Source organism: Sturnira hondurensis, unplaced genomic scaffold, assembly GCF_014824575.4.
Source record: "Sturnira hondurensis isolate 20B ecotype Veracruz unplaced genomic scaffold, ASM1482457v3 Scaffold0013299, whole genome shotgun sequence".
Classification (NCBI taxonomy): domain Eukaryota; kingdom Metazoa; phylum Chordata; class Mammalia; order Chiroptera; family Phyllostomidae; genus Sturnira; species Sturnira hondurensis.
Window position 1 is genome coordinate 8,663,481 of NW_028085930.1, and position 132,619 is coordinate 8,796,099.

A 132,619-nucleotide genomic window follows, 5' to 3' on the forward strand; every position below is an offset into this window, starting at 1 on the left:
TCTAATTTTCTAGAATCAGGAAAATCTACTATATGTTTAAAAGTGCAAAGCAGTCAATTCACACAATGATTAAAATACTTAAACTTTGCAGTGCACCAAGCACATGTCAAATCAGTTCCAAATAAATTTTAATTCTAATTGTAAGTTACCCCTTGATTTGATGCATGAGATTTGATGTCACTTGACCTTTCTGCATCCTAATTCCTTCATCAGAAAAATGAATATTCCCCAGAGCAGTGCATAGTGATAATGAATGAGAAAACAGGTCTAAGGAAGGAATTAAAATCACACAAACCTTCTTCCACGTGGCTGATACCCTGGTGTCTGAAGCCAATGCAGAGTATTTATAAAACAAAGTTTTCCTAGAGCAAGAGATACAGTAGGAAAAAAGCATCAGCCATTTGGGGGGACATTTCTAAGTCTTTGAAAACAGGCAGAGAGTTAAAAACAATCGGAACCAAAAGGAAGCGTGTCATGCCCTGCGGAGGGCAGGCAATCCCAAGGGTAGAAGACCCACAGTCTGACGCAGTTACGGGGCAATTAATTGATGTAAATACAGGAGTGGGCAAAAGTAGGTTCACAGTTGTTCACATGGAAAATAATACAATAATGAAAAATGATAATACAAGAATAAAATCAGCGTTTTGCATGCTCACAACTGTAAACCTACTTTTGCCCCACCCTGTATGATGGGAAAAGGGCAAAAAGCAAAGTGTGCATAAGGTGGCCTAAAGGATATTAGAACCAATTCTTTCTTGAAAGGGGATCATCAGAGAATTTTTCAGAGGCAATGAGAGCTGAGCTGGATTTTACACAGATTATGGATCTGGTAGATAGCACATGCCTATTAAATATTTTTCAAACAAATGAGTTTAAAAGGTATTACCCACAGAAGTATCACCATGGCCAACTGTATTAGTGAACTGAATAATGGAATTTCCAGAAAACAGGAAGTGATGTATTTAGTATTGCTCCACTGAAAATTTGGAGGGACAGCATAATGACCACCACTAGTGAGGTTAGAGATGGATGCAAAGTCCAGGTCTCTGCCTGCCACACTAATGCTTTTGTGTGTGTCCTGTTTGATTTGGGACACTATGGACATTTGGAAACAATGTTAAAGGGTATTCCAGGTAAAGGCACCACAATGGACAGAAAGATATGCTCCCCAGATCCAACCCCCCTCTCAGTGAAGGACTTCCTGCCCCAGTTGCTAGGAGCACTGTTGATAGACAGCCTTCAGCTGGGCCCCTTCAGGGTCTGCCTCAGCTAGAAAGCTACCTCACCCAAGAACCAGCGTTTCCCAGAGCAGCCCCCATCCAAGGCAGGGGATACAGGCCCAGGCATCTTGGCCCACCCTGGGGCAACTTTGACAAACCCTTTTAGTTCCAAAGTTCCCTGTGGCGTTGGCCAAGGCTGTCTTTAGGATTGTGCTGCATCACAGTTCAACTTCTCTTTCAGTGCATTTCTTCCCAGACTTATGGCCCGACCAGAACCACTACCCAGGCAGGGGGCTGGGGAAATTGGCAAGGAGAGGGAAGCATCTGCAGCAGACATCAAGGTTAAGCTTGTTTATATCAGTCAGGAAATTCCTTTCTTTCATTTCTGCACATCCATCTTCCCTGCTCGTGACAGCTCATGTTTTGGAACCAGCAGAGTAGATCAAAAGGAGCCCTAGAGTTGGAATCAAAAGCAGTTCAAGGCCAGTTCCTGTTATGTGTCTGGGTCAAGCCACTTCACTTCTCTGAGAATGGGAAGAGCCATGGGAAAAGTTGGAAAGAACAATGCCATCATTCAAGGTTTAGTAGCGGGAGTGGGCAAATACACGAGATAACATGGGAAAGTGCTTTACAAACCGTGTATACAGAGTGGGGATGGATGCTACCTAAAACGATAACATTGTTTCTGCCCCTTGATCAGATTGTCTCAGAACCTCAGGGTTTTTGAAGTAGACTTCCTGCCAGGGTCAGAGCTGCACGGTGGAAAGGTTGTACTGCCACCTTGTCTTGGCCTCTGTGCTCCCAACTTGTAGGTGTGGGAAGGCCAGCACTGGAAAAAAGAAGTGGAAAATGGATCACAGCTCAAAGCATATTCCATCCTCAGTGTAGACAAGCTGGGCCCCAAATGCCCAGGCAGCTGAGCTTATGCCTCAGAAAGATATGCAGACACACACCTGTGCCATGAGCAGCTCCGCCAAACAGGGTGGAGCGTCTGCCATTTCATGCCCATCTTTAGCCTAAAATTGGTTACACTGTAGTGCGTTAAGAGAGAAAAGCATAGTATTCCAGGCATTGAAGAAAAAAACCTGGATTATAGCAAAATGATTATCTTGGGGAGAAAAGATTATAAGTGAACTCTATTTCTTCTATGTGCATTTCTACAAATTTGTAAATTTAAATTTCAAAGTTGCTGCCATGAACACAGTTATCCTTTTGTGATCACATAAAAATAGTCATAAAATAGGATGAAAATTATAATGTTTCTATGATTTTATATAAAGCTTCCTTCCTAACCCATCTGCGGTGTCACAGGGCTTGACCAGAAGAATAAAAAGAATTCTAGAAATCATAATTTGCATTATTGNCTATTTCTTCTATGTGCAGTTCTACAAATTTGTAAATTTAAATTTCAAAGTTGCTGCCATGAACACAGTTATCCTTTTGTGATCACATAAAAATAGTCATAAAATAGGATGAAAATTATAATGTTTCTATGATTTTATATAAAGCTTCCTTCCTAACCCATCTGCAGTGTCACAGGGCTTGACCAGAAGAATAAAAAGAATTCTAGAAATCACAACTTGCATTATTGAACAGAAACTTGCCAGAGAGCAAACTCCACTCTGGGTCCCTGAGCACTTATAATCTGTTAGAGACTGAATGTTTGTGTGTCACCTGCCCCCAAATTCATAAATGGAAACCCTGACCCCTAATGTGATTGAATTTGGAGATATGACCTTTTGGAGATAACTAAGTTTAAATAAGGTCATAAGGATGGGGCCCTAATCCTAGAGGTTAGTGTCCTTAAGGGGAGAAACCAGGGAACCCTCTCTCTTCCATCTCTTCCTCCCTCCTCTTTCAGCCTCTCTCTCTCACTCTCCCTTCCTCTCTTTTTCTCTGTCCACAGAGGACAGGCTACTTGAGGACATAACAAGAAGATAGATGTCTGAAAGACAGGAAGAGAGCTCTCACCAGAAACCAAATTAGTGGGCACCTTGATCTTGGACTCCCAGTCTCCAGAGCTGTGAGAAGTAAATTTCTGTGGTTTAAGCCCTGCAGCCTGTAGTATTTCATTATGACAACCCAAACAGACTAATTCATACAGGAATATCTGGAGGTCCTGTGCCAAGCACCCTCAGTACCCAGCAGCTCTAGAATTCCAGGCAGTGCCTAGTTCTGCCCCAAACCTGAGCCCAAGGTCAGAGGCCTGGAGATTGGGCAGTGAGCCAGAAGATCTCACAAAACCACAATTATCCTCAGTATCCATACTGCAAAATGTCTCTTGTAGGGTGGACCTAGACATTTGCATTGGCAATGTCAGCCTTAATTGTTGAGTTACCGAGTTTTAAAGGGCAAGAGTCACTGCAGTTGATAACAAAGCCTCGGTCCCAGGACAGTCACTTCTGTTTCCTCTCCATCCAGTGCTATGTCACAAGTATAGCAGATTGCAGTGAGCAGGTATCACACATGGTATCACATCAAATGATTTATCGAGAATGCCTTTATTTTCACACTAGGTAGTCAGGGTGAAATCTCACAATAAATGTCCATTTTTCCAAACCCCTGCTTTGATAAATACTTCCAGGTCTTCTAGTGGTTAAAAAAACAACAACAACAAAAAACAAGTTTCAACTCACTTTTAAATTAGTTTGGACGCACTGCTTACATTGATTTTTCTTTTGCTACATAGCCAAAAAAATTACTGTTATATCAAGATCAAGTTTTTTTTTCCATTCAGTTCTAAATGATTTAAATAACTTTAAGAAAAGTTTTTGTCCCTTTTTAAACTACTAGAACACCATCCTTCTCAAATCACAGATCAAGCTCCCACTGGCAGGAAAAAATTCAGGGGGTTAAGAATCGACCTCCGGAGTAAAGAGTGGGCTTCGTTACTCATGAGGAGCGTGGCACTGTCAGGAAAGGCAATGTCAGGTTCATTAGCTCTTACCACAGAGGCAACAGTCCTGAGGCTCTGCTCAGCTCTACAGAGGTGCTGGGACACACTGAACCTCACATTCTTCCTTGGTTTCGAACCGGTTGGCATTGCCTCCACAGCTGCTATACCAGAATGGTTGGCAAGTCCGCTCCTTCTTGTTATAGTACCATTTCAAGACGTAGTCCTGGCACTCGCCTTCCATTGGATCCATAAAACAAGGACCTGCCATGAAACAAACGTAGAGAGTTGGATTTTCTGTAGGAGAATGAGAGGAAAGGAGCAATGGTGAAGTGAATCTGAGCCTCACTACTCACTGGCTGTGTGACCTTGAGCAAATAACTTCACCTTTCTGAGCCTCAGTTTCCTAAACCATCAAAGCAACATTTTAAAAAAAGCCTTCATCACATGTTTGTTGTAAGGTGTCACAGAACGGAGGTGAAATGTGTAATACAGTTATAGCTATTATTTTGCAGAGCACCCACCACATGGCAGATATACCAAACAATGTATTAATGAGTGAGTGAGTGAATGAATGAATCTTTCTGAGACTGAGAACTCCTTAGTTGCTTATTATGCTATTTCCCTCTATTTTAAAACCATCTTAATCCCTTGCCTAATCTCAAGGCCTTCTAATAGCCTGAGCAAATCCAATTTATTATTTATTGTACCTTGACACTTGCCCAAGAAGTTAATATAACTATTATAAGAAAAACATGATGGTCCTGGAAAATGAAAAAAGCACTGAGAATCAACAAGTCACAACAGAGCAAAATCTGGCACACACGGAATTTTAAATGAGGCATTAATTTTTCCAAGTGTTCTGGTTTCAGGCCTGCCCTGCAGCACAGCGTAGTGGTAGCCTCCAAACAGCTTCCCCCTGGGCCTTCCAATCCCTGACAAATAAAGAAGACACTGTCTTCAGAAAGCAAGAGTTGACACTGCGGTCTGTTCCTGGAAAGCTGCCTGCTCACCTCCCATTCGTATAATCAACACAGACTAGTTTTGTTGAAGGAAGGACCAGATGTACTAGGCCCAAGAGGATGAGATCAACTCAGTGAAGTTAAGAATTGCCCTGTGCCTTGAACAGGCCCATTTGAATTGGCCTTCTGCATGACTCTGATGCTGGGGGGGTGCGAGGGGGGCTGGGGTAAGAGAGCAAGCAGTGAGGGCCCAGGAGAAGGAGCCAGAGCAAATGCTCCTCCCAAAATTTATGAGTCAAGAGAAAAACACTCCATTGATGAACTTTCAACCATACTCTGTAGGCTCAACAAGTCAGTTTGGGGCTCAGCAATGAGCTGGCACCCACCTGTACCATTACAAACTGATTCTACACTGCCAAGCCAAGGACTTGTTTAAATAGATCATTATTTTCCCCAGTGACATTTTGTGGCTTTTGCCTTCAGAAGCTCTACCCTTGCCTTTAATCAGGGAGATAATCAAACAAGGACTGCTTCTCCTAGATTATTTTTCTAGAGCAGCACTGTCCAGCAGAACTTGCTGCAGTGAGGGAAGTGTCCTGTGGCTGCACGGCCCAATACAGCAGCCAATGCCTATGCAGCTATCAGGTATCTCAAATACGGCTATTGCAACCAAGGAACTGAATTTTCAGTCTTGTTTCATTTCTAATTATTTTATACTTAAATAGCTGTTGTGGCTAGTAGTTGGTCAGCAGAACCAGAGGCAAGTAAATCCTAAATGCTTTAAACTACTTATCTCTAAGGCATTCTTTGCAACCTAAGGAAGCCTCAGAGTCTTAAGTTTTCTTTTACCAGCATAATATGGCATTGGGGAGTAAGCAAGTTTTCACCCAAGTAATTACTGTTAGCCCCCAGTTTTACAATTGCATTATTTTTGCCATGAGCGTTAACTTTTGCCTTCTTGGAAGAATTCTGCAGCAGTAATCAGTTTTACTGAAACAAGCCCATGGAATCCAGGGATGAAGAAAAGGGGAGGAGACAGAAGAGAGCTGGATAGGCATGAAGAACAGCTACAGTGAAACCACAACGTGCCTGGGCTGGTTCTCTCTCCTGGTATAGATGTCTCATGATGTAGCTCTACTTGGAAGAAAAAGCAACAACAAAAAAATCGATCTGTGTACTTTGGCAATAACACTGAAATTGAAAAGTATACCAGGATCAGCCTGGCTTCTATGACAAGAAATGACATTTAATTCTTCACGAGTATGTGCAATGAAAGGTTGCAGGCACTATGGCAGAATTTGATTTAAGATACAGGGGCACAAAGGAGACCATGAAAATTTAAGTCTATGTGGGGGCCAGAAAGGAGTCTTAGGTAGAAGTGAAACTTGACCTGAGTATTAAAAGATGAGTAGATGTAATCCAGGTGGACACTGTACAGAGGATGCAAATGGACAGATGAGCATGAGCAATGACATGAAGACTTGGAATAAAGAACAGGGCATAAGGGGCAATTGCAAAGAGCATAAAAGGTAGATGTAGGGAAGTGGAAGTCAGTAGGCCCCAGAGGACACAGCAGGGACTAACCGCAGAGACCTGTGTGCCCCATCCAGACATCTGAACATTATCTTATAGACAACTGGGAAATAAAGAAGAAGAGAAATGACATAACCAAGTTTCCCTTGTAGAAGAATTAATTTGGTGTTAAGAATGGAATTGGAAGGAGGACAAATTGGAAGAAATGAAACCTGTTAGACAGCACTGCAATTACACTGGAGGTGAAAGCCAAGGTATTAAAAGGGAAGATGGTGGGAAAGGGGATGGATCTGAGAGACACTGAGGAGGAAGTCACACCAAGATGTGGTTACCAGTTGGAGGCAGGAGGTGAGGAGAGGAGACAACTAGTGATGTTTGGGATTTGGCTTTCCAATACTGAGCCAGTGGGGGTTCATTCCAGTAAAGGAATAAAGGAGGAGACGGTTTGAACGGGAAGGATGAGTCCAGTTTGTTCAGCTGAGTTTGTCTGAGATGACTGCGGGCATGTTCAATGTGCCATCCGGAAGGTAGTTGATTGAATATACTGGTCTGCAGCCCAGGAGAGTTAAGGATGGAAGCTAAGAATTTGGAGTCATCAGCACAGAGAGACCAGCTGCAGTCACAGTAGGAAGGCTTGCCCCAGTGGTCCGAAACATCCTTAGAGAATGGAAGACAGAACCTTGGGGAAGACGTTGCAGGTTGAGGGCCCCTCACTTGCATAAATNGGAAGGAGGACAAATTGGAAGAAATGAAACCTGTTAGACAGCACTGCAATTACACTGGAGGTGAAAGCCAAGGTATTAAAAGGGAAGATGGTGGGAAAGGGGATGGATCTGAGAGACACTGAGGAGGAAGTCACACCAAGATGTGGTTACCAGTTGGAGGCAGGAGGTGAGGAGAGGAGACAACTAGTGATGTTTGGGATTTGGCTTTCCAATACTGAGCCAGTGGGGGTTCATTCCAGTAAAGGAATAAAGGAGGAGACGGTTTGAACGGGAAGGATGAGTCCAGTTTGTTCAGCTGAGTTTGTCTGAGATGACTGTGGGCATGTTCAATGTGCCATCCGGAAGGTAGCTGATTGAATATACTGGTCTGCAGCCCAGGAGAGTTAAGGATGGAAGCTAAGAATTTGGAGTCATCAGTACAGAGAGACCAGCTGCAGTCACAGTAGGAAGGCTTGCCCCAGTGGTCCGAAACATCCTTAGAGAATGGAAGACAGAACCTTGGGGAAGGCATTGCAGGTTGAGGGCGCCTCACTTGCATAAATCCCTTCTAAATAAATATTCCCTTTAGAATTTAATTTTAATAAATTTAAAATTTTATATTCTTTTCTTAAGGAGGGCCCCTAAATAGTATAAATCTCAGGTTCCATAAAACCTGGATCTCTCTGTGGGGATGGACCTGGAAAGAGGAGCCCACGAAGATGGGCGGATCAGCAGTAGAACAAGATAAGAATATCTCTGAGGCCAAAAGAGGGGAGGGACTGAGAAGAAGGTAACAGCCAACAGTGGCTGCATCCCAAGGAGCTCTAGTCCCTGAGTTCTGAAAGAGCCCCGTGGGGTTCTTGATAGTTGGGAACAGTTGAAGACAAGGGACCACTGTTTTCCCTGATTGGAGGGCAAATAGACAGGGTACACGCCAATACAGGAAGTTGCACCTGGCCACTTTTCTTTCTTTTAAAAGCAAAAAAATAAGAACACCAGCTAGAGAAAAGAGGAGGAAGGAGCTGGTGGAGGTGGTGAAGATTCAGAATAGCCTTGGAATGCAATGGGAGAGGGACTGGTCAGAGCCAAGCTACAGAGCAGGTGAGAGATTCTGGGAACCTCCAGGCCTCGGTTTTTGTCTGTGAATAGAACTGATTAGATGACCAGTAAGCTCTCCTCTACCTTTTTCACCTTGAGTTTGAGGGAAGGAATGCCCTAGAGCAGTGGTCCTCACTCTTGCTTGCTCAGTGGAACTACTGGGCAAGTCCCCCACCCAGCGATGCTTATTGAATTGGCCTGGGATGAGGTTGAGGCACTGAGAATTTTGAAATATTCCTAGGGGTTTCTAATCTACAGCTCAAACTAAAAATCACTGCCTTAGTAAGATTATCTGAGAATATTTTATACTGAAAACAGAACAATCATCAAGATAAGTTCTTCAATGCTTAATTTTCAGGCTAAAGAGCAAAATGTCACTGTCCCTCGTGAGAGTGCCCATTCCTCTACCTGGTTGTATTATTTGTTTGCTTTGGAATCTAAGAGGTCGAACATATCAGCATCTTAATAGCTAGCTTGGATTGTATGCTTACTCTGCAACAAAAACATAGATTAATGAACTTTGTTCTCAAAACAACCCTATGGGATAGGTATTCACATAATCCCCACTTTACAGATCATAAAACTGAGCCACAGAGAGTTAAATAACTTTCCCATGGCCACTTCACTAGCAGCCCCAGATAGAGAACCATCTAGGCACATTCGAAACCTCTGGGAAAGGCCCTGGCGGGGTAGCTCAGTTGCTTAGTGCGTCCTCCTGATACACTGAGCCTCCTGATTACGGACTTGATCCCTGGTCAGGGCACATACAAGAGTCAACCAATGAATGCATAAGTAAGTGGAACAACAAAAATGGATCCCTTTCTCTCTCTCAAATCAATTTAAACAATAAAAATAATCTAGAATAAAATAAAATACCCCTGGGCAATTATCTCTTCATTTAACCTAAGTAGGACTGACCACATCACTCACTAGGAACTCTTCTGGCCACCTTTCCCCCACAGTTTAAAAACTTCAGAGTCCAGTCCCTCCAAAGCTGTTTCTAAAGTGGTCAATGTTTTGCTCATTTTGTTGAACCTGTGTGAGAAGTCACACGACATTTGTATTACAACATGCTACAATATTAAATCAGTGCTCCAGGTGTGGTGGACCCAAACCTTTCTGAAACTTGGTCAGAACCTCTGTGGCCACCCACAGATGAAGGGGCCTTGTGCAGGCCAGTGTGTTTTCCCTCAAGGTCGCAAGGATGTTGCCACTTCTGCAATAGATCCCTGCACCTCCACAACTTGGTACAGACAATTCACAGGGTGTGCCCCCATCATACTCCTTAGAATAGCTGCCATTCAACTCCAGTTCTACATTCAAGTGAAAGCTAGCCTTTACATGTGTTCTTAAATTAATTTCTTGAGTGGCATACAAGAATTTGTGCACTTGGAAGGGAAGTATATAGAGCTAAAATTTGCATGTTAACACAGTACACGGGAGTTTTTTTAAGATAAAGACTAAAAAGTGAGCTCAACCGTTTTTCTTTTGTTTTGCAGACATTTCTTGCTCATTTTCCTCAGTGGCATATCTGTTCCTTTTATAACTTTTGAGTGCTTTCTGAGTTACAGATGTCATCGTGGCTGTTCTGTTCTCCTTTGGAACAAAGTCTGTTGCTTCAAGTGCTCCTGAATCAGCAGCAAAGCCAGATACACCACTCCCGTGCTTGTGCCACCTGTGTAGAAACAATCCATGTCAGACTGCACAACCAAACCACGGGAACTGAGAGGTTCCGTCTCCAACGGATATTTCTGGGCTCAGTGAGGTTTAGGTTTGGGCATTTCCCAATGACTTTGTTGCCACATTGGCTACCTTCTTAGGTTTGCAGAGGTGTTTGGACAAAGGTAACAGTAACATGTTTACCATTATTGATTTTACATCTTTGGACATGGGATTGGAAAATGAGGGATGGGGTGGAATGGACATTTTTAAATTTTGCCTTTATATACTTATGTGCTCTTTGAGTGTTTTCTACTGGTCCTGTGTTACTCTTTAGGAAAGAAAAACCAAACCATATCAAAGTTGTCAAACACAGGAGCAGCCAAGTCCCAATAGTTTGGGTAAAGTCAAGGACTGGCATTGCATGTGACCTTTCTTTAGGGAGATGGGACCTTCTCCTGCAAGGGACAGAGCTATGCGACAACCTCAGCTCTAGCCTCAGCCTACCTCTTGATAAGCCTATGTGATTGCAGCTGAGTGTCCCCTCGGCTGGGGCCCCCACATTCTTCACTGAGCTCAGGGGGTGGGTACTGATTTGTTCCACCTATAAATAAAATGTAAAAATCAAACCAAATCTAATAAAATAATGTAAGACATATATAAGTAAGCATAAAATAAAATAAGGCATAAAACCAAAATACTATCCATTAACACAAAAAAACCTGAAGACATAAAATAAAATCAAATAAAGCATAAAATTAAATATACAATAAAGCAAAAATAAGCAAAACAAAATAAAAATAAAACAAAACATAAAACAAAATTTCCATTGATCAAAAAGATGTAAAATAAATTTAAGCAAAGCATGAAATAAATATGAAAATAAAAGCAAATACAAAATCAGAAGCATAAAATGCATCCTATTATATAAGTAAAGTAAAACCACAACATAAAAGAATATAAGAAAACATAAAATTCAACCTGACAATATAAAACAAAAAATAAAGTAAAATGAAATTAAAACAGGCCAGAAACATGACTCATTCAGCCTTCTTTTCCCTCAAAGAATCACTAAGCCATCAGCCTTACATTCCAAACCTCTCCTCCGTTGGCTACCACTATAAGGAAGCTAAAGTTCTAGGATCACATAGTTCAGCAGTAGCCAAACGAGGAGGAGAACCAAATCACTGATCTTTGTACCTCCGGAAATGGAGAAGCACAAATGCTGTGTCAGGACTTCTAAGATATCCGTCAGACTCCCTTTTATTCCTTTAGTATTAAGGGTCAGATGTCCCTCAAGGCTCCCGACAGGATGTCACACCCACTCACAAACAGAGAAACTCATGTCTCCCGGCCAGGAGGGCAAGAAGGCCTCACAGGTCACAACGAGGCACCCCACACATGACTGGTTTTGGACAAAGCCCAAGACAAATTCCCAGAAATGTGACCAGGACAACACCCACTCCTGAATCCCAACAATCTCCACAATCATGCGAGGATTCAGCTCTGGTACTGGCTGCCCAGGAATTCATTTCAACTGGTTCTGACTGGAGGTGAGGGCACTAAGACAGGACTGCACCATCAGTGTGCCCTTAACCTCCACTGCTGGCTTCACCCACCCAGCCTGAGGTGGGAGACCCTGGACTCCTATCTCATTTCCTGGCAAGTCCCTGAAAAATTAATGTCATAAACTCTTACTACTCAAGGTGTAGTCCATGGACTAGCAGTATCAGCCTCACTTGGGTGCTTGTTAAAAACACAGAATCTCAGGCCCCAGCTCAGACCTGCTGAAACAGAATCCACATTTTAACAAGATCCCCAGGAGATGCCTGTGCATGTTTGAGAAGGGCTGTTATACACTACTGGATTCTCAAGTCTGGATTACGGGAAATAGTAATAGCAATAACTATGCCTCGTATTTTCACATCATTGGTGCTTTCAAAGGCCCTCCATGCACATACTTGAATGTAGGCTTTGCAAATAAGAGACTGTAATTCTCATTTTGGTAAATGAGCAAATCGAGAGGTTAGGTGGAAACCTGAGGCCTCCCAACCACCAGCTGATGAGAAAGCAGCACTGAACTTGGCACAGTGTGAGAGCTCAGTGTTTTTGGGAAACGGGTGCTCTCTAGAGGCCCCCCAGAGGCTGTGGGGCTGCATGTACCTCAGCAAGGTTGAAGGTTCAGTGGGCACCTGTTTGCCCAAATGCCAGGCTGTGTAAGTATTTCTCCCCACCCCAGCCCACACAGGGCATCCCCAGTGCTCAAGGACTGCTCACTTTTTAGGAGGTTCAGGAAGGCCCGCGTGAAGCCCTGGGCGTAGTCCATCTCTGGGTCTGAGATCCCCTCCAGGCGCAGCAGGTGCTGCTCAGAGGGCGTGCTGGCCACTTGAGCCAGCTCAGCCAGCTCATGGGTTCCCACACCAGGGCCCAAGGCCAGTACAAATAGGGTGATCCCCTTGCACTTGGCCTCCAAGGACAAAGTTTTAAGCTTCTCCCGGTCCCAGCTGCTGGTCTCGCTGGCCACAATGGCGAAGAGAACCTGTGTCCTCCTGGGCAGGGGGGCTGCCAAGAGCACCTTCTCTAGTGTCCATTCAAGGGCGTGACCCAGAGCTGGGGCTCCCTGTAGCATGTGGTCCGAGACCTCATGGATGTGTCTCTGCATCTGTGCCCGGTGGCCATAGGAGGTCAGAAGAAAACCCTCAAGTATAGGCGGGCGTCCCGCTCCCGGCCAGAAGCCTGGAGTTGTGTGCATCACCAGAGCCACACGCACCCCGTAGGGGGATGCATTCGGCTGTGCAGCCACCTCCAGGTTGTTGAGTGTGGCACCCACTAGACTCAACGCGGCATGGTACACATCGAGTCCGACGCTGTGGGAACTATCCACCACGAATGCCACGTCCATGTCCATTGCCAGGGGGCCAGGCATGNCTCATGGATGTGTCTCTGCATCTGTGCCCGGTGGCCATAGGAGGTCAGAAGAAAACCCTCAAGTATAGGCGGGCGTCCCGCTCCCGGCCAGAAGCCTGGAGTTGTGTGCATCACCAGAGCCACACGCACCCCGTAGGGGGATGCGTTCGGCTGTGCAGCCACCTCCAGGTTGTTGAGTGTGGCACCCACTAGACTCAACGCGGCATGGTACACATCAAGTCCGACGCTGTGGGAACTATCCACCACGAATGCCACGTCCATGTCCATTGCCAGGGGGCCAGGCATGCCTGACCTGCACTCCAGGGCTGGTTGGCACTTGTCTGGGGAGGAAGGGTGGGGAGAGGTCAGAGTTACCAGGCATCACTTTCTGCACAAACACATTTCCAGATTCTCAATAAGAATAGCCTCTTCTGTGCGCTATTTGCATTGCATTGACAAAGCCAGCAGATGTGTGCTATAAGTAAATGCCCATTTTTCAGAAGGAAGAATTGAGGTGATCTGATTTCACACTTAATGTTTTGGGTATTTCTTAAGGTTTATTTTTTTAATTTAATTTAATTTTATACAGACGGGGAGGGAGAAAGAGAGGAAGAGAAACATCAGTGTGTGGTTGCCTCTCTCATGCCCCCCGCTGGGGACCTGGCCAGCAACCCAGGCATGTGCCCTGACTGGGAATCAAACTGGCAACCCTTTGGTTTGCAGGCCCATGCTCAATCCACTGAGCCAGACCAGCCAGGGCATCACACGTAATGTTTTTAATGTTCTTAATCTTTAGGGTCATAGACATCTGCCTGGTTCAGTCCATATCCTACCTCTTACTGGGTATATGACCTTGGGAAAATTACTCAGCCTTCCCACTGCCTCAGTTTCCTCATCTGTCAAACAGAGACGATGGTGATGATAACAGTATTTACCTTGTGAGGTTTAAATTTTAAAAAATAAATTAATATATGTAACTGCTAAGAATGATGCCTAGTTCAAGAAAAGCTCAAGCTCAGTAAATACCAGCTAGGTCTATGCTTCTACAGGAGAGAGAACTGAGGCCCAGAGAGACAATGTGTCAAATGAAATGATGGATGTGAAAGCAGTTCATCAATTAAAATATACTCTGCAAATGGCAATTACTGCAGGTGACCTGGCCGAGTTCTCAGGACTAAATCTCTCAGGGCAGCGTTAGGTCTTTGTGTGGATCAAGAGGGGGGGAAATTAAATCCCCTTGTGATTTCGCCAATAGGACTCACTCTAGCCCTGTATGATGTGGGGATGGATGAGAGCCCTGCACACATGGGCAGGCATGGGTTTCAGCACAAAGTTCTCTCGGGCGCAGGCTAGTGTGAGGTGTGGCATAGAGTTGTCGAGACTGAAGACACAGAGACGTTGAATGACTTGCCAATATCCCGCAGGCGGTCAATGGTAAATCCAGGCCTAAACCAGGACTCTTGATGCTTGGTTCAGTGGTCTGCCCTTCACACTAAGGTGCCCCTAAGGATGGAACATGGGAATCTTGTAGATTCCCATCTACAAGAACTTGGCAGGACAGGTAAGTAAGCAGAGCAGACCAGAGGTAAGGCAATAGGGAGGGGAAGGAAGTGTGGGTCACTAGCAGACACTTGCCCCACAAAAGGGAAGTAGGCGCAACTCAGCTCTGGCTGACTGTGGCCACAGGGGAACCCAGTACCTGTGATTCTCCAGACCAGTCTGACTTCCTAAGGAAAACCGGTCATCCAGAATTAGTAGGAAATCTCCAGATTCTAAAACTCTACACATACCAAGAAAATACACATCTGCAGAACAGATCTGGCCTGTGGCCACCAAATAATGCATCTGCTCTAAAAACAGCGGTCTGGTCAGAAATGTGGTCCAGACGTACCGTAGCAGAGAACACAGCGGGCTGCACGCTCCACGTCCTGCTGGCTATTCATCTCCCAGGTAAACAGGTGGAATCTGTTGGTCGCGTCCATCTAATCCAAACACATACACAAAATGTGCCATTTACTGAGTTAAACTTCAGGCCATGATTTTTCCAATTCAGATGAGAAAAACATTGATGTGATGCTTTTTGAAAATAATATATAATTATATGAACTCTGTGCGTATATAATGTGGCATCATCCATTACAGTTATTTAGATTCATTAAGTTCTCTGGTTCTAGTCTGGAGGTTGGACTGTCCTTGCTGTGGGGACAGGAGCTGTGGTCCTCACACTCCCACTGTGTGTAAAACTTGGCCAATGTCATGTCGTGTTGGAGTGAGGGTAAGGGAGTTCAGGGTTCGATCATTTATAGATTCCATAAGTCTTTGGTGATTGCCCGCAGTATGCAGGGCCAATGTGGTGGGAGTTATAACCATGAATCCTGCCTCCCTTTATGGAGGTGGTCATATGAGTCATATACCGTTAGACTGGAAAGAGGCAGAGACCAAAGGGAGGCCTTTCCAGAGTATTCCTGGTATTCAGAGTTGAAACATATCCAAACCAGAAGGCAGAAGTGAGGAGAAATCAGGGAAGGCTCCGTAGAGATGGCAAATCTGTTTATCTCCTTCACTTAACCTTCCCAATTAGGATCACTTAATAACCAGTATCAAGGTTGAAAAGCAAATTAATAATAATAATAATAATAATAATAATAAGTCCAAGAAGGTCCATGTGCCAAGTGGCTGGATAATCAACAAACCCATTCCCTCTTCTTCCTAGGGCCACAACAACACTGCATTTCCCACCCTCCTCTGCAGTTAATTGGGACCATATGATTGGGGTCTCACCCACGGTATGCAGGTGGGAGTGATATACGCCATTTCTAGTGCATACGGTATACTCCCTTGGCCCTCATCTGCCAGCCAAACGTAGAGGATCCAGAAAAAGGCTTTGAGGTCCAAGGGTATAATGAGGGCCACTGATAGGAGGAGCCCAGGTCCTGAAATGGCCACACACAGTAAACCCGCTCTTCCCCTCCACACGCATCCCCAAAGTCCCACGTGCATTTATGAGAGATGGCAGAAATAATACTTGATTGTATTAAGCCACTGAGACTTGGGCATGAATGATTTCACAGTTAACCTGCCCTGATTAATACAGACTATTTGCACCTCATAATGAAATTAGAAATGCTTTTAGATTATGTCTCTCAGGAATTGAGGTGTGGTTTGCAAAGAGGTGAATATCTAAGCCCAGTCATGTCCAGTCTTTTTGTCCACTCTGTCAAATCATACAGGACAGAGCTCCACTGAAGGTCAGTTCCTCCTCCTTCAACCAGAGGCCTGTACCAAGCAAGCTCTGGACCCCCTCTGGCTGTGAGGTGCCAGGCATATAAAGATGTCATGCCAGCCCTCAGAGACATAGACGGGCAGGGATTACTTTGAAAAAGAACTTTCTAGAGCATATACTCCATAAAGAGTTCTTCACTTTTTCTGGTTAGGACTGTAGCATATCCCAAATGTTCTCTCAGAGTGAGTTACTGAAAGGGAAAGCCCTTGTTGGGGAAGAAATACAGTTAGACTTTTGTTTATGCTAACGTGACACCAAAAAAAGAAGACCCACACATGAGAACTTTCCTAAGTCTCCTGAGAAGGTAAAATGCATCCTCTCTTGCTCTTCATATGGCAAAAGCAACCTAAATTATTCTTTTTCCCGACTCAGAAATTCAAATCAACAAGACTGACTAAACAGCTCCGACATAAAAGTGTTAACAAGCCAGGTGGAGATACAAAAATGACACAGCCACACCTTCAAAAAGTTTAAGTGGAAAGACAGACTATTTTCAAGAAAGTGATCCATGTTTTAGGAACACAGAAAAGGGGATACAGATTTAGAGGAGGAGGGATAGAGATAATCTGATGAAGATAATAGCATCTGGCACTTTTGGAAGAATGAATAGGACATTTGCCTGGCAAAGAAGCAGAGAAAAGCACAGCAGTGTGGAGGAACGGCATGTACAAAGGCCCAGAGGGAGGCCGGTTATCTTTGGAATTCTGGTCAGTGCTCCCACCCCCAGAGATAACAGAACACCCACCTCCAATGGGTAGCTACACAGCAGGAGTTTCATCTGAAAGCCTGAAACTCCTTGCCAGAGGAAGGAGGCTGACATGAAAGACGAGTGCAGAGTTGCCAACTTTCAACATTCATTCAGATCTATTCCACATGATTATCGGTTTTGTGTACTGACCAAACCAAATGGACCTAATTAATCATCAAAGATTACCGAAAACAGCATAGCCACGCATTTGACAAATTAAAAGCTTCACTGGAAATCACATGAGGCAAGTTGGAAGGCTTCCGAAATCAGGACCCCTGGCTGGGTTTCTGGAGATATGAGGAGGCTAGGCTAAACCTAAGAGCATCAATTTTTACTCCAAGGGTCATGAGGAAATGCTAGGATACATGATTTTCAAATGACTGGAAACGGGGTAGAGGGTGTTATAACATGCAGAATTTGTATGAATGTGTAAGGTTGTATGAAAGACTTCAAACAAATCCCAGTATTTTCCCAAGTTTGTAGAAAGAAATGGCTCGTGGAAAAAGTGTATGCAGCACAAATAGATTAGGTGTCATGAACTCAGGTCCTAGCTCATGATCTACCATCACTGCCCATGTGACCGGGGACAAGCTCTGGTCTCAGTTTCTCCAGCAGCAGAGTTTCAGATCAGAATCAGTACTGCCCAGCTTTCTTCCTGTTGCAACACAGCCTGGTCCTCACTTACTGTTTTCTGTATCTGCCTCCTGTTCAGGACACTCGGTGACCTTTCCACCTCTGAGCAGCTGAGAGGATACGCTTGTCCATCTGTGTGGACTATTGGTTGGAAAAGGACTAAATTCAAATGAATTGGAATAGCTAAAAATAAAACAGGCATCTTTTCAAAAACCTTTTCCTTAGGAAGAGTAATTTTGCGATCATGCTTAGCATTTTTCCTGCTCCTGCAAAAATAAAATTGTGGGAACAAGTACACAAAAACCACAATGGAAGTCCACAGGGAACTGTGATGCAATATAGATTCATCTGTACATGGTTGTTATTAATTAACATTTAGTTACTTGGACTTTGGAGTTGCCAGCCTGATCCTTGTCACTGATAAAGTAGACAAGGTAATTCCTGAGAAGCCTCAAGCAGAGATATGGTGTTGGGAGGGGTCCCAGTGTGAGAAGAGAAAAAGGGCTCTATGATTCCTTCTGCAAACTCCCACCAGCCCCAGAGAGGGAAATCTCAAACAACAGAGTACCTTAAACACAAACCAAGTGATCTTCTTGAGGTTTAAAGCTTTACTACACTTTGAATCAGCACCTATGGTCATTCTCTCAACCAGGTTCATTCCTAAATGTCCAATTGTCGTCTTATGGACAAGTTGTGTACTAAAGACAGGAGTATAAGGGGTGGGGGGGATACAGCTTAGGGATCTATATCAATAGACAGAAAGACATTTCCTGAAAGGATATAGACAATCCTCTCACCTCAGCCCTCACTATTAAAAATATCTTCACGGGCCCTGAGCTAGAGACCCATAGGGCCTCAGCTGCTGCGTTAAGCTGCCAGGGGCCACAGGCCAATGTTCATTCCTGGAACTGAGCTGGAGGCGGCTCTTGGCTTAGACGGATGGGAGGAGAGGGAAAGCAAGCAAGCACTGTGGAGGAGGATTTGCCTTGGACAGAGGAAAAGCTAACTGGACCCTAAAGAGGGAGAGCTATAAACAATCTGGCATCCAGTTGAGGTAAGAGCTCAGGGAACAGGAGGGAAAACAGGGAAGAGTCACATAACCTGTCACTAACCCCAGGAGCTCGAGTCCAGTTTTGGCTCCTGCCAGTTGGCATGATCCCACCAAGACTGCCGTGAAGCAGTGGACTCTTCCTGGACTCCCCCGCAAATATTAGGAGTTGACATCGGGTTGAGGGTGTTGGAGGGCACAGTGGGACTACGGAACCAGACGTATGAGAAAGCCAATGCCAGGACTATGTGGTCTAGAACAAGTCATTTCACCCCTGACCTTCCCTTACCTCCTTTGGAAATGCAGATTACTGTTACTAACTTGTAGGATAGTTGAGATCATACCAACACTCCTCAAACTTTAACATTCATGAAAACCATCAGGGATCTTGTTAAAAATGCAGAACCCGACTGACAAGATTGGGGGTGGAGCTTGAGATGTGGTATTGATTTTTTAAAAATATTTCATTTATTTATTTTTAGGGGGAGGGGAAGGAAAGAAGAAAGAGAGGAAGAGAAATATCAATGTGTGGTTGCCTCTCACATGCCCCCTACCGGGGACCTGGCCTGCAGCCCAGGCTTGTGCCCTGACTGGGAATCAAACCGACAACCCTTTGGTGTGCAGCCCGTGCTCAATCCACTGAGCTACACCAGCCAGGGTGAGATGAGGCATTTCTGACAAACCTGGGTGCTGATGATGTGGCTGGTCCCAGGACCACATTTTGAGTGGTGAAGAGTTAGGTGACAAGGCATGACAAAGCATGTAGCATGGTGGTTAGAACTTCATAGGTGTGTACTTTATGGAAACTATACATTTTAATACAGTTCCTGGGCAAAAGTGCAATCTTAGAAGATGAACACCCACATACAAAATATCAGATGTCCCTGCAGGCACCATCTCTCATAATTCCCACAACAAACCGGGGAGTGTATCCCCGTTTTACAAACTGGGTGAAATTGTTTAATGACCTGGGTGAATAAATTGAGATTCCAGTGCCAAGTAACATATACAGATGACATAAGGGACCAAGCCAAAATTTGAAGCCTCATTGCCTAATTCCATCTTCAGTTGCTGATCCTGGCTTTAGGGGAATAACGGTCTAACAGAAAACAGTTGCCCCCCCTCACCACGGTCTCAGCCCAGTGCTATCCACAACCTCTGAAAGGGCCTATCTGGGCAACCCAATGTTTTCTTTAAAAAGACAAAACAAGCAAGCAAATGACAACAACCAAAAAATCAATGTTCTCCTGCAACTTTTCTGAATTCCGAAATTATATCAAAAATTTTTTAAAAAATTTCTTTGGCCTTCTTCTTAATTCATATTGAGTGAGCAAAAGCAGGTTTATAGTTATAATACAAATAAATAATATAATAATTAATGCATAATAATGCAAGAATAAATGTTTCATGTTCTCGCAACTGTAAACTTATATTTACTCACCCCTTTATTTTCATCTTCTAAAGCTGATTTTACTTTTTGTCTTCATGACAAATCCAAAGTCTTCTGACTTCATAGTCAGAAATCCAAATCTGTTCTTTGGATTTCTTTTTAAAGAGCAATACACAGAAATAAAAATAGGGCCAGTTCATAGATCTACCTCATAGCATTTTTGAAAAGGTAATACAAATTAATTCATAGAAAGAATTTTGAACTTCTAAACTCTCTTCCTGTTTATGATTTCTGAAATAAAATCCCATTGCTAATGGGAATTCCAAACCCTAAGCAAGTTATTCAACTTTTCTCTCTCAGTTTCACCACCTAAAAAATGAACGCTTATTAAGAGTTATCTCATTGGGTTTTTGTAAAGATGAAGGGAATCAATAAGTGGGAAGATCTTAGAACAGAGCTTGACTCAATAAACATGAGCTATTTGCTTAGGTACTGTTTCAAGGGAACACATACTAGACTTTTTATGAAGAAAAATTCAATTTGAAATCTGTCACACAAATTGCATTTTTCCTATAATCCTGTGGTTTTTAAACTTTTAAAATATTGGGTGAATGAGTTATGTTTTGAGACGCAAGGCAATCGGACAGTTCCTGACAATGGGATTAGGCACACGTAGTCCAAATGCTATAACACTATTTTATTTAGGGCTTAGAGGACTCGATGGATGGCTTTAAAAATCTTTTCAATAGGTCCACAGCCTCCAAGCATGTTTAAATGAACAGAGAAGTCAGGGTATTTGTTTATACAATTGTTCCAAATTAAATAAGCATCATTTTCCAGAAGCATCTGGATGTTGTTCTAAAAACCAAAATAACATAGGGGGAAAAGACAAAAATCTCCACAGCTGAAGAAAGCCCTCAGGGTGATAATTCAGAAGAAAAATCACAGGCTACTCACACTCTCCTAACTGGATTCCCCTAAAGACAGAGCACAGAGTAGGGGAGGTTAAAGGCTGCAATACACCGGTTGTGAAGAACTGAAGATTTTTCTGAAAGGCCCTGAAAGCGGTTGTCATTTTTACAGTTTTCCTCCCTGCTAATGTCACCAGAAATTAGGTCATTTATTACATTTGACCTGGCAAGCACCATTTAACATCCTTTCTAAATTGTTCAATCTAAGAAACAGGGTCATCTCCCAGCGTCCTGGGGCAAGTATATATCTGAAAAATGGAGAGGAAAGCAGATAGAAATGACAGAACTGAGGTTTAGGTAGAGATAAGGTAGCGAGGTTTAGGTAGCGAGTTTTTTTCCCCCATACCATTACATCCTTTTACTAGGAACCTAAAGCAACAAAGAGAGCAAGAACCTCTTGGCAAAGGATCACCTCCACATCAGATCCAAACACGGTCTGCCCAGGATGCCCTCTCAGACAGTAGCACTGATGAGCACTGGGGAGATGGAACTTTACCGTGAGTATGACTCTCCAATTGTTAGACAATCACACCTGGTGAGAAACCTAGATAATGTATAGTTGTGACCCTCTCCCTATTAGAGCTGAGCAAAATGAGACTCAGGAAGATGAAGGGGCTTTTCAGAAGGCAACCATTATTGATGGAAGAGCTGAAGACAAAAGCTACATCTCCAATTTAAACCATTATATTTTTATACTCCGCCTTTATTAATCCATCCAGGAGGTTATTGAGAGCTGCCCCACATCCACTGCTCCATCCCTATCCAGACATCCTGTTCACCAAGAGGAAGGTAACCTGAACAAGGAATTCACGCTCTGCATTTTAATCTTGTTTCTCAAAGCCCAAAATATTCTGTCCATCCTTCCTAACAGTTTGCAAGCTCTCACAGTTTTATCTGTTGATTCCTAGAAACACACTCACAGCTGTGTCCACAAAGTCTCTCCCTGGCATTTCCATCGCACCATGAACATTCAAAGACAATTAAGTGGCCCAGCCCAGCTAAAATCCTAAGATATTAGGGTGAACAATATGACGATTCCACTCTTGCTGGTGAAAAAGGAGTTGGATATTGGTGATGTCACATGGTTCAACCTGACACTCATAAGCATCCTGGAATATTTCACACAGAGAATAGCGATCTAGATCTAAGATGGCGGGGGCCAGGGTGGGCAATGAGTAGGTAAACAATACACTCATGTCCTCCCATGACCAAATTGAAATTACATCTCAAAATAGAGCCATCAACCTGAATAACCAACTGAGGATTTGCTGAAGAGAAGTCATGTAACCAAGAATTTATAGAAGAAGCCACATTGGGACTGGTAGGAAGGGCAGAGATGCAAAAATGGCTGGCCTCATTCCCATGGGCTGTGGCTGAGATTCCAGAGGATTATAATAGCTGCAAAGGTTCCCTCCGAGAAGTGTGGGGTCTTAACCCCAAGCAGGGCTACCCATTCCAGAGCACCAGAGAGGCCCAGAGAAACATATGACTATGAAATTCAGCAGGGACTCTGTCTGCCAGGGAGATACTGGAGTCAGCTAGAGACATAGGCACCCTGTTTAAACCAACACACAAAATCTTGTTTACAGCTACTCACCCTGGGCTCTGGAGGAGGGAGAGTAGGGCGGACTAGAGTCATGTGAGGAGAGACTAGGGTCTGTGGTTCTGGTGAGAGAGCTAACAGGACAGTGGCCAAGATCCCTGTGTTGAGTTGCTCTCCCACACCATAAACACCATCTTTATTGGGTGGAGCACTTCCCTTCATATGGCATCTGCCTGGAGGAATGCAATAGCCCCACCCTGTGGAGCTTATGCCAAGCTGAGGAGTCAGATGCCTAGGACAGGGTGTAAGAGATCTGGGCAAACCCAGGGGGCGTCAGTGACTGAGTTGCGTAGCTTTGAGGCGGGTATGATTTCCCACCCTTTCCTACAAACCTGAATGGTGCTTTTTCCCTCCGGGGAAATCAGGTAGCCCCACCCTCCCAACTCCTGGTGGCTCTGCCCTGCTGTGGTCTGGGAAGAATCCTGGACAGACTTAGTTCTGTGGTACTAGAGAAGAGGCCACTTCCCCTACCACTCCCCCAGCCCAACCAGCACCTCCTCATCACAAAAGATCCCTTAACCCCATTCTCCTGGCTCTCTGTGGCTCCACCTTGCCGAGATCAGGCTCCTGGCTGAATCTGGAATAGACTGAGTTTTGTGGCTCTAGGACAGGGCCATTTTCCCCTCACATGCCCAACCAGTGCAAAGCTCATCCTTCATAGGTCTAAATCCTGGGCTGTTTGGGCCTGATAAACTCTGCTGGCCTCACCCTGATGACTCCCCGAGACCTCGCCCGACCACACAGGTGTGCAAGCACCCAACAGGTGGCAGCTAGACTTAGTATACCATGGGACATTTGCTGAGTGGCCTCAGACCCAGCACTGACACCAAGGTTGAAGCTGCATCAATCTGGTGAACAGCACTCACCCTCATCTCGTGTCTCACTGAGAACCTACCTCATACAACTCAAGTACTGCCAGAGGCTCTCTCAGTGACTGAGCTTAGCAAGAAGAAGAAGGTAGAAGTGAATTTTGGGATGCCTTGGGACATTTGCTGACCTGCCCCTGGGCCCAGTAGTGGTAAAAGCTGGCCTTGGTGTGCAGCTTGGTCCTTCCCATGCACACCCAAGCTCAGCAGAGATAGCCATAAACTGTGGATAGCTTTATAGCTCCAGACAAATTGCCAAGGGCCAGTCACAAGCAGCATCTAATATTGGTCTGAACCAGAGTCCCTCCCCAAAGGCCCCAGAACCAACATACTCAGTGGCCAACTTCAGACAACATCAGAGCAGGATCCAATTAGCCTCACAAGCAGCATATCCAAAAGGAGATCTTGGCAGGCACCAGACCCTGCAGAGGTGAATCTTGCTTCATATAGCCCACACTGGCACAGAAGCTGGTAGTCCAGGTTGATCCTCACAGTCAGCCAGCCTGAGAGTCAACCCCACACACAAACAGACCAATAGCAATCAAGACTCGGTTACAACAAGAAGGTTCATATAACTCACACAAGGAAAATTCCTGGAGCAGCAGGCTCAGGTGATCAAGGAGATTGTGCCACTGGGTCCCATGGGATACCTACTATACAAGCCCATCCAACCAAGACTGGGAGTCATAGCAGATCTACCTAAGATATAGAAACAAACGCAAAGAGGCAGCCAAAATGAAGCAGCAAAGAAACATGCCTCAAATGAAAGATCAGGAGAAATCTCCAGAAAAAGAGCTAATAAAATGGAGACAGGAAACTCATTAGATATAACATTCAGAAAAATGGTTATAAGGATGCTCAAGTTTTTACTGCCATTTCTGAATAACTCAGAAATGGCAGTAAAGAAGAGTTACCTATATAATACAACATGGATGAGTGAAAAAAGCCAGTAACAAAAGAGTAATACCATAGGATTCAATGTATATGAAAGTCCAGAGCAGGTCAGACTGGTTGATTGTGACAGAAGCCAGAAAATCAGTGACTCTGGGAGTATATGGTATGGGGCAGGACATAAGAAAAACTTAAAGGATGCTGAAAATGTTCAGTACCTTGAAACATGTTTTGGAGTTTTAATCATATATAAAAACCCAATCAGCTCTACATTTAAAGTTGGGGCACATCACCTGCTTTCCTCTATGGATATATATTTCACCCCAAGTAAAAAAAGAAAATTACCTTCTATGAACCCCCATGATATAATTCAGAATAGTGATTAAGCATAGGCTCTGCAGGCAGCTAATAGCAGGCTGCCACTTGACTTTCAATGATAGACTTAACCCTTCTAAGCCAGTTTTCTTGTTTCTGAAATGGAGATATACAATAAACCTACCTTATAGAGTTTGGGGATAAGTGAATAAAGTCAGGTTGATGAAGCACATAGCCCACAATAAGGGATCAAGAAGACCAGTCAGCACTAGTAGTAGAGTCCGTAAGGAAACACCCCGCTTCTCATGCATACACATTAATCCCTAGGAAATTCTTTCCCTGGACAGCTCTCCTACCTCATGTGGTCCTCGATGGAGGGGTAAGGACAATACACTAACCACTCCAGTTCCCCTGTCCCCCAGGAGCTCCCCCACATACCACCAGGGCATCTGGGAGGTTGTGCTCCTCTGTGAAGGTGATGACTGCAGGGATGATGTCCAGCGCACTGAGCTCCAGGGTGGCGGTGCTGATGGCATCGGTATCGTGGGCCCAGCCCACCTGGAAGAACACAGCCACTTTCCTCGTGAGAAGGCCCGAGCGCACACGTTTGAATACATGTCTGGCCACAAACCTCATGGCGTCTCCAAGGTTTCTGCTGCCAGAAGACCTCTTCAGGGGGATTTTCTGGATTGCCTGAAGGAGTGCGGGCTTCCTTTTGTAGTCCGAGAAGCGAATCAGGTAATCTATTTTGTTGTTGTATGCAACAATGGCCACTCGGGCACCCTTTGGGCAGTTACTCTCACTTATTTCCATCTTCATCAACAGGGACAATAAAATGTCTCTCATCCTCTCAAACGCCAACTCAGAGATGTCACTGGACATGTCCAAAGCAAAGACCACTTCTGTGGGGAACACGGGGCATTTGGAAACACCTGGGAACGTGGATACAGGGATTTAAGATTTTCTGCAGTGCCTCTAACAAGTAAAGATTTGAGTTAAGAAGAAGTATTATTTACCTGTTGAACAAGCTGGAAGGAAAATTATTTGGGAGAGAAAAGAAGACATCTGTTAGTTTACATAAGCAGTGGTGTGTTTTCCACACAAGTGCTTCAAGATGGAAAACCATCTCGTCTGGCAAATTGAATCAGTGGCTTTCTCCAACTCCTGCCTGCCTATGGCAGGGACCTCTACTTGCTCCCCTCTATTCATGCTCCTTTTTTTCTATAGTAAGAGAGCTCCAGTGTCTGGCTGGGCACATGGCTTCCTGGAACAGACTGCCCTACCCGATGAAGTAGCCCTATTAGTACGTTCTAGGCAACAGAGTGAGCAAAATGGCAGGTACAGCTTCGAAGTGTACTTTTCCTTTCCTTGCTTCTGCTTGCCAATTGAAGCATGGTGTACAGCTCAGACTATGAAGTCATTTGAAAAACAGAGCACCCTCTTTCCAATGGCAGAGCAAGAAAATATAAAGAGCACCCTGCACCCCTTGGGGCACAATTTTAACCCTCTACTGGCTTCTTCCAGGCTTTGATTTGAGAAACACATTTGTGTCACTGCTATTGAGCACTGAGGTCACATGTACTGAACTTAAATCAAATTAATATTGAGCTATTCTGGAGCCATATATATAATAAACTATGGATGTATTATATGTGTGTGAAAGTAATATATTTTTATGGAAAACATTAGAGAACAAAAAATTTAAATTACCCTGAATGCGTCTAAATTCCATAACTTGAAGTGTAGGATATGTTCTGTTCAGAATCGTTTTTTCACTTAGTGTGTGATGGACATCTATTTGTTTAGAGCGATATCACCCATTCCACTACACAGACATCTCACGACTTCCACTGCTGTCATCCCATTATGATGAGCACCTTTGTCCACGTCTCTGTGCATATTTGTCCAGTGGTGACCCCACCTAAATCTCCGTCATGACGGCTTTTGATATGCTTTGTCTAATTGCACTTCAGATAGGTTGTACCAATTAGCAGTCCTCCCAGCAATGAGTATTTTTATGCATTTCCCCAATTTGGAATGTGGTATTTATTTTTTGCCATTTAAAAATATATATTTCCAATTCAAGAAACAAAAAGATTATCTCTTTTGGATTTGTATTCTTTGACTTCTTGTGAGGTCGAACATTTTCAGGTTTGTTGCTCATTTGCAGGTTTTCTTCTCTGAATCCTCCATTTGTGTCTTTCACCCATTTTCAATCTAAAAGAGGTTTTTACATTTATGTTTAGCAAATATAAAATATCTATATTTATATAAAGCATTTGGTGAAAATGATTGAGGAGCAGCAATTTTACATATTTTGACATGATAATGTAAGCAAGTTTGAACCTTTGCTTGGATCCATTGCTTTCGTTATATGTATTTTTTTCATTTTTCTGTTTGCTTTTTAATATAAAGGGGTTTTCACTTTTTATAAGGCCAACTCTGACACTCTTTTCTTTTGTGGTCAAGATGATGGTGTTATTCTTTATGGTTTCTAAGAAGCAGGATTTCATATGCTCTCTGAGCGGCAACTAGATGGGAATGAACAGAATATGGAAGAGTCAGAGTAAGAGTGAGGGATGATTGTGAAGAAAACCATGATCCCAAATAAAGCAATTTGCCAAATCAGTGTTCTCTCCCCGTTGCCAGGAAGTGGAGAGATGTGTTTATTATAGGATGCAAATATCCTGGAATACACTGAAGACAGTAAATAAATTAAAATCTGAGAATGTAAGAACTTAAAATTTGATGATTCAAAATTCCACTTTTAAAACCTAAATGTAAATAAAATAGGGCATGTTTCTTATTGAAAGCTCACTGTTGATCCCTCCCGTTTAAATGGATGAGATCAAAAGAACAAAGCTTCTTTTTGCCTATTCTGTGTTAAGAACAAGATGCAGACGTGTGGGAATGCACTTACCATTGCATTTCATGGGGTGCCGTATTGCACACTGGAGTTTTTCCTCCACCATCGAGGGGCTGAGGCCATTTCATTTCTAAGACCACTTTGAGGAAGGTTACTTACCCAAGGGGGGACTGAACTAAATATACTCATTTATAGGATCCTTTTATGATGGACGATGGCACCTCCCAAACCTCAATCAAATCCATGGTGACTTATGTCCTCAACCCAGGATGCATCCCCTTTTCACACCACTGGCTCCCTCTGAGCCCTTTCCAAACAACTTACGGCAGTTTTTTCGTGTGAAGTCAACGATTTCACAAGGCTGTTAGGAAGATGGAGACAGACAGAAAAAAGGGAAAAATATTTAATTTGAAGTATGTTCCTCCTCACTCTAGTGACTTAGAAATGCCATATGGATATTATCAGAGCCTATGTGAAACTTTTGAAGCTATAACAGAAAACCTGAAAATTGTTACAGTAAATAAAACTATCCAGCTATTACATTCATGGATCCAGTGGCTATTTTAGAACATTTAAAATATTTTACATACGATATAATACCCATATTGTTAGAGCTAGGTAAGTAAGCAGAATTCTTTTATCTTTTTTATCTGCCTCACAAGGCAAAGGAATCATATAAGATTTTTGAAGAAGTTTAAATCCAGGAATCTCGGCACAGAAGGCAGAGAAGTGCCTTCACTTCTTGGATCTCCGTATCAGCAATTCCTAGCACACTCCTTTAGAATGGCTGCCCTAGTTTCTGCTTTGTCCCTTTCTCTGTTCTGTTTTTCCCTCCACCCACCACTTCTTGCTCCTCAGTTGTCCCTATTTCCCTCCCCCAACCCACAATAGTATTTCTGTACTTGGAAGATGAAGAACCAATATAACTTTTGAGACTGTTTTCAGGTGTGCCATGAGACACCAAGGCCGGGACCGTGTCCTGTATGCTGGCTTATAAATACTCTATAAGCATATTTTTGAACTTTACAAAAAAGGCATATTGCCTAGGGGGGTGGTCTCAATCTTTCCTTTCATGTCAACTAGTCCTGCTCAGATACATCCAGATTCCTTCCATGACCTAAAATATTATTCTACTCTTTTGATTTGGTTATAACCTTTCAAAGTAAAGTCTATTCTATAAGCTTAAGGTACCCACAAAATTTGTGAGAAGCAAAACTAAAGAATCTTTGTAGATTTCTGTTTTGTCAAAGTAGAAAGCTCTGTGTTCTGAAAAGAATAAAGTTTAGAATCCAAACCTTTACCTACCGTCATATCTGCCAAGCCTTTGGGGCCCTTGATGCCCTGCAAAGAACAGAAACAGGTTTAAAATGCAAACTTCTGAGGTCCAATACATTACTATCCTGAATTGGTGTGAAGTTCTGATAAAATTCACCATAGTTCATGGACTACCTCCTGGAGTTCTGGAGAACAGAACTGACCTCCCTCCTTAAGGAAGGAGGTCAGAGTGCCTACGAGGTATGTGCCAGACCTTGGAGTCCAGGATGCCTAGGTAGATGGTCTGTAACTTTCAGAAGACCAAATCATTTTGAGACAAAGCCATAGTTTAAGATAAAATTCAGGAAAAGGCCATTCAAGAATCTCAGAGCCATTTGTAGGCAGTTCTAAAGCAGAACCCAGTTCTTCCCATTCCTTTCTCCTCTGTCCACCCACCACCACCCTATCTCTGCCCTAGACCTGAAGAAATCTCCCCTGGATCCTTCAGAATAGAGATGCCTTATTTAGACTCCACAAGGCAGTAATCTGTGGCCTTTGACAGATCACTACAGTCTTCTCAATCTTGTTTTCTCACCTACAAAATGAGCATGAGTGGTCCTTCTAGGATTTTTGATTCTCTGACTTTGTTGTTCTTCCCCAGTAAGCCCAACACTGCTGTGAAACCACCAGGTTCGACCCCCGGCTGACTCACTGTGCCATCCCTCATGAAATGACAGCTAGTCTCCTAGCATGAGCCATGGGACAAAGTGACAATAAGCCCACGTCTTTCCTTTCACACCAAATAACCTTCCAGAGAATTTTAAAAATATATGTGGGCTTGCAACATTGTCAATTCAGTTAAGATGATATAAATGTCCTATTTTGTTAGGATTTCTTTCTAGTTTGGGCATAAATGTTGTTGCTTACCTTGTTTACATCGATAAATTCAATCTCCAGGGAGTATTCTGTATTATTTTATCTATTTATACAGATTTATACATCTTCATCCCCTCTAAAGCTTCGAGTAAAACATGTATGTTGAAGAAATATACTCTGTAAGGACGTGAAGTGAATGTGAAGCAGATTTGATCTATTCCCTATGTAGATCCTCTTGTGTGTCCCAAATGTTCATTTCTTCTTGGAGCTGCCTCTTATCAGATCTCTATGCATTTTTACACAAAGGTTGAAAATAAGAGAAAGGAGTAGAGTCCATGTTACCTGTGGTCCTGGTGGGCCTTGCTCACCTGGAGTTCCAACAAATCCTGGAAGGCCAGCATTACCCTAAAAATCACCAGACCAAAGGAATAAGCTTCCCCCCTTGAATATAACTCAATTAAAGCCGTCACTCCGACATATCAAGTTGTCATTATATCTAAGGTAGAGTGAGTCTTCCACTGAGTAGTTAGTCTGTGAACTGTGATTCATGGACGAGATCACACAGAGACTAGAAAGAGAAGGGTTCTCTTTATGGGAACCATCTAAATTTCCCCCATATACCTAGTTCCATCCAACATGTGTACATGCACACAAACACATACTTCCAAACAGTCTTGAAGGATGTCATATTCAGTTGACCCTCCAGGTTACACGATTAAGTGAATGCATAAAGTGTGCATTGAGCCCCTGGCATCAAGAGAAAAGTAAAGCTCCTTCACCCTCCTCTGATCTTCAGTGTGTGAGAAAAGGTATATGCTAATCATGGATTCACTGCTCACCATCATCTGCATGTAACTGATGTTTTATCTTTTCTTTAAATTTGAAACCAGAGAGATAAGTTTAGCTGAGCAGGGCCATATCAGCCAGCAGGAAGCCAGGTAAGGCATAGATCAAAATTTTCTTTCTGTCCTTGCCAGTGTATGGAAATACCAATTATTGAGCTCCTAGAAAATATACATTCACTTACCTTTCCTCTTTTTTTCACTGAACTCTGGTTCATGTTTTTTTCCCAAATGGCTTTGTTCCCTACCAGCTAAAAGAGGTTTTATCTACCTCTTTTATATCTACCAATATCTACCAAGGTTTTAGATATACATGGGGTTACTCTTTCCAAAATGAGCTTCTGGTGATTGTGGCCCTTCAAGACTGAATCTTCAGAACCTGAAGAAATAGATTTTTAATAGTAGTCTCTATAAAGTACAGAAAATAGGACTCAAAGTCTACTGAGATGGCAGCCACATTTTTGAGTGCGTAGTAAAAGCTAAGAGAAAGGTGAGGCTTGGAAAAAGCTCAGAGAAGCAGCAGTATTTGTTCTGCAGCTAAAACAATACCCTTCCAAATGGCATCTAGGCTTACCCAAGACAGTGGTGCCTCCAAACTTATTTTTTTTAAGACTGATATCGCTCAGCTGATACTCTAGCTTGGATTTTCTGTTGTTATGGTTTGGGGAGCTGTGTTTGCACTCAGAAGACGAATGAGAATGGAACTAGTGGGGAGTGAGTTAGCCTTAGGAGGGTGTGGAACGTGCCTGCCTGAGGAGGGCAAGGGCGTCCCGCTCAGAAGTCCATCAACCCCATGGAAACAGGCTCCCATGAGCAGCGTGTCATGATGTAAGCCTTCATAGGTCTTGGGAAGTCCCTTTCATTCTTACCCTCTTCCCTCTGATTCCCTTCGCCCCCTTCTCTCCTCGGTGGCCTGGGTCACCAGCTTCTCCCTTAAGAGAATCAAACGCAAACTCTTGAATGTAAAGAAAACGAGTACAAACAAATGACATGCGCTGCATACCAGTTGCCAGGCCCAGAAAGATATCTTCTTACTTTTGTGCCAGGATAGCCAGGAAATCCAGGTTCACCCTAGTGTCAGAAATGAGAGAAGAGCCCGTTTAACTCCATGGGATTAAGTCTTTTCTTTTTTTGGCATTCCTCGGAAAAAAAAAAAGAAGAAACAGTAACTTGAGAAAAAAAGATTAAAAACAGGTGCCAGAAAAAACAACTATATCAAAAGTTATCTTGAGCTACTCCCTAGTGTCCATTTTTATCTCTATAATTCATTGTGAAATAACTTGCAAATGATTTTTATAAATTCCTACCCCTCCTTGATATATTGTGTAATGAAACTGCCTTCTTAAGCATTTTTACATATCCGTTTCAATAATCAGAGGTCTGATCCGATGGAAACCAAGGAAACAGGCACCAAATTGACTGTTGGGAAGCAGCTCCTCAAGGTCAGATCAAAGGCATGCCACAAAGCAATGATCCATTCAACAAATATTTATTTAGCCCTTACTATGTGTTGGGCACTTTTCTAAGCACTGGGAATTGAGCAGTGAACAAAACAAAGACCGTTGCTATCTGCTAGTGAACAAGAGATGTATAATATGTCAGGAAGAGATAGAAGCTGTTCCAAAGAGGGAATTAAGGGATAAAGAAAGACACAGTGGATGGGGGTATATGTTTTATAGAAGCCTTTTGGTAAAGGTGGCATTTGGGCAAAGTCCAGCATGAATTAAGCAAGGCAAGCAGACATCTAGGAGAAGAACATTCTAGGCAGAGAGAGAACATGTTTAAAAAAAAAGAAAAAGAAAAAAAACACTGCATCATCCCCTCCCCCAGCTGTGACAAGCAAAATACCTCCAGGTGTTGCCAAATGTCTCCTAGGGGATACAATCACCCCTGAGAAGAACCACGTGTATGGACCTACTTCTTCCAAGAGTTGCCAGAGAGAAATGGGGCAATGAAAGTGTGTAGTTAAGTCAGGGTTTTGTTGTTGGTTTGGGGTTTGTTTGGTTTTTTTAGATGAGAGATATTCCTACCTCCTTTTACATTGGGAATGATCTATGGAGAGGGGACAGCATGAAACACATCACTCAGGGAAGAGGAGAGTGAACAGACTAGGAAAATGTAGTCTGCTAGCCAAGCAGCAATAAGGGCCATTGAAAGTGAGACCATTATGACTTGCTAGGAAAAATTCATGCAAATGTGGAGTGAATCTGCATGTTCCACAGCACTAAGTATATCACAATAAGCATAGACTGCCCTTGTGTTTAGGTTGGGGTGGGGTGGGGGTGTTGGGTATTGTGGCTCAAAACATGCACACTTGAATTCTACCCAGAATTTCCTGCCGTGCAAACTCTCCCCCAGAGGAGAAAGACCTAATTTGCCCGATGAGACTTCCATGAACTAGTTTCCACACTCAGCCCTGTCTCTAACCAGGTCTGTGACCACAGGCAAGTTGCAGCATGTCCCTGACATGTCTCTGACATAGTGATCCATTTTCTTATCTGTAAATCAACAAGGCTAAGCTAGACGATCACTGTGGGCCCACACTCTTCATCATTCCACAGATATCTACTAAGGGACCACTATGGTTGGGGCATTTTCCTGCTCAATAAAATGGCAGTGGTGTTGTCTAGAGCCACAAAGGAACATAAGAGAACTGTAGGGAAGCCAGCCCAGAGTTCTGACATAGGTAAGTAGCTGAGCATCACCAAATATCCCAGTAATTTCTTCCTTTGTGAAACAAAAACTGTAACTTGCAAGCCAAAGCACCAAGAGCAACTGCAGCTACAGACATTTGATTAGCTCAACCAGGTTCATGTGACTTCTATACTTCAAATCTTGTCAGTGATATATTAACAACCTGTTGAAATACTAGCTTCCTATGGGAGTAGAAATACTTAAATATACTTATTAAGAACCTACACTGTGCCAGGTTGTGTTTCAGCAATACCAAATGAGTAAGATGCAATTCTGCTATCAGGTTCACCAACTGGAGGTAGACAAATTCACAGGAATAAATTAAATATAACATCAATGGAAAGGGTCTACTGTAGAAATATGAACAATGTGCTTTGAGAACACAGAATACAGGACAAAACAAAGTCTGTCTTCCACAAAGAGTAGTTGATATCTGAGTTAGCAGAAAATGAGGAAAGTTTGTCTAAAGGAGGGAGATAGGGAAGGACATCCCAAAGAGAGACAAGAGCATTTGCAAAGGCAAGGAGTTGGGAAAGAGCCTGAATACCCAGGGATAGCTGGGTAGGAAGAAGGTGAGGTAAGGAGTTTGATTTTTAAATAACAGAGTGGCAAAATTGGCTTTTATTTTTTAAGGAGGGAACTCTGAGAGCTACAACATGCCATAAACAGCATGTAGGAACCATTCCTGGCATGCCACTTTGGCAGGAACTCTTATTCTAGTAAAATAAAATAAAAGCTATAGTCTTGAATTCAGAATACTCTAAGGTAAACCTCACCTTTCTTCCTGTTCTTCCTGGATGTCCATATCCATCGGGACCAGAAAACCCCTAAACAAATGACACAGGATGAATTGTAGAGTCACCCAGATCATCACTTGGTTGATAATATTATCTGAACCCTTAGAAAAGTCAACCGTGGGAGGAGGTGGGAAGGCAGAAGGGGGGTTGATGGAGGTTTATCCCAGCTTCATGGGATAAACATTAAACTACCTTCAAAGGATAAGGAGGGAATAGGGTTTAAGGTTTTTAAATACCATGATACAAATAAGTTTTTGGTATTCTCATTAATTTTTAGCCTGCTCTTCAGCAAGATTCTGTACCTCAGCAAGATACCATGGGTGTAGGAAGCCCACTCACTGTACATAGTTTTCCTTGGGAAAACTTGCTTTCCTTGTAGGATAAAGGAATGGTAGAAGAAATTCCAAAATTGGTAAATCTCTAGACAGATTTTTGGGGGAAAGAATGGGATAGAGGCAATGTAGTTTAGTAAATAAGTTTATAGGCTGTAAATCCAGACAGAGATGAATTTTTATTCCACTTTAACATTGGTTGCATGAGTACCTTAGGCAAGTTACTCAACTTCTCTAAGCTTCAGTTTCCTCATCTGAAACTGAATTATCCTCATTAAATGGGAATAATAATATCATCTATCTAGCATGGTTGGTAGAGTAAATGAGATTGGGCATGGGAAGTCCTTAGCACAATGCCAGGCACAGAGAAAGCACTTGGTAAGGGGTCATTATTCTGCTGCTGACAGTGGTAGTAATGGTGATGATGTTTGCAAGAGAGTGATTGTGACGACGGTGATGAGGGTGGTGGTGATAGTGGTTGTGGTAATAATGGTGGTGGTGGTGGAGGTAGTGGTGGTGGAAGTGGAGGTGGTGCTGATGATAATAATTATGACAATGTTGATGATACTACAGGGATCTCAGCATCTGTACATACAGACAATGAGCTTCCTGATAAAGAGTGAATTCAGAACCTTTTAGGTACTTTGAGCTGAATGGACAAAGACTACACCTAAAGAACTCAATTACATCATCTGGGAAGAGAATTTTAAATTCTAAGCCACAGAGATCATTTTTATGGCTAAGCAGTAAAGTTTAAAATATTAGAAAATAAGACAAAGATTGCCAAAAATGAGTTGTTTATGGGGGGAGGATGCACATGAGGTTCATTTGCTGTCATTCCAGTTTCTCTGTGCAGAAGGACACGCAGAGCCTTCAGCATCTGGAGCCCCAGAGACTCCCATTGTGTAGTTTGGAGATGTCCTACATCCTCCAACCTTCCTGTAACAATACACTCAAGAAAGGCACTGCTCCCCACCTGTCTTTGTCAAAAAGAGGCCTATAGGAACAAGCTTTGCCTTCTTTTAAACCAGGATATTTTAATAAAGTCAAACAGTGTTAACTTCATCATCTGAATTGAGTGTAGACGCAAAACATTATTTGCCCTACATTTCATTTGACAGTAATCTTGTTCTGTTTTTTCCCTTGCTGCATTTACATTTAAGCTCCTTAGGACTGCTTTTATTTTCTCTCCCAGCAAACAACTACAATTGCAGTGCTGAGTGTAAAATAGATGCAGGTCCTTCCTACTGCCGATGAAAGAAATCTCAGAAATATGAGTTGCAGGAAAGACAACATTACTCTGTATTGTAAAGCTCATTCCAATAAGGTGTTGAATTGAAAATAGTCATAAGAAACTGATGTGCTCTTGTGTTCAAAGCAATGACTAAGGTAAAAATGCATAGCCCTGTCTCTGGAAGTGTTATCTGTTGAAGTAAACCTTTTATGATCCTTGGTCTTCAAAGGTTATTTCTTTGCTCTGGATAATCAAATCCATGCCCTTAAAAATTTGCACCTGGGCCCTGGCTGCTGTGGCTCAGTGGATTGGGTGCTGGCCTGTGAACCAAAGGGTCACTGGTTTGATTCCCAGTCAGGGCGCATGACTGGGTTTCAGGCCAGGTTCCCAGTAGGGGGCACACAAGAGGCAACCACACATTGATGTTTCTTTCCCACTTTCTCCCTTCCCCTCTGTCTAAAAATACATAAATAAAATCCTTTTTAAAAATGTGCACCTGATTGGTCATCTTATTTGTTTTCCTGGGAAAAAAAGTTTCATTGAGCATCTCTGTATTCCTAAAAGACTTGCGTGCTTTTAAAACATCTTTGTCAAACAGAAGAGGCTAAGTGGCACCGCCCTCTTCAATAACATGCGAAAAGGCAAATTAAACTCTGAGACATGTTTGGGTTCTTTATTGATATGATAAGTTTAAGGATCTTTGTTGAGATTCACAACAGCTCTAGTAATGATGTCATTTTTGTTATCTCAAATATTTATCGTGATTATTAGAATTTTATGTGAAATAAGAACAAGGAATAAACAAGAAATTCGATCAGGAGTCCAAAACAGACAAACTAGACTTACAGGTTGCCCTCTTGGTCCTTGTTGACCCCGTGGGCCTCTCTGTCCTTCAACACCATGCTCTCCCTTTTATAATAAATGATAAAGATGAAATTAATTTTCTCCTATGAGTTCATACAATTTTATATCATTTTTCTTAGGAAATTTACAGTCACTCTTTTCAAGTCCCATTGGCATCATCCTACAATCTAAGACAAATATCTTCCTCTAGGCTTTTGTTAAATACAAAAAACTAAAAATATATGTTAAGTTTTGGTATTAAAAATTATCAAAATCAGTTATGCAATACAGAATTTTATATTGCTATGACTTTTTCTAGGTGTGAGTGTGTGAATCCACATTTATGGTGAATGCATATGTTTATCTATCTATTGATATGTCTTTGTCTATTGATACATGTGACCATCTATTCATCTTTCTATGTGTCTGTCTATATATCTTTCCTTCTCTGTATCCAGCTATCCAGCTACAAGGTAATGGACAGTCAACATCACCACCAACCATATCAGAAACTCATGCTGGAAACGATCACATAAGGAGAGGTTCATATAGGAAGACCCAAGTGTCAATCAAGGAGGAGTATATCCTCTGACATCTACCTTCATTCCTCTCAGTCCAGCTTTTCCTCTTGAACCACTCGGCCCTGGAGGCCCAGGATTCCCCTGCAAAAAGACCATGCCCCAAATCACCTAAAGGGCCACAAAGTTAACCATCTGACTCTTGTTATTATTGAAATGGTCTCGAACTGAGAGCATGCTCACGAATCACAAGATACAATTAATTTTATCTTCCAACATAGAAAATGCATAATAAACACATTTAACATCTGGGCTGGGGGATGAGGTGGGGGAGTAAAGTGTTCTGTGCCAGAAGCCACGTCTCCCACACACCAAGAATTGAAGGAATCATCTGGCTACTAGAGGGGATGTTTGATTTGAGCAAGAGGTCAGGAAGACGAACAACCGGACTTTCACCCTTCCCAAACAGGAAATATCATCAAATGAGAATGAAAATAATACAATCAGTCCAGAGGCCAGACATCTCCTGACCGTGAGAGGATGCAGGCAGATCGAGGGCTCAGGCCACCCTGGAGCTATTTTGAATCTACAGATATTCTCATCCCCGACTTAAATCATGCTGCTCAGTTTTGAGGTATTGCAAATGCTCCCTTCCTTAGGAAGCCACTCCAGTCATCTGCCTCAATCTGGTCTGAACCTTCTCCATACCACCAGGATATTGGATGAGTTGTAGAACAGGCACTACAAAGACCCAAGTTAGAGGCCAGTTCAGCCTTGACTTTGCAGATGACGAGTAATTTAATCCCTTTGAGCCTCAGTTTCCTCATCTATAAAATTGGGATAGAAATCCTTCTTTACGTGTTTGTGAGGAGTTAATTAACCTCTTAGTCCCCTTTTACACTATTTTTCTTGCTCCACAGTTAAGTATGAGCTTGTGTTACACAGCCCCAAGGTTCAACCCCAATCTCATTGATTGCTCTAGTCCCACAATATACTTAGAGTAGAAGGGGACATGTACCTGATTATTGGTATCTGCTTCATCAAATCAGCTATTTCTAGAAACTCCTGACACCCACAGATCCCAGAAAAAACAGGGAGGCTTTACATTATTTGTCTGGGAACACCCAGGTGCATGAACTGGCCATTGTTAATGAGCAGCTGTGTCGCAACTTCTAGTTTTTTATGCCTACCTGAGCACCCAGTAAGCCCTTCGGTCCAGAGGTTCCTGGTGGTCCTTGCCTTCCTCTTGGTCCCTGGTCCAAAAATAAAATTACACTTCAACCAATTTTCATAGAGATACATAATTACAGTATTTTCCACATACCCACAAAATCATCTTGGATGCTGATGGAAGCACAAATTAAGGTGTCTGGCCCAACACGGTCTCAGTTATTACACATCAATCAGGAAGCATCTGCACCCTGAAGCTCCCCCGGCACACTCACTGCAAACTCTTTCCATCTGAAGCACAGGATGTGAGTCCTCAGCATCTATATTTTTAACCATCTCTTCAGCTGAATCTGATGAGCGCTAAGGTTTGAGAACACTGCTTTTATATTTCAATTCACCCAATGCAGTTTAGGTATTAAACTTCTAAAAAAAGTGAGTGGTCTTTTCTGGAAAAAAAATCAACTTTTTTCTTATATATACAAGGGCTAAACAAGAAATTGTGTTCTGACTTCATCAAGAACCAAAGGTACACTTAAGGGGCCTAATCTCACTGGGCACTTTGCTGCAGAGTTGTTTGTCTTCTCCCCAATCTATTTTACTTTACTGATTTCTGACACTTTAATTTTTTCCAGCTTTTCTGAGAAATGCTTTCCTATTAGAAGCATTGATTATAGCTCCTAGACTCCCGTGTGAGAGATTGAATCATCTGTGTGGGTACTGAATCACACCCACATGTCAGTGGGGAGTGAAAATTAAGGAGAGGTTTTATCGATTATCTTGCTCGTGGCTCACCACACAGCCTGCTCCCCTCGCATTCAGTGGTACAGCAAGGCGAATGTAAAGGAGCAGGCCAGGACCCCACAGCAGCAGGACATCCAAATCTGAATTAAGCCAGGGATCAAAAGAAAAGGCAAAATGCGTCTCTTGGTTTTTTCCCCCTATGTTCAGGTACTCTTTTTATCACAAAGTAAATAAAGTCTGTTATTACACATTGATTACCCATGTCTGTCTTTAGTATCTTTGTCAAGAGGAAAATAGCAGAAATCTTCTCGAATTATCTTCTGACACTCATAGGATCTTCAAAGTTAAGGAGTGTGAGTCAATGTGCTAATAAAATTGGTTGTTTTAAAGTTCTTCCATTTGAGAACACTTTGAAACAATTTGGCTTTTAGAAGAAAGATGTAGAATGTATTCCAGAATGACAGGTTTGGGTTACACTTAGAAGAATCCAAAAGAACTGACTGGAAGTTTAAGTGTCCGGTTACCACAGAATAGCTTACAATACTCTACTGGACTGAACTCCTTGAAGGCAAGATCCTTGACTTGGTGGTCTGAGTGTCCCAGGCCTGTTGGCAAAATGCCCTGTGTATGATAGGTACTTCATAAACAGGTTGCTGATTTTTTTCTGCCAAACTGAATACAATTTTGATGAATTAAATATAATTTGAGTAATTTGAATGGGCAGTGATTAAGAGCAAAGATTTATAACTATGCTGCCTGAGTCAGAATCCCATCTTTATCACGTACTTACCAGCTGTGTGAACTTGGCCGATTTACCTAACTTCTCTATCACCCTAATTCTCCCCTGTAAAATAGGGATAACAACCCTACCCCTGAAGAATTTAATGAGTTATTACAAGTGCTTAGGGTCATATCTAGGACATAGTAAGAGTTCACTAAATACTGCTATTGGGGTTTAACCTGCCCAGAAGAGAGTTATATAATTTGCTTTGGGAGGCCCTGGAAGGGAGGTAGCCAAGTTCATTCTTATATATGCTAAATCCCTATCATAGAATCTAAATCGAATTTTTAAACAAACATCCTTTAGCCTGGAAGCAAGTTCACTGATACAACCTGTGAGCCTGGATACCCAGGTTCTCCTTGGTAACCGCGTTCACCAGATTCTCCACGCACACCCTGTCAAAATGAATAAGATTTAGTGAGTTCTCCAAGCATCTTTAGTGTTCCTACTGAAGACAGCCTTCCCTACAAAACGTAGCCCGAAAGCCACAAGAGAAAGACAAAGACCATTTTCCTGCCTGTGCTCAGTCCTCTTTGAGAGATGGAGCAGGAGAGGAATGGGGGTGGGAGTTCCACTCAGGTGGGGAAAATGCAAGACTTACTGTCTTTCCTAGTCTTTGCGCATCTCCTTCCCATGTCTCAGCTAGTGACAGAAGCAAAACACTTTGTTTAAATTGCTCACACTCCCATTTAACATAGTGACTGGTTACTAAAAACCCATCCCTGCCTTTGAAGGAATGGGGGCCAAATTCTTACTGCTCTTAGGGACCCTTACCCCATGTGAAGAAACTCAGAGGTTGAGCACAGCAATAACTGTGACATTCTAGAACAAAGGCCCAAAAGGCACATAGAGAAACAGCAGAAAACTGGTTAGTGCCCATTTTGTGAATTATTCTATCTTCTTTCTCATGTTGACAAGGCTATTGATTGATGATTCCGAGTCACAGAAAGGAAAAAAAATCTTAAACTCAGAATGAATCAATATGTGGATCAATTACACGTGCTTCTTACGTTTTTAAAACTATTCCGATAAATGGGAAGCACTTATACTAATCATACTATTCTATTACTCTATTCTCCAAGAGTTGATTTCTAGATTTATAAATATAAACCATGTTTTAAAAGGCAGGGAGCTAGAAATTTGGAACAGCTTGTGGAATGTTGCCTAACTTGCGCATTACATGAGTGACATTCATAAGGCGACGTTTTTGAAAACCATGTGGCTCTGCACAGCAAAGCTCGGGCTCTCTCATCATGACCTCATGCCTGCACATTGATATCAGTGATATTTAAGCAGAGCAGCAACAAGAACAAGACAAGAAAACTTAAAATATTACTCTTTACATCACTGACATGATAGGTAACAAAACAGAAATTACCAAATTGCTTAGTAAATCATTGTTCTTTAACAGAAAAAAGGCATGATGTATTAAAATGGTAACAGGAAGGTTTGGAAACAGAGAAGAGCAGAATTAAATATGATTTGAGTAATTTGAATGAATTACTCAAAATATAAAGTAAGCAGAATATAAAATAGTATATACATTATGATAATTATATATACAAGGAAACATAGATTATTGCCAAAATAATCTATGCATTGATTTGTTTGCCATAATACAATCTTTTCCATAAATAAAATCTCATTTCGATTTCCGTTTTATTAGGCATCTTGCAAAAGCCAGAATATCTCATTTTATAGAGAGTAATGAGCCACATGGTCCAAGCCCTGAGAAATGTCATTTAGAGTTCAGCACCTCTGTAAGCTACAATCTTCCAATAGTATTGGTTCACCTTAAGCAGGTTATAGTCTCAAAAACATAAACGAGTCTACTTGACCGATGCTCCAGCACGGGGTTATCTCGAAAACTATTGACATGTTGAATAAACCCAGTTCACCCTGGAGTCTACAATTCCTTCTTTTTAATAAAGAAGTCAAGTCTTTAATAGGAAAGAGCAAACAACTACAGGGATTCGACAAGATTACAATGTGTCAGAGGGAGAGGCTTCCTATCAGAAACAGCAGTTTGCACACGTTTTTCTCTGCTTCCAAGATGAGAGGTTGCTGCTCTACAATTGGTCCCAGTGAGACAGCAGGACAGAGGTCCAGAGAACGAGCCGTCTGGACTGGAGCGGGATGACACAGAAGGGCCCAGGAAGAAGCCATCCAAGAAAAATAAACCTGACATGTCTGAATATATCGGGAGGTTAGCAGTCTTGTGAAAGAGTTTCATGATTCACTAATAATAAACTCATAGAACACAAAGCAAGAGCAACTTTGGGGAGAAAGGGCGGCTCAGGACAGGAGCAGTTTTATAGCAGTAAATAACGCTTATCTAGTTATCCTGGGAACAATGAACCGAACTGACCCAAAAGTAGAGGAGGTACGTTTACTGCAAGCATGAGTTTGGGGACAGTGTATGGAGGAGATGGACAGGTTAAGAAAAATCTTTATCCCCCACATTGGGGAATCAAACAAAACAAAAACAAAACAAAACAAAACAGACCTTTAGAAACAGAGAACTAACTGACAGTTGCCCAAGGGATCAGGGGTAGGGAGATGGGTGGAAAAGGTGATGAAAAATATTGAGAAAGAATGAAAAAAGAGAAAAGAAAAGCATTCTAGAACTAATCTTGTACCAAGCAAGCTTTATCATATCAAAGTGGAGGGGAAAAAAAAAACAGTTCCGAAGGCTCCATCAACAAGAAAGTACAGGCTCACAATACATTATAACCTAAAGTGCAGCCTGAACAGGAACCTGGGTTAGGAGCTGGCCCATGGCCATACGCTGCAAACCCAATGTATTTATTCTATAATAAATGTTTGATAACAGTACATTTGTTTAAGTTAAAATATACAGAACTAGAGGAAGCAGGTTAAAACACAAAATTTTCTTTACTCTTGAATATAAAAACTTTAAGGGCTTACAGAATTCTTGGTCCAGCTGTGAAAATAAGATAAACTATAAACCACAAGTGAGCACACAGTAAGAGCCTGGAGGGGACCATGTTCTGATTCAGGAACACACTGGGTGAATCCAGGTCTAAACTCCAATCAACAGAGAAAAAAAGAAAGAAAGAAATCAATAGAAAAACCCAAAACTGAAAGCCTAGAAAAAGAAAAGTAAGCATGTCATTTAGGGAAAGGGCAATAATACCATAAGGAAAAGCACACAAGCATGAGAGCAGGTTCTCCTGAAGTTCTGGGATGCGGGGACACCAAGAACAAGGAATGGGCAAGGAAATCTTTTTCATTCTTATCTTGAAAGTGCAAATGGACTTTAAACTTATGCACAGGCTTGGATCTGATGTAAATTAAAGAAAAAGAAAGATCTAGGAGATGGAGTAACATAGGGAATAACCAAGAACAACAGAGCAGAGGACCATGGGTATACAGATAAATTGCACATAGTATTACAAAAGAATTAAATAATTCAAGAGTAGAAAATTCACTCCACTGCCTAAAGTCACTAAATTTTTCTAAAACTTGGCTTGGTCAATTGTTTATTCTTTTCTACCTTTCAGTGGATAAAAACAGTGGGATAAAATGATATATATTTTTAAAGATCGTATTTATTTATTTATTTTTAGAGAGAGGGGAAGGGAGGGAGAAAGAGAGGGAAAGAAACATCGATATGAGAGGAACGTCAATCGTTTTCCTCTTGCATACCCCCAACTGGGGACCTGGCCCCCCAGCTCTGGCTTCTGCCCTGACAGGAAATCAATCGGTGGGACAACGCCCAACCCACGGAGCCACACAAGTAAAGGCAGGTAAAATGATATTTCAAGACATTATTTATTTTACCAGAGTGAAGAATTAATAGCACAAAAATTATCTAAGAATTTACTTCAAATTCTAACATTGTTTAAGAAGTGATATTTTACTTGGTGCCAGCAAAACTTGTTTTGGATTTTTGAAAGTTGGGGTTTCTCCAAAGCCATGATTTTTTAACATTTTTTGGTTTTAAGAAATAATATTTTACTTGATACCAACAAAACTTGTCTGGATTTTTGAGACTTGGGATTTCTCAATAGCCATGTTTTTTCAACATTGTTGGTTTGGAGACCTGTAAGTCCCATTTCCTTTTTGTGCATAGCCCCTGGGCCAACACGTGCGCACACACACACACACACACACACCCATTCACTCATCTCCAGGCTCAGAGATGGCATAAGTTGATCTCTGACTCTTCCATCCTAAAATCATGAGACTACTAGAAAAAAATAATACTAGCAGAGTGTTACCAGACTATGTTAGAGATAAGTCTTCTCAATAAATTTAACTTTTATTTCCAAGAGCATTCTGAGCTTTGGATCTGAATCCTATCTCCACCAATTATTAGTTATGTGGCCTCTGACAAGAAACTTCATTTTGCTAAACATCTATTTCTTCTCCTACCCATAAAAAGTAGCCCAGGGTGCTCAGAATTCTGAGGGCTGTCGAAAGGGTTGTACGAGATGTAAGTAAAAGTCTAACACAGTGACTGGTGCTAGATAAATGCTCAGTAAAATACGATTTTCACCACAGATATCACCCCATCCTACCCTCAAGTCACATCATTCCCCCTTTGGAAATAGTAAAACACAAACTTTTCCCTTCAGTTAGTAACTACGACATTCCCTATGCACCCTTAGGAAGTGTTCTTTAAGTGGAAAAATCATTATTTTGGAGGTAAAGCTATTAACTTTTTTCCATCTAAATGAAATGTTATTTGTAGCCAGCTGGACATGGTGCGGAGAGGAACCATATAAACCCTCCCTCCTTCATGAGAAAAGGTCCCCAGGGACACTTCCCAGTGATCTCCAGGGAACCTCAGACAGCCCAGCCAGCACTGCCCTTGACCTCAGACAGAACTATCTAAAGTGCCACAGATGTGCAACAAGGAGCACCTCTTCCAGAAAGCACTGACCTTCAATCCTGGCAGACCTTGTCTTCCTCTTGACCCCTAAAAATAGAAGGGAAATGTAAACCTTAGAGAAGAAAACAGCCAATTTTCACCCCACCCAACCTCTCCCTTCCACAAAAGCAGGTGAAATGTGCACCCCATAGACAGTACACCTACCTGAGGGCCAACATTTCCAGTTACCCCCTGAGGTCCATTGTAACCAGAACTTCCCTGAAAAGTAAAACGTAAAGGGAAGACCAGTTTAGATATCTATACACATACATTTGCATTTCTTCTCTAGGCGTGGACTATCCAATACAGAAGCCTGTAGCCACAATTGACTATTAAGTTTAAAATAATTTAAAGTAAATTTAACTGAAAATTTAGTTCCTCAGTTATACTAGGCACACTTCAAGTGTTCCGTAACTCCATGTGGCTAGTGACTACCACTTTGAACATCACAGATAGAGAATATTCCCCTGACCTCAGAATGTTCTATTGGTCAGTACTCCTTCAGAGTGCTGACTCGATGCTGGTGTTTTAAAACATTCACGCTGTGGGCATCTTTCCCCAAAGACTTTTCTTTTGACACCTCCTTAGGGTTCAACATGTTGGGACAGTAGTCACAGATATTCTCCAACAAGCCATGCTTGATATTTGAAAAATACTAGCACTCCCTTCTCTACCTGCATCCTATGGAGAATGGCCAGTAGAGACAGAAGGTAGAAGAGTGTGTCCCTGAGCATATGAAGAGGTCAGTAGACACAGCTGATAAGGGAGGGAGAGGTCATACGCAGTCACAATGGGGAAACTGTCTAGTGCCCTCAGGTTCTTTAAGATTAGAAGTGGGAAAATGTTTAGGGTCCAGGAAAATAATGAGTTCATCTTTCAGGAGAAATGGAAACCACCCGAGCACAAATAGGGATATCTTAGAATATTATTCGGCGAAGTCAGATGCTAAATCAATGAGAATGCATAAACTCGGAATGAATGTAAAATGTGGAAACAAAAACATTTTGTGCCATGTGTTCTTCTGTTATTTATAACAGACTCAATTCTGAAGTAATTTATATATTCCACAATATGAAGAAAGTGTTAATTAAATCATTGTAGAAATGCTTATTGAAATAGTGTAATTAAAAATATCTATCAAAAGTTCATTAAGTAGAAAAATTGTGCTATAATGTTGTTCTTTCCAAGTATGCTAAATTCTGTGAAAGAATAATGTAACCCAAATACAACAAAAGACAAAATGATGATTCCTCATTTTATTATATTACACTGGAACATTTTTTAATAAGTCCTTGAGATGCTCATCTGACTTTCTCAGGGAGAATAACTTTGCCACCAAAAAATTAGGGAAGTTAGTAAAATGATGGTGTTCTTAGCTACTGGAACTATTGATTGTTTTCTCTACATTTTATTTTTCTTTATCCCCAAATATCTACTTTAAATGTTACTATTATAATGGGAATTGTTTAAATAAAGTATTTCGTATCAGGGAGAAGGCTTTGGATATAGCATTCTCATAATTGGTCTACATATAATAAAGATTCTTTCTTAAAATGCTTATTATTTTCTAATTTCAATAGTAAGCAGTTTCTTTTTTAATTTCTTTTTTTCTTTTTTCTTTTTTTTGTAGCCAACATAATAAAGGGATTATTTGAACCATCACAGGTACCAGTAAAAGAATGTTTGGAAACAAAAAAATTTACCATCTCAGACTGTTATTGTCCAAAGTACTTAATCATTAGAAAGTGTGTCAAAGTATGTTCACAATAGATTAATCAAGTGACCAAATTAATGTGTCAATAATGAGATAGACTGACCTAGTGTCCCTCTTGGTGACTAAGGGTACATTTCTTAATTTCCTACTAAAATTGATTAACTTAAATGTAGTCAGGAAGAAACATTCAAACAAATCCTAACTGAGAGATGTTTAGCAAAAGAAACTGGCCTGGAATATCAATGACATGTAAACTAAGGAATAAAGGGACACGGTTGTGATTAAGAGATACAGCAGAGACAAAATGACCAAGTGCATTACATAGTCCTTGACTGGAACCCAGAACAATGACAATGATAGAAATAACCACAACAGGCACTATTGGCGCAACTGTGGAAATCTAAGTATGGACTGTGTAGTAGACATGATGTCGCACCAATATTAAATGTCTTGAGTGTGATGATTGCATTGTGCTTATACAGGAGAAGGTTCTTGTTTTTGAAAGCTATTCATTGAATATTTAAAAGCAAAATGTCATGATATCTTCAATTAATCCTCAAATGGCTCAGCAAATTATATACACATATTAACTATGTATTTGCATAGAGAGACATAAAGCAAATGTGGCTAAACAGTAGCAATTGGTTTTCATTGTGCTAGTATACTTGCAACTACAATTTTTTTTATAGATTTAAATTTTTTCAAAATAAAAACCAGGGTAAAAGTTATACAGGCTCAACATGGAATCTTTCAACAACTTGGATAATCATATTAAGAAAATGGAATACATCATTTCTGGGTGTTTATCCCCAGGAAATATAGATATATTCAACCAGTTAGTACTCTTGTTGACTGCAGAGTTTTATGATCTGTTTTTTTTCTTTTAATACTACATCATGAATGTTTTTCTTATTATAAAAAAATCTTCTAAATTATTTTTCATGGCTTAATAATATTCCATCATGTGGATTTTCCATTGTTTTATAAAAGATCCCTTATCATTGGACATTTAAGCATTGTAGGGATTAAAAATCATTACACTGATCATCCCCGGATCTGAATCTTTAGATTGAGTCATGCTTAACGCCTGGAAAAACCTCAATAACTGGAAAGACCAGATCAAAGTACATGTACATATTAAGCCATGGGAACACAGTGGCGAACATATTAAGCCATGGCGAACTCACTCCCCTTTCTTCCTTGCTAAGAAAATCTCAGTTTTGTTTAGAGCAATGACTTGCCCAGCTCCAAGGGACGAACGAATTATTACAAGACTAAGCCAGTCATGGAAATTTCATTTCCTTTGTTAGAGATTTGCATTCTCTGGCTCTTAAAATGGGGCAAGAGGGCAGGCAGAGAGCACTGGACCCAGACCATGAGCTGAGTGAGCTGTGAAGAGAATATTGCTGGCAGTGCTCTGATGAAAGGAAAGTCCTTTTTCTGTCGGCATTTTATATGAAAGCTAAGGTAAGATTCTTGGTCTGCCGGGCCCAAGGACCGCAGTGAGGATGGCACTGTGGAAAGAAAGGGCCAGAGACCCTGATGACAACCCTGGGTTTTGATGGCATCACTGAGCTCGTGTACCAAACCTGGGATCTTCTATTCTTGGATTATCAAATGTGAATATTAGGTAAACCCTGCCAGTCCAGTTCTCTGTCACTTGTGTGTTGAAAAACAAACAAAAATCAGCAGTCCTAACTGATGTATGATGCCTGGTCGCCTTCCAAAAAGGTTGAATTGGTTTTTCTTCCTCCCCAGAAGTGCAAAAGCTTGACTGGTTTTTCACACTTTCCCCAATACTAGGTTTCTCAGTTTGGTTTGAAAGACTGCTTCTTCAGGGCATCTTCTCCAAAGGAATTGCAAGTGCTAACCAGCTTTCTGGTCAGACTCAAAACTAATACTAGTGGAAGAGTACCCCCTAGAGGGCTCTCTTCTTTGTTTCTTACAGCACCCTTCTTTAAGCTCATCCTGGTAGTAGAAACTGTGGGGAATACAAATGCAAAATGACATGGCACCGTCTCAGAGGGTGACAATTTTTGTTTGTATGCACAGTTCAGTGATCTGAAGTTCAAGGTTAACCCTTAGCTAAAGTCAGTGATGGAGACCTCTGAAAGCTGTGTGCACAAGTCTCTTCCCATGGCCGTCTAGACTGAGTTCCTCCCCAACTGTAAAACGATAAGCAAGTCATGGAACCAAAGCTCAATTTATGCATGGATCCTAACCTTTCTTCCCATGATAACCACTAACAGATGGAAACTCTGAAATCGTTTTCAATCTTCCCACCTTGCAGATGGCAAAACTGAAGCCCAGATGATTATAAGGGTTAGTCCCATTGCTAAATGGGTTATTATTATTGAGTGTATATTCTCAGGGCTCTCTAATCTCAATGCACCCAAGAGAACCCTCTCAGTGGAGTTTGTCCAAATAACTGTAATTAACAATAGAATGAGAAAATCTTGCAGCGAGTTGTGACAGTTTTCTCACTTAGCTCCATCGTAATGATCCTGTTAACGACTGGATTTTATTCAGGACCTGGACATATATAAAATGGGTGTGAACTAGGCACAATCCAGGGAAGAGAACTGGCATCCTAAGGTTTTGTCAAAGAATACAAGCTGGAGTTTAAAGCAAATAGAGGCTGCTCTACAGTTGTAAACATGTTGGTATGCAGACCCCATTCCTGGAAATCGGGGATAATGTGATCTGAGGACAAGACACTTGGGTTATTTTGGTCATTTTTCAGAGTCATGCATTTTAATGTCTAGGACATAAAAATCTAAAAATGGCTTCCAACAAGTAAGCGTCTGTCAAGTTAACAAGTCTTTTTCCTTCTGTGATGTCTTCTGTCATGATGCTGTTAGTCTTCAGAACTGAACAGGATTCTATCTTTAAAAGCAGCTAGTATTCAGTTCACATCAATCAACACTGGCAGTGACGGAAAGCAAGCCAGTAGTGTCGTGAGCCTGAGCATCTTTTTTTAAGTATATTTTATTGATTATTTCAGTTGTCTCAATTTTTTCTCCCCTTTATCCCCCCTCCACCCTGCACTGCCCCCAACCTCTAACATTCCCACCCCTTAGTTCATGTCCGTGGGTTGTGCATATAAGTTCTTTGGCTTCTCCAGTTCCTATACTGTTCTTAACCTCCCCCTGTCTATTTTGTGCCTACCTGTTATGCTTCTTATTCCCTACACCTTCTCCCCTCATTATTCCCCTCTTTATCCCCACTGATAACTCTCCATATGATCTCTATTTCTCTGATTCTGTTCCTGTTCTAGTTGTTTGCTTAAATCAACACATCATTATAAAATTTGAGGACTTTAAAACTGGAAAGATCTTAGAGATTACTGAGTCTGATGCTTTCATTTTGGATATGAAGAAACCAAAAAAAAAAAAAAGTAAAGAAGTATTCATTACTAGTGTGGTGGGTGATAAGATATCTACCAAAAATACACACACACACTTCTGAGAGAAGGGTGCAAGGACAAGGATATAAGCAGAGATTAATGTTCAGAGTTCTGTCTCCACGGACAATAGAGTCCTACAGGTTTGCTCTCTGGTTTTCTGTGCTGATCCAACCAGAACACCAAGTCTTCTGCACCAGGTGGTAACCTTTCCCATGTGTACCTGTATCCCCAAATAAGCAGAGACAATCTTACCTGCTGTCCATGCCTTCCTGTTTCTCCCTTAGGGCCTTGGCTGTAACTATCAATTCCGGGATCCCCCTGGGAAAATCAGAGGTTATTTCGCTCAAATGGATAGGAAAGACAGGGAAAAAATATAGGTAGCACAATCTTTTCTTAAAAAAGAAAGACACCGAAGGAGACTCATTTTCATTGGCTAGACCTACTCAATAATCCCAAATAGGCAATGCAATTAAAATTCCAAACTCTTTGAGAACCCAAAAGTTCTATAACATGGGTTTCCTCACAAATCTCTTATGTTACAATACCAAGATAAGCTGGATGATGACTCATTAATGAATAATTCATTGTTCTGTGCCTTTGTGCTCAAACAGTTTACAAGTCCCTGGATTAACACAGTGGAAACCGCTCAACTACCACTTACAGGATCGCCCCTTAACCCAGTCTCTCCATGATCTCCAGGTTGTCCAGGCAGTCCTGGCAAGCCCTTGAATGACAAAGAAAAAAGAAAGTGTCACTGTTGGAAATAATCTCTTATCTAAAGGAGAGAAAACATTAAGAGGGAAAAATGAAAGTCAAATTAAAAGAGCGATTTAGTGCTTGAACTTTTAAGCATTTACTGCCAAAGACATGAGGTTGGGACACAGAAAAGAACATACTTTTATTGGAAATCTGCAACATGCTTGACCCTAAGTGGGCATTGCCTCATTTAACCTTAACAACTCAGGAGCTCAGGGAAGTGGGACCCAGGTGTCCCTACTACCGAATCTCTTGACCTTTCCACTCATCCCTGATGCTCCCACAAACACATGAAAGAAAAACAGAAATGCTCTCTCCATCATGAATGTGGAAAGCATTAGCAGACCAAGATCTCATAAAAATAGAAAAAAAGAGAGAAAAGCACTCCCAGAGTTCCTGACTGTTGTAGATAGGGAAGCAGAGAGGCAAAGCAACTTGCCAAAAGACTATGACATGATAAGCAAATGATTGCTTCTCTTAAAACCTACCCTTGTGGTACCATATCTGTGTAGCAGGTTCAGCAGAGCCACAGAACCTTCCTCAGATGATATGTGCATGGCTCTGGAGAGTATAACTTACATGCCACACTCTGAAAATAATGAAGTGGAATTCTTCTCTGAGATCTGGCTCTCAAACATACAAAGGAATAAAATGTTTTCTAGGCTCCAAAAGAAGCTAGTCATAATGACTTGAGACTCCTCCTTACTACTTTCCTGGCCCAATATAATAGTAAGAGAAAGTTAGTTGATTCTAAATTCTCTCTCTGCTGCTTAATTTACTAGCTAGGCAAATTTCTTTGACTTTTCTAAGACAATTTTCTCATTTGTGAAACAGATGTACCTATTTTATAGAGTTGTTACAGAAATTAAGTGGATAAACTAAAATGCTGAGTACAGAGCCTAGTATACAATTCCTATCACGATTTGTCCAACTTTCAGTACCTTTTTTTTTAAAGATTTTATTTGTTTATCTTTAGAGAGGAAGGGAAGGTGAGAATGAGAGAAATATCAATGTATGGTTGCCTCCTGTGAGTCCCCTGCTGGGAACTGGCCTGCAACCCAGGCATGTGCCCTGACTGGGAATCAAACCACAATCGTGTGGTTCGCAGGCCCACGCTCAATCCACTGAGCTACACCAGCCAGGGCTCAGTCCCTTTTTTTTCTGACCCAGACACTAGCTTCCAGAGTAATCTTGCAAACCCATAGTTTTGAATGTGTCTTCCTTGCCTAGAAATTTTTATAGCACCTTGCTACACAGTAGAAAAACCCTAAATGTGGCATTAAACTGACCCCAGACTTTTCTCCCACTCTTTATCCTATTTATCTGAACTTCCACTCCTGTTGAATTGGAATCCTTGCTTGTGTGAACCCACTTTGAGTTCTTCTAACTCTCAGCCTTTCCTTTTTCTTCATCTGGAATACAGATGTTTCTCTCATGGAGGTCTGGGTAAAAGATGTCTTGATTTCCCACATGCTCTGGAATGCCACAGTTTGCTCCACCCTTCAGCACCATTCTCAAATGCCACAGACCTTGGTGTGGAAGGTTGATCTCTTACCCACTTCTTTCCTCCCTCATCATCTGGTTGTTACTCATCCTTCAAATTTCATTTCATCTTCACTCTCTCAGTGAAGCCTTCCTCACCACACAGGCTGGATCAGATGCCCCTGTCACTTACCTCTCCATGCACTTATCTCACCAGTATTCTTACATCTCTTTCCATGATTATGTCATTAACAGTTATCTCTCTCCTACAGAGGCCAGTTCTGAGACACAGAACCCATGCCTGTTTTGTTCCCTATTCTACAGTCATGTCTGAATGACAGAAGATACTCAATAAATCCTGATGATTGATCAGATGAAGAAACACCACTCTTTTAGATTCCTCTCCAAGTCACTGTGTTCCCATTCATTCTTTATTTGCACCATTGTTACACCCTTTATCTTACCCTATCTTGTATTATAGTACCTCCTATATAAATCTTGTCGCCTGCACCAGTTAATAAGCTCTTTCTTGGTCAAAACTGAGACTTATTTATCTTTGAACTCTTCTTTGTGTCTAGCAAATGCCCTACAAGTAGAAAACATTTGACAGGTGTTTATCAAATTTCACTAAGTTCAATGGAAACTGAAGTCTTTCCAGTCTTGAAGAAAGTATGGTTCTCCAAAATCTGATCCACAAACTCCAGGCTGGAAATTCAACCTCAGTAAAGAGCCATTTCTTGTGATTTCCTGTTTCACTTATCAGGAAACCAATCCACACCTTGTGGTAAAGCATTATTCTAATTCCATGTGGGGTATAAAAGAACACAGATAAATTTCATCCCCTGATGAAATCAACAAAAAGCTAATTATAGTACAGTATTGAGACAGATAGTTTGGGCTATATAATTGATTAGTAATGTCTGCCATGGCACAGGAAGAGAGAGTTGATTACATATGACTTCCCTTACATAGAAATAAAAGTCCCAGCATGAGGCAATACATATTCACTGTCAAGCATATAAGACAAAGTATACTGGAAGGATATAGCAAAGGGGGAAAGCTCTGCAGACTAACATGGTCGATGAGGTCCAGGGCATCATGAGGAGGAAAGACAGGAGCTGGAAATCAAAGAAAAAGTGATATTCAAATAAGCACTGGAGACAGAGGCAGGGAAAAGGCATTCCAGGATGGGGTACCTAGCATGAACCAAGATGCAGAGGGAGGCATGCATAAGGAATCTTCCGGGGACATTAAATAGTATAATTTGACTGGGAAGGATACTTCTCTTTTTATTATTTTTCAGTTACAGTGACATACAATATTATATTGGTTTCAGGTGTACAATATAGAGAGATTAGACATTTACATAACTTACAAAATGATTACCCTGATAAATCAAGTATCAACCTGATGCTATATAGAGTTAGTACAATATTATTGACTATATGCCCTTTACTATACTTTACATCTCTGTACTATTTTACAACTGCCCATTTGTATGTCTTAATCCTGGGAAGGATATTTCTTAACCAAGATTAGTGAAGAATGTGGTAGAAAGGCCTTGGATATAAGACTAAATCACTGGCAACAGGGACACATAAAAGTTTGTGAGATAGGGAATGACAATTACAGTTCTAAAATACAAAAAATGAAATAGTAATGTAAAACTAGCTTTAAATTATTCATTTCACTATCAGCAGAGTTGGGCCTTAAATTACAGGTTCCAAATAGTCATCTAATATTTATTGCCCTTTAGCGCCCAATCTAGTCATTAAGCCACTGAATGATTCTTTCCTCAAACTTAAAAGTGAACTGCCAGGCCCTGACTGGCAGTGCTCAGTGGACTGAGCGTGGGCCTGCGAACCACACAATCGCGGTTCGATTCCCAGTCAGGGCACATGCGTGGGTTGCAGGCCAGTTCCCACCAGGGGACTCATGAGAGGCAACCATACATTGATATTTCTCTCCTTCTCTCCTTCCCTTCCCCTCTTAAGATAAAGAAATAAAATCTTTAAAAAAATGAAAAAAAAAGTGAACTGCCAGACTTCTGGCCAAGATGAAGGAGTAGGTAGACATACTGTGCCTCCTCGCACAACCAAAATAAGGACAACAACAATTTAGAAACAAAATAACAACCAGAACTGACAGAAAATTGAACTGTATGGAAGTCTGACAACCAAGGAGTTAAAATAGATACATTCATCCAGACCAGTAGGAGGGGCAGATTCAGGCAGCCAAGCAAAGAGGGGTTACAGCATAAATAAATAAATAAATAAATAAATAAATTAGTGATACCAGACACACAAATCGGCAGCGGGCGGACCCTGGGCTCAGGGTGGCAACAGGGAGACCCAGTGAGGTGGCGATTGTTTAGCCAGGCACAATTAGCAAGGCGGCTGACCAGGCAGTCTCATATTCACGCACAGATAAACCAGGTGAAACTGGGGAGGGAGATAGACCATGCAATCCAGGCTCCCGGCACACATAAATAAAGCCTCAAAACACTGATTGAAAATACCTGTAGGGGGTTGAAATGCCAGGAGAAACTCCCAGCCTCATAGGAGGGTTAGTTGGAGAGACCCACAGGGTCCTAGAATATACACAAACCCACTCACATGGGAATCAGCACTAGAAGGGCTTAGTTTGCTTGGGGGAAGCTCGGAAGAGACTGAAATCCAAGAGAGAGCAGAGCAAGCACCATTGTTCCCTCTCAGACCCCTGCCCCACATACAGTGTCACAACCCAGACACTGGGTTGCCCCACCCTGGTGAACACCTAAGGCTCTGCCCCTCACTACATAAGAGGCACAACAAGACAAAAAAAAAATGGCCCAAACAAAAGAACAGATTAAAGCTCCAGAGCAAATACAACTAAGTGACCAAGAGACAGCCAACCTATCAGATGAACAGTTCAAAGCACTGGTAATCAGGATGCTCACAGAATTGGTTGAATCTGGTCACAAATTAGATGAAAAAATGAAGGCTATGCTAAGTGAAATGAAGAAAAATGCACAGGGAACCAACAGTGATGGGAAAGAAACTGGGACTCAAATCAATGGAGTGGACCAGAAGGAAGAAAGAAACAACCAAACAGAAAAGAAGGAAGAAACAAGAATTCAAAAAAATGATGAGAGCCTTAGGAATCTCCAGGACATCTTTAAACATTCCAACATCCAAATTATAGGGGTACCAGAAGGGGAAGTAGAAGAGCAACAAGTGGAAAACTTATTTGAACAAACAATAAAGGAGAACTTCCCTGATCTGGCAAAGGAAATAGACTTCCAGAAAGTCCAGGAAGCTCAGAGAGCCCCAAAGAAGTGGGACCCAAGAAGGAACACTCCAAGGCACATCATCATTACACTAGCCAAGATGAAAATGAAGGAGAGAATCCTAGAAGCAGCAAGAGATAAGGAGACAGTGACCTACAAAGGAGTTCCCATCAGACTGTCAGCTGATTTCTCAAAAGAGACCTTGCAGACAAGAAGGAGCTGGAAAGAAGTATTCCAAGTCATTAAAGGCAAGAACCTCCATCCAAGATTACTCTATCCAGCAAAGCTTTCATTTAGAATGGAAGGGCAGATAAAGCACTTCTCAGATAAGGTCAAGTTAAAGGAGCTCATCATCACCAAGCCCTTATTATATGAAATGTTAAAGGAACTTATATAAGAAAAAGAAGATAAAAAACACAAACAGTAAAAAGACAGCAAACTCACAATTATTAACAAATACGCCTAAAACAAAAACAAACTAAGCAAACAACTAGAATAGGAATAGAACCAGAGAAATGGAGATCACATGGAAGGTTAGCAACAGGGGAGTGGGAAGAGGAGAGGGGGAGAAGATACAGAGAATAAGTAGCATAGATGGTGGCTAGAAAATAGACAGGGGGAGGGCAGGAATAGTGTGGGAAATGCAGAAGCTAAAGAACTTATAACACATGGACATGAACTAAATGGGGGGAAAGTGGGTGAGAGAGGGTGTGCAGGGTAGAGGGGAATGAAGGGGGGGGAAATGGGGCAATTGTAATGGCATAATCAATAAAATATATTTAAAAATAATAAAAGCAAATAAATTGACAAGGTCAGTGTAACCAGTAGAAATATGAAAGAAAAATATCCTTTTATTTTACCCGATTTCCTCTGTCTCCTTTTTCTCCAAATGATCCTGGGATGCCATGATCACCCTAAAAATAAATATAAAAAGGGTCTTTGTTATAGTAGTCATGACAAATTTTTTTCACATAGTTTCACATTCTAGCCAACAGTAGAAAGATTCTTTACCATTTGATTTCTGAGCATGGACAGACTACATGCCCTGAACAATCATTCCTTTGAAAACTTAAAAATATTTTACATACATTAATGAACTGATAAAGAAAAAGAGAAATCTTTAGAACTCAAAATAAAGAGAAAGCAGGAATCAACAGAAGTAATAGGCTCTGGCTGCCTGAAGGACTAATCACTCAGTGTGACTGTAGTGTAAAAACCCACAAGCTGATCATTTATTTTATTTTACTTTTGCTTGCTTTTAACTTTTTTCTTTTTGATTTTTTATTGTTGACGCTATTAGAGATGTCGCACATTTTCTCCCTGCACCCGGACCTCACCCTCTCACCCTGCACACCCGCCCTTCACCACATTGTTGTCTATGTCCATGGGCCATGCATAGATTCTCTCCCAGTCCCCTCCACACTCTCCCCTCTGAAATCTCTAAGTCTGTTCCATGTATCCATGCCTCAGGTTTTACTTTGTTCATCAATTTATTTCATTTACTAGATCCCACATATAAGAGAGATCATACAGTACTGGTCATTCTCACTGGCTTATTTCACTCAGCATAATAATCTCCAGGTCTGAATGGAACTGCCATTTGACCCAGGGACCCCACTTCTGGGAACACAGCCTGAACATTTATTTTAAGTGGTCCTGGGAGGTAGTGCCACCAAGTACGTGGCAGAAGCAAACAACCTTCAGCTCGGGCCTTAATGATTTACCACAGGTAAATTTAAATTAAAAACTGAGTTTAAATCAAAAGTCACAACACATGTGAAGGAGACACCAGGGGAAGGGAACCAGCAGGAATGACTGACAACAAAATTGGATGTGCAATGGCTATAGATACTGGAATGATCACATACTGAATATAAAGTAAGTATATTTAATGAATTTGTTTAAAAAATAATTTGTTTAAAATAGCAGTCAACTATTTTTAAAAGACTAAGCAGATTTGAGTAAGAATTGAAGAACTTTTTGAAGTGAAAATTAGACTAATTGAAATTAAAAATCTAACTGACAGGTGAAAAGGCATATTAAACAGAGTGACGTAAGGATTAGTGAATTAGAAAGTGAATAGATTATTCATAATGCAGTGCAGAAAGACAAGGAGATAGGAAAGAGGTTAAAAATCATGGAAAATAAAATGAAAAGTTCTCAGAAATTTTTAATTAGACTTCTATAAAGAGATAATAAAGAAAATGAAAAAGATAAAAATGTCAAAATGATAATTTGCTAAGGATTTTCTAAAACTTATGGAAGGCACAAATGCTCAGATTTGAAAGCCTAATAAGTCTCAAGCAGGGTAAAGAAAAACAAATCTATACCTGGACATATCATATTGAAACTGCAGGAAACTAGAAACAAAGGGGAAATTTCAAGGCAGCCTGATATATTATCTTTTTAAGATTGATGACCAAGGAATAACAATTAGTTTGATGGATAACTTCTTAACAGCAATAATGAAAGAGATAATAGAAGCCAGAAAACTATGAAATTACATTTCAAAGTGCTGAAAACAAATGTTTACCCAAGAACTATCTTTCAAGAAAAATGGATAGAATAAAGAGAATTTCAGAAAAACAAAAGCCAAGGGAACTTATGAACTTCATCAAAGGATATTCTAAAAGCCCTACCACAGGCAGAAGAAGCATGATCTTTTCATGTTCTTTTGAAGGCACCAATAATAGTAACAAATATGAGAGTAAAGCTAGATAATTACTGACTACATAACAGAAAAGTAACTGTCTAATTGGTAGAACTTAACTAAAAAATGGAAATAAAATATTGGACAACAGTATGTAATATGGGAGGCAGCCGGTTAGAGCTAAGTTTTGAGGGTCCTTCTATTTAGAAGACAAGGGCAAATATCTAAATTAACTTTAGACACTGTTGAGCATGTATGTGAAAATGTCTAGACTAATTGTGAAATGTATAAATAGAGAGTATAAATGCCAGAGTAGCAGAGGGGGGACACAGAACGAGAAACTTTCCAAACCTGTTCTCCATCCCAGCCATCAACACCATCCTCACCAGGGTTGCCCTGTGGAACAAACAATGCGGTTGGAGACAACAGGACCACAGTGTACGTGATTGTTGCTTTGAAGTTCATTTCCATACTAACAGTTTCTTTCAGTTTTTCTCTTAATACCATCTGACACATCCCTTCACCTCAAAGCTTTAAGCCCCATCTCACTTAAGTGAAGGAAAAGCAACTGGACTCAGTATTTTTTTTTTATCCCAAAGAAGCTTCAGTGTAAGAAGAGTAAGGAAAATCACCTACCTTCTCTCCTAAAAATCCTCGTACTCCCTAGAGTTTGGAAAAAAATAAAAATACTTGAGCTTGAATTAGATTTTTAAAATATCATTTCATTTAAGAAACTATACATTCTCTGGTTTCAAGAAAATGCAACGATTAGACCAAAATGAAGATTTCTTCTCCAGCGACTGTCATGGACATCACAGACTCTGCCTGCTACCACTTCCCCATGCTTGGGATTTGGGGGGAGAATTTAGCCTTGCAACTCCTCACATGGTAGGGTGAGCAGGGAATGGCAGTGACCCACCACTCATTATTATAACAATAATTTTTCAAACAAAAATGACAATACACTGACTAGCAAGCAGAAAAGGGCTTCTAGGAACAACAGCACAAATTAATTGAAAGAGTAACCAGTTAAAATACTCAGAATGTGGTCATGGTGGTCAGAAAAACTATGTATAGAACTCTGAGGTTGTAGAACTCTTCCTCCCCCCGCCCCACAATCCCCGGCCTTATTAAGGAAATTCTCTAAACTCGGAAGGTTAAAAAACATTGAATGTAGCCACTCAGAAAGGATGCCCCACCAATTACTGCCTTTAGTTTTGAAAATTTCGGTGTTCTCAAGCCCACCTTCCAGCTGCCTGTACTGTGACTCTTTTCCTCCTGGGTTTTTTTTCCTGGTACTAGAACGGTCCAGACGTGCTGGGGAATCACTACCCCCTAGGAGCAGCCCTCACCTGACGCCTGACCGGACCTGGTGCATGAATACCCCAGCTCCCTCGCCCCTTGAGTGGGATAACAGTGAGGTGCACATTCAACACTGGCCTCCAGAGTTCCTCAGCAGGATTAAGCTCTCTGTCTACCCTTGGTAATAATCTAATTGATAACGCACCCTTTTTAGGCTACCTTCCATTTCCGAGTCTAACTTCTCTANCGGTCCAGACGTGCTGGGGAATCACTACCCCCTAGGAGCAGCCCTCACCTGACGCCTGACCGGACCTGGTGCATGAATACCCCAGCTCCCTCGCCCCTTGAGTGGGATAACAGTGAGGTGCACATTGAACACTGGCCTCCAGAGTTCCTCAGCAGGATTAAGCTCTCTGTCTACCCTTGGTAATAATCTAATTGATAACGCACCCTTTTTAGGCTACCTTCCATTTCCCCGTCTAACTTCTCTACTCCCTGCATGTGTTTACTGAAATCCGCTCCCAGTAAACTATTTGCATCTAATCCTTTTCTCAGGCTCAACTTCTGGGAAACCCTCCTTCTCAGGAGGAACCAAGAGACCACACCTGTGTTGAAGAATTAAGGTTTTCCACAGACTCAAGGGATGAAACAGAAATATGGGAAGAATGCCACAGCTCAAGGTCACACTCACCTTGGGTCCTCTCACACCTGGGCATCCTTCCTCACCTCGGGGTCCAGGAAGACCCTGGGGACCTCTTTCTCCCTGTGAAATAAAGATGCACGTGGATTCAATCAATCAACTATCTCTATCAGCACCCAACCGACTCAAACCAGCAAGAACGACCAAACAATGGCACGGTCCTTACAACTACTTCTACATCCTCAGGGACCTGATTGGGTCCCCACATCCTCAGGGACCTGATTGGGTCCCTGCAAGGCAATCAGAATGTTTACCCACCAGCTACCAGTATTGATGGCCCCAAGTCTTAGAAATCCAAATTATCTGTTTTTGACCAGTTCAGTCAAGCCACATGGGCAAAACAGCAGCATTCAGGCAAAAGACAGGTGTGTCCAAACATTTCCTCAGGCAGCTAAAACTGGGTGGTTCCCTTGTAGTCCCACAAAGAATAAACCACTATTTAACTTCTTCTCTTCTAAATGAAATCCTGACCATCCCTAAGGTATGGATCATTTGTCACTTCCTCTTCTGAGAAGATACATTGGGGGTTATTGTTCTCGTGTTTTACTGTTTTCTGCCATGTTGTGAGCTTCTTAGTGACAAGGACATTTCATTTATCCGTTTTAACGGATAATGAAACGAGGGTTTCCAGCCCTCGTCACAGTGTTTGGCACACAGCAGGCATCTGATTGGGATTTAAAGACTTACTTCCTAAATTATACTGAGTATAAGCTTTTGATCTAGAATCATGCCTTGTGCCAAACTGATCAAATATAAATGAGAAAGTACTACATACAACATGAGCTTTCAGCAAGACAGGGTCTGCCAATGTAACATCTAACTTCCACTTAATGATGTTGGGCAACTTCCCTAGATAAACCACTCTGGACAGTGAAAGGGAACGTGGTGAAGCAAGCTGCACTCTGGGTCTAGAATGGAAGGACCTGGGTTTGAGCCCAAGTTCTGTTTCCAGCCTGTTTTGTAAGCTTGGACAAGCACATGACTCTGAATCACAATTCCCTCCATTTATAAACTCTGGATCTGGATAATATTGATTCTAATCATTCAAAGATCATTGTATTGAGACTTCTGCCAAGATGGAGGCATAGGTGGAAACACTGTGCCTTCTCCCACAACCAAATTTGAATACAACAAAGGTTTGGAGAAACAAAGACACAAGCAAAGGACAGAAAATTGAATTATACGGAAGTCCGACTACATCTAACTGTTCAACGGGGACGGTAAGAGGGACGGAGCCAGCAGCGAGCAGGGTCGGACAGGACAGGGCCCCGGACCCAGGAGCGCAGGCAGACGGGAACCAGTTGGGGTGCGGGGCAGACCACGGGCGCATATTCGCGCACAGTGAGACAGACCACACAGGCCCCAGGGGGCGAGGGCTGACGGCGGTGGCACACTCGTGTGCAGTGGGACGAAGCGCGTGGGCCCGGTGACGGCAGCAACTGCGGCACCGGTGGGCACCGGTGAGGGCCGTGGCGGCAGGCGGCGGACAGGACGCCATGGTCCCTCTTAGACCCCACCCCCACATACAGCGTCACAACCCAGCGACTTAGTTGCCCTGCAATACCAGTGAGAGCCACTGTCCCTCTTTGACCCCGCCCCCACATACAACGTCACAACCCAGCGACTTAGTTGCCCTGTTCTAGTGAACACTTTAGGACTCTGATCCTGCTATGGAACAGGCACGAACAACCCAAAAGATGGCACAAGAAGAACTCAAAGTCCCAGAGCCAATAACTCTAAGCGACCAAGAAATTGCCAGCCTCTCAGAAGCACAATTCAGGACACTATTTATCAGGATGCTCACAGAATTGGTAGAGTACAGTCACAAATTAGAGAAACATATGAAGGCTAAACTAATTGAAATGAAGGGAGATGCACAGGAAACCAATAGTGATGGAAAGGAAACTGGGACTCAAATCAATGGAATGGACCAGAAGGAAGAACAAAACATCCCACCAGAAAGGAATGAAGAAATGAGAATTCAAAAAAATGAGGAGAGGCTTAGGAACCTCCAGGACATCTTTAAACGTTCCAACATCCGAATTATAGGGGTACCAGAAGGGGGAAAGAAACAGCCACGAGTGGAAAACATATTTGAACAAATAATAAAGGAGAACTTCCCCAGTCTGGCAAAGGAAATAGACTTCCAGGAAATCCAGGAAGCTCAGAGAGTGCCAAAGAAGTTGGACCCAAGAAGGAACACACCAAGGCACATCATAATTACATTAGCCAAGACCAAAATGAAGGAGAGAATCCTAGAAGCATCAAGGGATAAGGGGACAGTCACCTACAAAGGAGTACCCATCAGACTGTCAGCGGATTTCTCAAAAGAGACCTTACAGGCAAGAAGGGGCTGGAAAGAAGTATTCCAAGTCATGAAATCCAAAGACCTACAGCCAAGATTGCTTTATCCAGCAAAACTTTCATTTAGAATGGAAGGACAGATAAAGTGCTTCTCAGATAAGGTCAAGTTCAAGGAGTTCATTATTACCAAGCCCTTATTATATGAAATGCTAAAGGGACTTATTTAAGAAAAAGAAGATGAAAAATATGAACAGTGAAAGGACAGCAAACACACAGCTATTAACAACCACACCTAAAACAAAAGCAAACCAAGTGGACAGCTAGATCAGGAGTGGAACCATAGAAATGAAGAACACATGGAGGGTTAGAAACAGGGGGGTGGGAGGGGGAGAAGGGGGGAGAAGGCACAGAAAATAGCATAGATGGTAGGTAGAAAATAGATAGGGGGGAGGGCGAGAATAGTGGGGGAAATATAGAATCCAAAGAACTTGAGACACGTGGTTATAAACTAAGGGGGGGAGAATGGTGGGGGAGGGAGGGTGCAGGTGGAGGGGGATGAAGGGGGGAATAGAACAACTATAATGGTATAATCAATAAAATATATTTTAAAAAAAACAACCACACCTAAAACAAAAGCAAACCAAGAGGACGGCTAGATCAGGAGTGGAACCATAGAAATGAAGAACACATGGAGGGTTAGAATCAGGGGGGTGGGAGGGGGAGAAGAGGGAAGAAGGCACAGAAAATAGCATAGATGGTAGGTAGAAAATAGATAGGGGGGAGGGCGAGAATAGCGGGGGAAATATAGAATCCAAAGAACTTGAGACACGTGGTTATAAACTAAGGGGGGGAGAATGGTGGGGGAGGGAGGGTGCAGGTGGAGGGGGATGAAGGGGGGAATAGAACAACTGTAATGGTATAATCAATAAAATGTATTAAAAAAAACAAAAAACAAGAAACAAAGATCATTGTACTGAATGCATGAGATACTGTGCTGAAAGTACTTCATAAATCACATGACTTGAAAAAATGAGGGGTTTTATACATAGCAGACAGTAAAAGATAATGAGAGAAGCACATGTTTTGGCATCAAACAAACGTGGGTTTGAGCACATCTCCAACCCTCTCTGCCTGACCTTCGTAAACCACTTATTTTCTCTGGAGTTTCTACTTCTGCATTGATAAAATGAAAGATCAACACAAATCAGTAGGGTTGTGATGAAAATTAAATGTCATCGGGCATTCAAAATGCCTGATGCAGGGCCTAACATATAGTAGATGTCAAATAAATGTCTGCTTCCCTACTTCTTCCTAGTCTGTATGTATTTTCAGGTTGGTTCAATGCGTGGTATTTAAGCTTCGTCTGGAAAATTAAACTCTAATGTAGTTACTGCACTACATTTCACTATGCAGTGCTATCAGTCATGAACAATTGGTCATTGTCTCAATTAGAAAACAGTTGCTATATATAAAACAAGTCTCCCTGATAAAGCAGAGACCCCGAGGAAACATTATTACAGTTTTATGTTTAACAAAACATTAAAAATACACCCACTTGTAGAATGGCTATCATTAAAAAAAAGTGTTGGTGAGGATGTGAAGATATTGGAACCATTATACACTTCTAAGGAAAGTATTCAAGTATAGTTACTCTTGAAAACAGTATGGTGGTTTCTCAAGAAAGTGAAAATGGAATTACCATATAACCCAACAACCTAATTCTGGAAGTGTACCCCAAAGAATTGGAAGCTCGGTCTCACAGAGGTGTTTACACAATCATATGCACAGCAGCAGTGTTCACAATAACCAAAAGGCAGAAGCAACCCGAGTGTCCATGGACAGATGAATGGGTAAACAAAAGGGGCATATATGCACAATGGCTTTATTCAGCCTTAAAAAGGAAGGGGATTCTGACATACCACCACAAGGATAAACCTTGAGAACATCATGCTAAGTGAAATAACCCAAAAGACGCATACTGCTTGACTCTACTTAGTGCGGCAGCTAGAGAAATCAAATTCACAGAGACACAAGGTAGAGTAGTGGCTTCCCAGGGGCGGTGGGAGAGGGGAATGGGGAGTCGGTGTTTAATGGGGACAGTTCCAGTTTTGCAAGGTGAAAGGGACTCTGGAGATGGATGGTGGGGACAGGTGTGCATCAGTGTGAATGTCCTTAAAACCACTGAACTATACACTTAAAAATGGTTAAGACAGTAAATTTTACATCTGTGTTTTCTACCACAATTTAAAATATTTTTTAATTAAAAAGAAATTTGTGAAGAAAAAAATCCCACTCTTATGACTTCTATTTCCAGTTTCTAAAGTTTCTGTTGCTACAATATATATCCATAATTGGGTATGTGTTTTCCTCAAATTAGTCCATGAGGGGCGGGAAATAGTCTTAAATCTGAGTCCTCACCAAGTTTCTCATATTTCAGAGTATTCTCTCTACTTAACTGCCCTCTTTATTTAATTTTGAGCAACATAATACAGTCATTCTTTAGTTGAGATATTTTGGGGGTGCTTATGGAGGTCAACTACCAGATCCACTTTTTAAAAGATAGTAAAGAAATTATTATTCACTATATTTGAGGGTGAGATCTCACAATTTCAAATATTAGATGGTATGCAAATAAGAGCTTTAAAAATCATTTCTATAAACAGCCCTGGCTGGTGTAGCTCAGGGGATTGAGTGCGGGCCTGTAAACCAAAGGATCGTGGTTCAATTTCCAGTCAGGGCACATGCCTGGGTTGTGGGCCAGTTCCCATCAGGGGACACACAAGAGGCAACCTTACATTGATATTTCTCTCCCTGTCTCCTTGCCTTCCCCTCTAAAGATAAATAGATAAAATCTTTAAAAAGTCATTTCTATAAACATTAGAATTTGTGATTATATTGTGGAGACCATAAAAATATTCTTACAAGAGAAATGAAGCAATGAGTTTGGAAGCTGGAAGTAAAATTCGTAATGAGAGCCTTCATAAACAGGCTCACAATGGTTTAAACAACTTTGACAGAAATGGACACAATATGCTCTAGAAAACTGGGTGAGAGGTTTCCACAAAGTGGCTCCAGTAAAGCTGAAGACACTGATACAGAAACTATGTGGGAATCATTTGTAATTAAATGGTCGATACGATATTAGAGAGAGAAAAAGCAGAATTTCTAACTTAAAATATCATTTCGCATCCTAAAAAACATTTAAACATTTATGTGCAACTAAATAAGTTAAATATTATAAGTGGACATGTATCTAGTCCACTGATACCCCTAGGAGCCCATGTGTTGTAAGAGGGCAAAAGCATTTTTTGGGTGTTGCCATGAGACAAGGGGAATTGCCTTAGAATGAACACATGTTAAATGGTCTTGAGAACAAAATTTGGGCCTACTGTGTTTCTCATTCCAATATCAAGCTCTGTCATGTTAAAAAACTGGTCTCCTCTTTGCTCACAGATTGTTTAAAGCTATCAATTACAGCCAGGATTTAATGGAAAGAACCTCACCAATAGCTTCTCAAATGCTGTACTGGTTCAACTTACTTTATGAGGAATGAGAAGAACAATAATAACATCTTATTTTGCAGATGAAATGAGGAATGCATACAGAATATTTAGTTGTATATCTGGCACAGAGTAAGGTGTGAACAAATATTAACTATTTTTGTTATTACTGAAGTTCTATAACTATTTCTGTGGCCTTAGATAATCTGATTAATTTGATGTATAACTGTTTGATGTGTGATTAATGCATATTTAAACCACCATCTCATAATAGGTAAATTTTGAAAATATATAGAATTCACGAGTCTGGCAGAGTACATTTTCCAAAGGCACCCATGACCAAATATCCATGCTCTTCTGCTCGGTGACCCTGCCACACCCCCACCAAGAGGAGGAATCTAATGCCCCCACCCGACTCTTGATTCTGGTCTGGATTTAGTGACTTGTTTGTACCCAACAGAATGTGACAGACAAGTTACCATCTAATTTCTGAGGCCTGCTTGGAAGCTTCGAGGCTCCAGCCTCAGTCTCCTGGAACGCTCCCTCACAGGACGTACGCACCCTGTTGGATGCTGACTCTTAGACCCGGCTGCTATATGCCATGTACTTCCACCTCAACCTTCTGTGATGCCAGCCAGGCCAGCCATCCCAGCAGAGGACCACAGATGAGAGAGGATGCCATTCTCGCAGTGGGTCCTCTAGCCCAAGGCAGCCCAGCCTCAGACACCCATTGGCAATGCCTCTACTGTTCTCTTTTCACTTCCCTCACCCACCAAGTCCAAGAACTTAATCAAAGTGATGGTCGTTTTACACCACTAAGGGTTTTTCTTTGAGGGCAAGGGTCGTTATTTGTCCCTATAAACTTTCAATTTGAACCTGTGTTAGCCAAAAAGTTTGTTGTTTTCTCTGTAATGTTTCTCTCTCTAGCACTTAGTTGTCTTTAACTTCATTCAAAACAATTTTGTTAGATTGTGTAGTGACACTTATAAAGTTCTCTTCTCTTGCGAGAAATGCAGCAAAAGCAAACAAGACCTACTAGAGCTATGCTGTCGGACACAGTAGCCACGGGCCACACGTGGCTTGTCCACATTGAGATGTGCTGTCATTATAAAATACATGCTAGACTGCAAAGACAGTATATTTGAAAAGTAAGATATTTTATCAGTTTTTGTAGTAATTATTAATGATGTGTTTAAATAATTATATTTTGGATATACTGGGTTAAATAAAATATATTATTAAAACCAACTTCACCTGTTTCTTTTTACATTCTTTGGGATTTTACAATAAAATTTTAAATTATATAAAATCATATGCAGTAGCTCTCATCCCCCAGGGGGTATGTTCTAGGACCCCCCAGTGGATGCCTGAAACCACAGAGAGCCCTGAACACTATACAACAGGCATACCTACGACGAAGTTCAATTTATAAATTAGGCACAATAGGAGATTAATAATGACTAATAATAGACTAGAACAAGGATAACAATGCACTATAATAAAAGCTATGAGGGCAGGTGGTCTTTCTCAAAATACATCATTGCACTGTACTCACCCGTCTTCTTACAGCGACGTGGGACAATGGAGGGCCCACCAGATGAGACGCACTTCCACTTTGAGGTGTGACAGCAAAACTAGCACAAATTTCTATTTTCTTCTTCACAATTTCACAGAGGATTTGTTCTCACCACAGATCTAACAACTTTAGCACGTGATACTTCTCTTTCCTTAGTTAGTCAAGAACTTCTGCCTTTTCACTTAAAGGAAGCACATTACCGCTTGTCTTTGGCATCTCTGAGTCACCAGCATCACGACCCTTAAATTGGGGAGCCATTCCTAACTAAAACAAGGGTTATCTGAACACAAGCACTACAATATCGAGAAAGTCTGATAACCCAGGTGGCTACCAAAGGACTAACCAGCAGGGAACAATCACAACGTGGAGATGCTGGACAACAGGATGACTCCCCTCTCTCAAGGAACAGCATGAGATTTCAACACATTGCTAAGAACAATGCAGGGTTTAAAATGTGCCAATCGTTTATTTCTGGAACCTTCCATTTAATGTTTGGAACAGTGGTTGACTATATGTAACTGAAATCTCAGAAAGAAACATGGTGGCTGATAAAAGGGCATGACTGTGTGTCATTCACATCATATATCTTGCTGTGTACTAAAAGGGTTCTTATAAAATATCTTGGTTTTAGAATGTTAAGACCGAAGAGAAGGGGACAAAAATCATCCCCCACCCTGGACAGACAGGGCTTGTTTACCCTGTCTGTCTGAAATTGGCATCCATGATCTTCATGGATTGGTCAGACCATAGCATTCTCTCTGAACTTGGGCAAGGTTCATTGACTCACAGGCCAAGCAGAAAAAAATAAAATAACACTTAAGGATATTTTAAAACATCATAAACATGGGAAGGAATATTTTTACTACTCCGAAACAAAATAGAAGAAAACCCACATTTCACCTTTCTGAATGCATTTCTAATATCTAGCCTAGGCATGCTGAGGCAAAATAGAAGTGGAGCAATTCTCCCATAAATGTAATCGAAGAAACAGATCCACCACATAGGTCTCAGCAGCTGCATTCTTCTCTAGCTTCTGCTGATTTTCCAAGTCCAGGCTACTGAAATGTTCAGGATGATAAAAAGATGTACCACTCTAAGTGGGGCAATGGGACTCTAATATCTATATATACCAGCAGTTTGAAAAGTCCGGTCCAAGGACCCCTCAGGTCCCTAAGACCCTTTGGGAGGGGATGCTCACAGAGTAAAATTATTTTCCCCAATTACACTAAAATGTTATTTTCTTTTTTTATTTGTATGCTCTCTCAAGGATACAGTAGAGGTTTTAAAGAGACCCATAGCAAGTGATGTAACAACAGACTGAATAAAGAAGCAAATAGATGAATCTAGCAGAATAAGCTAGACCTTAATGATATTTGAAAATAGGTTTAAAAAATACCACTCTTCTCACCAATATATTTTGTTTTGGACAATATCATTTATCATAATGAAATATATCATGCATGTTAAGGGTTTTATTTTTGTTGTTTTGGAATCAAATAGATCATTTAAAATTCCGCTTTAACTTCTAATGTGGTAAATAACAATAGAAACCACATCAACAAAAGCTTTTCGAGGTCTTCAGTAACCTTTAAGAGAGTAAAGGTTTATCCTGACCGAAAAGCTTGAGAACCAGTGGTATATGCAAATTAACTTTAAAACAGACACCTGTGGCAAAGTGGTTTTCCATAATTTAAAACTCACTGACAACAATGGGGCTTTAAAATCCTTTTGGCATTTCTATGATGTAAGAATGATGATCCCTACCACATTTCAGTCCTCTAGATAACAATTCTCTGTAAGATGCACATTTTCCTCGTCAGCCAATCATGTGATAGATAACTTTCCCTTGCCCAAGAATGTGTCCAGGGTTCTCTGCAAATCATCGGTGGGCAACTGAAACCCCATCATCTTCTCAGCCACTCAGGAAGGCATCTGAGTGAACATGTTATAAGAACAGCTTTGATTCTCTTGAATTTATTTCGTTAAAACACTTACAAACGTGGCTATGTCATTCATAGCAACAAATAACCTGCAAATTAGTTCATGATTAACAACTCCTATTACATGCATGCACATTAAGTAGAGGTCACAATTTCAGTTATCACAAATTCTCTCATTAACAAAACCCCAAATGACCATACTTCCTCTAAACACCTTCTAGAGAATATTTATCTCTATACAACATGTCCACCTGACATTTGTTATACTAAATCATTATTTTTACAGAAGTATTTTAAAATTATTTTATTTTCTAAACCCATTTTACCTAGCATAAATGAGAAAAACTTTCATGATGTAAGTGCCATTAAGTATTGCTAATATTTGACTCATTTTACTGTATTCCATCAAAGAAAAAAATAAGATTCAGTACTAACGTGTCCACCTTCTTCACCAGGATAACCAGGTAATCCATCAGGCCCCTTCTCTCCCTGAGAAGAAAGGAAATTAAAATAAATCACTTGGACTCTAAATTCTTCATTTCTCAAATCTACAGGAAATGAAAGTTGTTACTAATTGAGTGATGTGTCATTGAGTTGACATTTTATTGAGAATCTACTAAATGTTGAGCAGGATATGCAGAGACATGTGGAAATGGACACAATCTATCTCACAGTGAAAACTTCAATACCTGTTTGGTTTAATATAATTGGTACAGCAACCTATTTTTCTTCTTCTAAAATAACTTTTTAAGTCATTGTATTGTGAAAATCCAAACCAAAATTAGTTCTAGTTAAATGTTTAAGGGAAACTGTTATTATTAAAGAGGGTTTTGATCTTGTTTGACAAAACATCATTAAACAAAAATGTTACTACCGTATTACTTATTTCTGTGTGACTCAGCTATTTATCCTTCTTCTTTTTTTTTACTTCTTCTTAGATACCTAAAACTATTTCTTCTAAACTATTTTATCTAAAACTTAGATACCTAAAACTATTTCTTCTCGAGAGAGCTTGGCTTGCGGTTTTATAGCCGGTTGTGATCATTTAGTCTAAAACCTGGTCAATAAAACATGGGAGCCATAGTATATTTGTGAACAACCAAGATAACAAAAGTCAATTCAACCAACCATTGGATTTTAACAAACAGAAGGAGCACAGAAGCCAAAACTTGAAAACACTCTCATCTGTGATCTCTGTGGCAGTTGAAAACAAAACGGAACATGTCAAGAGGTTCCCAAGCTTGATTTTCCAATTCTCCCATCTGATGTTTAAGAATATGATGGCAGGGGGTGGGGGGTGGGGGAGGGTGGATAATCTAGCACTAAGTTGTAACTACTATTTATTTTCCAAAAAACAATTATACACTTCATACTATTCTAAACTAAAATGGATCCCCAAAGTCAGTAAGAGATCACTGCAAAAACCTCATGGGAAACCTTACAAAGAGAGTAGGTAAACAGATGGGCAAAGCCAAGGGGTCTGACTCACCCTTGCATTTGGATTTGTGACTATTCCCCCAACACGAAGCTTTAGTCCCTATGACAATGGAGGCTTGTGTCCCTGGGTGTCTGAGGGCCATTTCTAAGGAGATATTCTCCCTTAAAAGTGTGCAGTAGTAATTCCCCTATCACTTAACCCAGAGTTAACAGATGTAAACAGCGATTGCTTCCTTCTTCAGCATTTCATGCTATCGAATGAGAGGTTAGACCGGAGGGCAAGGGGTGTTGACTACTGCAAAGAAAGCTGATGGTGGAGAAGTGGAAATTTTGGAGACAAGTAAAAACTTCTGTGTAGTGAGAGAATCTATGAAAGTATTTGTCAGATAAATGTCAGTAGGCAGCATAATAGAGTGGAAAGGATATGAGTCAGGTAGACAAGGGCTTAAATTCTAAAATGCCTCTCCATAACTGTGTGGCTTTTGGAAAGCGATGTTCCATCTCTGAGCTTCCGTTTCAAACCCATTAAATAACAGTTACTTCAAAGGTTTATTAAGAGGGTAGAATTAGAAAAACTGTGTTAAAGATACAACACAGAGTCTGGTATATAGTCACCGACACTCACCTACTTAAAATGTCATCTCTTTCCCTCTCCCATCCATGCCCAGGAAATTCTCACCTTCCTCCCCAGGCTCCCAAAATCACCTCTGTGCCCCTTTTCTCCAAAACACTTTGCATACGTATTACAGCATGTTCTTTCCACAACTGTGTCCTGAAAGACAGAACCCATATCACATAATGACTTTTTTCATCCGTTAACCTATATTCCGTTACATACTAAGGAGACAAAATTTATTCCCTCAGGTTTTCAAACCCTGTGGATGGTATTTAAGAATATACTTACAAGTTGCTTCAGTAAGATGCTTGGGAGGGATTGCAGTGTGACGCTCAGAGGCTGATTATATGCGAACCCCCTGCCAAACTCCAGCTCCTGAAGCTCTTCCAATTTATGTACTCCTTCCAGGCCAACCATGAGGAGCGCAGAGAATCCTTCAAGACACCAGCAGGTGGGCAACTTACTTGTATGTCTTTTGTGCGGTCTTTGTTTTGGCCCCAGGTATCCAACTACCACCCAACCCTTCCTATTTGTGTTCAAAGCAAAACTAGCTCATGGCATTCTGTCTTGAAGAATTGGTCTTCAATCCCACCAGCTGAAAGTTAAGCAGTTAGGGAGAACCAAAAGGACTCTCATAATTCTTTTGCAGTTCCTACTTTTTTAGTTCATAAATGGGTTTTGCCCTCCGTTGTATCGTTACATCCTTTTAAACCCATTCCTGATGGAGATTTCTGGTTTGCTCTTAGAAACTGTGGCATCATTGGAACTGCTCACAGATACTCTGGTTGTTCCCCATGAGAACACATGAGAGCATTTTGCTTCTTTAGGAAGGTTGTAGACTCTCCTTAAGCCTCTTTGCCTTCCCTCTGAAAATATGACCTATCTCATGAAAGTTAGAACTGTCCATCCAGCTTGCTCTGACCAACACAATGTGTAGAGTGTGCTGTGTCTCTCCCTGAGAGAAATTTTAAGAGTAGGGAACAATCTGCCTAATTCCTTTTCCCCTGCCACAGGAATAGACCCCTCTTTCAGCCTGGGTCCTTCAGTGATGAGCATGCAACATATACATGTGCACCTGGGGCATAAAATGAGCAATACATTCTTGCTTCTGTAAGCCACTGAGATGCAGAGATTGTTTGTGATTGCAGCCTAACCTGGAAAATTCTACTAAATTTGGAACTATCAGGTCATCTGGATTTGTCCACACGAGAACAAATGAACAAAGATACCTCCCAGTTGGTGAGGCATTACTGTTTCTAGAATTTCAGAACAATCATTAGTGTTGATATTTTGAACAGTAAAGTCACACACACACACACACACACACCAGCTTTCTGCTATTGGAAAAAAAAGAGCTGCTTAACAATCTTTTGGTTAAAGGTTGTTATACATATTCTTAATTATTCCTAAAAATAAATTCCTGGGTCTAGCATGTAGGCAAAGATTGCAATCTTTTGTCATAGACTCCCAAATTTCTTCCAGAAAAGTTGCAAAATGTAAACTTTCAGTAGCAATGTATTTGGTAAATTTAGTTGGGAACAAACTATCATAAAAAAACATTCCAACACATTGTTAACCAAGGGAAGACATCATTCCCAGAACATGTTGAACACACCCCACGGAGGAAGGAGAAGGATGAAGGGAGGTTGAACAAATCATGTTGCTGGTTGTTTACCCTGAGTTGGCTTGTGCCTTATGTGGCACAAACTGGGAATAGCCAGAGTAACCAGCCACCGTTGTACAGAAGGTACTGCCCAGGGACACCCAGCTAGGGAGCTGGTGGGCGCTGAAATGCAGCCAGGACATGACTCACCAAGCCAGGTGGCCAGGCACAGAACCGCACCCACCAGGGCACTGAGCATCTTTTTCTAATTTCACAAAGATGCCATATAGACTAGCAGTAGCCCTTGGAAATGGAGAAGGAGGGAGAACTGGGGAGCAAACAAGGGAGAAAGGGCAGTGGAAAGAGCAAAGCCCAGATTCAGGCTGACTCCATAGTTTAGGAAAAAGACACATATGTGCCCCGAAGTAGCTGAAAATCAGAGCAATCGGCTCCCACTCAGCATGGAGCAGGAGTTGCACCTTCACCCCTGTCCCTGCCCTCAAAGGCAGATGCCAGGCTGGTAATTGGTCAGCCTTGTCTCAGAGAAGCCCTTGGTCAGGGTCAGGGATGGGGGCACTGCAGGGTCTCTCAACCATGAACAGCCCCCTGCTTCCTACAAAGAGGGAGATGGTATCAGCCTGGTGGGCACTGAGCTTCTATCACCTGGGTCAGCATACAGGAGGCTTCACAGAGTCCAGTGCATCTCGGGCCCTGTGAGATGAGTGAGGCCCAGGCCGGGCAACTCCATGCACTTGCCTTTGCCACGGAGAAGCGTGGATGTTTCCTTCAGTCTCTCTAAGTCCCCATCCAGTCCATCTGTAAACACTAAAAGGACCTGTTGTTTGGTGGGGGTGGGGGAGGGGTTGGAAGAAGTGTGGAGGGAGAGAAGAGAGAGAGGGACATGGGGCAGGAGAAAGAAGGGGAGGGAAGAAGGGAAAGGAAATGAAGAAGATGGATGCTGTAAATTGCATATTACTTTAAAATGCAAGCATAAGGTTAGCTTTTCTGGTTGTATGCAGACTTTCACCCTGTTCCTTTTTACCCATTTATTTTTTATTTTACTACACAATCATTTTTACTTCAATTTCCCCCAAGCTCCCCCTACCAAAAAAATTTTTGGACCAGCTTAATATGTTCATTTAAAAATACCTTCCAAAAATTATCTTACAATATTCATTGTTATTTATCAATGAAAAAATTTTTAAAATATTGCATTTTCTACAATTAAAACATGTTACCTTTACTCATAGGAATTTTTAATTTTAAAAAGTGAATTATGCCAGTCAAGAAATAAATTCATTGTAAAAATAAATGTAACTTCTGAAGCTTAGAGATGTCAAATTTATTTATTTATTACTGTCAAATTTATTTATAAATTTATTTATTCTTAATAAATGTCACATGGGATCTTGCAGTCCCTGGGGACTTCTGTGGGCATAAAACTTCGGGCCCCTGAGAAGGGAGAGGCAGGCCACATTGGAGAGCCATCAGCTGTCACTGAAGACAGCTCGGCATGCTCACTGCAGAAGTGACAGGCCCTACTCTACATGGCAACCGGTGACCTTCAGATATTTTAAGCGAGGGAGTCTCAAAATATCTCCCAGGGGTCTTTGGAATAGATTATTCCATGGAAGACTCTACATCACTAAAGTGTGGACAACTTGAGGGAAGGGACTTTATCCTTTCATCCCTACGGGCATTATTCAACTAGAGCCTTAGTAAATTGTTGACTAGTCAAAGTGTACTTCCTGTTGGTTTTTGCTGGGTAAAACTATGGTTTTCCTTTATGTAGAATCTCCAGGGAGCAACAGGTTTGTTGGCCTCGGTTACAAAACCTTACCCCAACTTCCTCCCACCCAGGCCCTGCTCTGTAACATGCGTCCTCAGCACTTTTTACCTTCACTTTAGCATTAGAGGAGTGGATGGCATTCTCTCCCAAGGAGAGCAAAAAGGCCACATCCATATGGTTGGTCTTGGCAGCTTGATGAACCAAGAACTTCTGAATGATTTCATTACTGTATTTGTCAAAGCCTGAGTCAAAGGCAAGCCAGCCACTTGAGTCAGGAACCAAGTAGCGAAAGTTTGTGTTGATCTGAGTGGAAATGCTACAGCTGATGTTAGAAAGCACAGCCAACTGTTGCATCAGCTCTGGCAGTAACTCTTGAAGCTTCTCCCAATCTTGCCTTGTGGGAGTGGAGAGGTCAATTCCTACAGATAAATCTATGTTGCATTCTTTGAAGGTAAAGGAGAAAAAAATCAAATTAGTCATCTAGAGACGCATGACCAAGCCCAGAAGACATCAGCCAAGCCTGTCCTGAAAAAAAAAAAAAGTCCCAGACCACCCACAGAAGTATAAGGTTGTTGTTTAACTTAGGAGATAGTTTGTTACACAGCAAAAGCTCACCGACACACCTTATTTTGCTGCGTATAATGCACACCCACGTTTTTGTGTGCATTATACAGGGGATTATTATATCCACAGTATGTAATCATTGTGCCCATGTATAACACACATCTTTATTTTTCCCTCAAAAATTGGGGCAAAAAAAGTGCACATTATACACAGCAAAATATGGTATACTGTTTTATACCTCTACACCTTCTATTCCCTCTACCTGGTATCCGATCCCCTCAATCTAGGTCTTGTTAACTCATTCGTGTCTTTCAAGTAGCAGTTTAAGTGACCTTTCAAATAGCAGTTTAAATAGCCACCTCCCCGAAGTTCTTTCTGACTCCTGTCCCTGGCTCTTCACATTGAATTACCAAATTCCCTCGATTTACTTTGCCAGACCTTCTCTGCCACTCAGCAAGGATTCCTTGAGAGCAGGACTGTGTCATCTTACTTTCCCAGTGCCCAAAACAGACAGATGCTCGTTAAATGTTTGACAGATGAAGACAGGAATGCAAATGAGCCTTCTTCCAGCACAAGATATACTACTTCCTTTTCCCCTGGAATTTTTCTTTCTCATTCACCACCCATGTGTATACCTTGTTTCAGGGGAATGTATTACAAAAGATCAGGACTGACAATCACTCCCAATTTTCTATTACCTCTACCTGAAAATTTTAAAGCCCTTCCACAGGAATATAAGTAGATTTTGAAACTCCATTGATCTTTTGAAGGGGGAACTCAAGAGTGAGAAAATTTTTAGATTTAGGTAATAGTTAATAAGTTTCATAGTTAATTCATGCAAAAAGCTATTGTTTCAGAACTCAAGGCATGGCCCACCCTGACTCCAGGAGACCACAAGCAAGTCAACCTTTGTGCCCCAGAAGAACAGCATCAAATTGGTATCTGAGCCCTCATGTTCCAAGGAGAGACACCCCATTGCCCGGGACAGAGACAAAGAAAATCACCCCAGACACAGGACACAGGACTCAGTTAGAAAATCACCAGTCAACAGATGAAAGACTGACAGGGAAATTATCAGACTGCAGCTTTCGTCTGATTAACCTCTTTCCTGATCCAAATCCCTTACTTACACTTTTTCCTCCTTATAAAAATCTTGGCTTAGGGTACAAACTCGCCATCTTCTCAGATGGCCAGCCATCTGAACAAAGCGCCCATAAAGATTCAATCCCTGTCTGTGCTTATTGGTTCTGGTAGTGACAGGCAGCACGAATGCCGACTTTTCCAGTTTCACTTTTGGTCTTCGCCCACCCACTCACAGGTAAATAAAATCACCCGCAAAATTCTACTGAAGAGGTAAGAGTTGGTGGTCACAGATGCACCTGGATTAGAATCTGAATGAATGTCAGTATGTAACTTATTGGCCATAAAAGGATCACTATTATTAATTACTCCTGGACATCAGACAAAACTTGGCACTGCCCAGGGCAAGCCAAGGCATATGGACATCTCCTCCTTAGGCCAGCACACATTGGAGAATTTTGCTCAGAATCAATAAAAACAAAACTGAACATGGTTGCTGGGGGCAGGGGGGGCAGGGGCAATTTTGAGAAAAATATATTAATATTGGACCCTTCAGCAGTGAAAAGGGTTACAAACAGTGTCTTAAAGTTTCTCAGGGGCCTGAGATCAATGGGTGGGCCATGAGTTTTTCATTCCCTAATTACTATACTTCAGGCTACCTGGCCTAGTGTGTTTCTGGAGTCACCAAAACAGAAAATGACTTCCTCCCTTGATTTCCTATATAAGGAACCACGATGCTTACATAAAACATCTTGGCTTTGTTTTAATTTTTCAATCTCTCATTGAAATTCACCAAAAAGAGTTTCCACAGATGTGAATCCCATTTTTATATCAGATCTGTTTTCAGGAAAAAAAAGAAATTTCCCTTTTGCAGTATGGTATTATATTATTTCAACATCCAATTTACATTTTCCCCAGGGACATTTCAGCTGGCTTTATTCTGTAACACAAGGAGCATTTTCTTTCCCTGTTAATGAAGAGGGTTTGAACCTCATCAGATAACCTCCAAGGTCTTTATGATTTTGCTTTATGACCCTAGAATTCTAGAATGAATTAGAATCCAGCTATTAAAGTATCAAGCTAATTGTATCCAAAAAGTTGAAAGACAAAGCTGAAGGTAAATATAAATCCTAATTTATTGCATGGTGCAAAATGAACTGAAAAGAGAAGCCAGAATCCTATACTTCTTTTCCTCTCCTGGATAATACCCAGGTGCATATGAACACAAAAATTGGACTTTAATTTCCGAAGAATCTGAACTGCTTAATGCAGGACATCCCATAGTCCATGCTTACTTAAAACACGTTACACATGCACTCTTTTCAGTTGATTTCTGAGTTCACGAAGGACACTGCAAAGTAGTGATATTCTTTAGACACTGTAAACAAAAATATTAACTTAATACTCTGGAAAACTGGCTCCAGCTTTTGACTCCAGCTGCTGGGAAATCCAACTCTGCCTCCATTTTTTTCCCATCTGCGTTTCTTAATCTGTCTTGTGTTTCCCATACTGATACTGGAAACTGGGTATCATAATAATAGCATCTGCTTCACATGGGGTTGATGTAGGAATATTGGACTCATGGGTTCCATCATATACTCTTCTCTATGATTCCATACTGCACGGTACTTCACTATACCATCCTATACATCACTATACCATATCATACCATTTGACGATATTCGATGCTATTCTATACTACACTATCATGAGCCTAAAAATGGCATTTCAGTCAATGACAGACATATATACATCTGTGGTCCCAGAAGATTACGATGGAGCCAAAAATTCCTGTTGCCTAGTGATGCTGTAGCCATGTAGGTCATAGTGCAATGTATTATTGTTTGTGGCTGCCTCAGTCTGTGGGTAGTAACGTGATTGCTGGAAATGCCAGGGGCCACAGTGAGCTTTCCACAGGCATCTCTTTCGAAACCTATGTTGCAACTGAACCAAACCTTTGGTTCTTATTACACCGAGAGACAGACACCCTTCAGCAATAACCATTAGAAAACTTTGAAACAAAAAGTTTATTACTTACAGGCCCTGAGGCATACAGGCATGCCAGGGGAACACAGTGAGATTACGGGTGGAGAGAGAGAGGAGAGAGTAGAGGCCTGAGGTTCTGCTTTTATTGGAGTCAAGCATCAGGGAGGAGAGCTGTTCTGCGATTCACTCATTATTGGTTAATTGAAAACATGTAAGGGTGAATTTAAAGCACGAGAAAAACAAGTGGCCCTAGTGGTCAGTTATCAAAATCAACCAAGATCTCTCAAACAAAGGAGCCTTCGTGGTGGGGGTGGCCTGACTCTCCATCCATCGAGGCGGGAGCTGTGTTTATTCCAGGCTCCTCTGAAGCAGATGTCCCTTTGAATTGGAGGCCTTGGCAATGGAAGCTCAAATCAGACATGTCCTTTACAAAAAGAGAAGCCCACACTCAGAGCTGACACTACAATCACTCACGTGTTTGTGGTGATACTGGTGTGAACAAACCTACTGTGCCATCAGTCCTGTGAAAGCGCAGCGCCTACAATGACAGCAGCAGGAAGTGCCATCTGGGTCTGCGTAAGTGCACTCTACGATGCCCACAGAACGATGAAGTCGCCCAAGGATGCATTTCTCAAAAGGTATCCTCATGGTACAAATTGGTTGTTACAGAATAGTCATGGGGATGGAAAGTACAGCATAGGGAATGATGTTTTAATAACCATGTACAGTGTCGGATGGGTATGAGACTTACCCGGATGATCATGTAGGAAGTTACATGATGTCTAATCACTGGGGTGGACACCTGAAACTAATATAATGTATGTTATCTGTAATTGAAAGATTAAAAAAAATATTTTTTTAAAAAGAGGGTATCCTCACAGTTAAGTGACAGGTGACTGTGTATCATACTGTGTAATACTCTTCTACATCGTACTATGTTTCATTATGCCATACTAGCCTTGTACTTAAACTATGATTTGAGAAACAGCAGAATCAGCATCACCTGGGAGCTTGTTAGTAACGGAATTCTCTCCAGAACTTGATTCAAACGCGTGTTGAAGTTTGAGAGGCCCTGTTAGGCTCTGCTCTACTACATATACCAAAAAGCAACACAAAACAGTATTTAGTACACAAACTCTACAACTAGACTTACTCAAGTCCAAACCTCAGCTTTGCTGTTTACTGTGGCCAAATAACCTGATTTTTCTGTGCTTTGGTTTCCTCATCAGTAAAACAGTATCTGTTCAATAGGTTCATGTGAAGATTTAATAGTTTAATATGGGGAAGCCCTCAGAAGAGCCCCTGGCACAAACACAAAGCACCAGCTAAAGCTTGGCTCTCCTGATTATGATGTGGTTGTGCTGTAGAATCTCACTTCCTGTGGGAAGGAGGCAGAGTCATCCATGAAGACATTCTCTGGGTCCATCACCCACTAAAAGGCAAGTCTCAAGAAAATATCAGAAGAACAGACCCAGACTGTTGGGAAGAGGAACTTTAGTCTCTGGACCCTGATGTTTTGGATAAAAGCTTGAGGAGATAAAATGTTGGGAACTGCTCTGCCTGGTTTCAGGAGTTGTAACCACCCCCCATGGATAAGGCTGATTGAGCGACCTTTGGACTGTGAGCCACTAAGCAGACAAAGCTTATCTCCCTGGCAGGAACGCTGCTTCTGCTTCATCCATCTCTGGCCCTCAATGCTTAGTCAGTTTGTTAATGACGGTTAGTCAATGACGGATAAGACGGATAAGACCCCTCAAAGGAGGGGCAACCTAAGCCAGACACGATCACTTGGGAGGCCCTCAAGGAAGTACTCAGGGGGCTGAAGCAAAGAGGGGGGGATGGACCCTCGCTCCCTGGCTATTCTGACACAGCCTGAGTCCCCACTTCTGTCTGGGAGAAGTGCTTCCTGGCTCTAATCCACTTAAGCCTGAAAACCAGTGATGGGAGAGGCGGTGCAGCCCCTTGCCCGGCTAGAGCAGGAACTGGGGTGATCGGGCATAAGAAAGAATTCCTAAAGTCCCGCGAAGCCTGCTTTGCTAAGAGTGCTTTCATTCATATGATAAGGGTCCAAGCAGGAAATGAGTATGTCTCCCAAAGGTTTTGCAACCCCCTTACCTGACGGACACTGACTCAGACTAAGCCCTCAGATTTCTTTGAAATGCTATCTATTGTTTGATCCTTGCTGCCTGACATTGATTGATGAGCTTTACCTGTATTCCTGTGTGTTACGAACCTAATAAAAGCCATTGAGGAAGGGGTTCTTGGTCCTTCTCCTTTGAGAGATTGATCACCTCTCCTCTCCATGCATATCATGTCTTGGTAGTTTTATTTTCATTTGTGGCAGACGGGGGGGCACTTGTGGGCAGTTTCCCCCACAATAAAATGGAAGGGAGGATGACCTCAGCCATGTGGAAGCAGAGAGACCCCTGTCCAGAGCCCCTAGAAAAGAGTGTGTTCTATTTCATATGAATCACCATCTAACTGATGTTATTATTCTCTGCTCCTATTTCTCTTTCCATACACCCCAATCTTCAGTGAGCTGTGTTTACACATTCCAGTCTAGTTTCATCTGTCCACAAGGGATAAAGGGAAGAGTTGTGAGGACTTTGCAGAGACAGAGTTCTGAGAAAGTTCAGGCCTCTGGATGCCAGAGTGGTGACAGCCAGGGAATGATTTAAAGAATCCCCAGGGGGAGGTGAAGAACAGCAGTAGGAGTGCAGTCCAGTTGCCCTCCCCCCAGGTCTTCCTCCCCCTCCCCCAGCTAGAAGGATCTGTTTTATTCAGAGAACCCATAGGGCCCCTGACACTTATGGTGGGCTTGTGGATCAAATGGCAAACCCTCTGGCACTCACCTTGTGGAATGCAGACCTTGTAAAGAATTTCCTTCTCCAGATTCTGCAGGGACTCGAAATTGTCTTGGTAGTACACTTTGTCAGGGTCATTAGTAATCTGCAAAAGCTGAGACTTTGCAGCCTCTCCTACACCAATGGCAAAAATAATTATGTTTCTGTCCCTGAGGGCCTTGGCTGGCACGGCTACATTGTCCTGGGCCACCCCATCGGTGATCACAATCAAATATTGAGGAAGACTGGGCCTCCCTCCTCTTGAACTGTCAAAAAAAGGCAGGGTGAAATTCAGGGCTTTCCCAGTGCGGGTGCCATCGTTCATCTGCTGAACTTTTGAGATGGCTTTGTGAATTTCCTCCTTGAGGAAGAAGTGGTTGAGTTTGAATTCTTCCTGAGGGTTCGAGCTGAATTGCAAAAGGCCAATTCGGATTTCATCAGCACCGATACTAGATTGATTCACCATCCTCTTCATGAATTCCTTCATCTTTTCAAAGTTCTTTGGGGAGATGGATTCTGAACCATCTATCAGAAAGATAATGTCAGCTTTCCTGTTCTTACAGGCTGGAGGGGGTGGGAAGGAGCAAAACAGAACATTTGCTCAGAGCCTGAAATTAATCACGAGTCCTCAGAGACAGTCTGAGGTGGCATATATACAACATGAAAATATTTTTAAAGGGGTTAGGGGAGAGGAAGTCAATGAAATAAATTTTCTATGACCCAGCACTAACAAGTCTCAAAATAGACACAGCTGTATAATAAAGACATAAAATTTGACCAGTTTTGCTCATTCTAGGTCATGGTCATTCTGTGTCCAATACTCACTTGTGGACTAGGGAATCCACATTTCAAGAATGAAGCCTATTCACACAGATTAGACACATATGTTGTGGTAGTGGGAGGAGGAGGAGAGAGAGAGAGAGAGAGATGGAAGAAAAATTCTTACTCTCTGAGAAGCAGATGTCTTTTACCACTTCCTGTTGGATGGCCTTCAGTGAATCAAACTCATGCACGAAAAACACCTTGTCTTCAGCTATCTCCTTAAGCTCAGTGGTGTTAGCATCTCTGACCCCAATAGCATAAATGTTGACTCTGTTGCTCCTCAGTGCCTTTGCAGCTATGGCCACCGGGTCCTGAGACTGACCATCAGTGATGACTATGAGATACCGAGGTGTGTTGCTGCGAGCGGTGTCTGCAAAGACCTGAGCCATGTTTCTCAAGGCCTGACCTGTCCTGGTGCCACCTCCGTTCTGCTGGATGCCATCAATGGCTACCTTCAGCTGTGTCACATTGGAATGCTGGCTGAGGATGAATTCACTATTAATTTGGTCTGAATACTGAACAACTCCAAACTGTACTCTGTCAAGCCCAATGTGGAACATCTTTATCACCTCCTTCATGAACGCCTTCATTTGAAGAAAATCATCTTGTCCAATGCTGCCAGACCCATCAATAAGGAAGTAAATATCGGCCTCCTCAATGTTCACACAGCCTAGATAACAAGAAGCAGGAGCAACTCATTAGAAGAGAGGCAAGACAGCATGAGCTGAGCCCCAGCTGCCTAGTCAGTGGCTCAGCAACTCAGCCTGGATTGGCTGCCTCCTCTTCCTCTCTTCCATCTCCACTCCCCTACCAGTTTGCCCTGGAGCCGGATAAACCACTCCCGGATAAACCACTTGCAACTAGATTCTTGTCTCAGAGTCTGTTTCTGGTGAACCCTATTCAAGAAATGAAGTACACATTACTTGACAGTTGTCAAAGGGGGAAGTTAAGTTAAAAATAAAATATCAGAGCATATTTGAAGAAGTGAATTGTCTCGGTATCCAATATTCCTGCTTCCCATGAAAGTCACACTTTTTAAATATATGGGCACTTTCTAGAATTTCATTTAATTAATTTAAATGAATTTAAAACTGTTTTAGACTCTGTCTCCACCACTTAGTAGCAGGCTTGCCCCTTTGCATCTCAGTATCTTAATCTGTCAAACAAGAATCTTAACATCTGCTCAGTGAGTTTATTGTAAGGATTAAATGAGATTATGGAAACATAGAAGAGGTGAGTATTAAAAACTCATGGTGAAGGTCACCCAGTGTTTTATATGTGCCACCCAGCAGATTCCTAAGAATGAAACACAACTTTCTCCTCACACTTTTCAGGAAAGGCAGCCCAGCCTTGTGTTATTCATGCCTGGATTCCCTTAACCCAGGGAAGAACCAAGAGCTTCTTAATGTTTCCTGGGCGAAAGGGAAGTTGTCTGAGAAGGGAGTTGCATTCATTTGGGAGGACCTTGGTCCAGCCGATACGTGAGATGTATGTACCCAAAAAAACATATACTTCCTGTTTATCTGAATGAACTACAAATTTCACTGGGCATCCTCCCCCTAGAGGAGCAGGCATTGTAAGGGGTGTGGCTTAGAAGGGAGTAGGGAGTGGTCACCTGCCACTATGGTGTTTGCGGAATACTTAGAGACTGAAGGGAAAATTCTGATTAAAAGAGGCAGAAACTTGGACTTTGCTGGAACCCAGTACCCGCTGGTGATAGGTAGATAGCTAGCCCAAGTCTGAGAAAAGAACCACGGTATCCCAGGGCCTTTGCACAGTCCAGCGGAGCCCAGAGACCTGAATACCGCCTGGTACTATACGTTCTTGCACATCTCGGCAGGGGAAGATTTGGAGGCTGTGGCTGGGGAGCGAGGGGAGAAAGATATTTCTTACGCTCTGGCTGCTGCTAGGCATCCACATCTGTTACGTACACAAAGTGCCGAGCAGAGTGGCCGCCAACACAGCAGGTGACCAATAAGTGGTAGGCGTTACAAACATTAGGATCAGCCAGGACAGATTCTTTACCTCTAAGCTACCCCCAACCCCAGTCCTCCATACTTTGGACTGATTGTCCTGATTTCAGGTTTTGTTCTAGCTGCTGTGCCATCTGGGAAAGAAAACAGCTCTCATGTTTTGATGCTGTTTGTGAATTAGGAGAGAAAAGGAGCCTTCTCTCCTTTCCTGCTGATCAGAGGCAAGGGGAGCACAGGGAAATGAAATTCATATTTAATGATATTGTTTCTCATTCCCAGGACTGAGAAAGGGACCAAAGAAAAAGGTGGGGATTTATTTATGTTAAATCCCTAGACCACAGCACAAAGTAGTCAAAAAAAATCACATGAATATGTGGTGATTGTTTAAAAAAATAAAAGCGTAGTCATTTCACCCTGAAGATATAACTGTATTTTTTGGACTATAAGACACACCTTCCCCCCCCCCCCAAATTTGAGAGGAATATTGGTTGTTAATGCTGCTGTTGAGTTCTGTTTACATTTACATTGGTGAAATATTATATTATTTATGTTATTAAATATTTTACCACACTTTTTTGCTTCAAAAATTTTTCCCTATTTTCCTCCTCTAAAACCTAGGCGCGTCTTATGGTCCGGAAAAAAAAAACACTAATCACAAGCCTTGAAGTTTTAAGCTCATTATCAACATTTCAAATTATCTTCTTTCTATAATTCTGATTTGAGTCTAAGAAATACTAGCATGGGTAGACAAAAATAGACAAGCAGACTGACAGACACAAAGATCATTATAACAGCCAGTAAATGGCAAATTTTGGATTTAAAATTCAGGTAATTTGACCCCAAGGTGCACATACTTTACTGCTATGTTCTTTTTTGTTTTTTCCAGTTTCTTTTTTAACTACACATACAGCAGGAGGTTTCCTAACCAATCTCCTGTGAGTGGCTCCCCAGATAAGTGGCTCCTCAACTAATCAGCGCTCTCCCTTCCCTCTGCAACACATGAGCAATACTCCCACAATGCACTGAGTGCCTTCCTCTGGAGGCTTCCCAGTTGAACGCTACAGAGTTCTGCCTTGCTCAGCAGAAAAATAAGCCTTCCAGGAGCAATGTGCGTTTATCTTCAGCCTGCTCATGGCAGATTTGTTTTTGTAATTACACAACAAATCAAACATGGTGCAAAATCAGCAGGATATGGGTATGAATACAAGAGGTTTCTTACATCCATGAAAACCAGGTTAACTTCTCAGAGAGGCCAGTAAAGGCAAGTTGTTATTGGAGAAATTGCTGGTGTACTAGATAGCACTGTAAAAGACTGAATTTTCAAGATCATAAAAATCAATAAAGATTTCTGTCCTCAGATTGTTTCAAAAGTGGTTAAGTCATCTTCCCATTTCAAAGAAACTGGAAACTATAGAAAATATACTACTGGGTGATTGATAAAGAAAATACACAAAATTCCTATCCGGAGAGCTCACATTTAAAGAAGTGTTGGCTCTACATGAAAGATTAAAAAAACTGATGTTCATTTATTAAGTCAAAAAATTTTAATTTCAAGAACATTCATATCTTTTTAAAAATGATTTCCTGCTTTATATGACTTAAGATTTAGTCAAGCTATATTCAGATCCCTAGGGCTTCTACTGTAAATATACATATATTTTCATCTAATTATTAAAATGAATGAGGGGTAAGATAGAAAGGGGGAGTAATGTTCACTATTTACTTCACATTCTTCTGCGCTGTTTAGAATCAAGACAAAATTATTTTAATTGTATAAGTTTTGTGTTTCAGTTTCTTAATAAATTGACTCCATAATCTTTTCTTGGTTGGGCAAGGGAGAGGTAGACAAGGTGAGTGGATGTATGGAGAAAGCAGAGTAAAGATTTTAAAAAACCCAGATCTAATTTGGGAAAGGTCCTCCTACCTTGTTGTAGAGCATTGTCCATCTCAGTAATGGAAACTGTTTTGCCCACAGCCTCAGGGCAGAGCTGGTTCTTAATCGCGCTTCCCACAGAGGAGAGTTGCAAAAAGGATTCCAGAGGGATGGCATGCTTCCCAGGGGGATAGGATGCTATCTTCTCCAGGTCCCCACTCTCTGAGGCGAGTTGGGTGCCCACTGCATAGATGGTAACCCCTAGCCTTCGGAGGAGAGAGGCTGGTCTGGACACCTTGTCTTGAGAGAAGCCTTCCGTGATGACCATAGCTATCTGCCGCACCCCTGGCTTGGCCTGGCTGCCCCTCTCCTGCACAAAAATCTCATTCCTTAGGAAATCCAAAGCAGCACCAGTCTTGGCCTTTCCTCTTTTTTCCTGGTAGGTTAGTTTGCCCAAATGCTCCAAGATTTTGGCTGGAGTCTGAAAGGCATCCAGTGAAAACTCAAGTCGTGGTTCCTCACCGTAAAAAACCAAGCCGATTCGCACAAGATCGGGATGAATGCTTAGAGAGCTAACGGTGGTCTTTAGGAAATTGACAACTTGTTGGAAATTCAGTTGCCTGCCCCTGCTAAATTCCTCAATGAGGAATACCAAGTCAGCAGGAATAGCAGTTGGACATGCTATAAAAAAAAACAAAAAGAAGGGCTTTATTTTAGCATGAGGACAGAATAATAAAGACAACACTCATTTTGTATAGGAAGATTATGCTATAGTTTAATATACCATAAGAATTATATATTTATTTATTTTTATATACTGTAATATTTAGTATCACAAACTGTAATAATGTTATGCGAATGTATATTAATACATTTCAGAACTTAGTAGAAGTCTTTATGACCATCACTTAGCATGATGGTCAAAGATCATAACAAGGTTCATACCTACCCCCAAAATTTTTTACATGAAGAGTATTCACATCACTTGCAAAACATGTACATGGATATCCACAAGGAAGTGCTTTAAGGTCATTTTTCAATTCATCAGAGTCTATTAAAAACATCTGAGCCTCGCTTAACTAGTTTTTTTCTTTATTTTTCTAGTTTCAAAAAAACCCTGTGTCAAATTCTCTTTTTATAGACCTGAAACCTGGATTTAATAACTTTCCTTCTGCCCTGATAAAAGACACAAATAATAACTTGTGAGTATTAACTTCTGTGCCTTTTTCTGTAAGTTCCATGTTATTTCAACAGAGGCAATATTCCCATCAAAAGTCTTTGTCCAGATGTTGGGCTTACTGCCTGTTTTATTTTGCTATGAAAGAATCCTCCCTTTAACTTGCCATAAATGGACTATTGGAATTATAACTGCATTAAATTCCCTCCTAAGAGGAATTGAGACACCACTTTCACAGTTTAAAGAAGTCCTTACTATGAAAAAAAAACAACTAAACTCTGTCCACATACCAAAAAAGACCCAAATCTGCTTTTTTAAAAGGATTTTTAAAAAGATTTTATTTATTTTTCTTTAGAGGGGAAGGGAAGGAGAGAAGGAGAGAAATATCAATGTACGGTTGCCTCCTGTGAGTCCCCTGCTGGGAACTGGCCCACAACCCAGGCATGTGCCCTGACTGGGAATCAAACCGCGATTGTGTGGTTCGCAGGCCCGCACTCAATCCACTGAGCTACACCAGCCAGAGCCTCCAAATCTGCTTTGATGTAGGAAAAAAGTCAAACCCCCCAGCAGAGAGCCAAAACCACATGAACAGGGGGCTGAAATCAGTGTGGAGCAGCGTGTGAACAACACAATATTGCGAAACAAAGTTTGGAGAACAGACTATAGGGGCATCAGAATAATCTTTTGACTTATCTTTGGTTTTTTTGGTATCCTAAAATTTCCCCCTTGGCCCTTTTTTATAAAGAACCAAAAATCAATCCTGGATTTAAAAAAAAAAAGATGTTGCCCTGATTTTGCCATGTCTAAAACACCTTCTTTAGAAACCCAAGCATCTGTGGCTTCCCCCTTTCTTTACCTGCTGGTACCAAGTGCTATTATTCTTCTCTCAAGTTGTCATTGGGATTAATCCCCTTTCCTCATTATCAGAGCCACCATTGGCTAGACCTAAACTAAGCATCCTCCCTATACAAACCAATGACAGCTCAGCTTTAAAGTCCTTCTGAGTCAGCGGTGTCATGTGGATTCTAGCCTGCACACTGAAGATTTCCTTAAAGACCATTTCACTTTTCCTGCTTAAAAGCCTGCTGCTACTTCCCAGTGTCTTTAGGACCCCATAATCAGGGTTCATCCTACCTAATCAAATCTCATCCCTCACTACTTCTAAACCTTCCCCCAATCCCAGTTGGCTCCTTCTTTTCCCCACCTTCCATATGCATCCAGCCCATTCCTACTTCCACACCCTTACTTATGTCTTCCCTTACCAAGAGAACCCTCCTCCCCCAAATCACACCCATTTTTAAGGGACCAACACAATTCCTCAAGGGTTCCAAAAGGCCCTCCTTTTGTTCTACTTCTACTTAATATAGTGTCCACAAGGTGCTTCTTAGTTCCTTATTATCACTACTTGGATTTCCTCTTCTGTCTCACATATGTTTGTCTTTTCTGCCTATAAACTTACAAGGACCCTCAAGCTCTAGATATAGAGAGGTCTGGGCAGGACTATGTTAGTTCATAGAAAGTACGGATTGACTGTTTCTAGTTTTGAGGATCGTCTAGAAGCCACACCAAGCTTTGAGTCATGGGGCCGCTCCATCAGGAAGGTCACTTAAGAACTGAAGGATGAAGTTTTGACTGTGGGCATTCCAGGCTGATGGTATAATGTATTTAGGGCAGAGACAAAGGTGGGAAAGCATGACACATATACAGCAGATGGTGAGTAGTTCAGCTTATCTAGTGGTTAAAATGTATAAAAGAACTTAGCAGGAGATAATGCTCAGTGGTTCTCAACGAACAGTGGTACCCACCCCAGTGCACATTTGGAAACATATAGTGGTGTTTTGAATTGTCATAGGATTCAGGGATGCTACTAGCAGGGATGGGGGCTGTCAAACCTCTAGCAGTGCAAAGGACAATCCTACACTATGAATTGTTTCACCCAACATGCTAAAGCATCTCCCTTGAGAGTTCTGAGCGATAGCCTATGACAGGCCTTTGTTTAATCTCTGGGGAGAAGCCTGAATGCTCCTTCTCAAAAAGGCTTATGGTAACATGGATTATTGTTCAGAAATATTTACTCCCTACACCTCACTTCCATGGTAGAAATATACTTTCTTGCCCCATTGATGATGACATGGCCACATGAATTATTTTGGCTGACGGAATGTTAGCAGATGATGAAGCAGAGGTCTGAAAACTGCTTATGCAGCTGAGATTTCTCTCCTGAACCTCTATAATTGCCATGGGAAGAATATGCCTAGACTATGAATATGAAGAATATACCTAATGATCTCAGGAGGAAGATGAGAGAAAGCTATGGAACATAGCCAATGGAAATCAGGCAACCCTTAGCCAAATCCCAAATCTGTGAATGAGCCCAGACAAGATTAGCAAAGCCATTCAGTTGAATCCAAAGAGGATCAGCTGACCCCCCAGCAGACCTGTGAAAATAAATGTTTTCAGTCACTGCCTTTTGGATGATTTTTTATGCAGCGTCGTTGTGACTATAGTTAATTAACACAATGTCTACACCTGAAACAACTCCATGCCCCTGTCTCTTCTCCATCCACCAGTGCTAGTGCCCTAGTACTGAGGAATCCAGAATGCCCCCTTCTCTGCTCTTTCCCCAGGCTTTCCTGTTATGCTGACTTCTCAGTGGCTCACACGCCTAGAGACCAAACCTTACCTGCTGTAGTCTCTTCGTCCGGCACTGTCCTGGACTCAGACTGCCCCATCGCATGGATCATCTCATGCACATTTTGTGTCACCTGTCTGACTCCATCTTGTCCTTGCATCTCATATATAAGGGATGGGGTCCCCATCCCCTCCAGTTCTCTTTTGTCAAAGTCCTGTAAGCCCACAGATATGACTTGTATGCCTTTATTCTTCAACGTCTGTGCGGTTTCCAGGACCTCATCCTCAGATTGGCCAGAAGTAATGACCACTACATATTGGGGGATGCCCTGGAGAAACCGGCTTCCCGCTGCCTCCTGGAAGAAGGTCTGGTGGAGGTATCGCAGAGCTTTGCCTGTCTTCCTGGAGCCACCCCGGAGCACAAAGCGTTCACGGACATGAGCAATCATCTCCTCCTGGCTCTGGTAGGCATTGAGCAAAAATTCAGTGTGGCCTTGACCACCATACTGAGCCAGCCCAACCTGGTACTTGTTTCTGCCAATGTCTAGTGTGCCAATCACTCTGGAGATGAAATTCTGCATCAACTGGAAACTGGCCTGTGATGTGTTCTGTGAGGTGTCGGCAAGAAAGACCACATCTCCATAGGCCTGGGTGAATTCTCGATCTGAAGAGAGAAATGGGGAGGAAAAGACAAAGAGGAGAAAGTAAATCAAAACGAGATCTCATGGAAACTGAATACAAGGGTAGTTTAGTGTTGGGGACATAAGACTGTCACAGGCTCCCCTCCTCTTATAACCCACTGCCTGTATTGTCTGCTTCATTACACTAAAGTATCTTTTGATTATTCTTCTACCAATGGAGGAGACAAAGGAAGTTAACATATACTGAGCAGTTACTTTGTGCTAGAGATTTTCATATACTTTATTTGACTTAATTCTCATAAACTATCCTGGTAGGCAAGTATTATTATCTTCATTGTGCAGATGAAAAAACTGAAGTGGAGTTTAACTGCTTAGCCATGCTCACAGAACTAGAAAGCAGCAAAGGCAGGATTTAAAAATTAAACATGTCTCTGGACTTCAAAACCCATGCTATTCCATCTTACCAACATGGCAGGGTGTTCTTTTTCACCCATGAGAATGCCATCCATCCTTTAATCCCCAGCTCAGATGTTCCTTCATCTAGGAAGCCTCCCCAGGTGAAGGATGGATGAGAGCATCCTCTCTCCAAGGATGGCGGAGAGCTCCTTCTCCTACCTTCCACGGCACTCATTGTATCTTGTCTCATATTGCAAATAGACACACTGGTTGTAATGCTGGATTTGACGCCCTGGTTGTAATGCTGGATTTGACGCAGTTTCTTACCTTTCATTTTACCTTCCACTGCTAAACACAGTGTCTGAAGAATGCCCCCTGCGACATCCTGCAGGATATTGAAGTTTTCAGTGTTAAAGAGAAACCTCTCAAAGGGCTCACTGGCAATTTTTTGCAGCTCCTGGACATCCTGGACGTTGATGCCTACCACATACACCACAACTCCATCTTCTTTCAACCTGTCAGCTGCCTCCTGGACTTCATCATTTGACTCCCCATCTGTCACCAGGATAACCATCTGAGGAACCTGCTCTTTGGCCCGGCTTCCAGCTGCCTCAGTCAAGTACTTGGTCCTGATAAACTCAAGGGCAGCCCCCGTGTCTGTGCCTCCTGTACGGTAGGGCAGATTCTGGATACGCTCCAGGAGCACACCCTTCTGAGAGTACTGGTTCAACTGAAAGGCTGGGTAGATGTTGTCACTATACTGAGCGAGTCCCACTCGGACCTGGTCCCTGCCAATGTCAAGCCCTAGGATGACAGAGTGAAGGAAGTTTTTCACTTTCTGGAAGTTCTGGGGTCCGATGCTGGTTGAGCTGTCTACCAGAAAGACAATATCTGCCAGGACGTCTTCTCTGCAAGCTGCAATAGAGAGGACAAAAGGGATAGTCTGTCGACCTTCACTCAAAAGGCTTAGAACAATGAAGGCAAATGGTGTACAGGAAGGCACAGCAATACCAGGCACACTATGCTCAGTGGTCCTCAGATGCCCCAAATGATGCCATGCTCAGAAAAGTAACAGCATCCCTTGTGCCTTTCCCTCCCTCCACTCCATCACCTTCTGAGAATTCTGACATGCTCTGCTGATACCTCCAACCTTGCAATCCACTTGGGCAATTCCTTAACTCTCATTAAGAGAAAAACACTTCTATAAATGCAACAAGCATGCTGAGAAAGGGGCTGCACTCTCTCCAGTGGGAATGAACTTCAGGTCTAGGAGTGTGCTGGCACCAGCAGCTCAGAAAGCTGGAAAGTATCCCAGGTTTTATGATATATCTCATTATAGCTCTACCACTTAGTAGGCCTTTGAGCTATTTATCACTCATCTCTATAGGACCCAATCCTCTCTCTGCAGCACTGAAACTTTTATACCAACCCTCACAGCCTCATGGGATTGTCTTGAGGATAAAATAAGATAATCTACTGTAGCAGACAATAGCGGTGCTCTGCCCAGGTCCTTCTGGATTCCTTTTTACTATTCCTATACACCACTCGTTGGAGGAATTCTCTTCGGAGGACTCCTCTTTGGGTACTGGAGCTGCTTTGCCTACAATATATGAAAACCTAGCTCCTTGCCTTGGGTCAGGACAATCCTGAGCTCTCCTGTAGGGTCAAGCTAAAACTACCCTCGGTGGAACCTTTGCCTGAGATCACACCCTTCCTTTCCTTCCTCTTCTCCGTCCTACATCCCCTACATCCTTACCGACCTCCCTGGGGACCTCTTCCATAACCAGTGATGTGCATCTACATCCTTACCTTGGGCTCTACCTAACCCATGTAGAAATACCAAAATAAAGACTAAGTGATGAAACGTCTATGCTCTTATGAATTTTGATGGAACCCACAAGAAATCTTCTCTTTTGCTTTTCAAAATTTGGTGCTTTTTATAGTTTAGTGATTAATTTATAAAGAATTTTCAGCCCTGGCTAGTGTGGCTCAGTTGATTAGAGCATCCTCCCATAAACCAAAAGGTCATGGGTTCTATTCCCAATCAGGGCACACACCTTGGTGGTGAGTTTGGTCCCTGGTTCGGGGCACATGCAAGAGGCAACTGATCAATGTGTCTCTCGCACATAGATGTTTATCTCCCTCTCTCTCTCCCTTCCCCTCTCTCTAAAATCAATAAGCATGTCCTTGGATGAGGAGCAAAAAAAATTTTTTTCACCAGTTTAGGCTCCATCACCACCAAGAGAAGCACAAAACTGATAGCAAGTACCTCATCACAGGTAATGACCTAATGCATATGGGCATCTCTGGTGGACTAAGCATTGTGATAAGCTCTTTACTTGCATAATTTTATTTAATGCTTTCAACAAGTCTCTGAGGCAGGTACTATCATCCTAGAAAAAAATGATAGATCCAGAGAGATAATATAACATGTCTAAGATCTCACAGTCAGAAAGCAGAGAAACAGGATTTGAACTCAGACCTTTCTTTTCCCTAAATTTATCCTCTTAACCAGTATACCAGAGCAACACACTAGTAGTAAAATAAGCCAGCTTCCTAGTAGTGAAATAAGCCAGCCTCCTTGGGGACCTAAGCCCCACTCTTTCTCTCTCAGCCCCCCATCCAGGCAATATGAGTAAATTAATCTAGGAATAATAATACCATAGGGACAGATATTTCTTTCATTAAAAATGAACTTATCCTGCATGCCTATATAGAACTGACATAAACCTGTAGGGTTTTTTTTTTAGAAAGGAGTAGATAAGTTTGGGTCAATGATTAGAAAAGAGCATATAGTATAGTTGGTTTAGTAAAATTTTGATATCAAAATCAAATATGCACACATGGGAAAAATAAGGACAGTAGATGGGGTGAATAAGAGATAAAGCCTTGAGTTCTGTGACTTCTAGATCAGAAATAAAAAGAGGAAATCCATTGTACCTGGGGAGATACGGTCAACCGGTTGTGCTGCCTTTGCCAAAGTATCACAGAGCTCCTTCTGCAGCTTCTGGGTGAGGCTGCCCAAAGAAGAGTAGTCGGGGACAAAAAAGACAAATTTCTCCACAGGACCGCTGGCAATCTTCCTGAGCTCTGCCTTAGATGTACCTCTGAAGCCAACGGCATAAAGCAGGATGCCCGCCCTCCTAAGTGCCTCAGCAGGTTCCTGCACCAGGTCCTCAGCTGGGCTGCTGCTGATCACTACTGCGACCCGAGGCACTCTCTGTTTTGCTCGGCTCCCCGTTCTTTCCTGGAAGTGGTGATCTAGAAGGTACTGCAGGGCCAGGCCCATCTTTTTGCCCCCAGAGCCCCCAGGTTTCAATGGCAACCTCCGAATGTGATTCAACACATCGCTTTTGTGGCCGTATGTGGAAAGTAGGAACTCCGAATGGGGCACGTCGCTGTACTGGGCCAGCCCCACGCGGATCGTCTCTCTGCTGACGTTGAAGCTATTCACCATGTTGTACAATAAGTGCCGTGTATTTCTGATACTTTGGGGGTCGTTGCTGGTGTCCACTAGAAACACAACATCTCCCACATAGGCCTCTCTGCAGCCTAGGGAAGAGAGTTAATTTCAGAGAAAACATTATAAAATTGACAGCTACTGGTTGTAAATACATCCCTCCCAAATCACTGCATTTACAACCCAAAGGTCTGCCCACACCGTTCTTTGAGGATAGCTAATGTGCACGCAGTCTAAACACCTGGGCTACCTTTGCTCCCTCATGGCCACCATCCACCCTGCTTCACCTGCCACCCTCTGTTCCACTGTAACACACATTTGACCCTTCAGTTAGAACCCTGACCATGGCCCTCCATTCATCTCTTAAGAAAAGAAACCAAGGAAACAAAAAAAAGCAAACAAATGGGACAACGTCAAACTAAGCAGTTTTTGCACAGCAAAGAAAACCATCAACACAACAAAAAGGCAACCAACTGAATGAGAGAAGATATTCACCCATGACGCATCCAATAAGGGGTTAGTATCCAAAAATACGTAAGGAATGCCTACAACGTAACACCAAAAGAAAAACCAAAAAATCTGATATAAAAATGGGTAGAGAATCTGAATAGACATCTCTCCAAAAAGGACATAGAGATGGCCAACAGACCTATGCAAAACTGCTCAGTGTCACTAATTAATGAGGAAATGCAAATTAAAACCACAATGACATATCACTTCACACCTGTCAAAATGGCTGTTGTCAATAAACCAATGAGCAACTAGTGTTGGTGACATGCGGATAACAGGGCCTTCTCATACACTGTTGGAGGGATTATAAATTGGTACAGTCTCAGCATGCAGGTTCCTCAAAAAATTAAAAACAGAACTACCACATGACCAAGCAATTCCACCTTTCGGTCCTCTGGGTATTTACCTGGAGAAATCCAAACTATTAATTCAAAAAGACACATTCACACATTCACAGGAACAAGTATAAAGGACACATGGCCAAAAACTAAGGGGGGTGGAAATGGGAGGGAGGTGGGGAGCACTGGAGGGGGCAGGGGCTGGGAAGGGAGTAAAAGACAGAAAACTGTACTTAAACAATAATTAAATTTAAAAATATATTTTAAAGGGGAAATAAATAAATTAAATTAATTAAATTTTTAAAAAGACACATTCACAACTGTGTTTACTGCAGCATTATTTCAAATAGCTGAGCTTTGGAAATAACCTATCTATTGATAGACAAAGGAATAAAGAAGATGTGGTACCTATATTTAACAGAATATTACTCAGCCATAAAAAAAGAATGAAATCTTACCATTTGCAGCAACATCGAAGGAGCTACAGGATATTATGTGAAGGGTAATGTCAGACAAAGGGAAACAAGCACTATACAATCTCACTTATATGTGGAGTCTTAAAAAAATAAACAAAAACAGAAACAAACTTGTAGATACAAAAAACAAACTGATAGTTGCCGGATGAGAGGGGGTAGGGGGATGGGTAAAAAGAGGGAAAGGCTTAAGATGTACAAATTGCCAATTATAAAAGCAATCATGGGGATGTAGATTACAGCATAGAAAATTTAGCCAACAATATTGTAATAACTAGGTATGGTTCTAGATAGGTTCTAGACATATCAGGGTGATCATTTTATAAGTTATATAAATGCCTAATTGCTATGCTGTACACCTGACACTAATACAATATTTTATGTCAACTATGATAATAAACTTTTTTAAAGATTTATTTTTAGACAGAGGGAAAGGGAGGGAGAAAGAGAGGGAGAGAATCATCGGTGTGTGAGAGATTCATTGACGGGTTGCCTCTCACACACCTCCAACAGGGGACCTGGCTGGCAACCCAGGGATGAGCCCCAACCAGGAATCGAACCAGCAACCTTTCGATTCTCAGGCTGGCATTCAATGCACTGAGCCACACCAGCTGGGGATGGCAATAAATATTTTAAAAAGAAAAAGAAACCAGCTTTCTACCAGTAGAAAATGCCACTGAGACCCCGCCGAAACCTCCTTTGCCAGCAACCACACTTATGGCCTAGTTGCTTAAAGTACAACAGTTAACTGCTCCTGTCTGGGACTTTGTCCAGAGACCTGCCCCTGGCTGAAAGGACCAGCCTCGTAGGGAAACAACTAGAAAGATACACCAACCTCACCAGCCTGGGTGGCCAGTGTTCGAACACCTGGGGATACAAATCCCTGATGCCCTTGTCCTAACTGAAACCATTCATGGTGCTATTTACTCAGGCCAAGGCTGGGTTTTGCCTGAGGCTGAGTCCCTGCTTCATTTCTTTTCCCACAAGCCTGTCTCAACCTCTCTCACTGCCTTACAGATTTGTCCTAGAGGGTACTCCCTCCAAGTAACACGTTCACCAAATCCCTGCTCAAGGCTCTGTTTCTAGAGAACTTGACCTAAGACATCAGTTTTCCAGCTATGACCTGTAGCACTCCCTAGCTGCCACCAGCCCCTTTTATTTTGACTGGTGGCAGTACCATAAATGGCTCACATTTGTCCTTTTGGCTCCCTGAACTCAAGGCCAAATTGTACACTCGTTTCTCCCAAACCCAGCTCTAATTCTGGGAACCACGTCCCCAACAATGATCCGACAGAGTGGTGCTCCAGCTGGGCCCATCCTGGTCTCCAGCGTGGAAGGGATCTGACACCAACCAGGCGGCTGCAGGGCTTGAGCAAAGAGCTACCCTCTCTCTTTCTCAGATTGTGTTTCTCTAGAATAAAAGATTGACCAGATAACCTGGTCTCTTTCAATTCCAAATTTGCTTTCCTGTGACACGAAGTAAAATGTGGATTAAGCACAGTGCTTGTGCAGATCAGAATGATAGATGACTATGATCTACCTACTTCTCAATAACCACACGACTTCTCCCTTCCCCTCAATACCTCACAAGTTCATTATCTGTGATGATGAAAGAACACGTAAATTAGTGATGGCAGGAGAAACAAAAGCAGAAACCAGTTAAAGAGGTTTAAAGTGTCTGGAAAACCAAGGGATAATGATCTCAGACTTAAACACACCTTGCATTTGATTTTGTGCCAGGAGGGTTAAAACACTGGCCTGGGCTGGCCCTGCGTTATCTTTCCAGCTTTATTTCTCTGACCGCTCCACGTTGTTCCCTGTGTTCCAGGCTCCTTAGTCCAGATTCTCAAACTTCATATGCTCCCACTTGCCCCCTGTGGACTTTTTGTTCTTCCTTTCATCCTTTCTCCCTTCTCATCTGGTAAACCCCCACAGAATCATATTCTTTTATCTCAGTTTGTAATGTAACTAATTCATCAGTAGGCGTATTCAGTTAATGGCAATCTCACCGACTAGACTGTGAGCTCCATGGAAATAGACACCATGTTTTTTGTTGGCCCACCACTTGTGTGTCTAGCATGGAGTAGTCACCCAAAGATAGAAAGGAGAAGACATATTGAACAATGATGAAACCAACTAAGGGAATCGGAAAATTTTAGAATCAGAAATGATTCTATGAGACTATGCAATGCCATATACTGTAGCCACCAGGTACATGTGCCTACTGAGCCCTTGAAATGTAGCTAGTACAGCTGAGAAATTAAATTTTAAATTTTATTATCGAATTTTAACTTAAATAGTCACGTGTGTCTAGCAGTCACTAAATTAAACAGTTCGAGTACAGAACAACGAATCCAATCCACCTATCTCACACATAAGGAAAATAAGAGCTAGAAAGACAAAGGAACGCGTAAATCCATGCAAAGAGCCAGTATTGGAAACCAGTCCTTAACCCGGACTGCCATAAGGAAGATTAAATTAAAAATCCACGTTACAGAAAGGCAGAGACCACATGAGAGTTGAGGTAGAGAAGGGGTAGGGGGGAGCGGTGGAGGAAAAATGGAGACAACTGTACCTGAACAACAATAAAAAAGAGAGAGAGAGAGAGAAGGACTGAGGAGGTTGCTGTGCTCTCTAGACACTAAATTCATTTGTCACTTCTAGCATCCTGAATGCCACCACCTCTTGGAATTTTGCCTAATGTCGGTCAGAAAGCCAAGTACAATCATAACTACTGAAAAGGCAGATGATATATGAGCCTAAAGCCCTTTAAGCTTTCTTTCCCTTTACCCCTCCCCCGATGCAACCCTGTTAAAGAGGAGAGAATTCAGTGAGTGCTCCAAGGATGGCTAACCGGTTTGTCCCCTTAACATCTCTTTCAGGAGAGATCAGACACAGACATGAAGTGTTTTTCTAATCTTCCCAATCAGGAGAAAGCTCACAGCTGCAGAATATTTTTCAGGCAAATAAGTATTGCTTCCATCATGTGTGACTTGAGTCTTGGATTACATTTTCATGCAGCGCTACTTTCTTAAATCCACCACTATCTTTCTGTCATTTGAGAAGGTGTTTGAAGCATGAAAAGGCTGACTGTCACAGTTTCTGTTCGCAAGAGAGGGGAGTCAGAGCCAAAGGGGAAATTTGGAGAGTGTCATGTCTTCCCAACAAATAACAGTCTGTGTAATTACATATGAATATTTAAATCTTGATACTGTCTCAGTGGGGCTTCAGGCTACTTGACTATTCTTCTCTTGATGAGACTTTCATCGTGAAAAGTCCCAACAATCTGTTGAAATGACTGCAAAAAATTTCAGAGGTGTCACTAGCATTTGGGGAAGTTATTCATTTTGTGATAACAATTACCCCTGGGAATAGTTCTGCCAAAGGAAACAAAACAAGATGCAGAATCAGTAAACCAGGCCCATGTTTACAAAAGCATTTGAAAGCCTGGTAATACATTCAGATATACCATATTTTTAATATCTTTTTTGTCACTTGGGGTTAAGCTTTGAAAAAAAAGGGGGTGCCACTATTGATTATAAGCTTGCAGATTCTAAGTTATTTTTTGAAGAACCATTTCCCTTTTTTTAATTGTGAAGCCCCTTTAAGATTGTCACTGCCACTAGGTTCCTGGCACAGTTGTCACTTTTGGCTTAGGAATCTGATGCATTACCAGTTCTCTGTGACTTGATGAAGCCAAAGCTAGCTGCAAGGAAGATGATCTTCCAAAATGTCTTCCAGGTCTCCATTCTAGATATGTACCTAGAGAGAAAAAGAAACCTCATAATTAAAATTATCAATGCCAGGAAGACAAACAAGCCAGTTAAGAAATGGGCAAAAGACCCAAATAGATACTTCTCCAAAGATGATAAACAGAGGGCCCATAGATATATGAAAAAATGTTCAACATCTCTAATCACCAGAGAAAGGCAAATTACAACCTCAATGAGATATCACTGTATACCTGTCAGAATGGCTACCATCAATAAATCAACAAACAAGTGTTGGCAAGGCTGTGGAGAAAGGAGTTCCCTAGTGCATTGCTAGTGGGAATGCAGACTGGTACAGCCACTGTGGAAAACAGTATGAAGTAGCCTTAAAAACTTAGAAATGTAACTCCCTTTTGACCTAGCAATTCCACTTCTGAGAATGTACCCCAAGGATTCTGAAACACGAATACAAAAAATATATACACTCCTATGTTTATAGCGGCACTATTTACAATAGCCAAGATTTGAAGTGCCCGTTGGTAGATGATGGATAAAAAAGCTGTGGTACATTTACACAGTGGCATACTATGCAGAAATGAAAAAGAAAAGCCGCTTACATTTTGCAACATCATGGAAGGACCTTAATTATGTTAAGTGAATTAAGCCAGTCAGTGAAAGACAAATACCATATGATCTCACTTATATGTGGAAACTAATAAACACAATAAACCAACCAACAAAATACTAACAGAAGCTTAAATACATAAAACAGACAGACAGCTGCTGGAAAGTTGGAGTGGGGAAGGACGGGATGGGATGAAAGATGGTGAAGGGTTTAACCAAAGAATATTTATGCACAACCCATGGACCCAGGCAACAACATGGGGATTAGCCTGGGGCTAGGTAGAGGTACAGAAAGGAAGAAAAAAGTGGGGACAATGGTAACAGCATAAAAAAAATTGAAATTAAAAAATTACATCTTCAGAGGAACTTCCGCCAAAATGGAGGTGTAGGTAGAAGCACTGTGCCTTCTCCCACAACCAAGTTTGAATACAACAAAGGTCTGGAGAACAAAGATGCAACCAAAGAAGAGAAAATTGAACTATACAGAAGTCCAACAACAACAAACCCTTCAACCGGACCGGTAAGAGGGGCGGAGCCAGCAGTGGAGTGGGGAAAGATCCCCCAACCCCAGGTGCCCAGGCACCTCCGTGTGGGGCTGACCCAGTGAGGGCTCAGGGCAGCAGGCTGGCTGCGGTCACACATTTGCACAGATAAACCAGCAAAGGAGTGAGCAGTGAGACAGACCGCACAGGCCCCAGTGGGCGAACCCAGCGGCGGGCTGACCACGGTTGCACATTTGTGCTCAGTGGGACAGACCCTGCGGCCTGAGGTGGCAGCAGGAGGCAGCAGAGGGGACCACCATTGCTTTCCTTTGGCCCTGCCCCCACATACAGTGTCATAACCTAGTGACTGAGTGGCCTGGCCCTGGTGAACACCTAGGGCTCCACTCCTCATTCGTAACATGCACAAACAGTCCAAAATATGGCTCAAGAAGGATTCAAAGCCCCAGAGCTGATAACTCTAAGTGACCAAGAAATAGCCAACCCATCAGATGCACAGTTCAAAATACTGGTGATCAGGATGCTCACAGAACTGGTTGAGTTTGATTGCAAATTAGATGAAAAAATGAAGACTACACTAAGTGAAATGAAGAAAAATGCACAGAGAACCAGTAGTGATGGAAAGGAAACTGGGACTCAAATCAATGGAGTGGACCAGAAGGAAGAAAGAAACAAACAAACAGAAAACAATGAAGAAACAAGAATTCAAAAAAATGAGGAGAGGCTTAGGAACCTCCAGGACATCTTTAAACATTCCAACATCCAAATTATAGGGGTACCAGAAGGGGAAGAGGAACAGCCACATGGAGAACTTATTTGAACAAATAATAAAGGAGAACTTCCCCAATCTGGCAAAGGAAATAGACTTCCAGGAAATCCAGGAAGCTCAGAGAGTTCCAAAGAAGTTGGACCCAAGAAGGAACACACCAAGGCACATCATAATTACATTACCCAAGATTAAAATGAAGGAGAGACTCCTAGAAGCAGCAAGAGATAGGGGGACAGTCACCTACAAAGGAGTTCCCATCAGACTGTCAGTGGATTTCTCAAAAGAGACCTTCCAGGCAAGAAGGGGCTGGAAAGAAGTATTCCAAGTCATGAAATCCAAAGACCTACAGCCAAGATTGCTTTATTCAGCAAAGCTTTCATTTAGAATGGAAGGGCAGATAAAGTGCTTCTCAGATAAGATCAAATTCAAGGAGTTCATCATCACCAAGCCCTTATTTTATGAAATGTTAAAGGGACTTATCTAAAAAAAAGAAGATAAAAAATATGAACAGTGAAAGGACAGCAAACTCACAGTTGTCAACAACCACACCTAAAACAGAAGCAAACCAAGAGGACGGCTAGATCAGGAGTGGAACTATAGAAACGAAGAACACATGGAGGGTTAGCAACAGGGGAGTGGGAAGAGGAGAAGGGGGGAGAAGATACAGAAAATAAGTAGCATAGATGGTAGGTAAAAAACAGAGAAGGGGGAGGGCGAGAATAGTAGGGAAAGTATAGAATCTAAAGAACTTGTGGACATAAACTAAAGGGGGGAAGGTGGGGGAGGGGGTGTGCAGGGTGGAGGGGAATAAAGGGGAGGAATAGAACAACTGTAATGGTATAATCAATAAAATATATTTAAAAAATAAAAATAAAATGAAATAAATAAAAAATTACGTCTTCAAACACTTGAGTACATCATATTGTACATTAATTATACATCAATAAAGTTGAGTTTTTAAAAAAGCCCAACTATGTCTTTCCCCAGATGGAAGCTTTATAAAAATAAAGGAGGACACGTTGCCACATTATTTCATAAAAAATGGTTTTGCTGGCCCATCTCACGAAGAATTTTGTAAACACCCAGAGTGGATACCTCGGACTTTCCTGTTTAAAGTTGTCCAGATATGGCAATCAAATGAGAAAGCCTATAGAGTCTGGCAGAACTTCTGTTTCCCACAGTGAATTTATTTGCTAGGACATAAACATTCCCAGAGGATTTTGCTGGTATTTTTATACAACCATCGGATGACCTGATAAACATCTGTGGCATGAAGTAATATTCAAATCTCTCAGGAGCACATCTGCCTGATAAAGTCTAGCCAGCCTGAAAATATTTCATATGTTCCCAGGAGAAGCAGAGCCTCACACTCCCCTCTCCTACACATGGGTCTCTTTCCAAAGACCCCTAAGAAAGATATCCACTCCCAATTTTGTTTCCTTTTTTTTTTTAACTCTAAGAAAGTCTATGTGCTTAATGGTGAAAACAACACAGCCGTCACATTGAATGAGGCGTTTCAACAGCGACAGGGAACCTCCTCTTCATCTTCACAGCCAGGCAACCTCACAGCCATCCTCGGAAGAGTGCAGGTGTAAGAAGAAGTATTCTTGGGGATAGACGACCCAGATTTGAGTCCAAGATCCACTGTTTAGGAGTTAATCTTAAGCAAGTTGCTTCACTGCTCCGTGTCTCCATTTCTTCATTTTTAAAAGGGGGCAATTATAGCTTGTACCTCCGAATCTGGTCATCAGGATTGAGTTCATTATCGTAAAGCACTTTACCCACGCCTAGCATGCAGAAAGCACTCTTTAAGTGTTTGTTATATGTAAAAGTAAAAAAGTATGTCCTCTAATTTGAAACTTAAAATCTTCAGAAGTAGGGGAACACTAATACTTTGCATACTGCATTAATAAAGCAGTTTGTTTTGTGTATTTTGACTCATATTCTTTATTTAATTCATTTAATTTTCACTTCTAATTGGTTGCTGCTTTGTAAGTTACTATACTCATATCTCCATGTTTCTCACCTCAGACCCGGGAAAGACCAGCAGAGCAAACCTTACTCTGCTCATTTCATTGACGGAAATGAAGAAATCGGGTCCCCAAAGTGAAGCAGCACACCAGAGCCACAGAGCCTGGGCTACCAGGGTGTGTCCCAGGTAACCTGACTCCAGGTCCAAGGATCTGGACCTCAAACATCTGCTTCAAACCCTTCAATGAAAGATCTTAAGTCCAGATTGTCGTTCAACTCCGCAGAGCCCACTTCCTGTAAAATAAAGATGTGTGAGCAATTTCCCACCCCCCCGCCCCAGGTTAAAATGTAATGTGAGCTTAAGACCTAAGTTCCTTTATTCACCAAGTGGGTCTTCAAAGAGCAGTTTTATGTCTAAAACACTATATTTGGTACTCCAGAGAATGGAATTACAAACTTACTTTCGTGTTTAGAGAACTAAACACTCCCTTTCGGGAGAGAAATTTTACATGCCAGAAATGATAAGAAATTCAGGAAACTTTGAGAATCATTCTTTAGATTTATCAAAGAGTTGTAACAAGTGCCCAAGTCACTGTTCAGTCTTGGGCCTTTTAAGCTGGATTTTTTATGGAAATGACTTTGTGATGCACAGAAATAGCATTCACCCAACAACTGAGATCCTCTCTCCAGAATGTGTCAGTGTAGTCGCCCTGCTTCCCTGCAGACACATGTCTACAGTGTATGCTTACTTTACTCCTTCAGAGTGACTTAAGGATACACATCTATTTTTATTTTCTGCCAACAGAAAATACTTAGAGACATCATGACTTCGAAGGAAGCCTGTAGGCCTTGATTCTGGTTTCAGCTTGACCATTTGCTCTGTAGGGACTTGAGCAAGCCGGTTCACCCTTCAAGGTTTATATGATGACTCCAGAGGGCTTCATGCTGATTTAAGACGCCTATTCTATTGTCCACTATATTGTAAACATTCCCAAGGTATGGGAATCAGTCCAGTGATTTGCCAAAAGCATAGTGTGATATAATTAAATTTCTCTGTTCCTCAGTTTTTACATCAACTTCCCTTTAATGCCACCTCGAGGAGGTATACAAGTAATTTAAGGAAAGATAATTTAAGATTATAAATATCTTATTCCCCAACAAACTTTCATCTAAATGCAAGTAAATGAATGCATGAATCTTTTTTTTAAAATTCTTGTTCAAGTACAGTTTTCTGTCTTATATTCCCAGCCCTGCCTCCCAGTGCTCCCCACCTCCCTCCCATTTCTGCCCCCCGCCTTAGTTATTGTCCATGTGTCCTTTATACTTGTTCATGTGAGTCCTTCCCCTTTTCCCCTGAAATTCCCTCTCCTCTCCCCTCTGGTCACTGTCAGCCTGTTCTCTATTTCAGTGTCTTTGGTCATATTTTGCTTGCTTGTTTGTTTTGTTGTTTAGATTCCTGTTAGTGGTGATATCATATGGTATTTGTCTTTCACCGCCTGGCTTATTTCACTCAGCATAATGCTTTCCAGTTCCATCCATGATGATGCAAAGGGTAGGAGCTCCTCCTTTCTTTCTGCTGCATAGAATTCCATTGTGTATATGCACCATAGTTTTTTGATCCAGTCATTTACCGATGGGCATCTAGGTTGCTTCCAACTCTTGGCTATTGTAAATTGTGTTGCTATGAACATCGGGGTGCATAGGTTCTTTTGGATTGGTGTTTCAGGGCTTCCTAAGATATACTCCTAACAGTGGAATTGAATGCATGAATCTTAAAGAATAGAACATTCTAATGGATTAAGGACAGTATGAGAAGAAAGAGGTTGAGAGTTTGATAGTGCCAAAAAGAATAATCCAAAATAAATTCGTACATTATGATTATGATTGTTACAATAAAACACCATACTTCAACATTTTAAACCCTTGGGTTAATAAAATTAGATGAAATATAAAAATAGAGTATTTACATTTCTATATTTTATTATGTCCTAATTATTAGTATAATGCAATAACCCATAAGAAATGAGTATTTTTAGTTAGCTGTAAATAAAGCTCCAGAGCTGTTTATGGGAATCTAGTGGGAAAGTCAAAAGTTTATAAACATCCTACAGCTGTTCATATGTGTGTGTTATACCAACGAAGAGGAAAATGTCTACATATCAAGGACTTACTATCTACATTATATGCACTATTTCATGAAGGTGTTTATATTGAATTTAAGCTGCTAAAGGGGTTTTGCATTTGAACACGTAGGACCCATCATGGAGGCAAAAAAAATGAAGCCACTAAATGAAGTGTGATTAGGTGGGATAGCATAGGAAATCCATTCTTTCTGGAAACAATTCTAATGGGTTTGGGGTAGAGAGAGACTTCTTTCAAAGTATACTGCTCAAATAGTTAGCTCATTAGGGCAATCTATTTTTTAAGGATTAATTTGTTTAGTTAAAACAATTATCTTGTACCCACTATAGCAATAATTGATTCATGGAAAAATCATTAAGAGATGCTAAACCCATTGGGTGAAATTGTGTTGGAAAACAGGACTTTAACACAGTCTCAAAGTATCCCCTCACAAATTAATCACAAGCACAAAGGGCAGAAAAGTATCTACAATGGGCAAACATGGTGGACACAACTTAAACAAGTGATCAATATTAATACCAACAATAATAGGATAAACCAACACCAAGTACCTCCTGATGTTGTGCCTGAGAACATTCAATATCACTTACACGGTAGCCCTCCTTAAAAATCCATGACCTAAATCCAATAATGAGGAAACAAGCATATAAACCAAAACTTGGGGCAGTCTGAAAAGCAGCTGGCCTGTGCTCCTCCAAAATAGTAATGTCGTGAGAGACAAGGAGAAACCGAAGTACTAACTGAGATTAAGACAGTCCAAGGAGACATGACAGCTGAAAGCAACACATGATCTTGGATTGCAAACAAGTAGTGCTATAAAGGACATGAAGTACGACAAGAGATAAAAATTTTAATGTGGACTGAATATTATATAAGAATTCTGTTTCGGTGTTAAATTTCCTGATTTTTGACCACTGTGTTGTAGTCATCTAAGAGAACATCCTTGCTATTAAGAATTGCACACAATATGTTATGGAGCCAGGGGTCTTTAGATCAGCTATTTATTCTCAAATGTTCAGCATATTATAATCCAGAAAGGGACAGAAATAAGTAGGGGGAGAGATAGAGATAGGGAGAGAGGGAGGGAAGGAAGGAGGGAGAGAAACATGCAATGCTCTTGTAATTTTTTTCTTGAGGCTTATAAACTCCACCACCCCAGAATTTCATGAGCTTGGCTTCACCAGCGAAGTGGAAATAACTAGCCTATTTTTCCTGAGGCATTTCATTCAGGAAAGATGCCTACAATCCACTAAGCAGATCAGGCCTCTCTCCAAAGTCCCTGGGTAAGTCAGGGCACTCTGCCACTCTGTACTTCCTCTCACCAGGAAACACAGAAAGAGCTAGTCATGATAGTGAATAAGGGCAAGATGGCCCTCTGCAATTATCTAGTCTTGTGTCACATACATGGTTTCTGTTTCTTTTATGTCCTTTAAGAAGAAGGTTGACCCAGATACTGGCTCTAGAAATAACAGGTTAAAGAAGTAGTTCTTTCTCTAAGAGAACTTGGAACTCTACTGGAGATAGATGGGTAAACTGCAGTTCCATGGGATGAGGAAAATACTATAGGAATTTGTACAAGGTACCAAGGAGCACAGTGGGTGAGTGCATCCCTTCACTTGGGTAAAGACTTCAGAGCCAATGTCACTAGAGTTGAAACTTGAAGGGTAAGTAGAAAGTTGCAAGTGGACAAGTGTCCTTCCAGGCAGAAGAACAGCATGTGCAAAGACACAGGAGAGTTTCAAGACACCCCAAATGGAGTTCATCCAGGGCCTTGGGAGCTAAGGTTTGGAGTGGTGGGAACTTGGGTAAACCTCCTTGGAGTGTCTGTACTATACAAGCTCTTAAGACATAAGTTTTATGGGGACCTTTGGTTTTCTGAAATACCTGAAGTGAGAAGGTGAGATAGAAGAGAGGAACTGGGCAGATTTTCAACAATAAACCAACTAAGCTCTGTTGAATTACATTTGCAGTGTTCACATACCAGTCTCCTTCAGGGTTTCTGTTCTCTCTCTGTGGGAGTCCCCCTCAACCATAAGAGTAAATCAGCCAACTCTAACACCCTATGATGGTGGCTCTCAAACTTGCACAACACATCAGAATCACTCAGAAGACCAGTTAAAACCCAGCCTCCTGGGCCCTAACTCAAGAGTTTCTGATTCAAGAGGTCTGTGGTGAGGTGTGAGAATTTGCATGCCGAGCCGGTCCAGGGGACCACACTTTGAAAACCACTCTTCCATGCATTTAGCATGCGATGGCTCCTTCCCAGACAGATGTCTTCAACAGCATCTCCAGCTCCACATGGAGAAAATCAAATGTCTATTAACTAAATGGTGAAAGGGAAAAGATGATCAATTTTACAATGTCTTCTGTGTGACTGAAAGGTAAGCAGAAGCTGCAATGTATTTGGATGAAAGGTCCAATGCAAATATGCAAAATTAACACATTTAAATTTTTTCTTTCTAATTATACCTTACTCTGAAATCCAGAGTTATGTTTATTCTCTCTCCTTATCTGTCTCTCCCTCTCTCTCTCTCTTTCTGGCCACTTAGAGTATTTTAACCCCTTCCATTTGGCTTTCTACGAAGATGTGCAGCATACCACATCTGGGCAACAGGAAGCTCCAGGAGGCAAAGAGTTGAGGGACATAAACAGAGTTTTCTATATACAGCACTTTAAAAACCACACAGCATGTCTGACCGTTAAAAGAAACTAAAGGTTAGCCTTAAGTGACTGAATAAACATTAACATTTGCTCTCTGCCCTCATTCACAAGTCTTATGACTGCTTGGCTATATATACACAACTTTGCTGCAAAATATTTGAGGGAGGTCGTGTCAAACATTTCAACTACAATGTGTCATTAGGCTCCAAAAGAAAAATACAGCAAGATGCAGGGTCTTGGAGCATGCCTCCAGGCAGGGACAAAGTTGACAATGGCCAGAGCACAGCAGAGCAATAAACGGGTGCTGTGGCCGTGAGACTCCCATCAGCTGTGGTCATCACAAGAGCAGCACACTTCAGCTGTAGGGTGTTCAAAATTTTGGAACCGAACAAAATCTCAGCAGTGAGGCATTTTTAAAGCATCTTAGACCCTCTTCACATCCTGATTCACCTAGTTTCTCATAACTCCTGGTTCATACATCCGTTACCTCATTTGCCATATTGCATTGTCATTGCCTGCTTAATGCTTATCTGCCTCACAGGGCTGTGAACACATAGAGGGCCTGAGAAATCATGGTAGGACTGGCTACATTGATGCTAACTAATTGATCTTTCCTTTTATGATTTTATATAAATGGTTGACCTGCTCAATGTTTTCATCCAATGAAAAAAGTATTTACTCAAACTCTTTCAGCTTATGTGTGGCTTAGAAACTCAATTGTTCCAGCATTTCTTGAGCTCTATCTCACCAGATAAATGGTAATAACTACCTTATCTTTCTGAGACATTTCATTCAGGGAGGATGCCTACAGTCCACTAGGCAGATCAGGCCTCTCTCTAAATGCCCTGGCTGTGTCAGGGCACTCTGCCACTCCGTACTTCCTGTCACCAGTAAACACAGGAAGAGCAGGTCATGATAGTGAATAAGGGCAAGATGGCCCTTTGCAATGATCTAGTCTGGTGTCACATACATGGTCCTTTGTTTCTTTTATGTCCTTTAAGAAGACAGTGTTTCCAGATGCTGGAGAGAAAGTATAGTGTGGAGCAGTAAAACAGATACCAAATGCGACTTTCAGTTTTCTGTTCACATGTCACCCCTGCAACATTCTTGTTATGTGACTTCTTGGAGTCTCTTGAACCCTCTAAGCCTCCGCTCTGTCAGCATCAAGTAGAGGCAATGACACCTTGCCATCACCACTTGGCAGGATGGCATGAGCTCATTGGGGAGGAAGGACTTTGGAAAATCTACAAAACTTGAGAGGTTGCCATTACCTTTGCCAAGCAATAGTCTCTTGACAAAGTCCCAAAGTGTTAGTCCGTCCTCGCTGACACAACCAGGCTTCAGCACTTTTTATTCCAAGAGAAATGCTTTGCTTGAATCACAGAGCCGAGGTGGCATTTTTGCTTCCTGGAGTCTAGGGAATAACCACACTATGATGAAAGTGAGATGTGGGGTTGTAACAGCCTTTTCACAGCAGTGAGAGGAGACTCCCCAAATCAAAGGCATAGGGTACCTAGCATGACACCAGCCTGGTGGCCATCTCATCACCTGGGTGACACAGCTCTTTGAAACTAGCTGCCCATGTTCTTTGAGCTAAATCTTTCACTTTTGCCTCCATGACTTCAGCTTGAAATGAAAAAGCGCCATTAAGTTATTCTTTGTATCATTTTTCAAATGTCTTAAATAGTGTATGATAAATTTTTTAAGACAAATAGAAAAAAAATACCCATTAAAGGCACCAAGACAAACCTATCTGGCCCTGAGAAAGATGAAGATACGTCTTTACAGGCTGTAAATGGCTAACTTTCTGAAGGTCACATGATTGTAAGATGAGTGTGTTTTGCAAAGTTCATTCAGACTTCACAGATTTGCAATAGGCCACTGATTCCTTCCCTCTGCCTAAAACAATGCACTCCATTCCTTGATCCCAAAACATGTGCATCTGTGCGCACACACCCACACATACACTCACACCTGGCAGGCTCCTTTCAAAACCCAGCACAAATGTCACCTCCCGCCTGTTCTGTTCTTCCTCTGAACCTTGTGCACTTATTTCAGCGAATAATCGGGCTTATTAAGACTGTGCCTTCATCATTTATGTATGCTCAGCACCTAGAACAGTTCCCTTCTTTGCTCTTTTATTTTTTTTTTCTTCCTCCTTCATTTTCTTCAATTCATGTCAACGGCAACCTTCTCACGGCACAAACCCAACTCCATGAACTCTCTGGCTCACACACACCCTACATTTAACCAGCCAGGAAATCCTGTTGGCTTTCCACTAAAGCTGTATATCCAGAAATTGATTCTATCCCACCACTTCTACTGCAAAGCCTGTCCTGAGCCACCATCCCCTCTCTTGTTTGATGACCACCGAAACCTCCCTGGCTCTCTCTGCTTCCAACCTTTCTCCCTGAAGTCTAGCCTCAGTACATATCCAGGAAAATCCCTTTCAAAACCTAAGTCACCTCTGCTCAGAGCCTTTTAACGAACGCTTGTGTTGCTCACAGTAAAAAGACAAAGTAGGTTACAAGGCCCTGTGTGCTGTGGGCCACAGTTTTCCCTCTGACTCCTCTCTCACTCTCACTCATTACACTCCAATCACCTCGGACTACTCGATGTTCTTCAAATAGCCAGTCACATCCCCTGGTAGGATCTTTGCATATGCTCTTTCCTCTGCCTCTAACACTCTTCCCCATACACCCCCAAATCTATGTGGCCCAAAAGTCTTTGCTCTGCTGTCACCTTCATACGTAGGTCCACCCTAGCCATTCTGCTTAAAATTGCTGCCCACCCTTGTTCTACGAGCACACTGACCCCCCGACCCTGCTCTGCTTTTCCTCTTTTCCCATAGTTCTTATCACCTCCTAACATGCTATATAATACTCATCATGATTTTTATTAATTATCCGTTGTTATACCCTTGCCTTTAGACAGAATATAAGCACTGTGAGGAATATTTTATTCTCCATCATCTGTCCCCAGGGCCTGGTACATTCTAGGTGTTCCACAGATTTTTGTTGCATAAAAAATTTTTGTTGCATTTGCTTGGAAAACACAAATGACTTCCTGTTCTTGAGATAGAATGTTCTATACAAAGATTTAGAGGCACTCTCTGGGAGACTGGTGGCCCCTAGGTCCTTATATTTTGGTAAATGAAGGACTCACTGCCAACTGGGTTTAGTTTTACATTTTAATTACAGTCCTATTTTAATTCACTTGTATTAAAAGTATAATCAGAACAAACAGCAGTGTAAATCTAAACATTTGGCAAGTTGTAGAATGAGTAAAACTAGATCACAGGCATAGTGTCGGAATAGACTTGGCTCCAGACCCCTGAGAAATCCGAAATTAAGCCAGTCTGTGACTGCAACCCACATGCAAGGGGGTATGGGAGAGGTGCGGCCAGAAGGGTGAATGCTTTAAAACTCACAGCCCCCAAATTCACTTAGCTAGTGAGTTGCCCCAACATAAGACACAAGATTAGGTTGGAATGTTCGAGCAAAACAGTCGTCTATATGATCTTTTTTAAAGGAGTCATTGTGTTTGTAGGTTCAGAATATTTCAGGCAAAAATATCAGGGAGATAACATCTATCATTTTACTTCCTAGTGACTCTGTAACTCACCATATTTTCTGTTTGTGCAAAAATATAAACAGGGGCTGGCTACTCTTAGTCAATGTCCAGATAAACACATCCTCAGACCGTTCAAAGCCCAATCCTATGAGTCAGAAACTACCAGACAGAACTATGTGATTTCAGATTACTTTCAGATACACACTCAGGGGCTGAAATTGAAAAAGACCCGGCTGTATTGGGTAGTCCCAGGACCTGTTTCTTAGTTTCTGAAGATCAATACAAAAGAAACAAAAAGGCGATAGATTTTTCTTCCGTAGATCCTGTGGAATAATTTTCAGCCAATATTTTTGATACTTTCATCCCACAAAAGTCACCTTTACTAGTCATCACTATCCTTATGTTTGTTCTCTGAATGTAAATGTAGAAATATCAGCCCCAGCTATCTAAAAACTGCATACAAAAATCTAAAACAGATCAATTTCACCTAACTTTTTCTGCAGTTCTTTACAAAGTAATCATTTCCTTGAGCTCTAGTAAATTATGGGCGTGCTGACATATTTAGGGAGAAGTATACTGATGTCTATAACTTACTTAAAAATTCACAAAATAATAAGATGGATTAAGGGATGAATAAGGAGATAGATCTGTGGAAAACAACCATATTAAAATGTTAATCATGAACCTAAGTGTTGAGTATACATGTATTCTTTGAACTTTTAAATTTTGTTGTATGTTTGAATTTTTCATAAAAATGTGAATAATCCTTTAACTTACTGGTTAAAATTGTGTATAGTAGTCAAATGGAAAGGAAAATAGTATTCAAATTGCATGAATCCTTGTGAGCTAGATGGACAAAAATTTTTATTGCTAACTCAAAATTGCCTGCCTTGGGCTGGAGAATGCTCTAAAAGGGGAAGTCATTTTGACCTGAGTTTTATGTCTCTACTAAGTCTGTTTATTCATCAAATCTTTAGTGTTTTCTTCTTCTTTTGGCCTTACATTCAAACATTAATCTCCATTTTCCAGTGAAATAATTCACACAACCTGTGTGAGTCCCCTGAGTCAGTTTCCCTTTTCCATACCGACGATACATTCTGGGTACAGTCACAAAGTATTTCCCGTATCCCTGCTTGGTGAAAGTTCAGAGAGGCGCAAATCCCTTCCGGCATGGTTTTCATTTAGAGGTTCCTCTTTCTCTGTATATCTAACATGTTCTTTTGGGGGGAGGGTTCATCTGAATCTTTCTCCCTGCCTCACTAGTTCTCCATCCCTTTCAGCCTCTGTCTCTTTCTCCTTTGTCTATATCATTTTGTCTCTGTCTCTACCTAGAAGTGAAAAAGTAGCAGTGTGTTTTCAAAAATAAAGGGAAACAAACTCAAGTGCCCCCAAAGAAAATTATGCCTAAGAAAAGAAATTTCCTCCTACCTGGCAAAGCTTTTTGGGCTGGTCCTTTCAATTTCTCCTTCTTATCTTCATCCCTTAAGCAGCTGTTTGAGCCTAGAGGACTGGAAGGCTCAAGAATATACATCAGCTTTTCTCCTGGGGGAAGAAAGGAGGGGCAAGAGGAGGAGCAAATACTGTGTCTGTGGTAGGTGACACACTGCTTGTGCTCACACAGTTTATTGCCATTAAATAAAAATGGTCCTTCACTCTGTAAACACTGGTCTTCAAAGTGAAGACAAAAACTTACCAGGGAGAGCATTCTCAAAATAATAACAATACCACCAGCAACAACAGCAATATATAAATTAGCTAGCATTTTTTAAATTTAATTAAGATCTCCTAGAATATAAAATTGACCCTATTTTAAGGATTTAGTCTCCACCTAAAGTCTCTAGACAATAAACTCATTGAGAGTAGGCACTGGGTATAATTCATCTTTGTGACACTGATATCCCCTGGATGTCCCCTAGCAAAGAGTCTTGGACAAATTAAGTCTCAAAACAGTATGTGTAATGAATGTTTGGATGGATGCATACATGACAGGTAGAAGAATGGATGAATGGATAGATAAATTAATGAACTGAACAATGACAAACAAACCCTGCGTTGATAACCTGCCCCAGGCAGGTAAAGCTCAAGTGTCCCCATTCTCCTTGAATGTTCTAAACTAGCTCACAACAACCAGATCAGGGTGAAGTCAAAGGAAATATATGGCATAAGTATTTATGCAGGTGTATACACGTGTTAAGGTAAGAGTTATGGTGCTATGCAAGAGACCTGACAATAATATGGCTTACAGAACAAGGAAGGTCATTTCCCTCTCACCTAATCGGTCCAAGTTGGGTATTCCAGGTCAGCAAGAGGCTTTCCCCCCCATTCATTCAGGGACCCAGGATGAGATTTGACACCTGCCATCTGAAGTTTCTGCGAGTACCACTGGGGTAGCCAGTGAGAAGGGGGGAAGAGCTAAACTTAGAGACTTCCTCCTAAATCAGCAAAGCAGAAGTTGCTCACATTCCTTCTACCACATTCCATTGGTCTGAGCTTAGTCACACAGCCATACATGTTTATTAATTTATTTTAGACAGAGGAGCAGGGAGAAAGAAAGAGAGAGAGAAACATGGATTGGTTGTCTCTTCCATGCACCCCAACACGGGCACCAGGCTCACAACCCAGGCATGTGCCCCGACCAGGAATGGAATAGGCAACCTTTGGCTTTGCAGCCTATGCTCAACCAGCTGAGCCACGCTGGCCAGGGTGGTCAGCTACCATTTCCATCACATTTTGTATACAATGTTTCAAAGTCTGAAGAACCATTCCCGGAATGGAATGTTGTTATGTTTCTAGCCTGAGTGTTCAAGGAAAGGGAGTTGCATAAAGTTTCCTGAAATAAACCGCCATGAGAAGGACAGTATACCACTAACAAAGTTAAATTCAAACTTCTCCATGTTTTTCCAAGGTGGTTAAATTCATCATAAACCCTAAAGAGCTCTCTACATGGAGGATAACTTCTGAAATAATAGACTACTTCGTTCTATTGATAAATTTGTCCCTTCATTATTCATGCTGTGGGTATAACAGGGCAAAGTTTTGTTCTACTCAGAAACAGAGTCACTTCACATATAGCTGAGTCGGTAAGTGGGGATCCAATGTTCTGATTCTCTCGGGGAAATAATCAAGCTGTCACATCTAAAATTCTTCAGCAAAAACAGTTCAGCTCAGATACCAAATGCCAACCAGTATTTTCAGTCTTCCGCTCCCTCCTTCTGCTCAGAAAGCCATGTCCTCCCTCTGACTCACCTGCTCAACAGCATCCCCCCTCCTCTAGTCTCCCTTTCATTCCCCAAGGTGGTAGCTTAGACCCCAAGATGACTTTAGGCTCATGGTGTTGAACTCTAATACTGACCCCAGATCCGTAGTAAGGTCCTTACTTCCTTTGTAACTGCAAAGCATTCACTGCCTTTCTTTACTCCGCACCTTCTCCTTGACATTCAGGCCATCTGCCTCTCCTCCTCCTGCGCTACTCTCCTACAGGAGAGGAGCTTGCTATGTTAGTTTGGGTTCCCCCAAAAGCAGAACCTGAGATAAAGACTTGGATGTAGGCAGTTTATTTGGACAGCAATTTAGGGAAGCAAGAGAGGGAACAAAGAAAGTAAGACCTGAAGAAATAAAAGCACAAAAGTGTGCCTTAATGAGCGTATTAGCTCTGTAGACAGCTGGAGTTCTGTCCTGCTGGGAAACCTCTGAGAAACTACGAATGATTCTCAGAAACATCCCAGGGGAAGACAGTTGGGATCTAGTCAATGGATGCCATTCCTTGGTGATTGAAGATTGCCCGTAGAGGAGAGGAAGGACTAAATCCACGACACTTCAAAGCAGACCTGTGAGCGGACTAAGTGAACTGACTTGGCAATGAAGAAAGCCCTCAGGAGAAGCTGGAGCCTCCACGGTGGGAGGCTGTGCGCAAGCTCAGGAACTGCCCACCTGCTGCAGGTGAGCTCGGGGCTGCGCCAAGCACATCCGGGCACGGGGTCAGCAATGTCTGCTACACTTTCCCACATCTTCAAAATGGAATCTTCTCACCTTCAAACCTCTGATTCTCCCTCCCACTGATTATTCTTACCGTGAGGGGACCAAATGCTTCAGATCAGCGTTCATAATTCCTTCCTCTTCGCTCTCACAAACGTTTATGCCAAAATCCACTATTGCTCTTACCGTGGAGTTCTGGGCTTGTCTCCCTCCGCCATCTTCCCCTCACTATATTGTGAGATGCTCAAGGGTAGAAACTCTATCTCCTTTACAAGGAGTGGCGCATAGAAAGAACTCAATAAATGATCAGCTCAATAACATACCTAAACTCCAAAAGACCTTCTCTGACTTCTCCTTGTAGTTGGAACGTTTCCACTTTACCTCTCTCCCTGATGTTTGACCACAAAAGCCATGCTGTTATTTCAAGAGAGAACCGGACCCAGTGTATCTACAGGGCAGGGTGAATGTGGGTGTATAGTTGTTCATATGGAAAATAATATAATAATTAATCAATAATAATATAGGAATAAACTCTGTGTTTCACGTACTCACAACTGCGCATCTATGTTTGCCCCTTCCTGGAAGATGAGTTCAGGGGGAAGAATTTCTTCTGTGAAACTGTGGGGGGAATGCTTTTGTTAAGTAACAAAAGAACATGAGAAAATTTGTTTTCTAAAACCACAGACTGTCAGAAACGTGGCTGTTTGAAACCACAGTCAGTGAGAATGGAACACCTCATTCTTGCCCGGAGGCTCTAAGTCATTTTAATAGGAAAAGAGTCTCAATTTCCAATCTCAGTGCAGAGCTTCAGACAAGGATCTTGCACACAACATTCCACATTTATCTTAACTCTCTAGTTCCCGAGAAAACAGGATCCTGAGTTTTCTGATCTCACTCAGCCCAGGCCTGATGTCTCCTCCTTCATACATGTCCTTGCCTTGCTTTGAACAAGCAAGCACAGCACTACTTTGTTGAAATTTTACCAAAACCCCACCCCTTTTTCCAATACTATGGCAAGTCTGTGCCTTCCTTGGTCTGGCGAAGCGCCTCACCATCCCCCTGGTATGTGGTCCCTTTGATCAGTCAGTTAACCCAACTTTATTGGATGGCAAGTGTGTCCTTGGTGGTCCTTAATCATTTCTAGCTCATTTGTCTGCAGCACAGATTAATTTATCAAGGTTGCTGGTCGCCGTCATGAAAAGCGCTTAGAGATAGACCCTGAGAAGACTGGGCAGGAAGCTTCAGTCAGGAGCCAAGTCACAACTTTTTAAAAGACTTAGGGGTTTTGAGAGTACAGTAGACTTTTGAGGAGGGCAAAGTTGTGTGGTAGACCTGGACCACGAATAGAAGGGGTAAAGGGAGTCACCATGACATGGTGAAACTGTGATTTCTTTTTTGCCTACCTAGAATGAAAACCACCCACCTTATGGGAAAATCCCATTTCACCCTCAGCTGCAGAGGGAGGGAGCGGCAGTGCCCACATCCTGACAGATCCAGGAGCTGGCACGTGACTCAACCTGACCAGTCAAAATCTTCCCTCAGATGTTTTTTCCCAATGTTTCTAGTTTTGAAGTTATGAGGCTGAATTTGCCTGTTGCCATGGTTTCAGCTTGGTAAAACTGACCTGCCTGATCCCAAGACACAGAGGAAAGCAGAGATGAAATCCTGCGGACATTCAAGTACCTGCCCACCCATAGTGTGGGTCTGAATGTGTGAGTGAGTGTGTGAGTGTGCTCACATGATCTCAATTTGAATTTTGGTCACTTGTAACTTAGAGTCATTGCTATAATACACTTTTCTAGCCAAGTGTTATTCCATCTTGACAGGTCTAAGTCTGCACTACTTTTTGACAGATGATGAACACCATATAATTCGACATCTTTTCCTATTTGCTTTTGCTACCAGGAATCCTAGAGCCAAACACAACACCCAGCTGCAGCAAATGTTTGTGCATTCAGAGAAATTAGCCCTGGAAAGACCATATGAATCATCTACTCGAAGTTCATTTTCCCAAGAAAACCTGAGGTCCAAGTAGGACACGTAAGCAATTGATAGTCATTTTCTTGGGCAACTGACAATATCTAGTCACTCTCTTATATTTTCTGTCCTTTCATTGGAAAGCTGCCTCAGATAAGAGTGTCTCCATTTTCATCTTCACATATGGGAGGGCAGATGGCAGAAGTGAAAGGGTAATCCCCGAAAAGCAGGGAGAAACAGGGGCAAAGATAATGGGATTTAACTGAGGAATTAATACTATTCAGATCTTGCAAAAGCCCTAAAGTTAACACAGAAGATGGAGCTTACAGTGACTTTAGAAAAGCAAAGGGTTATTGGGGAGCCAGGGATGGGGATTTTTAAGGCTGGTGTGAGAAGACTTGGTGCTAAACCCAGAAATTCCTAAATCATGGTTATTGTTATCATGCCTTAAAAACTTAAAGACACTTACTTATACCTAATAGAATAAATTAAGTGATGCTAGCTACAAATTTGTAACTCAGTGTATCCAATCAGATCTGTATAAAAGCCAGACTATGGATGAATCTTGAATGTAAGTCACCCCTCCTTTGCCCTTGGTGGGTGAGAAATAGATGAGAAAGGAAATGATGCAATAAATGTAATCCGTGACTCAGAATATCTTTGTGGGGTCTTTGGAAGATCAGATGCTGGCAGCCATGCAGAAGGACAATCGCCAACTCCACGAGCCAATAGGAAACCCCATCAGAAGAACACCTGCTTACTAGTGGACAAACTAGCTCTCCTTGGTAACAACGCCACCTCTCATTCTCAAATTTCTCTTGATCTGGAAGCAGGAAGAGATACCTAGTACTGTAGTCTAGTTTCCCATCCCCATCCCCTATAAACACAGGCACATAAAGGACCTCCTTGTTTTGGCTCAGGGAGGAAAGCATCAAAGACTTTAAATGACCCCCGCTCCATCCTCACACACCAGCTGGATCCTTGACAAGATGAGGAGGCCCTGTTATCACCAATGAATGCTGGCTGAGTGCTCCCAGCGGGAGCAGCACCCCACTGGTCTCTTGGAAGCTAAGACCAATCCCCCAAACTGTGGGTTTTGGAGAGACAAGATATCTGCACCCATGATGAAAAGCAGACAAGAAGGGATTGAGAAACCAAACGTAAACGAAACAACACTAACCTTTGTACAGTTAAAGCCTGGTCCTTTTGGTCATTTGCATGAGAACATCATTCCCAGAACTATATCCAGAGTGTTCAGTAACTCTGCCATATCATTCCACGGGCTGTGGAGAAACTGGTTTAAACGCTTTGTGGGTGAAGGAGAATTGGCTTTGCATCTTTATCTGCTAAAGTCACATGTTTAGTGTCGACTTGGATAGAATTTCTGCAAGGAGGAATGATATTACGCCTTCCCAAAAAATGCTTGATTTTCATACAATGACTAGTTAATTACAATAAGATCAAGAGATCATAGCCAGGGGTCAATGATCTCGAAGCTGGCCATAAATTTAACCTCCAGTAGCAAATACAGTTTACAACTTTAAGGGACAAACACTGGTCTCTACAATAAACATTCTAACAAACGTAGTTCCTCATACCACAAAGTAATAGTCTCAAAGTTCCTTTCGATGATCTTTCATTAAGTAAACTTTTGGCTATTACAGGAAACTCTGGCTTTCCAGAAAACTCACTTAGCCCGAAATCAACTGTATGAAAAGATACTGTTGTTAAGAAATCCTCTGGAAAATTCGGATCCATAAACTTGGCCTGGGGTTCGGGTGTTTTGAACAATCATCCTCAAGTGATCCTTGCATCCCCACCCCCTGAGTCCATAAGTTCTCCCACCTCTGCTTCCCTGCACTCCTGAGTCTCTTAATTCGCACGCTGGCTCATGGGAATCCGCAGTAAGATAAGTGATTTACCAACATATACCTGTCATTAGTCTGTCCTGCCCTAACCCCCACCCTGGTAGGAGGAATCAGCACTGAGACAACTTTGCCGCCTCCTCCAGTCAATCTCAGGAACTAAGCAAAAATCTTTTCAGCTGGGGTGTTTGCCGGAAGAGGATTCAGCTGGGTATTTGCAGGAAGAGGTGACAGAGGCCGTTACTTTGGCTGAGAAGGGAGCTGGAAATGTCCTGAGACCACACCCTTGGGTGGGGTGTGGGGTCTCCCCACAGGACACAGCTTGGGCCCTGAGTGTCCACTGAGCCCCCATAGATGGGGGTCCATGGGAGAGTGGAGTTCCTAATGAGAGCAGATCTTCCACACAGTACAGCCCTACGCTTCTCAGGTTTGCCAAGGGCCAGATGAGAGAACCAGCCATTGAGTGTGGCCATCAATATGGACCCAGGAGGCCACAGGTGGGTGCACATTGGACTCCTATCCCCTCCTTTCTCCAAGCTGAGGATTCTTATCTGACCTCACACAGACAAGAAGAGAACCCTAATAGAGTCTGAAGTTGAATTTCCTTCCTACCTACCAGAGGTCTTTGGAAGAGGGGAAGAGCTGTCCCATTGAGAGAAAAAAGTACAGAGAGGAAATTTAGTACAATCATTGAGAGAAGGGACTCTGGGACCAGATAGTTCTCGGTTTAAATTCTGGCCCTGCCTCTTATTAGCTGTGTGACTTTGGGCCAGTTCCTTATCTGTCTGTACCTCAGTTTCCTCATCTCTACAATGAAACTAATTTAATGGTTCCAATCTCATAAAGTCATTGAGAAGTCTGAATAAGTCAACATCGGCAAAGCATTAGCCATGTGTCTGGCACATAGTAACTGCTACATAGATGTTTCCTAGTAGCATTATTCCCAAACTCAAATGCTGTGGACTAAAAGTCACTCCTGATCCATTTGCGGGCACACTGATGACTGTACTGAAGAACAATGTTGCCTACGGCAAGAGGACTTCCCTTATCACTGTTTCTCTGTTCTTCAGCAGAAAGTTGAGTTCCTAACATTAAAGCTCGTTTCTACAAAACTACCGTGGGGCCAGTGTTGGGGGTTGGTGTTGGTAGAGATATTTGGACCAAGCATGCGGGAATTTGACTTAACCGAGGAGTGAATTAAGAATATAAATATATGTAAAATTCCTCTCTGTATGCAGCTGTTATGATAATTCATGTATTCCACAAATTATTTGTGCAAATGAATGTATTTGTTAACTCTCCATGTTGAGATTTTATATGTGTGTGTGTGTGTGTGTGTGTGTATTCCAGGGTATGAATATAAAATTTTAAAAATACAAGTAAACCTAAAGGAAAAAGAGTCACTCATAACCACAAAACACCACCCAGAAATAACCTCAAGGGTCCCTTTTAAGAAGGAAAGTATAGCTTGCTTTGCTCTTTGAAGGTTGTTTTCCTTCCTACTGTGTTTGGAAGTGGTGCGAGATGAGCCAGGTGCCTCGGAGAGAAAGAAAAGAACTCCCACCCAGTAAGCAGAGATGAAGCCACGGAATGACCACATGACCACCGGCAGCTGAGCTTGTCTCTGTGATCTGCATGGGGCAGGCCACAAGCAGGGTTTTCTTAGCAGATCTTTTTTGAATCCAAAGAATAAAAGCTGAATTTTCAACAAATTTTAGCCTCTGGCCCCAGCTTCTGAACACAAACGCTAGAGATAATCTATCCCTGTGTAAAGCTCATTCAAAAAATAGAATGAATGAGCTGACTGCCCAAGGAAAGAGGAAAGATTCTCTTTCCCCATCTATCTGATCACAGCTTGGGCCAGAACCCAGGCTATTGGGCACATTTAAAGCCCAAGGACACTGATCCAGCCATGTTTCTGGCCAAGAGGTGCCCTGCTGGGCCTCATTCTCCCTGAGCAATTTCTTTTATCCTAATCTGGAGAAAGACAGGTCTCTTCATTAAAACAGAGCCTGAGACCCTGCACTTGCAGGCAGGTGATTTATTCAGAAGGTGATCCCAGGAAGCAGGAGTAGGGAAGAGGCAGAGAGTTAGACAGGGAGGGAGGAAAGGTGGATAGGAGGCCGTGTTACTGAGATTGCTATTGCTCTAAGCAAGGAATGGGGGAGGACTCATCCTGCTGCCACCCCCGAGAAATGTACCAAATGCCCCTGAGAATTGTCCACCCCAAAGACGGGAGACCAGCACAAGCCTCTGCGGTTTCTGTTCCCCATTAGCTGAGGATTCCTCTAAGGGCATCAACTTCAGGCCAAGCTTCCTGGAAGGCCCAGTGGGCCCCCTTTGCATCAGAGAAAACCCTGGGTTAGGAATAGGGAAGACGCAGGGACACACACTGGAGGGGCCAGTCGTCAGGATGAGGGTGTTCCAGGCTTCCACAACTCTCCACTACAGCTGCCTCTGCAGACTGAGATGGACTCGGGGGTGTGACTTGAGGTGCCAGCAGGGCCTGCTTCATGGCAGTACGAGCTGGCTGCAGCCCCAAACCTGTTCCAAACTTCCAGAACTCCAGCTTCAGGCACAGTTCACAGATGGACAACTGAGGCTCAGAGTGTTTGAATGGAGAGTGGGAGACAAGGACTGAACCTGAGTCTCCTGCTCCTGACCAGTGCTCCATCAGCCCTCAGCACCCTCTAGGCAGGACTACACTGAGATCTTCTTTCTGTTCCTTTCTCATAAAAAGCTTCCCCCTACCCGGCAACCTGACACTTCAGCTGGGCACCCCCACCCTCACCGCCCCCACAGGCTGTTGAGAGCCAGTATATGTATCTGTGATTAAACACCTGAGCTCCAAGTTCCTGGCTTCCCCACTTCCTACCTTGTTTGACCTTGAACTAGTTACCTAGTCTTTCAGTGCCTCAGCTGTGAAATGTGATAATTATAGCACCTGAATCATAGCACTGATTAAGGATTAAATAAATTAATACTTGTAAAGCACTTAAAAGGCAACCCTGTTCCTGGAAAGCACTCAAATTCGTTCAGCACTCATTCAACAAATACTTATGGAGCCTCTACTTCATCTTAGATGCTGTTCTAAGTTCTGAAAATACAGCAGCAAATGAACAAAGAATCCTCTCTCATTTCCTAGACCTAGGATTCTCAAACGTGAGTGGCCATCAGAATTACCTCATTAAAACACAGGTTCATGGGCCCTATCTCTAGCAGAGGTGACAAACACAAGACCTGCAGGCTGAATCCAGCCCTCCACCTTGTTTTATCCAGCCCGGCACCTTGTTTCTACCTGAGGGCAGTACTGAGCTCTTGCTTAACTGTTAAGGAGTAGTTGCGTTTATACAGTCCTAAAATTATATTTGGCCCTTTGAAGGCAACTGCGAGGCTGATGGGGCCTCTGGTGAAAATGAGTTTGACACCCCTGCTAGGGCTTCTGATTCGGAAGGTGTTGGGTGGAGCCAGGTAATTCACACTCCTAACAAGTTCCCAGGTGAAGCTAATGCTTTGGGTCCAAGGACTACTCTTCCAGAATCATTGTCTACAGTGAAGAGAGCAGAGGTAAGTACAAATTATATATATCAGATGGCAGTTAGTGATATGCAGAAAACAGAGAGGGCAAGGGAGAGTGAGGGTTACTATTTCCATAGGCATCGCAGAAGATTTCTCTATTAAGGTAGCATTTGAGGAAAGGCCTGAAAGAAGTCAATGAGCAAGCCAGGTATTCTGAAGGGAGAAAGTCCAAGGCAAAGAACAGCAAGTGCAAAGGCCCTGGGGCGGGAGCACAACTTGAGATGTCAGCGCTGGGCCAGGCAAGAAGACACCTTGATGTCCATTATGCCAGGAGCATGGCATGGTAAGTGCAGCCTCGGCTGGATTTCAGCTCCTTTTGTCCCCTCAGCTGGGTACTTCCTACAGGGCACAAGCTGCCCAACAGATTGCGGTGGCCCTGGGAGGGCTCAAGGAACAGCAAGGAGGTCTAAGTGGTTGGAGCCCAGTGTGTGAGGTGAAGGTCACAAGGTAAATGTGGAAGGTCTCGTAAGTTATAGTAAAGACTCTGGCTTTTACAGTGGGTGGAATGGGAGCTGTCCAAGGGCTCTGGACAGAGAAGTGATGTGAGCCAACTTAGACCCACTCTACCTACAAGGGCAGAGGTGGAAGCAGGGCAACCATTGTGGAGGTTGTAAATATTAGCTTTATAGATGTATTGCCACAGGGAGTGGTTTGTAGTAACAAGCCTAGAGGTACCCAGCCCTGAGGGACCTATAGGCTTACCAGGCAGCAGTTGTAAGAAAGTCTACTTCATCCTATTTCAGCTAACTACTGTGTATTAATTAAGACAAGGATTATTGTGCACCTTTCTTTTTTCAAAATTATTTACTTTTTTATCTTTTAGAGGGGAAGGGAAAGAGAGAGGGAGAGAAATACCAATGTATGGTTGCCTCTTGTGAGTCCCCTGCTGGGAACTGGCCTGCAAACCAGGCATGTGCCCTGACTGGGAATCGAACCGCGATCGTGTGATTCACAGGCTCACCCTCAATCTACTGAGCTACACTAGCCAGGGCTTGTGCACTTTTCTTATATTACATTATTTAATTTACTGAGAACTCCGTGAGCTAAGTGATGTCAACACAGATAAAGAAACTGAGACTAGACGGCATGAAATATCTCAGTCCCCAAAGAAGGGCTCATACATTCTTGCACTGCCTCCTAGATAATAGCTAAAGTATTTCTGGTAACTAATAAATAACTTTTTAAAATTTAAGTTAGTGCCAATTCAAGGTTGGCCCTATAACAATGTCATCTTACTCATTTCCTCTCATGCTCTCTTGGGCTAGAGAGAACTGGAGTTGACCCAGTGAGCTGGACACTGCATCTACCCTGGTAAACCTGTAGGACCCTCATCTGAAAGCTTTTCTGGGGAGGCTGGAGATGAAGTTCAAGAACCACTGCACAGAAGCGTCCACATTGCCAGTGCTGCACAACCAACTACCCCAACCCTCGAGTGCTTAAAGCAACTATTCCATTTTGCTCGCAGTTCTGTGGGTCAGGAATTCAGGAAGGGCTTGGCTGGCAGTCTTCTCTCTTGGGGTCAGTTGCAGTTAGATGCCATCTGGGGCAGTGGTCATTTGAAGGTTCTACTCTCCTGAATGTCCAAGATGCCTGCCTCCCTCACCTGGCCAACAAATTCTTCCTGCAGCCAGGAGCTCAGCTGGGCTGTCCGTCAGAGCGCCTACTCATGCGCCTCCACCTTGGTGGTCTCAGGGTGGTCAGGCCCCCTTCATCGTGGTCGCTTCCCATTACATGAGCATCCCAAGAGAACCAGCCAGGCGGGCGCTGCCTGCCCTGGGGTGACATGGCCTCAGAAGTCATGTGCCATCGCTTCTGCCACAACTGCTTGTCAAAGCAGCCACAGCCCACCCAGAGGGAGGAGACGCAGACCCCCACCTCTCAATGAAGGGGTGTCAGAGAATGTATGATGTGTTGTAAAACTTCCACAACGAAGTCATCTGGCAGTGTTCAAGCAACATCTGCCTACCTCATGTACTTTGCTGGTGGAAGATAAATTGGCACAAGCCCCATAGAAATCGACTTGAAAACATTTATTAAAATTATAAATGCATGGAGTCTGAGGCTGAGCAATCCCACTTCTCTGAGTTTATCTTACAAATATGCAAGCTCTAATCACTATAAGTCATCTTCAATATTTCAGGAGTATCAAAGAGGCAGGACCAGAATTTCCACTAAAAATAAAAAAATGGGGGAATTTTCTTCATTTATGGACATCACAAAATCATTAACTATGTTACATTACTTGGCTTCCTATGCTCCCAGCACACTACCTGCTTTATAGCCATTATTTCTAAACTTTCTACAACTCTCTAAGGTTAATTATTTCTGTTTCCCTGGGGGGTTGGAAAGATGTGACTTGCCCAAGGCAGTACTGGTTATGTAGGGATACCTAAGAATCCCGATTCAGTCCCACAAGACTCTGCACTCTAATCTCCAGCTCACAGAAGCAGGAGTCACTCCTTACAGTCATACGCTTTTATTTGATAATCTCTAGCCTCTCTCCATTTCCCAACCACTGCACAACATAAGAGACTATTTCAGTACGAGTTGTTTCCTGTTGGAAGAAGTAACACATAACAATGATTCCACACAATTCTTTGAAGAAGAAAGACTAGGAGACTGATGTTTGTACTGAACATTTCCTTAGAGATGGAAATTATTCTTAGCGTGTAACTAGAACAAGTGTCGGTTTCATATCTTGTTATGAATTTCCTAGAAATGGAATCTCAGCGGTTTCCCATCTTTTCTACCCTGGCCTGCATTGTGCAAGAACAGCTGGATGATTTGAGAAGATTAGAGGTCAAGACGGATCAGTAAGGGCCTTTTATAGCCCAAAACAAGGACAAGGCATAGATAATAAGCAAACGTTTTGCCAGTAAATTAGCCAGCATCCTCGCCACTTCCTGATTCTTCACAAGGTCATTAGAGGAAGCTGGCCCGTCCACAGAAGGGGCTGGCAGGTCCCAATACTTCTCTTTCTCTCTCTCTCTCTCTCTCTCTCTCTCTCACACACACACACACACACACACACACAGTCCTTGCACTAACGTTCACCCCTGCTTTTTTCACTGAAATATAAACACACAGAAAATTCTCCATCTTCAAAAACTCTTTTCCTGGTTTCTCAGGCTAAATGGATCACTCCCTTGCACACACATTTCCAACTGATTTATATTGCTTATTTCAGAAAATCCAAACTCCTTCTGTGAAAAAATAAGAAAGTACTTGTAAAGAAAACTTATGAAGCACTGCTCCCCCAACTTTCCTTCTCTCTTGTTCACTGACTCCAGTCCCATATGCTTCTGCGTATGCGTGACCCAGTCCATTTCCTTTCCCATGATTTGCGTGTGCTAGTCCACTGAGGTTCTCTCTGCTCTCCTCCACCTTTCAGGACCTACATCTAGACCCATCTCCTCCAAGAACCTTCCTGTAGAACCCCAGCCCATTATGCCTCTCACTTCCAGTGGCCTATGTCACTCAGGACCTTCGGGATCCGACCCAATGGCTGGTTTTCTTGATCCTGTAAACTCCCTGGTCCAGTGGCCCATAGACGGCAGTGTGCACGAGAGTCACCAGGAAGGTTTTGAGCAGATTGCTGGGCTTCGTTTCCAGGGTTTCCAATTCAGCAGGTCTGGGGTGAGGCCCAAGAATGTGCATTTCTGACAAGTCCACAGGGGAAGCTGCTGCTGTCTGGGGACGACAGTGTGAGGACAGCCGGTGTGGAGGAAAGAGCGTGGTGCACGACAGCTCTTTCGGGCATGGGCAAGTTACTTGACTTCTCTGTGCCTCAGGTTCTTCATCTGCAATAATATTACTTCAGAGGACTCTTCTAAAGAACTTAAATGAGGGACTTTAAATGCTTAGCATAGTTCCTGGTTCATAGTAAGAACTCAATAGGTGGTCGGGATGATGTCTGGCAGGAGAAAAATACAAGACAGACTTCTGGCCAAGATAGAGGCCTAGGTGGAAACACTGTGCCCACTCCCACAACTACATTTAAAGACGTTTGTTTTAGAAACAAAAATGCAGCTAAAATACAGAAAATTGAAATTATATGGAAGTCTGACAACAATGAACCACTCAGCCAGACCTGAAAGAGGGGCAGAGTCAGCGGCAGAGTGGGGTCGGGCTGGAAAGATCATTCACTCTGACCGACCCAGGAGCAGAGGTGGAGGCGGTTGGTGGATCCCAGGCATGGGGTGGCGACGGGTGGACCCATTGAATGTGCAGGGCAGCTGGCTGACTGCGGTCACACATTCTCGCGCAGATAAACCAAGCAAAGGAGCAAACAGTGAGACAGACCGCTCAGGCTAGGGCCCTGGCAATGGGAATTAGAGCCTGAAAGCACCAACTGGAAAGACTTTCTTGGGGTCGAGGGGCCGGGAGAGGCTCCCAGGCTCACAGAGAGTTTGTTGGAGAGACCCACAGGGTCCTGGAGAGTACAGGGGCCCAAACACATGGGAACCAGCACCAGAGGGGCCCAATTTGCTTGTGGAAAGCCGCAAAGAGGACAGAAATCTGAGAGAGAGGAGCAGAGCAAAGCACCATTATTTTCCCCTCTCTGACCCCGCCCCCACATACAGTGTCACAACCCAGAGACTAGGGTTGCCCCACCCTGGTGAACACCTGAGGCTCCGCCCCTCATACATAACAGGTGCAAACAGACCAAACATTATGACTCAAGAACAGCTCAAAGCCCCAGAGCCTATAATTCTAAGTGACCAAGAAATAGCCAACCTTTCAGATGCACAGTTCAAAATACTGGTGATCAGGATGCTCACAGAACTGGTTGATTTTAGTCACAAATTAGAGGAACATATGAAGGCTAAACTAATTGAAATGAATGGAAATGCACAGGAAACCAATAGTGATGGAAAGGAAACTAGGACTCAAATCAAGGGAGTGGACCAAGAGGAAGAAAAAAATGACCAAACAGAAAAATATGAAGAAATAAGAATTCAAAAAAAACGAGTAGAGGCTTAGGAACCTTCAGGACATCTTTAAATGCTCCAACATCCGAATAATAGGGGTACCAGAAGGGAAGTGAAAGAGCAAGTGGAAAACTTATTTGAACAAACAATAAAGGAGAACATCCCCAGTCTGGCAAAGGAAATAGACTTCCAGGAAATCCAGGAAGCTCATAGAGTCCCAAAGAAGTTGGACCCAAAAAGGAACACACAAAGGCACATCATAATTACATTACCCAAGATTAAGATGAAGGAGAGAATTCTAGAAGCAGCAAGAGATAAGGGGACAGTCACCTACAAAGGAGTTCCCATCAGACTGTCAGCGGATTTCTCAAAAGAGACCTTACAGGCAAGAAGGGGCTGGAAAGAAGTATTCCAAGTCATTAAAGGCAAAGACCTACAGCCAAGATTGCTTTATCCAGCAAAGCTTTCATTTAGAATGGAAGGACAGATAAAGTACTTCTCAGATAAGGACAAGTTCAAGGAGTTCATCATCACCAAGCCCTTATTATATGAAATGTTAAAGGGACTTATCTAAGAAAAAGAAGATAAAAAATATGAACAGTGAAAGGACAGCAAACTCACCGTTATTAACAACCACACCTAAAACAAAAGCAAGCTAAGAGGACAGTTAGATCAGGAGTGGAACCATAGAAATGAAGAACACATGGAAGGTTAGCAACAGGGGAGTGGGAGGAGGAGAAGGGGGGAGAAGGTACAGAGAATAAGTAGCATAGATGGTAGGTAGAAAATAGATAAGGGGGAGGGCAAGAATAGTAGGGGAAATACAGAATCTAAAGAACTTGTGACACGTGGACATGAACGAAAGTGGGGGAATGGTGGGGGAGGGGTGTGCAGGGTGGAGGGGAGTGAAGGGGGGGAATGGGGCAACTGTAATGGCATAATCAATAAAATATATTTTTAAAAAAGACAGAACTTCCTGAGGATTACCTACATCGGAGAGGCTTATGGGTAGGGATGCTTCATCCCCTCCCCAGGCCTGAAAGGAAGCTCCATGAATTTTCACTCATTCACTTAATTTAAGCCTTTATCTGGAAGGGACAGTTGAGAATAACATGTCCCAAGAATGCTGCACCAGGGATGTCCAGCCTGTGGCCCTGCAGGGCCACCTGCTGCCCAGGATCTCCGTGAATTCGGCCCAACACAAGATCGTAAATTTACTTAAAACATTATGAGACTATTTTTTTATGATTACATGTCACAATGCATTTAATTCATGGCCCAAGACAATGCTTCTTCATGCAGTGTGGCCCAGAGACGCCAAAGGGTTAAACTCCCCTGCAACCCACTGAGAGTTGTGTATAAGACCTCTCTCAAAGTTAAACACCTGCGACTGATTCAATGTTCAGTCCAAAATAACTGTTTTCTGACTGGTTGTTCTGTAGAAATATTCTTTTTACTTTATTGGAAATTCTGATACAGTAAATTCCAACTATGACAAAAAGCAAAATATCTCATAGTTTATCCCAAATTGTATTATCTTGGCTCTTCAATAGAATAAAGACAAACCAACCAAAAAGGAAAATAATGTTCCATCTTAAGAATCTTGGGGAATGATTTATAGCTACAAAACAAGTTCTGATTACCTTTGTTTGCAAGGGTATCTGAAAAGAATGCCTGAGTTCATGGAATCCTGGCCTATGGGTGGGGGGGACGGTGGTAGGGAGAGCAGCTTCTGAGCAGCCCAGCCCAACCAGGGGAACGGGATGGGGACACAGAGGGGTTGGCATCCAGCCTGCTGAGCCCCGCCCCCTGTCCACTGGTTCTGCAGAGCCAGTGCCTGGCCAACACACCAGCTTTGGCAGCTACAGTCTCAGGCCCAGACTTTTCCTGGGACCTCCTGGGAACCAGAAAACAGAGAGCAAAGCTGACAGAGCAAAGCCAGGAAGTCTATTACATATGTCCTCCAAAACCCTCGCCCCATTGCTTCCCTACCAGTTCCAGACCAAGGCCTCGCACCTCTTTAAATTCAGCAGTCCAGCCGTGGCCCTTGTGACTCGGTTGGAACACCATCCTACAACCAACAGGTTGCAGGTTCTATCTGCAGTAGGGACACATACCTAGGTTGGGGTTTCGATACACACTCTGGACGCGTACAGGAGGCAACAATCCACGCTTCTCTCTTGCATCAGTGCTTCTCTCTTTCCTTTCTCTCTAAAAGCATTGAAAGAATGTCCTCAGGTGAGAACTAATTAACTAACTAATCCAGCATGTGTTACTCAGCACCTGGGACGTGACAGGTGCTCAAGCAATGTGGATTAAGCAAATCAAGTCATTAAACAAGGTAAGTATTGAAAGGTCTTTTTTATCTGTTATGATGCTGGTGCAACATATGATGGTCATGGTAAATTTGGGAAACAATTTTGCTCATAAGAAATCAGTGGGTATTGAATTTGCATGATTGTGTTTCTTCCCCCCCACACACCTGGTATCAGTCAGGGCTGGGTCAGAAAAAAGCAGAACCACTAGGCAAAATCTAAATGATAAAGGCTTTATTAAAGGGGTTTGAACTGATGCAATTGTGAGAGCTGGTTAAGCTGTTTATATTGGGCTGTTGTTTCCACATCTGGTGTTGGGGGCTGAGTCAGCAGCCCTGGCTGGCAGAAGTCAGGAGAGGTGTGAAGTGAGAGAATGAGCAGGACTAGCGGGGATGTGCGAGGAAACACAGGATGCCACGGGACACTGTCAGTCTCTCTCGGCTTCCCAGCCTCCATCTTCAGTGATGCAGGAGACCTGTGTCCACAGGTGAAGGCGCCCTTTGTCATGGAAGTAAACACTCACCTGGCCCAGGACCTGAAGAGGCCATCGAGGAGACTGGGCAGAAGCAGAAGAGCTGTGGGCCCCTCACTGGCCCGGCACCAACCAAAGGAGGCAGGGATGAGCAGCCAAGGAGACCAGTAAGCGCCCCCGCCTCCCCCACCCCCCACCTTCCCAGCCTTAGAGGCAACATAGTTGCTAATGCATTCCTACCCTCCACATTTCACACAGAAGGCCTCATGGGTCCAATGCTAGATGAAAACTCTGTGGGAGAGGAAACTCTGGAAAAGTAGTTTTAACTTAGAAGAGTTGGAACTACAAATCCACCAGGGCAGCTAACACTCATGCACCGTGTGGCTGGATGGACGGATGAGCTGCCAGTCAACCTCATGAGGAGCAGACTCCAAACTGCAACCGTGTGCGTTTAGCAATGTGATTCATTTCAGAGGGTGGTAGTGCCAACTAGACAAACAGATGACTCGGGTAGATTCGTGATGAGCTGGCCCTTCAGAGCAAGACGAGAGATGTAATCTAGAGTCCGAAGTTAGACTGCGTAAAATGCCCTGGTGTGTGAGTAAAAATGCAGATTACCCCGTGACCTTGGCACAGCAGGTCTGGGGAAAATTCCGGGAATCTGTGTTTCAGTGAACACCCAACGTGATCCTCAGGCCTTAGTCCACACGTCAGTCAAGACTTCTCTAGAGGCCTGCAAGTCGACTTGCAAACTCCCCAAATCTACCATGTTTGCAAAAGCTGATGACAGCTAGTTATTTTAATGGAGGGAACATCAGAGAACATCTTTATAGAAAGGCAGGAGTGGGAAATGGAAATCTGCTATTTACTTTAACATGATGTTCTAAAGGTTATTTTAGAATTCTATTTATTGAGGGTTCATAAATGTTACTTGCTCTATTAATATAGAACTTGGTGGTTGCCAAATTGCATCCTCCACTCTGACTTAACAGCCCACACATCTTTGCCACCTCAAAACAACTGAGGGGGTGCAGAGCCACCTCGTGGCCACTGTGAGCACTGGCTAAGTGCAAAGCAAGACATCAGTAGTACCTGGGGGTGTCAGAACGTGAGAGGTCTAGCAACAGCAGCAAATAAGGAATTGAACTTTGGGAACGGCTAGTGGTTTGAATTTAATTTTTCAGTCTAATAGAACTGGAGAATTTCCTGTGTCCTTCCTTGGCTGCTTTAAAGAGCAGAAAGAACATGGACTCTGGAATTTGTCAGACTTGGTTTAAGTCTCCACTCCACCACCTAAAAGCCAAGCCTACATTTTGTGCCTGGCTTCACATCTTCCTAGCTCACCAGCTTCAGCTGTAATGTGATGGCAGCTGGCCTTGGCCTCACTGAGTCCTCTTTTCTGTTCCCCGAGGCTTCTCTAAGGTAGAGGAAGCTTGGAAGAACTGTGGGAATCTACATTCTTCATACATGTATACACGCCCCTGTAGCAACCTTACCCACAGGGGTCCAGAACCCATAACAAATTTTTCACTTTTCTCTCTCAGGCAGACAATCCAGAAGAACATTCTATCTAGTTCCTCAGAAGGCTCCCGGAGAAAGTACTAGGAAGTCCCCATTGCTCAAAGTGGTAACCAGTTCAAGAAAATCTACCTCCTATTAGTTTTTCCTCCTTTCTTTTCTGGCCCCTGAAAATGCTAGCGCTAAAATAAACTACCTGCACACAAGCCCCTGTTTCATGCTGTCTTCTCAGGGAATTCAGGCTGAGACAAAGTACAGCCTTGGGCAACTGGTTTATTCTCTGTGGGCCTTAGTTTTCTCAGCTGCACGATGAGATTTCTGCAATCTGCCACAGCCTCGCAAAGCTACTGTGAAAATTAAAGGAACTCCATAGCAGAATTTCACCATTCTCACAGACACAGTGGACTCTCATGGCTCCGTTTGCATTTCCCTAATGTCATATGATGTGGAGCATCTTTTCACAAGCTTATGTGCCATTCATATGCCTACTTTTATGGGGCGTCGGTTCAGGTTTTTTGTCCACTTTTTAACCGGGTTGTTCATGTTCTTATTATCAGATTTTAAGAGTTCTTTGTATAGTTTGGGTAACAGTCCCTTATCAGATAAGCCTCTTGCAAATATTTTATCCCAGTCTGTGGCTTGTCTTCTCATTTCCTTG

The 132,619-nt window shown here is 42.2% G+C and overlaps 1 protein-coding gene across 1 annotated transcript; it reads right to left on the reverse strand.

Moving 5' to 3' along the window:
- Positions 1-3,702: 3,702 nt before the first annotated feature.
- On the reverse strand, positions 3,703-118,623 carry LOC118997585 (collagen alpha-4(VI) chain-like). The gene is made up of 41 exons (XM_037061315.1): positions 118,462-118,623; positions 99,053-99,141; positions 93,539-94,150; positions 90,926-91,513; positions 89,609-90,225; positions 88,333-88,377; position 88,202; positions 85,805-86,434; positions 82,032-82,577; positions 81,095-81,649; positions 74,721-75,055; positions 73,580-73,658; positions 71,509-71,654; positions 71,284-71,376; positions 69,603-69,656; positions 59,839-59,910; positions 58,482-58,508; positions 58,197-58,241; positions 56,056-56,109; positions 50,351-50,413; positions 49,942-50,007; positions 44,735-44,788; positions 44,582-44,617; positions 40,005-40,067; positions 38,171-38,233; positions 37,062-37,124; positions 36,466-36,528; positions 34,033-34,083; positions 31,598-31,633; positions 31,432-31,494; positions 30,063-30,125; positions 28,896-28,931; positions 27,915-27,951; positions 25,741-25,752; positions 25,163-25,656; positions 14,868-14,958; positions 13,160-13,317; positions 12,347-12,872; positions 10,577-10,673; positions 9,889-10,085; positions 3,703-4,377 (listed from the first exon to the last, which is right to left on the reverse strand). The coding sequence occupies exons 2-41, from the start codon at positions 99,126-99,128 to the stop codon at positions 4,202-4,204; spliced, it is 7,083 nt and encodes a 2,360-aa protein (XP_036917210.1). The 5' UTR covers positions 99,129-99,141; positions 118,462-118,623; the 3' UTR covers positions 3,703-4,201.
- Between the last annotated feature and the right edge of the window lie 13,996 nt (positions 118,624-132,619).

Bases quoted from the DNA above. Each gene is read 5' to 3' on its own strand.
- LOC118997585 (XM_037061315.1), bottom strand. From the start codon at position 99,128: ATGGAGACCTGGAAGACATTTTGGAAGATCATCTTCCTTGCAGCTAGC. The intron at 73,659-74,720 runs GTAAAAAGTGCT...ACCAAACAACAG, and splicing joins CCTCTAATGCTAAAGTGAAG to GTCCTTTTAGTGTTTACAGA. The intron at 59,911-69,602 runs GTTAGTACTGAA...TTTATTTCACAG, and splicing joins CTGGTGAAGAAGGTGGACAC to GGAGAAAGAGGTCCCCAGGG.